This window comes from Lathyrus oleraceus, chromosome 3, assembly GCF_024323335.1.
Source record: "Lathyrus oleraceus cultivar Zhongwan6 chromosome 3, CAAS_Psat_ZW6_1.0, whole genome shotgun sequence".
In the NCBI taxonomy this organism is placed as follows: Eukaryota; Viridiplantae; Streptophyta; class Magnoliopsida; order Fabales; family Fabaceae; genus Lathyrus; species Lathyrus oleraceus.
This window is the reverse complement of record NC_066581.1, coordinates 318,505,505-318,649,683: the sequence shown is the minus strand read 5'-3', so window position 1 is coordinate 318,649,683 and position 144,179 is coordinate 318,505,505. Positions and strand designations below refer to the sequence as shown.

General features: G+C 35.5%; 3 protein-coding genes and 1 pseudogene across 3 annotated transcripts; all 4 read left to right on the top strand.

The window, feature by feature from the left end:
* The first annotated feature begins 38,192 nt into the window (after nucleotides 1-38,192).
* On the top strand, nucleotides 38,193-39,959 carry LOC127127382 (soyasapogenol B glucuronide galactosyltransferase). The gene has a single exon (XM_051056555.1). It carries the CDS (start codon nucleotides 38,307-38,309, stop codon nucleotides 39,807-39,809), a length of 1,503 nt encoding a protein of 500 aa, XP_050912512.1. The 5' UTR covers nucleotides 38,193-38,306; the 3' UTR covers nucleotides 39,810-39,959.
* A 19,371-nt stretch (nucleotides 39,960-59,330) lies between these two features.
* On the top strand, nucleotides 59,331-69,620 carry LOC127131063 (soyasapogenol B glucuronide galactosyltransferase-like; annotated as a pseudogene).
* Nucleotides 69,621-73,377: 3,757 nt separating this feature from the next.
* On the top strand, nucleotides 73,378-75,457 carry LOC127127381 (soyasapogenol B glucuronide galactosyltransferase). The gene is made up of 2 exons (XM_051056553.1): nucleotides 73,378-73,597; nucleotides 73,812-75,457. The coding sequence occupies exon 2, from the start codon at nucleotides 73,834-73,836 to the stop codon at nucleotides 75,313-75,315; it is 1,482 nt and encodes a 493-aa protein (XP_050912510.1). The 5' UTR covers nucleotides 73,378-73,597; nucleotides 73,812-73,833; the 3' UTR covers nucleotides 75,316-75,457.
* Nucleotides 75,458-93,554: 18,097 nt separating this feature from the next.
* On the top strand, nucleotides 93,555-95,095 carry LOC127131061 (soyasapogenol B glucuronide galactosyltransferase-like). The gene has a single exon (XM_051060002.1). It carries the CDS (start codon nucleotides 93,611-93,613, stop codon nucleotides 95,093-95,095), a length of 1,485 nt encoding a protein of 494 aa, XP_050915959.1. The 5' UTR covers nucleotides 93,555-93,610.
* Nucleotides 95,096-144,179: the final 49,084 nt, after the last annotated feature.

The following is a 144,179-nucleotide window of genomic DNA, read 5'->3' as shown; positions in this document are numbered from 1 at the left end:
TGAGATTGAAGGAATCCGTTCGTGTGGAATGAGTAGAGGCATTGTCATCGTTCAACGTTCGTGATCGCTTCGTAGATCTGCATCAAAGGTTACAATCGCCACAAGAGGTAACGATTCTATAACTAATCATGCCCATTCGTAAGGATCATTAAAGGAGAAATTTTAAATTCCGCTGCATTTTGGATCGCTCTTCTACTTAAGTGGTATCAGAGCCACTTACGAAACCATGCATCTGATAGCTGTTTATTTTCTGTATTAATACGATTAAAAGATAGAATGAATCAAAGAATAAACGAGTAATTAAATTTGGCATCATGTGTGTACGATTTGGATGATTGATGTTGACTATGCTTCGAAATCCGACATTAGTATGGTGAAGCAGCGATACACCGATCGTCCATAGGCTATGCAATTGAGTTCGACCAAGTTATATATATGATATAAGTAATCCTGATGTAAAATACGGTATATATGATAAACAGTTTCTGTTTCGTTCATTCAAACACTTAATGGTTATTTTCCTTTGAGCCATCAACGGTCGTTTGCTTCTTGATTCGACATTAGTATGGTGAAGCAATGACGTGTTGATCAATCATATTGAATCAACAATCGAGGTGTGTTTGACGGTCTGAAATTGGTGCATTAGGGTTAATGACGGCACAAGGGTTGTGTTGTCAAAGAGTTATGCGATTAGGATTGTGACTGCGCAAGAGTTGTGCTTTAAAGTATCAAGTATTGATGCGAAAAACGATGTCGTTTTCAAATGAGTTGTTCATTAAAAATTTCGGCCAGGGGCGCTGCCTCCTTGACCCCCACCGGCTAACTCTGCATAGTGTGATCGGTCGCCGGAATTTAATTTGGTTTTAATTAATTAAAAGAATTAAAATTAATAATAATAATGCGTTTATTATTATTGTCTTGTGATGATCGGTTATGGCCTTAGTTTTCCTTTATTTTGTTTTGGGTTTTTAAAATACGACCTGCGTGTCGTGCCTCTCATTTAATCTCATAATGTAACTTCTTTTCTCATCTCACTCCCTTATATGTAAAACGAGTTTCTTTTATGTAATGTAATGTTATGAAGAAAGAGAAGAATTCAATATCAAAGGAGGACAACCTTGAAATCATGCTTGGAGAAGCTAAGATCGTTATTAGGTTAGCTTAGGTTCTCTCATTGGCTTGGGAGAACAATTGCCCTAGGGGCCATAACTGTTTCATTATGTATGTTGATGCATGTGAATGTATGTTGATGCATGTGAGAGACGATTTATATGATAAATAAGCCGGTGAGATCAGAATAATTGTAAATTCCCTCAAATTAAATATTAAGTTTATGCTTTCCAAGTTTTAGCACTCATCAAGACTAGTATCGGATAATGTAGATTTCGCCTACGCGAGGTGCATGTTCTATATTAGTAAGGTGCGATGGAATAATTGTAATATCCAATTGCTAAAACAATGGGTCAAACTTAACTAAACAAATTATAATAAGATTATATATATTTAGAAGCAAGAGTTGGAAATGATCCATGTGATGGATTGGAATAAGGAGTTATTCACCCAACTAAAATATTCAAGAGTTGTATTAGATACAATTGGAAGGAGTTCCTACCTAAATAACCTAGTTTTGTATAATCCGCCTACGCGGACTTAAAACAAAGTGAAATGTGGATCTCAATCCACTAGAAAATCTTCCAACGGGATTTTCCGAATCAAATGGTGAAGGTCATTTGTTTTGAGTAAAATAGTGGGAGCATATTTAATTAAAGGCCTAATTAAATATGTTATTGATACTTATATTTTCATTATTTTCATGTAGATTACCATGACAACAAACACCTCTAACAACATTTTGCAATCAATCCTTGACAAGGAAAAATTGTTTGGGACTAATTTTCTGGATTGACACCGAAATCTGAGGATTGTCCTCAAACATGATAAAAGTTGTATGTCTTGGAGAAACCTGTTCCTGAAGAGGAACCTCCTAGTTCTGCACCTAAGGCAGAAAGAGATGCTTATAAGAAGCATGTCGATGATGCCAATGAAACTGCTTGTCTCATGTTAGCTACCATGAACTCAGAGTTGCAAAAGCAACATGAGAACATGGCAGCATTCGATATGATCGAACACCTGAAGATGCTCTATCAAGAGCAAGCAAGACATGAAAGGTTTGAAGTTTCAAAAGCCGTTTTTCAAGGAAAGTTAGCTGAGGGAGCCCCTGTAGGTCCCCATGTGCTCAAGATGATTGGGTATGTGGAAAACCTTGAGAGGTTGGGTTTTCCCCTCGGAAAGGAACTTGCGACTGATTTGATCTTGCAATCGTTGCCAGATAGATTCAGTCAATTTGTCGTAAATTTCAATATGAATGATATGGACAAATCTCTTCCTGAACTGCTAGCCATGTTAAGAACAGCTGAGCAGAATCTGAAGACAAAAGGGAAGTTCATTCTGATGATTGGAAATGGAAAGAGACAAAACAAAAGACCCACCAAGCAGGGTGATAAAGGGAAAGGCAAGGAAGTTGCCAAACCCAAACCCACGGTTGCTGCTTTGAAGCCTAGTGGAGGCATAGCAAAGGAAGGCACCTGCTTCCATTGCGGTAAGACCGGACACTAGAAGAGAAACCGCCCAAAGTACCTGGAAGATAAGAAGAATGGAGTAAAGACTTCAACTTCAGGTATTTTTGTTATTGAAATTAATTTATCTACTTCTGCATCATGGATACTGGATGCGGTTCTCACATTTGTACCAATGTGCAGAGGCTAAAAAGGAGTAGAGATTTGGAAAAAGGTGAAGTTGACCTACGAGTTGGCAATGGAGCAAAGGTTGTTGCTTTAGCCGTAGGAACTCATGTATTGACTTTACCTAGTGGTTTAATAATTCAGTTAGAGAACTGTTATTATGTACCTGCAATTAGCAGGAATATTATTTCCGTTTCTTGTTTGGACAAGTTTGGTTTTTCATTTATAATAAAGAACAATTGTTGCTCAATTTATTTGAATGATATATTTTATGCTACTGCACAAATGAACAATGGACTATATGTCCTTGATCTTGAAATGCCTATTTATAACATTAATACTAAAAGGATGAAACCTAATGAGTTAAATCCAACTTACCTTTGGCATTATTGATTAGGCCACATAAATGAGAAACGCATTTCCAAACTCTATAAAGATTGACTCTTGGACTCTTTTGATTATGAATCATATGAGACATGTAGATCTTGTTTAATTGGAAAGATGACAAAGTCTCCATTCACAGGAAAAGGTGAAAGAGCTAATGATCTTTTGGCCCTCATACATACTGATGTATGTGGACCACTGAACATACCAGCCAGAGGAGGTTTTCAATACTTCATCGCATTTACTGATGATTTCAGTAAATATGGTTATGTGTATTTAATGAAACACAAATCAGAGTCCTTTGAAAAGTTCAAGGAATTCAAGAATGAAGTATAAAACCAAACTAGGTAAGAATATTAAAACTCTTCGATCAGATCGAGGTGGTGAGTATTTAAGCCTAGAGTTTGATGACCATCTGAAAGAGTGTGGGATCCTATCCCAACTTACTCCTCCTGGAACACCCCAATAGAATGATGTATCTGAGAGAAGAAATCGAACCCTGTTAGACATGGTCCAATCCATGATGAGTCACGCCGATCTTCCAAACTCCTTTTGGGGACATGCAATATTGACAACAGCTTACACACTTAACCGTGCTCCATCCAAAAAGGTTGAGAAGACACCATATGAGATATGGAGTGGTAAGAAACCACATATGTCTTACATGAAGATTTGGGGTTGCGAAGTTTATGTGAAATGACAAATTTCAACTAAGCTTGAGCCCAAATATGACAAATGCTTATTTGTAGGGTATCCTAAAGAAACAAGAGGGTATTACTTCTACAATCCTTCTGAGAGAAAAGTGTTTGTCGCTCGAACTGGAGTTTTCCTAAAAAAGTATTTCATTTCCAAAGGAATCAGTGAGAGAAAAGTAGAGCTTGAAGAAATTCAAGAATCATAAAGCATTGATACACCGATGGAGGAATTAGAGCAGGAAACACAAGTAGTTATGGAAGAGCAACCTGCTCAAGTAGAACAAGACCAACATAGGACAAGCAGGATACGTCACCTACCTGAGAGATATGGATATCTCATAACTAATCAAGGTGATGTATTATTCATGGATCAAGATGAGCCTGTGACCTACCAAGAGGCCATAACTGGTCCCGAGTCTGATAAGTGGCTAGAAGCCATGAAATATGAAATGGATTCCATGTACACAAACCATGTTTTGACCTTGGTAGAGCCTCCTGTAGGAGCTAACCCTATAGGATGCAAGTGGGTCTTCAAAAAGAAGACTGGCATGGATGGTAAGGTATATACCTATAAGGCAAGACTGGTTGCAAAAGGATATAAACAAATTCATGGGGTTGACTATGATGAAACCTTTTCATCAGTTGCAATGCTTAAATCTGTTCGGATTTTACTTGTTATCGCTGAATATCATGATTATGGAATATGGCAGATGGATGTCAAAACTGCTTTCCTTAATGGGAATCTTCTTGAGGATGTGTACATGACATAACCTGAAGGATTTGACATACCAGAAGAAGCCCAAAAGATATATAAGTTACAAAGATCAATCTATGGATTGAAGCAAGCTTCCAGAAGCCGGAATCTTTGTTTTGATGAAACAGTAAAATAATATGGATTCATCAAGAACGAAGATGAGTCTTGTGTCTACAAGAAGGTTAGTGGGAGCATGATCATTTTCCTGGTATTATATGTAGATGACATATTACTCATTGGAAACGATGTCCATACCCTGCAACAAGTAAAGTCTTGGTTGGGGAAATGCTTTTCTATGAAGGACCTAGGTGAAGCAGCCTATATATTAGGAATAAGAATCTATAGAGATAGATCACAAAAACTGCTTGGCCTAAGTCAGAGTACGTACATAGACAAAGTGCTAAGACGCTTTAATATGCATGATTCCAAGAAAGGATTCATACCTATGCAACATGGCCTGTGTCTATCAAAAACACAATCCCCTTCAACTAAGGAAGAAAAGGATCGCATGAATAAGATTCCATATGCATCTGCAATAGGATCTATCGTGTATGCCATGTTATGTACTCGACCAGATGTCTCATATGCTTTAAGTGCAACGAGTAGGTACCAATCTGATCCTGGTGATGCTCATTGGATAGCTGTCAAGAATATCCTTAAGTATTTGAGAAGGACTAAGGACTCATTCTTGATATATGGAGGTCAGGAAGAGCTGACTGTAATTGGATACACCGATGCTAGCTTCCAAACAGATAAGGATGACTTTAGATCGCAATCTGGTTATGTGTTTTGCTTAAACGGTGGCGCTGTGAGTTGGAAAATTTCAAAGCAAGATACAGTTGCTGATTCTACAACTGAGGCCAAGTATATTGCTACCTCAAGTGCAGCAAAGGAAGCTGTTTGGATAAAAAAGTTCATTAGTGAACTTGGCATAGTTCCTAGCATTGTGGATCCCATCGGTCTCTATTGTGATAACAATGGTGCTATCGCACAAGCTAAGGAACCTAGATCTCACCAACGATCCAAACACATACTTAGGTGTTATCACCTTATTCGAGAGATAATAGATAGAGGAGATGTGAAAATATGCAGAGTACCTACACTTGACAATATTGCTGACCCACTGACAAAGCCTCTTGCGCAGCAGAAGCATGATGGCCATACTAGATCTATGGGCGTTAGGGGTACGCCTGATTGGCTCTAGTGCTAGTGGGCGATTGTTGGTGTAAGCCCTAGAGACCAATACTTTTGGTACGTGTATAGAATTATTTATTAATAAATAAAGGCTTTTTCTTTATTATGTTTGTCTAATAAAGTCCCTAGAATAGATAGTCCGTTTAATGTATCAAGTGTGACTTAATCATGAGATCATATTAAACACAAGGACACTATTCTTAAAGTATTAACAGTCGAGCTTTATTGTGAAGTGGGATAACATTAAAGCATTAAGACTATTATGTATACAGACTGATGATCACATCTCATAGATCATGGATAAGGAGTTATCAAGTCTTAAACATAGGTATGAATATTAAGAGTAATATTTATACTGGATTGACCAGCTATGAGAATACTATATAGAATTTTATGCAAAGTGTCATAAGTTATTCTCATGGTGATAATGGTGTATACCACCCTTCGACCTGAAACCACTATGAACCCTAGATGTAGAGTCGAGTGCCTTATTGCTGATCAAACATTGTCCGTAACTGGATGACCATAAAGACAGTTGATGGGTACTCCACGAAGCATGCTAAGGGACATGAGTGACCTAGATTGAATTTTCCCATCCTGCGTAACAGGATAAATGTCTATGGGCCCAATATTGAACTGGACAAGGATGACACGGTCTGTGCCTTGTGTTCAATATAGGCATAAGGGCAAAAGGGTAATTGTACACATAAGTATTATCACAAAAGGATTTGTCAGATCACATGACATTTTCGTGTCTTGGGTAGCAGTGATGTGTTGCTAGATACCGCTCACTGTTTATTATGTTAAATACGTGATTTAATATAATTTCCAATGTCGTGAAAATCTACAGGGTCACACATAAAAGGACGAATTGATGAGATATAGAGTAACTAAGGAATACCGTAATGTACGGTGCACTTAAGTGAATTGTAGAACATTGTAAGGTACGGTGTACTTAAGTAGAATACGAAATATGGTAAGGTACCACGCACTTAAGTGATTTTGGCATATTATAAGATATGGGCCACATACACTTGAGTGGGCTTTTTTTACCTTACAACCCACACAAGTGGTTCTATAAATAGAACCCTTGTGAAGAAGCATTTGTGCAGTTGCAATTTCGTTTCTCTCTCTCTCTCTCTCTCTCTCTCTCTCTCTCTCTCTCTCTCTCTCTCTCTCACTCACTCAAAGCCTTCATTCGTAGCAGCTAGCACTGAGATTGAAGGAATCCGGTCGTGTGGACTGAGTAGAGGCGTTGTCATCGTTCAACGTTCGTGATCGCTCCGTAGATCTGCTTCAAAGGTTACCATCGCCACAAGAGGTAACGTTTCTATCACTGATCATGCCCATTCGTAAGGATCATTAAAGGAGAAATTTTAAATTCCGCTGCATTTTTGATCGCTCTTCTCCTTCAGAGATTGCCCGCCTGACTTCCATAATGGAGTCAGTTCTTGCTGCTCAGAGTCAATCTTCTCCAAACGCTGTAACTGCTCCTGCGAGGACTGTTATTTTAGAGGTGGTTACCTCTACTATTCCTACTGTTGCCACCCATTTCGCGCCGACTTTGCCGGCCAGATTCCCGTGGGGAATACCGTCCAACCTTGTACCTGAAGGCTTTGCGCCTACCTTTGCTTCAATGCCGGCATCTAGCTCAGTCATGTTCGTGCCACCTCCCGTTGTGCACACCTTGCCTTGTGTAGAGGACACCATCTATCACTCCGAGCCGTCTGAGGGTCCAGATGTATACGAGAAAATGGATGAAATAAAGGATCAGTTTCTTGAGTTGCGCAAGGAATTGAAGACGCTAAGAGGTAAGGATTTGTTTGGGAAGAGTGCTGTTGAGTTGTGTTTAGTGCCCAACGTCAAGATCCCGATGAAGTTCAAAGTGCCTGACTTTGAAAAGTATAAAGGGAACTCTTATTCGCTCAGTCATCTTGTGATGTATGCTCGTAAGATGTCTACTCAGACCGATAATGATCAATTGCTTATTCACTACTTCCAAGATAGTCTGATCGGTGTTGCGCTCCGTTGGTACATGGGGTTGGATAGTGCTAGCATTCACACTTTCAATGACTTAGGGGAGGATTTTCTCAAGCAGTATAAGTACAATATGGACATGGCGCCAGATAGAGACTAGCTAAGGTCTATGTCTCATAAGGATAAAGAGACATTTAAAGAGTATGCGCATCAATGGAGGGAATTGGATGCCCAGATCACTCCTTCTTTGGAGGAAAAAGAGATGACAAAGATCTTCTTGAAAACTCTGAGTTCATTTTACTATGAACAAATGATTGCTAGTGCCCCCAGTGACTTTACCGAAATGGTAAACATGGGGATGAGGCTTGAGGAAGGAGTCCAAGAGGGACGTTTATCAAGAGATGAGGCATCAACAAGTAAGAGGTATGACGGTAGTTTCGGTAAGAAGAAAGACAGTGAGACGAATGCAGTAAGTAGTGGGAGGCAGAGAAGGCCTCAGATCAGAAGAAATCCACCATCCCGTCAACATCATCATCATCCAGTATCTTCTGTTATCCCGGTATTTTCTAATCAAAAAACAACACCAGTTCAACAACAACAACGTCAACAACAACAACCGCAACAACGAACGAACACCTACAACAACAACAATACCAACAAAAATCATCATCAATAAAACTTTGAGAGGAAGATGGTCTCTTTCGACCCGATTCCTATGTCTTACGCAGTACTCTATCCATCCTTGGTTCTCAAGAACCTGATCCAACCAAGAAACCCGCCACAGATTCCAGAGCCACTTCCTTGGTGGTGCAAACCTGAGCTCCGTTGTGCTTTTCATCAAGGAGCACCTAGACATGATATTGAAAATTGTTATCCGCTCAAGTATGAGGTTCAAAAATTGATGAAGAGTGGTATGGTGTCCTTAGAGGACCGTGCGCCAAATGTGAAAGCAAACCTGTTGCCCGCTCATGAGAACTCTTCTGTGAATATGGTGGATGGTTGCCCTGGGGAGTTTAAAGTTTTTGATGTGCGGTTTATCCGAAGATCCTTGGTGCAGATGCATAAGGATGTTTGTTTGGTAAGTGATTGTGAGCACGACCATGATGGTTGTGCTGTTTGTAGTGTTATCCTGAGGGGTTGTGAAGTTGTGAAAAGGGACATCCAATGACTGATGGATGAAGGCATGATTCAAATTGTTCAATCCCGTCATGTATATGACGATGTTAATGTCATAGTTCCTGTTTTCAAGCAGCCTGAGAAGTTGGTAATCCAGTATGACTCCAGTAACAACAACAGTCAAAGATCAGTATCACCGTTGGTAATACCGTTAGCGGGCCCAGTCCCATATTCATCTGATAAAGATGTGTCGTATCAGTATAATGCTACAATGATGAAGGATGGTCAAGAGGTCCCGTTACCTACGACTAGTTCAGTAGTGAGCATTGCTGATGTTACTAAGGTGACCCGTAGTGGTCGAGTGTTTGGGCCGGTGTTCCCAAAGGATAAAGAAGAATCAGTTGTGAGTAAGAAGGTGGAAGTGCGTGTTGAGGATCCAGTTGGTGTTTCAAAAGGTAAGTCTGGTGAATCCAGCAATTTGAAACCCAATGATGATGATGATGATGAGGTACTACAGTTAATCAAAAGAAGCGAGTTTAATATGGTGGAGCAGCTTCTCCAAACCCCCTCGAAGATCTCAGTGTTGTCTCTGCTCATGAATTCCGAAGCATACAGAGAAGCACTGCAGAGAGTTCTAGAGCAAGCGTTTGTAGAACATGATGTTACAGTGGATCAATTCGATCATATTGTGGATAACATCACTTCTTGCAATAATCTCAGTTTGTGTGATGAAGAACTCCCTGAGAAGGGAATGAATCATAATCTGGCTTTGCATATTTCTATGAATTACAAAGAAGATGCTTTGTCAAATGTGCTTGTTGACACTGGTTCGTCACTAATTGTGCTTCCAAAGTTAACTCTATCAAAGTTATCGTACCAAGGAGCACCCATGAGGTATAGTGGTGTAATCGTCAAGGCCTTTGATGGTTCGCGCAAAACAATTATTGGTGAAGTGGACCTTCTAGTTAAGATAGGTCCGAGTGACTTCCAAATTACTTTTCAAGTAATGGATATCCACCCGGCCTACAGCTGCTTGTTGGGAAGGCCATGGATCCACGAGGCAGGAGCTGTTACCTCCATATTGCACCAGAAGCTCAAATTTGTGAAAAATGGGAAGCTAGTGATTGTTGGAGGAGAGAAAATGTTGTTGGTTAGCCACTTGTCATCTTTCTCTTATGTTGAAGCTAAGGATGAGGTTGGAACTCCGTTCCAAGCCTTATCTATTGCTGTTGAAAAGAGGGTTGGGGCACCTATGTCCTCATTGAAAGATGCTCAGAAGATTGTGAAAGAAGGCAATGTTGATCAGTGGGGGCGCATGGTAGAGGTCTCCGACAACAAAGGCAGAACTGGTTTGGGGTACCAGAAAGGTTCATCAACTGCAAGGACTGAAGATATGCAGCTTAGCTTTCGTAACGGAGGGTTCATTCATGGCAATAAACAACACTTAGCTGTTGTGCTAGAGGATGACGAAGAGGAAGACTGCACCAATTTTGTGACGCATGGAAAGGCTTGCGAAAATTAGACTGCTGTTGATATTCCTGTTATTTTGCATCGATCTAAGTAATTTCTTTTATATGTTTTTAAAATCCTTCTCCTATGCCTAAGGGAGAAGAGAACATTGTTTGGGCATTTTCAAATTGATCATCAATAAAATTAATTCTATTCATCCACATCTATGATGTTTATTTTTACTTTTTGCTTTATTCTGAAAATGGTAATCACAAAAAACATAAATAAACAATATAATTGTCCATCTGCATAATATTTGGTCACAAATTCACTTCTCTAAAATCAAAATATCAAATCATTATGCAGGTTGGTTCCTAACCCCATTGAATACAATGATCCTTCTCCTTCTCCAAATTTTGAATTCCCTGTGTTTGAAGTCGAGGAGGAAAGTGATGTAGAAGTGAGTGATGAATTATCTCGTCTTCTTGAGTAAGATGAAAAGACCATTCAGCCGTTCGAAGAGCAAGTCGAGTTAGTCAATTTGGGTTCCGAAGATAATGTGAAGGAAGTCAAGATTGGGTCTCGACTGTGTCTAGAAGTCAAGAAGGGGTTGATTGATCTTCTTCGAGAATATTCAGATGTGTTTGCTTGGTCCTATCAAGACATGCTTGGTTTGGATTCTGAGATTGTGGAGCATAGATTGTCGTTGAAGCCAGAATGCCCGCCAGTCAAGCAGAAGTTGAGAAGAACGCATCCTGATATGGCTGTGAAGATCAAAGAGGAGGTGCAAAAGCAGATTGATGCTGGTTTCCTTGTAACTGCTGAGTATCCGTAATGGGTGGCCAATATTATGCCAATGCCGAAGAAAGATGGAAAAGTCCGCATGTGTGTTGACTATAGAGATTTGAATAAAGCCAACCTGAAAGATGATTTCCCTCTGCCACACATTGATATGTTGGTTGACAATATTGCTAAATTCAAAGTCTTTTCATTTATGGATGGATTTTCCGGATATAATCAGATCAAGATGGCACCTGAAGATATGGAGAAGACCATATTCATTACACCCTGGGGGAACATTCTGTTATAGAGTGATGCCTTTCGATTTAAAGAATACTGGTGCAACTTACCAAAGAGCAATGGCCACTCTCTTTCATGATATGATGCATAAAGAGATCGAAGTATATGTCGATGACATGATTACTAAATCAATTGATAAAGAGGAACATGTTAAGCATTTGTTGAAGCTATTCCAGCCTATGAAGAAATATAAACTCCGCTTGAATCCCAATAAGTGTACTTTTGGTGTTCGTTCTGGTAAGTTGTTGGGCTTTATTATCAGCGAGAAGAGTATTGAAGTTGATCCTGCCAAGGTCAAAGCAATACAAGAGATGCCTGCGCCTAAAACTGAGAAGCAAGTCAGAGGTTTTCTCGGCCGCTTGAATTATACTTCCAGATTTATTTCGCACATGACTCCCACATGTGTGCCTATATTCAAGCTTATTCGGAAAGATCAGTCTTGTGATTGGACCGAAGACTGCCAGAAAGCTTTTGACAATATAAAGGAACATCTGCTTGAGCCTCCAATTTTGTCTCAGCCTGTTGAAGGAAGACCATTGATCATGTATCTGACTATGCTCGAAGATAGTATGGGTTGTGTTCTTGGTCAGCAAGATGAGACTGGAAAGAAAGAATTTGCGATCTACTACCTCAGTAAGAAGTTCACCAACTGTAGACTCGGTATTCTATGCTTGAGAAAACTTGTTGTGCACTGGCTTGGGCTGCTAAGCGTCTGCGTCAATATATGTTGAATCATACCACTTGGTTGATATCCAAAATGGATCCAATCAAGTATATATTTGAGAAGCCTGCTTTAATTGGGAGGATTGCCCGTTGGCAGATATTATTATCAGAGTATGATATCGAATACCGATCTCAGAAAGCGATCAAATGTAGTATCTTGGATGACCATTTGGTCACCAACCAATTGAAGATTACCGGTCATTGCAATATGATTTTCCTGATGAAGAGATTTTGTACTTGAAAATGAAAGATTATGATGAACCATTGCTTGAAGAAGGGCCAGAACCTGGTTCCCGTTGGGGCATGGTATTTGATGGAGCTGTTAATCAATATGGAAATGGCATTGGGGCAGTGATTATTACTCCTCAAGGCACACATCTACCAATTACAGCTAGATTGACTTTCAAGTGTACAAACAATATGGCAGAATATGAAGCTTGCATTATGGGGCTTGAAGAGGCCATGAATCTCAAAATCAAGTATTTGAATGTCTTCGGTGATTCGGCTTTGGTTGTGAATCAAATCAAAGGAGAATGGGAGACAAATCAACCCGGTTTAGTACCATATAGAAATTATGCGAGGAGGATTTCAACTTTCTTTACAAAAGTTGAGTTTCATCATATCCCTCGAGATGAAAATCGGATGGCAGATGCTCTTGCAACATTGGCATCAATGATTGTAGTGAAGTATGCGAATGAAGTTCCCAATTTGTCTATGATGCGTCTTGATAGGCCATGTCATGTGTTTGCTGTAGAAGAGATCAAAGATGAGAAACCGTGGTATCATGACATCAAATGTTTCCTCCAAAGTTAGATTTACCCGCTTAGGGCATCTTTGAAAGATAAGAAGACTTTGAGAAGATTAGCCGACAATTTCTACTTGAATGGTGATATACTATACAAGAGAAATTTCGACATGGTTTTGCTCAGATACGTGGATAGACACGAAGCAGACTTGTTGATGACTGAAGTGCACGAAGGTTCCTTTGTTACTCATTCCAATGGACATGCAATGGCGAAAAAGATGTTGCGAGCAGGTTACTATTGGTTGACAATGGAATCTGACCGTTGCAAGTTTGTGAAGAAGTGCCACAAGTGTCAAATTTATGCTGATAAGATTCATGTTCCTCCGACACTATTGAATGTTATCTCTTCCCCATGGACCTTCTCCATGTGGGGAATTGATATGATTGGGATGATTGAACCCAAAGCTTCAAATGGACATCGTTTCATTTTGGTGGCAATTGACTATTTCACAAAATGGGTTGAAGCGACATCGTATGCAAATGTAACCAAGCAAGTTGTTGTAAGGTTTATCAAGAATCAGATCATATACCGTTATGGTGTGCCAAGAAAGACCATTACTGATAATGGATCGAAATTGAATAACAATATGGTGGAAGCTCTCTGCAAAGACTTCAAGATTGCACATCATAATTCTTCTCCCTACAGGCCCAAGGTGAATGGGGTTGTTGAAGTTGCGAATAAGAACATCAAGAAGATCATTCAGAAGATGGTTGTCACATATAAGGATTGGCGTGAGATGCTCCCATTTGCTTTGCATGGGTATCATACATCCATCCGCACTTCAACAGGGGCAACCCCTTTCTCTCTTGTGTATGGTATGGAAGCAGTGCTCCCCGTAGAGGTTGAGATTCCTTCATTGCGAGTGCTTATGGAAGCCAAGTTGACTGAGGCTGAATGGTGTCAGACCAGGTTTAACCAGTTGAATTTGATTGAAGAGAAAAGATTAACTACCATGTGTCATGGACAGTTGTATCAGCAAAGGACGAAGAGAGCTTTTGATAAGAAGGTCAGACCTTGTGTGTTTAGAGAAGGTGACCTTGTTCTCAAGAAGATTTTGACGTTTAAGCCAAATTCTAGAGGGAAATGGACTCCTAATTATGAAGGCCCATATGTTGTTAAGAGAGCCTTTTCAGGCGGCGCATTGATACTTACAACTATGGATGGTGAAGAGTTCACTCGTCATGTGAACGCAGATGCAGTCAAGAAATACTTCTCCTAAAAAAAGAAAAGAACAACTCGCTAAGTTGAAAACCCGAAAGGGCGACTTAGGCAAAAATGAGCGTCTCGGTGGATTGAAAACCCGAAAGGGAGATCCAGGAAAAAATTAGAGACATAAAACAGAAAGAATTTCCTAATAAGTTGAGTACCCCACCTTGGGGCATCTTATGCAAAAATTAGGGATTATGGCAAGTAACTGCATTCTGCTGATCTTCAGTGTTTTAAAGACTTGATTGAGCACAAGGGTTGACTTCAATTCATCACCCCGGCAGCGGTCAAGAGCACAACGGATATCAAAAGTTGGTAGAAGGATTAAGGATCATTTGTATTCAATGTAACCCTTTTCCATGTAAATTACCATTTTCAGCTTTGTAAAAATCCATGGAGTCTTGTCATTTACAGACTACCATTCTATCAAATAAAGTTGAGCTTTTATCCAATTGTTTCTACTCTTATTTATTTCAGCCAATAGATTAAATTTTATTATGATCATTTTTGAAATTAAATTTTTTAATCAAAATCTATTTTCTTAAAACATATAAAAGTAAGAATTTTCCAAAGCAATTGGAAAGGAATATCAACAGCATTTCGATGGATAACAGGTCCATAAGTGCGAAACATCAAAGGTTCCCTAAGCAGTTAACCCTTCGGGTATCCCTAGACGATTGTTATGATTCAGTTCCTCGGTGGAGTTTTTTGATTCCCCAGTGGAGCTTCATTCCTTTTCCCTAGCTGAGTTGATTGATTCAGGTACCCTGCGGCTTGTCTCCCCCGACAGAGTTTCTGCCCTCCCCAGTGGAGTTTGTGTTCCTTCAGCAGAAGTGGTTGATCTCCCCAGTAGATCGCATTTGGTTTCCCCGCCAATTGTTGTTCGACTTGCTCCCCAGTCAGAGTTTCCTCCTGGTTTCTGAGCAGTTTATTTCCCTGTAGGGTTGTCTCCCATTTTTATGGTGTTGGCCTAAAATTCCCCACAGGTTCGGTGATATTTCTCTTTCCTCAGCAGATCTCCTCCTCCCCCAGTTAGGGTTGAGCCTTTTTGGATTGTTGATCTCTCTGTTCTCCAGCAGTTGTCTCCATATTTTATGGACTGACCGAGGATTGTACCGATGATTCAATTTCTTTGCGACACCTTTGTATCCTTTGTGATCATTCTTGTCAGCATAATCATCATATATATATATATACATTCATATAAATTCATAATTGCATATTTGCATATCTGATTAACTTGTTGGTTTGAGATTCTCATTCCCTGTATGGCGGTACTTTATCCCCATACAAATTTCGGTGTCTGTCCTCCCTCAATTGTAGAGTGTCAGCCCCTTAAGCAGAAAGACTTTAACCTTTCTCCTCTTCCCCATTGGGTTGTTCCTCGTGGGTGATTATTGTTTCAGTTTCCTTTTCAGTTGTTTATCTGGATGGAATCACTCCCCGTGAGTTATATCCTCATTGGGTTGAGTCTTGATTGACTGTTCCTTTCTAGCTATTACCTAGATAGATGCTTTGAGTCTCCTAAGAGTCTATTGTCCAGTAACTGGTAATATTCTTTTTAGTTCGCAGTTTGTTACTTCTTTCCCAACACCCCACAAAAGTACCCCTGTTTTTCTTCTCAGTAGAGTCCCCAGCGGATCTGATTCCCTAGGAAGTATATCCTTGATATGTTCACCCTAACCAGTGACAAATATCTTTCTTTCCCCTGCCTGAGTCTATCCTTGATATGTTCATCTTAACCGGTGACAAATTTTCTCTTTGATGGTATTCTATTCAGCATTCGATAGATGTAATTCCTACTTTTTGTTCAATTGGTTTATCCTTGATATGTTCATCTTAACCGATGACGGATATCCTCCTTGACATTTCCCAGGAAAGTCTATCCTTGATATGTTCATGCTAACCGATGACGGATTTTCTTCCCTGTGGAGTTTATCCTTGATATGTTCATCCTAACTGATGACGGATACTCTCACCCTTGGTCTTTTGCCCAGTAACTGGTAGTTATAAATCCTATTTTCTGCAGTTTCCCCAGCAAGGCTATTCTTACCCAGTAACCGGTAATGAATATTCCCTTCTGTTGTTTCCCACCGAGTCATCCTTGATATGTTCATCCTAACCGATGACGGATGTCCTCTCTGTCAGATCTTTTATTATCTCCTTACCCAGTAACAGGTAGTAGACAATAGATTTCTGCTCCTCCTGCGTTGAATTTTATTTCTTCCCCGGTTGAGTTGAGTGCGCATTTCCTTAGTGAAATCGCTTTTTCCTGCATGATGCAAGTACTTCAGTTTTATTCTAATCTACTTGTATCACCTGTAGATGTTGTTGTTTCCCCGGTTGATTTCTTTTCCATGTTTGTATGGGGTTCCTCGAGTCCCCCGGTAGTTTTAAGTCGTAGCCTGGCCTACACATAACTCCTTCTTCCCCCGGAGTCTATGTCTCCCTAGTGAGTTTTCCTTATGGAATATATCATACTCATGCGGATTTTCGTTCTCTCTGATTTCTTTTCCTTTGTGGCAATATCTCCTCACAGAGCATTAACTTTTGCATTCATATCACATGCATCATGAGGTCTCTTAGGCACCAAAATTTGTTTATGTGTTGTTATTAAAGTCCATTCTACTGAGTCGACATGAAGATTTTAACCTTCGCCTCCTCAGTTAGAATGTCCTTAAATAGGGGCAGCTGTAAGACCCCAATTTTGACCCTAAGATCCCTCATGCACTTTCATTATAAGAATTAGCATTGGGATCATACCTTGGCATCCTCATTACCCTTTTTCATTGGGTTTGTTTTGGGAGAGATCACCAAGCACTATGTGATTGTATAATACTTGTATTTTATCATTTTTCACTAACCAAAATGCCAAAAATATGTCTTTGTATTTGCCTAACTCTTTTGTAGGTAGGGCATGATCCCATTGATCTATCAAGTTCACATCTAGGGTTTGAGGCCCTCATGAACAAATAACACAACCATGAATTGGTCCAAGAATGGTTATGAGCATCATATATGAGTCCCATTGATCTCTACATGTTATATTGATCAAGTCTTCTTCAAGAGTTTGAGGGTAATTTGCCTTGGAAACCCTAGTTTGACTGGGTATCTTGAGTAACTTCTCCAACAAGCTATCTCACCAATTGATCAAATTTATCAAGGGAATTGAATATTAGCAAGTTGGTTGATGGTGGTTGGCCAGATGAATTCATCTGATCAAAAATAGGTCTCCCTAGACCCCATCTCCTACAATTTTCACCATATGGAAATTATTCCAAGAGAAAACTTACTCTAAATAACATTCCAAAAGACTTTCATGTTTAGACCTAGAGCTAGGTTTGCTTGGAAAATCATCTTCTATGTTGAAACATTATAGGTCATTTTGTCTAAACCCTAATTTGAAAGTCAACTTCCCAAGGCCATAACTTGCTCGATTTTTATGAGATGAAATATTTCCAAGTTGCACAATCAAATTCAATATGTCTACTTCAACTTTTATGTTTTGAGTGAGAGCTAATTCAACTTTTATGAGCATGTGATATGAGGTTACATTATAGGTCACTTTTGACCCATACCATTGAACAAGTGATTTTTCCAAACTTCAAAAATGCATAACTCTATCATTTCAAATCCAAATGACATGAAATCGGTGGCCATTTTAAAGGAATTTAAAAGAGCTACAACGTTTATGAAGACACTTTTCTTATTTGAAGCTCACATAAAAAGTTAAGCAAGGTGCAATATTGAGATATATGGCTTGACACTTGGAAAAAATTTCAACATGTTGAAATTTCCAAACTTCCACCTCAAAATTCATCATGATACAAGCTTTAAATGGAAAAGCGTTGAACATGAAAGTTGTTCCTCTTGATCTAATCTTTCCAAAAAGTCCAAGTTTATCCATTTTGGACAAGAATTGAATAGGCTGTACATGGCTTGAACATGGTATCCTCATTTGGAAAAGATCAAACTTCAAGTTTCCATGTACACTTGCCTTGCAATCCAAGTTGATTTCAGACTCTCTCACACTCATTTGTTGACCTAAAGCAATGATCTCATGGGCCTGTACACGCCCATGCACCCATGCATCATCCATTGACAATTTTGGAAAGTCATTTGGAAGGTACAAATATCACATGATCCAGCTATAAATAGGGCTTCATATGCTCAAAATTCAACACACATTCGCGCCAGCTTTGATCCTAGACCCCTAACCCTTCCATTTGAGAGGATAATCCTGAGAATTTCATCTTGAAATTGAGTTTGAATCTCACTGTTTTGAGATTCAAAACTCCAGGGATCCAAGACCTATTGTGCATTTCATTCTACTTCTGCAAGCATTCTGACTGAGATCAAGCATGAGCCAAGGCAAGAACAGTTGAATCTAGACCTGCATTGAAGGTATTTTCCAGAAAATTTCACCTCTTCAATTCTCTCTCAATCTTGCTCAATTCTCTTGATTCTTTGGTTGTCTGAAGTCCTACCAATGTAGGCAAGAAGATTGAGTTGCTTAGAGGTCAAATCGAAGCAACTCAGTTGACATACCTCAAAATTCAACTCCTCATATCTTTCTATATGTGAGGAGTTAGTTAAAATTGAGGTCAGATTCATGGTCTACGCCATTTTTTCTTTCAGATCATGTCCTCCTTTTTCATTTTTTGATGGTGATGAATGGATCAGTCTGGCCAGGGTCACCGGAGATGATGACCGGCCTTTGGACGCTGGTGATGTGTTGGCACGGTTCAGAGCCATTGATCTCTTTTAAATTGTTTTAATCTCGTGCGTTGCTTTTAATTACCATGCATGTGTCGCGTTGACTCAAGTCCACCATGGAACGCGCGCTGGTGGCCACTTGATCTGCCACCTCAATTAATGAGGGAGATCAAGTGGTCCACGTTTTTTTTATTATTTGAATTTCATTTTAATTGCTTTATTTTCATTAATTCATATTAATTTTAATATTGATCCAAAAAATATGAGAGTTTCACCAAAAAATTTCCTCTTTCGTATTCTGAATTAAAATTATTTTTTGGATCATTATTAATATTTTTCATGATTTAATTGATTTTTTATTTGTTTTTAATTGTTTAAAAATACTTTTAAGTCTTTAAAACATCTGAAAATTTTTCTCCAAGGTCCTTTGACCTTGTTTGACCTATGATAAATATCATGGCCATTTATTTAGTATTTTGATGACGTTTTAGAAATTTGACACACCATATTTAATTTAAATGCCTTATTTTAGTATTTTTAATTTGAATAAATGTCAAATAATTTTGTTGACCAATTGTGATGACTTATTTGTGTTTGACTCTTATTGTTGGGCCTTGGTCAAGGTTGATTTGACTTTGTCAAGTTAATATCATTGGATTTAGGGGATTGATGGAATGTACATTCCATCTCCCAAAATTAATGGATGATATTAACTTGGTAAAAGTCCTCCTTTGATCAATTTGAGTTTTCATCTATTCCCCTCCCTCTTCATCTCATTCCCCTTCTTTATGCATTCATCTCATTTGGCCTATGATATCTCAAAGTCCTAAAAATCTAGTTGATTGAAAAATTAACATGAGTATGGATGAGATTAGGCCACACCTTTTGCATATTCTTTTTGTGTGTGGTATGTTTCATGAGCATAGTCCATAATACTATGTCTCTAAGATGCATTAACACCAAAATTTTATTGTCCAACCTCAAATAGTTGTGACTTCTACATAAGTCCAATTACGATTGCTTAACATAGCGCTTGTGACATAAAAGGCATAACATTCTAGTTAGTGAGATTGTAAGACTCCCCCCTTTCATGGTATTGTGTGGAAACTTGGCCTTTTTTCCCTCCTTTGGAAGATGTCTTGGTTCAAGGATCCATGCTTGTGATAAGTGGGGTGAGTTTTCTCCAAAGAATGTCTAAGAATGAAAAGCAAAAGCAAAACAATACTAACTTCTAACCTATTAACAACTAACTTTTAATTTTAAGTCATTTACTTTAATGTCATTTAATTCTAGCTTTTATACATTTGCCATTGTTCATATCATTCTAATTATTTATGTTAATGCAATTTTCACTTTGTCCACTTGGACCATATTATGTGATATTCCTTGTTTGTATATACTTTGCTTGTTTGTGTGGTCTTTGACCATTAATGTAAATAATAAAAAATAAAAACCCTAAAAAACTTTTGTGTGGACTGTTGGCTTGATCTTGGACAGATGGACTTAGAACTTAGGCAACATCCCTATGCTAAAGGACTTGGCCAATGCCAAATTATTGAGAAATCAAGTGCTTGTAATTTGAAACTTCATCTGATACATCATTCAAGATCCCTTTGAGTTCATCTGCAACATGATCATTGTAAAACTGTTATTTTGAACCTGTGACTTGTGGAATTCATCTATTACATGAGCTATTTTGAAGAAGATCATGAAATGGATAAAGCTTGGATGTGGCTATATTTATTTGATGCCTTGCTCTTCAAGATAATATAATTGTGCATTTGTGTGTTGCTTGATTCTAAAAGTCCAAGCGAATTATGGGTTTCTATTGACATTCTTGTCTATTGGATTGCTACCCATTTGGTCAGATCTTTTCAAGTCTTAACTTTTAATTTTGTGCATAGGATTAGTCTCTTCATCTTCTTCCCATTTCTTTAATTTCAAAATCTATCCCTCCCTTTTCAAAATCTTCTTTGTTTGAACTTATTTTGTTCTAAACTTTGACCACTTTACAAAAAGATAGAAACTTTGGCCTTATGCCATTGTATTTTGAAACTTCTTTTCTTAAATCAAACTTGTAAATAAAGTTAACTGTATTTGACTTAAACTTTCAAAAAGCCAAAAAGAACTAACTCATTCAAACCATTTTTAGGCCTTTGTGCCTTTCAAACTTAATTTTTGTTAAAAGCAATGCATCCACTTTGAAATTTGTATCACGAACTACGAGGTTTTAATCCCTTATTTTTATATTGGTACGTAGGCACAAGACCGAAGGTCTTGCCAAACACAAAAATATAATTAATAAATTCTTTTCTCATCCCCCCATTCTATTTGTTTGTAAACATCATTTTGTACCAAATACATATGCATACAAAAAGGGCTCCCTAGGAGTACCTAGGACACTTTGGGTGCTAACACCTTCCCTCTATGTAACCAACCCTCTTACCTGTAATCTCTGACATTTTATTAGTTTTGATTTGAAAACTTCTTACTTTTAGGTTTTGTTCGTACTTTTTCCATTTTCCCTTGGAAACAATAAAAGCGCGGTGGCCGCTCTTGTTATTTGATCTCTAGTTTATCCATAGCTTGATGATCATGAATTTACCACTACAGGGTGGTTGCAACTAAGCATACTTTAGGCAGTTTCAAGGGCCACCTTCATATAGGAATCGAAGATGTCCGAATCGAATCAGACATATATGAAGGTGTGATACATGGGGCTTCCCTCGAAGTAGATTCCCTTTGACTTGCTTTTAGCTAACGCTGACCATTTCTTCTTGTTTTTGTCTAGCTATCAAGATCCCCCCCCCCCCAAAAAAAAAACACACCAACAAAAGACCCATTGACTCGAAGCCTACCTCTGTGCCTGATGTTTTGAACAGTGCCGGCGAACCTACCTATCGACCATCCTCTGAAAATGGGTCCATAAGCGAGATTAATTAACCTCCAACCAGTGACCTCGACGCTTCGCCACCAAAAACCACTAGTCAGCATTCTCATACCAGTGACTCTGGTCACGAAACTGATTCGAGCGAAGAAAATGAGGCTCAAAGTGATCCAGTCCCTATGGCTGAGGATGAGCTAGCTGAGGATGAGGAAACCCCTGGGGTTAGTCCACATACAGCTGAAGGAATGAATGAGCCTCAGGGCGAAGGATGGGGCGTCAAAGACATGGTTGTAGATGAAGCAACTAAAGGAAATCTGGCGACTAACCCTGATTATGTCGAAGGTCAAACAGAAGGAGGAGCCAGTGTCGGTGAAGAACATGCTCGAATTCAAACCCCTATGATGGCTGCCAATCTAACGGTTGGAGTTTTATCGAGTATGATTGGTTCCCTTTCTGCAGAAAAGTTGGCTATCTTGAAGCGAAGTCAGCCACTTGAGTATTTAAAGGCGATGCTAAATTATAGGGAGAGTTCTTCTAATCAAAGCCATAACACTTCAGTGTCAAAAGACCAACCTTCGAGCACTCCTGCGTGCTAAATCCTTTCTAAAATCAAAGATAAAGTCTTTAAGGGTGACTTGTTTCTGTTATTGCTGGATGATCCTTCTGCCTCTTTAACTCTGGAAGCTCTTCTTAGCTAGGTTGACTTGCTAGAGGCTTCCCCCGAAGTGGCAAACGTTATTCTAGAGATAGGGACCATGATCGACCAAGCTGTGGAAGATCATAAGTTGTTACCTCACCTCATAGGGGAAATAGAGAAAAAGTCTGGTTCTGAGGTTGCATCTTGGGATGCTGCTACCGAGTACACCAATAAGGCAATGGAGTTGGAACAGGCCAAGCAAAAGAATAAAGAGAAGGTCGATGCTCATGATCGCAACATCGCTTCCTGGAGACAACAAATATCAGAATTGCAGGCTAAAATCTGTGATGCTGAAAAGGACAAACAACAACTATTGGAATTTGATGAGGCTTCGATGGCTCAGGATCTATCACTTGGCATGGAATTTGTTGAAAAAGCTCGACAGCTTGAATCGGACGTCAAACTCCTACGCTCAAAAAGATCTTTGTGCGAAAAATGGCTGGAGCTCCTTAAAGTCAAGTATCTTCATATTAAGGCCAACCTTCCCTTTTAGTGCTATTTTTATTTGTTTGATGAAGTAACGAAATTTCTCCTTGTAATGACTATTGGTCTTCTGGCCCTATGACTTTACTATCACCATTTTGGCACTTTTACCATTTTGGCTTTTGCTTCATTTACGCGATTACTCGTCTCTTATTTTTACTTCCTGGATTGTCGGTTTATATTTTTCAAATATTTCCCGTTTACTCTTAGAATCCTTCTATCTTCACTGAGCTCTTCGATCTCATAGGCACCATTAGAAAAAATCTGCAGAATTTGGAAAGGGCCTTCCCACTTTGGGGACCATTTCACCAAGGCTCTATCTTTTCGATCTATTAGAAGAATCACTTTCCATACCAAATCTCCAGGTGTACAACTTTTAACTTTCACTTTCTTATTATAAGAGACTTTTATCCTTTTCTTTTGTTGCCTTAGTAATTCTAAGGCATTTAACCTTTCCTCGTCTAGATCAACCAATTCATCCAACATCATGCTCCAATATGATTCCATTGGGAGTTCATGTTACCTCTGAATCCTTAGGGATTGTAGGTGAATTTCTACTGGCAAGACAACATCATGGCCAAAAGTTAGGAGAAAGGGGGTCGATTTAGTAGCCTCTTTAAGGGACGTACGACATGCCCATAAAATCTGGTCCAGAGTGTTGTGCCAATTCATAGGCTTCTTCCCTATGTGTTTTTTAATCAAACCAATGATCATCTTATTAGCAGCTTCAACTTGATCATTGGCCTGAGCATAATAGGGTGTTGATGTTAACAATTTGAAACCTACGTTCGTGGCAAATTCCTGCATTTTTCGACCAGTAAATACTGATTCCTGATCTGTTGTGATTGTCTCTGTAATTCCAAACCTATAAATAATATGTTTTTGAATGAATTCGATCATATCCTCTTAGTTCACATTTGGCAAGGGTATGGCTTCAATCTATTTTGTGAAATAATCAACTCCTACCAATATATATCTTTGAGTTTTCGATGATGGAGGTCGAATTTCTCCAATCAAGTCCAAAGCCCAACCTCTAAATGGTCATGGTTTGATGATAGAATGTAATTCACTTGCAGGGACATGTTGTATGCCTGCATGCACCTGACACTCTTGAAATCCCTTCGTGAATTCAACGCAGTCTTTCAACATAGTAGGCCAATACACTCCTTTCCGGAATAAGAGCCATTTCATCTTATGACCGACTTGGTATGCCCCACATGTTCCACTATGTACAGTTGAAAGGGCAAAGTATGCCTCTGACTCACTAAGGCATTTCAGCAAAATTCCTTCGGGGGATTTCTTAAACAACTCTGAACCCAAAAGAACGTAACTCAATGCTCGATACCTGGTTCTTCGATCTGTAGATGCTGTGGGATTCTGCAGGTATACTATTATTGGCTTTCTCCAGTCTTCATCCGTCAAACTGTCAATCGCCAATATTTCGAAATTTCCTTCATCAGCACACCCTAACCTTGTATTTTCTAAATCCAAGGGAGTTAATCTGGTTGCCACCACCTTTCCTCTGACTTCTATGACTTTGTGCAACTTCTCCTTCGAAACTTTGTACCCGGATGCAATTTGAGCCAGATCATTAGCTATTATGTTCTCTATTCGTGGTATATGTCGAATATAAACCATTTAAAACTTTTTTAACAATCGACTGGCGATTATAAAATACATGATCAGATTCTCCTTAACACACCTATATTCTTTCGTGATCTGTTTTATGACTAACTCTGAGTCTCCCATTATCTCGACCCGAGTTGCCCCCAATTCCAACAACATTTCAAGTCCTGCTATGAGGGCTTCGTATTCAGCTCCATTATTTGAACAAATGCCTTCTACTTTATACTGGAATTTTGTTGGAATTTTATTTGGAGAAATAATTACAATTCCGACACCTGTGCCATTTTTATGGCTAGAATCGTCGAAGTATAACTTCCACGACCCTAATTCAACATAGTTTAAAGCGTCGGGGTCAATGGAGTGATCGACTATGAAGTCTGCTACCACTTGGCCTTTCATAGCTTTTAATGGCATGTATGTTAAGGAAAACTCAGTTAATGCTAATGCCCATTTCCCAATTCGACTATGCAAAATTGGTTTGGATAACATATGTTTAATAATATCATAATGAGATGAAACATACACGTCAACAGGTTTGATATAATGCTTCAATTTTGTACAGGAGAAATATAAGCATAAACATAACTTTTTGATCATGCTATACCTAGTTTCTACATCGTTTAAAACCCTGCCGAGGTAGTAAATGGCTCTTTCGACACCATTATTATCCTCTTATGCTAACATGCTCCCTAAGGTTTTATCAGATGCAGATATGTATAATCTCATACTTTTATTTCTACAAGGTGGCGTCAAAATTGGTGGATGGCTCAAGTACGCTTTGATCTTATCGAACGCCACTTGTTGAGCTTGCCCCCATTCGAACACTTCCTTGTCGAGTCGAAGCAAAGGTGAAAATGCTTGCGTCTTCCCACTAAGGTTTGAGATGAATCTCCTTAGGAAATTGATCTTGCCCAGCAGTGACTGCAATTCTCTCTTCGTTGATGGCGCTTTCGCTTCCATGATGGCTTTGGTTTTGTTCTGGTTTATTTTGATCCCTTTTTATGGACCACAAAACCTAGAAAATCCCCAGCCTGCACACAAAAAGCACATTTTAGAGGGTTCATTTTTAGACCATATTTTCTCATTCTTTCAAAAGATATGCGAATGTGGTCTATGTGACTTTTCCCTGAAATAGACTTAACAATAATATCGTATATATAGATTTGCATAAAAGTTTCTATGAAATCATGGAAGATCGAATTCATCGCCCTTTGGTAGGTTGCCCCCGCATTTTTCAAACCGAAAGACATCACTACCCATTCATAGGTGCCTAAGGCTCCGGGGCAACAAAATGATGTTTTTGGGACACCTTCTTCGGCAATGAATATTTGATTGTACCCAGAATACCCGTCAAACATGCTTAGATATTCGTAAACTACGACAAAATCGACCAACATTTCTGCCACCGATATTGAATATTCATCTTTTGGGGTTGCAGTATTCAAATCTCTAAAATCTATGCGAACCCTTAACGTACCATTATTTTTTACAACTGACACAATGTTAGCTAACCATTCGACATACCTGGCAGTACGAATGAAGTTACAACAGAGAAGTCTTTCAACTTCCTCCTTGATTTTCGACAATATTGCTGGGGCAAATCGTCTTGGATTCTGTGGGGTCAATTCCGGCTACTCCTAAATATCCGAAGTTGTCTTCGTCCACTACCTCTCTGTCCCACCGGAAACCATAGTGGGGGTGGACTGATAAGGAATAATAGGCGTTGACATCGGGGGTGAACGCAAACTCAGCTGAATCACAAGGGGCTATAGTGGCTAAGTGCTTGTCGAATTGGCGTCTGTCGACATGATTGATAGGGGTTTTGAAATATCCCTGATCCGCCTCTATATTTTCAACGATGCCATCTGGGCGTCAAATTATAATCCTCTGGTGCATCGAAGATGGGACGACTCCAACTCCATGGATCCATTCTCTTCCCAACAACATATTGTGGTTTTCCTTCGTTTCCACAATCATGAACATTGTGGACCTAGTGATCGTTCCCACAGTCAACTCAACTTGGATATCCCCTAGGGTGGAGCCTACTTTGCCTTCATAATTGGTTAGCACCATATTATGAGGTTTGGCATCAGTGTCATATTTGCTAATTTTTGCCAACATGCGATGGGGCATCAAATTCACAGTCTCTCCACAATCTACCAGTATTTTATTAATTGGGATGTTTTTGACTTTTCCGGTGATGAAAAGGGGTTTCAAATGGCTCTTCATGGTGTCATTGGGTCTCTCGAAAAAAGCATTCTGCTGCTCGACACAACCATTTTTCACTATATAGTAATAAACCGGTTTGTGGGCGGCCATTTCCCTTTCGGTAATACTGTAACTATCATCGACTTCGGTGATCCGATCGAATTCTCTGGGCATTACGGATACTACTCCGACCAAAATGTCTAAGGAATCCTCCGAACCAGAGTCGAAGTTGTTAGTTAATAACTCGTCTTCAGCAGCCATCTGATTTTCTTCGGCCGTCTTGTTTGAAATCTTGGGATCTCTTTTGGTAAAGTTAGGGCCATCCTTTTTCTTCACCATCACGTTGGTACTTGATTCAGCCTGGTCCATTTCGCCAACTTCTCTTTTGGCTTTTCGCCTCCTTTGTTCTCTTCTCCACCGGAACCTCTACATGAGATTCTTTCCTTTATAGTTTTCGAACACATGTGCGGTCCTTTTGTCGGACCGAAATTCCTGGCGGTAGGCCAGCAATGAACCCCTTTCAACCTCGAAGTTCTGCCACATTCCATGGCCATGTTTCCTACCCTCAGCCTGCTTGATCCACTTCCCATTTGATCCTTCGATGCTTGGCTTAAAGGTCATGGGTTGGAAGTTTCGTCCAGCTTGCTTGGTTTCACTCAACTTCGCCATGAGGCGCCTAGGATCAAGATACCTCTTGGGATCAAAGAACCTTTCTGGTTTACCAGCTTGATTATTGTGGATGGATTTATGGTCATTTTGGTGATTCACTCTCCTAACCCCCTCTAGATTCTAAGCTGCCCTTTTGTCGAAGACAACACTGCACCTGAGGCATAACATAACTTCCGATTTCTTCTTTTGGCACCTTCGGAGGAAGTCCGACAGTGTTTCTTCCTCCTGAGGGAAGGCGATCTTGTTGTATTCCTCTTGTTTACCTTCATCATCGACTTCCATTGAGACTTCTCGAGATACCTCCATCATATTAACTTCCATGTGGATATCCTCAGTAATAGCCAACTTTTGGAATTGTTTTTGAAGGCCGTTAGTGGCCTTGTCCAGCCGAATGAAATTATCAGCGGTTTCTTTAGTGATCATCACTAACTTTGAATTTCCAGCATCCTCGACATCTAAGGCTTCAACATTTTCTTTTTTGATGTCCTCTGTACCCCTTCGGGCCAAACCGTCAAGAGGTGCTTGCTCGGAGTATTCATGTACTTTAACCATGACAGGCCTATGGACGAAGTCTTCAGTAACTTCGGTCATACATAAATCATCAGCAACTTCAATGAAATTCACCTCATCTGGCTCAGTATAATGAGCTTCAGCAATTTGTAGAGGATCTGAGTCGCTTTTCATCTGGCTCCGTGGCTTATCACCGAACTTGAGTCTTCCCTCCTGGATTACATTCTGCACTAGATCCCTAATAAGAAAACATTGAGACGTTTTATGACCCAAAAAACTATGGTATTTACAAAACCCTTGTTTCTTTCTTTGTTCTAAAGGGGGTACTTTAGCACTCGGAGGTACTATCATTTGACCATCTTTAACTAGTAAGTCGAAAATCCCGTCACATTTTGTAACGTTGAAGGTATATTTTTTCTTAGGAAACCTGTCATTCTTATTAGGTTCGACAAGGTTTTTCCCGTTCGAAGGGGCTAAAACTTTGCACGCATATGGTGGCCCCTATGTTAATTCAGCAAGATCGATCTTAGTATCGTTGAAGTATGGAACTTCATGACCTGAGTCTTCGTGATCTTTCCTAGAATCGACATAGGCTACCCTTTTACCTTTGTTCGTCCTAGCCTTTTCTTCTTTTAAACGTTCTACCTGTCGAACTCTGACAACCAATTGGGCCATATTCCTTAGGTATTGAGTATCCAATTTCTTTCTAATCGAATAATCAAGGCCCCCAACGGCCATTTTGACCAACTCATGCTCTGGTACTTGCGTGAAACACCTGGCTTTGAGTAGTCAAAATCTATTCAGGTAGTCGTCAATTGGCTCAATGAGTTTTCTTCTGACACTAGCCAACTCTTTCAAACTTATCTTCGTTTGCCCCATGTAGAATTGTTCATGGAATATTCTTTCTAGCTGGTTCCATGAATGGATCAAATTTTGGGGCAAAGTTGTGAACCATGTGAAAGCATTCTTTGTAAGAGAACTTGGAAAAAATTTCATCTGAAGACTCTCGTTATTTCACATATCTCCAGCTTTGATTAGATATCTCGCCACATGTTCGACAGTAGACTCAGTAGTATCCCCAACAAACTTGGTGAATTTGGGGATTTTGGTCCTCAGGGGCGCATCTGTCTGTAAGACATATTCTGCTAAAGGAGACGTATAATTTGGTCTTCTAAGGCCAAAATTTACCCCATTGCGAACCATAATTCTCTTGACTATAGCTGATAGGTTAGTATCTACTGCCACATCATCATGTCAAACTTTCCGTATAATATCATCGACATTTTGATTCCTATTTACCATTAACACCCTTGGTTCCCTAGGTACACGTGGTTCGATCCTAGGAGGTACTACTATTCCCCCTTGATTTTGTGGGATCTGGTTAATGGTGAGGTCTTCCTCAAACGTGGGCTCTTGATTCTCTCTTACCCAATCCCTAGGCAGGGGACGCTGGTGCTGAGGTATACCAAGAAACTCAGACATTCGAGCCACTTGTGTCGTCATCTATTGATTCGAATGAGTTGTATTCTGAATCAGAGGATTTAGCACAGTGGCCAAAGTTTGAGTTAACATCTGGACTATTTCATGATTACTTTCGTCCATCTGTTGCCTCCATGTCGCCGCAAAATTATTGGTAAGAGTGGGTAATTATACTGGGTGTCTTAGACCTAACACTTGATTGGTTTGACCCGCGTTTATCCCAGACCCTTGTACTGGTGAACCCATGTTCTGTAGATTAGCCATCATTGAAGTTGGCATTCCATACGGTTGTTCTCGACCGCTAAATGGTATTGAAAAACCAGGGGGTACCAACGGCCTATTTGGGATGTCCCTAATTGGTGAAGGAGTGTGGGGAGGTCCCCTAGGTCCAACGTAAGTCAAAATTGGTTCAGAATGGGAGATCGAATGCGTAGGCATCGAACTCACCATAGACGAAACTATTTCGGATGCATGCGTTATGCCCGTGTTTGTCCCTATCGAAGAAGAAGGCGGCACTATGTTGCTAGTTGACGGATTTTGAGAATTCTGAGTTTCTGGCGGATTCATATTCGCCATCCCCGTCTGTGATTCTCTTCTTGTTCGTCGTTCATCGTTTATGGCTATTTTACCACTTCTTAAAAGCATACAACGACTCTTTTCTCAAATAGAACTTAGCAATAAAAAATACTACACAATATGTGATGTTAGCACTGGTCCCACCGGGTGTGTCAATTTGTTTACCTTAAAAAATGGTAAACAAATGCTGATCTTCCAAATTTCTAAATTTGGTCACTCACAAGATCGATCAGATTGATCCTAGGACATGTGTTAAGTGTCTCGGAAACGTAATAGTAATAAATGATCAACTAAACGTCAAATTAGAGTATTAAAGAAAACTAAGGACAAAAGAGTGACTTAAACGAAAAGAAAAGTCTTAAATTAGCGTTTAGAACTAGTAAAGAAAAATGAAGTAAACAACGGGAATTGTAAAAGGGTTGAAAGTAATCAAAAAGGTTTGTAAGCGCTGTAATCTTTAAGACTGTAAGGTAAAAGTTTAAGGTAAGGAAAGGAACTAAGGATCTTTAAACTTGCAAATGACAAAGTAAAAATAAAGTGTTTGAAAGGAAAGAACAAGGAAGAATGTTTCTAAAGAGAAAGTAAAGACAAATTTATAATGCTTTGAAATGATTAAACAATGGTGTTGACAACTTGTCTTTTTTCGTTTTATAGTTCTTCTTCACACGAATACTTAGTAAATTTGCAGATTTTGTACACAATTTGACACACACTTTTCTAACACTAAGACCCTATATATATACTGGATCGAAATAACCACTTTGATGGTCCTTCAATAACGTCGATACACGTGGCGCCCTGCATACGTGCATTCACTCACTCTGCTCCACGCGTATCCTCGCGGTTTCTAACGAAGTTAATCTTCCCTCTTTTATTTAAATTTCAAATCTCTGATCGAAAACCGCTTTCTAACTGCTCCTCAAGGAACTGCTCCAAAATTTCAGCTATAAGCTTGATCTTTATCGAATCAGCTAAGTCGATCTACCCCCAGCTAGTCGAATCACTTCTTGGTCGAAACCAGCTGTGCATATTTTCCAATTTTGGTAATTTGGGATGGGCGTCAAAAATTTGAGCTAACACGGTGGTAAGCCTTATGTATGCAATGATTTGTACTATACCAGATATTGCTCAAGCAGTTGGGATGATCAGTCAGTTTATGGCAGATCCAGGTAAAGAGCATTGGAATGTTGCGAAGAGGATCCTGAGATACATTAAAGGAACCTTAGATATTGCATTATGTTTTGGAGGATTGGAGTTTGGTATCAGAGGATATGTCGATTCAGATTATGCATGTGATATTGACAAAATAAAATCTACTACTGGTTATATGTTTACACTTGCATGAGGAGCGGTAAGCTGTATATCCAAATTGCAGACTGTTGTAGCTCTATCTACTACAAACACTATGCCAAATAAGGGAAAAGAGGGCGCTTTTTTTAGCCTATAACAGCGCTTTAAAGCGCCCTCTAATCTGGCGCTGGCATAGGTAAAGACAACGCTTTTTTTCCTGGTGAAAGCGCTGTCTAAAGTGGCTCTTTAAGCCCTTTAAGGGCCACTTTAGAGGGCGCTTTTTAAAGAAAGCGCCCTCTAAAGTGGAAACATTTAAGGGTTTAGAGGGAGCTTTTACTGGAAATCGCCCTCTAAAGTGGAAACTTTTAAGGGTTTAGAGGGCCCTTTTACTGGAAAGCGCCCTCTAAAGTGGAAATTTAAAGGGTTTAGAGGGCACTTATTTTGGGAAGCGCCCTCTAAAGTGGGTGGTTATTTAAATTTTTTTTTAAAAAAGCGCTATATTTATTTATTTATTTTAGACAACCTGTATATTGAAGCAGTACACCCAAAACTGTATAATTTGAAGCCCTTTTTCACACATTGCATTCAACAAGCCTTATATACAACAATCCATACATATACAACAATCCACTGATATATAATCGTTTAACTTCTAAAGATTCTAAATATACAACCAATTCATAACTTAAAAAGAAATAAAATTAAGTAGCAAAAGCATCTCTGAGATGTATGTTTTTTTTGCTAGCAGCAGTCTTCTTAGCAACAACCTCTTTTTGTTCAATATCAATAGCATGAACCTAAAATATCATAAAATTAGTTAGGTGATGTATAAGATCAAGAATTAACATTTTCTATGCATAAATATCATATAATTGTGTTTATACCTTTTTTTTGATGCAACTGACTCGATTTGCTGCGTAATCCCCTTATATTTTTGGTCCCTTATCTTTCGAAGATAGAATTGATATTTGTTTAGATGGACATGTTCCATTGTCGTAGAGGGATACTTTCAAATATCCAGCATCATCATCTACGCGAATGAGGCTTGACGACAATGGAACATCTCCATCTAAACAAATATCAATTGATACTTTCAAGTATCCCTTGCCCCTTGCACGAATGATTGACTTCATAATAGCCATTTTACCTGTAACAAAGAAAACAATTAAAATCAGATGACAAATGTAAAAACAATTAAAATCATAAAAGTCATTTTACCTGTAATAAAGAAAACAATTAAAATCATTTGACCTGTACCTTTTTCACTAAGTTCTCTTTCTTTTCTTGGTTGGAATATGTTCTACATGTCTCTTAACAACACGGACGGTTGGATTGATCCAAATACCCTCATTATGATCATTTCTAATATATGAATCATTTGATATAATATTCTCATCTTGATCATTTCTGGTAAACGATTCAATCTCAACATCAATATCACCTTGATCTCCAGTGTTTTCATCAATTACTTTGTTGGAAAAAAGAACTATAGACCATTTCGTACTTTTCGGATCATTGACATAGAACACTTGTCTAGCTTGAGAGGCTAGAATAAAAGACTCATCTTTGTATCCCACCCTATTAAGATCCACTTGCAAAAATCCTGACTTATCCATTCGAATGTCGTTATTATTTTCAACCCACTTGCAACCAAATATAGGAATCTGAAACTTCTCATAATCAAACACCCAAATACGCTCGATAACACCAAAATACGACAGATTTGCAAATTTGGGGTTTAAGTCCTTCACACTTGATATGTGCATTGCTTCAGCTACCACGGTGACACCACTATTCTGCATAGTACTTTTATCATCTTGTTCTTTGGTATAAAATGTGTATCCATTAATCGCGTATGCGCTATAAGAAAAAACATGGAAACTTGGACCATATGCTAAGCATCTCAACCTTTCTGTTATTGAAGCGGGATCTGAATAATACTTTGAATAAATATGATCCTTAAACCAAGGTATAAAACATCGATTGTGCTCTCGTACTATCCAATTTTCATTTCTATTGGGATTTAAACCTCGGAGAACATCCTTGTGAATTTCAACATACGGCTCAACCTCATTCTCATTGTGCAGAACATACAAATGCACTTGATCCCGTTCGACCCTTGATACTGCCACGATTTTATTTCCAATTAGATTTTTCCTTCTTTCTTTTCGACAAGCTGAGACTTGGGGAGTCCGATTGACTGAACATTAGACAAATATTCAGTACAAAACTCAATCGCTTCTTCAACAATGTATCTTTCAACCATACAACCTTCTGGTCGACTTCGGTTCTTCACGTACCCTTTTAATATTTTCATATAACGTTCAACAGGGTACATCCATCTCATATAAGCTGGTCCACACAATTGTGTCTCTTTCACAAGATGAAAAACTAGATGTACCATTATGTCAAAAAATGATGGAGGAAAAAACATTTCAAGCTCACACAAAGTAATAACGATTTCTTTTTGCAACATTGGTAAGATCGCAGGATTGATCACCTTACTGCAAATTGACTTGAAGAAAGAACACAACTTAGTTATAGAGCTTCTTACTTTTTCTGGAAGAATAGAACGTATACCTATTGGGAGAAAATGTTCCATTATAACATGGCAATCATGGGTCTTTAAACTCTTTAACTTGAGGTCTTTCATAGACACAAGTCTTCTAATATCTGAAGAGTACCCTTCTGGAACTTTAACTTCACTTAGAAACTTACACAATGTTTTTTTCTCCTTTCTAGATAGAGTATAAGCAGCAGGCGGTAGATATGTTCGTTTTCCTTTCTTTAAGGATCCTAATTTAGTTCTTATTCCCATCGCTATCAAGTCCTTTCTTGCCTTAAGGCCATCCTTAGACTTTCCTTGTATATTGAGTAACGTGCCAATAACACTTCCAAATACATTTTTTTCAATATGCATAACATCAAGAAAATGTCTCACATACAAGGACTTCCAATACGACAATTCAAAAAAAACTGACCTCTTCTTCCACCCACTTTTGACAAGTGTCTGGGCAAAAGGCTTGCCAAACTGAGTATCCAAATCTTTCACCTTTTCAAAAATTTGATCACCCGTCAATATAGGTGGAGCTCTGCCTTGTTCTGTCTCTCCATTGAACGCCTTTCTCCATCCACGGTAGTGATAATTTGAATTTAAGAATCTCCGATGACCGAGAAAGACATTCTTCTGACCAAACTCCAAGCGCTTCCAATCTGTTTTATCTTCACAAATAGGACACGCACATTGACCTTTTATGCTATACCCTGATAGATTTCCGTATGCTGGAAAATCATTAATTGTGCCAAACAACATCGCCCTCAAGTTGAAACTTTCTTTCCTATATCCATCATAAACCTCCACACCGGTCTCCCACAAAATCTTTAAATCTTCGATTAAGGGCTTCAAGTACACGTCTATGTCATTCCCTGGTTGTTTAGGTCCATAAATCAACATAGACAACATCATGTACTTACGCTTCATACATAGCCATGGAGGTATGTTATAAATCATAATAATCACAGGCCATGTACTGTGTGAGATACTCTGGATACCGTGTGGGTTCATTTCATCAGTAGATAATGCCAAGCGAAGGTTTCTTGATTCTTCTCCAAATTCAGGATAATCATTATCAATTTTCAACCACTGTGGTGAATCTGCCGGATGTCGATACTTTCCATCTATAATTCTTTCATCTGCATGCCAGGTCAAGTGTCTTCAATCGGTTTCACTACGAAACATGCGTCTAAATCTCGGAATAACAGGAAAATACCACAAGACTTTTGCTGGAGACAACTTGTTCTTATATTGCGAGACACCGCATTTAGGACACTCATTTAACGATGCATACTCATTTCGAAACAAAACGCAATCGTTTGGACATGCATGTATCTTATCATAGCTCATGCCAATAGAGCACAACATCTTTTTGGTCTCATATGTTCGATTGGGAAGAACATTATCCTCAGGAAGCATATCTTTCAAAAGGGCTAATAACTCTGTGAAACTTTTATCCGACCATCCATTGCCCGCCTTTAAGTTGTACAACTTTAATACCGCAGACAATCTTGTGAATTTAGTGCAACCATCATACAAAGGTTTCTCTGCATCACTTACCAACCTCTCAAACATTTCAGGACAATCCTTAAGATCTCGATCACAATCGTATGTATCTGCGCCACTATAGTTTGAGGCATAGGTCGTACTATCCCCCGGTTCAACATTCTCGTTACTTTTCTCACCATGCAAATTCCAACATGTATAACTTCGATCAATTCCATGCCTCATTAGATGCGATGTCAACTGAACTGCGTCAACCCGTTTCCCATAACAACAACCCAAGCAAGGACATATCATTCTACTGGGGTCTTCGGCGTGCGTAATGGAAAACTTAACGAATTCTGATACCCCATTCTCGTACTCTCTCGACAATCGATTGGAAGACATCCATGTATTATCCATTACTAATTAGAATAAACAAAAAACAATTTCAGAAGAGAAACCAAAAATGGGATGAGACAAAACAATTTCGCTTTATTGAGTTAGTCTCTGTGCAGGGCATTCATGTCTCCATTTACTCTATCAAATAACATCCATACCTAAACTTCTTAAGTTACTAGCTACGCTATGTACGCTAAGTTACTAGAATCAAAGGTTTCTAATGTCTCTATAATGAAACCATAACCGAACCCTAACAACAGTCTTTGAATGTGATTCATAGCGATATCAAATTCAGCAATTTAAAAACCAACCTTCAATTGCCTAATAAACCCAAACTATTTAAATGACTATGAATATTGAAACTTTACAGGTCGAAACAAACGTAGCATAGACAACAATAACATGAAACTGAAATGGGGCAAAGCTAAAACAAAGCAATAGTGCAAGTAATAATGTATGCATCGTGTACCTTTGATTGGTAGAAGGAGGAAACGTCGTAGATCTAACAGAGGTGGAAGGAGAACGCCTTAGAACCCTAACGTGAAAAAGAACGAAAATAACAGAGAGTGAAATAACAAAACGCGCAGTATGTTATAATTTTAATGTTTACTAAAGGGGACCTTAGAGGGCGCTTGTGGAAAAAAAGCGCCCTCTAAAGGGGGCCTAAGAGGGCGCTTATGGAAGCGCTCTCTAAGGCTTTCCAGAAGCGCTTTATAAACTGGAAATGCACATGGACTTATAACAGCGCTTTATTAAAAGCGTCCTCTAAGGGTAACCTTAGAGGGCGCTTTCTAAAAAGCGCCATGTATTATTGTCCCTCTATCTCCTCCTTATTTTTTCGCTTCACCTTAGAGGGCGCTTTATTACAAAAGCACCCTCTAAAGTGTGCTGTCTATTGCTCCTTATTTTTTCGCTTCACTTTAGAGAGCGCTTTTGTAATAAAGCGCCCTCTAAGATGCGCTGTCTATTCCAGTTTTTGGCGTAGTGAAAAGCTGAATATATTGCAAATACCCAAGCATGCAAGGAAGCTATATGGATTCAAAGGTTATTGGAAGAGCTCGGACACAAACAACAAAAAATTACCGTGTATTGTGATAGTCAGAGTACCTTGCATATTGTGAAGTACATAGGAGTTCAATACCATTTCATTTGTGAAGTAGTAGAGGAGGGGAGTGTGGAAATGCAAAAGATTCACACTAAAGACAACATAACAAATGTTATGACAAAGTCGATCAACGTTGACAAATTTTACTAGTGCAAACCTCTTATGGCCTATCTAAAATGTAGCAACATGGAATTAGCACGAACGAGAAATTTTAGAAGCAAACAAAATGACTTTAAGTGAGAGATTGTGAAGACATAAAGACATATTTGATTTGTAGAAATAAAAGGACAATGTAATAGAAATCATTGGTTTCTAAGATGAAGAGAATATTACCTAGAATTCACTATAAATATATGTATCCAATTATAGTCCATGAGACTCCTATAAATAGAGAACTCATATTATAGTTTTATAATCATCCTATAATCATCCAAGAGATTGAATTAACATTGTTTCTTCTCATTCATACACTCTTATCTGATATTTTAGTTGTGTTAATATTATTTCATATTATTTTGATATCCAACAAGTACAAAAATAAAATTTTATTTATTTGTATTTAACACTCATTTATTAAAGATAATTAAATATTACTTTCGGTTAATGAATTGATTTTTGGTTTGTCTATTATTGTGTTTCAATGTAATATTGTTACTGTTTTAAAATAAATGATAATGATGGTACATTAAAATATTATGGAATAGGAGTTGATACATACTTGCGTGTAAAGAAGAGGTACCTAAAACAATACGAAAATTATGGAATAGGAGTCGATCCATACTTGCCAAAACAATAAAGATTGTGAATTGAGTTTGACTAATTGGACTATGAAAAATAAGTCTAACCTTAGATACCCTTTGGCCGCACACGACAGTGGGAGATTGAGTGAGAGATGAGATATTGAGGTTGGAAGAAAAAGTTATGGATTTTCAATATTTTATAATAGAAGGTTCATGGAGAGGTGAGAGATTGAAGTTAGATTCAAAGAGATAAGATATTTTAAAATTAATGACATACTAGTAGTTATTAAATTTGAAAAATCAACAATGAATTATTTAAAACCTTGTTCATCAAAACATGAGTCAATAACTTTCTTTTGAGGTCTTTTGTGGAAGGATGATCTGTCCTCAATGTTATGTGAATAAAGAAGTGCATAAAAGTATGGAGGACTTAATACCTACCGACATGAAAAATAGCTATTCATGGAGCCAAAGAAGTGAGGTCACCTTTTGTGTAATTTAGACACGATGCAAGCATGATAGATGTGGAAGTTTGGAACATTGCCACCACGCCTCATTTCATTATACAATTCCAAACCTCAATCAAAAACATGTATTAAAAAAAGATTTATGTCTCTCCTTTTTTACCTTTTACCTTTTCTTTATGTCCTTTTCCAGTGAGACATATGCTTGAAAAACAATCTACTACTTACCATAAATATCAACTCTCCAAGGAATAGAGAAGCACACATCCACATCATAGATTTCAAAAGAAACAATGGAGTCTCAACAATCCCATAACCATAACCAGCTTCATGTCATTTTTCTTCCATTTCCATCTCCTGGCCATATGATTCCCATGATTGACACAGCAAGGCTATTTGCCAAACATCGTGTTAATGTTACCATCATCGCCACACATGCCAATGCTTCAACCTTCCAAAAAACCATTGACAATGACTTCAATTCTGGATACTCCATCAAAACTAAGCTTATTCGCTTCCCTTCAGCGCAACTTGGTCTTCCTGATGGTGTTGAAAATCTCAAAGATGGAACTAACTCAGAAATTCTTGGTAAAATCAGCCATGGAATATCGATGCTCCAAGACCCGATTGAGGGTCTGTTTCAAGATCTTCAACCAGATTGTGTAGTCACTGATATGATGTATGCTTGGACTGCAGAAGCAGCTGCAAAACTAGGTGTTCCAAGGATTCACTATTACAGCTCAAGCTATTTCTCCAACTGTGCCTATCATTTTATCATGAAGTATAGACCTCATGATAATTTAGTTTCTGATACACACAAGTTTACAATTCCTGGTTTCCCTCATACCATTCAGATGACCCCTCTGCAGCTTCCTGATTGGTTAAGGGAGAAGAATCCCGCCACAGCCTATTTTGAACCAATGTTTAAATCTGAGGAAATAAGCTATGGAACACTATATAATAGTTTTCATGAACTTGAAAGTGATTATGAGAAGCTTAGTAAAACTACAATAGGGATCAAATCATGGAGTGTAGGACCCGTTTCTGCTTGGGCTAACAAAGATGATGAAAAAAAGGCTAATAGGGGACAAATTGAGGAGCTTGGAAAAGAATCTGCAGAGTTGTTAAACTGGCTTAACTCAAAGCAAAACGAGTCTGTACTTTATGTAAGTTTTGGGAGTCTTGCTATGCTAGCTCATGCTCAGCTTGTAGAAATTGCTCATGGACTTGAAAATTCAGGTCATAATTTTATCTGGGTTGTGAGGAAAAATAATAGAGATGAGGGTGAGAATAGTTTCCTACAAGATTTTGAGAAAAGGATGAAGGAAAGCAACAAGGGATATATCATATGGAACTGGGCACCACAGCTTCTGATATTGGATCACCCTGCAACAGGAGGGATTGTAACTCATTGTGGTTGGAACTCAATTCTTGAAAGCTTGAATTCTGGTTTGCCAATGATAACATGGCCAATGTTTGCTGAGCAGTTTTACAATGAGAAGTTGCTTGTTGATGTTTTGAAGATAGGGGTCCCAGTAGGAGCAAAAGAAAACAAGTCATGGAATAGCATTAGTGTAGAGGCAGTGGTGAAAAGGGAGGAAATAGTAAAGGCTGTGAAGATTTTGATGGGAAGTGGCCAAGAGAGCAAAGAAATGAGGATTAGAGCGAAAAAGCTTGGTGATGCTGCAAAGAGGAGTATAGAGGAGGGTGGAGACTCTTACAACAACTTGATTCAGTTGATTGATGAGCTGAAATCATTGAAAAAATCTAAAGCACTTGGTGAGAAAGCAGATTAGATAATTGAAATGAAGGAGTAGTCTTGGTGTGTTAGGATGTGTAGCTGATGAATGTTTAGAATAAGGTGAAACAAAACAACATCCAAGTCTTCTCTTTAGCTGTTTTTTGTTGTGATTTGGATTTCAATAAGATGAAACACTATCCAATCATTCTTGTGCACTGCAATGATGATAAAAGAAGTTAGCTTTTATTATGCAGTTTTCATATTAAGCCAAGAAAGATATCTATCCTTAATCATATCCATAGCTCATATATAGTTTCAGCTTGGTTAGTAGCAGTACAAGTCATCATACATACTTGAAATCAAAGCTTATGTTTTTTCTTACGACATTTCCATGAGATAAGTGAATCACTTAAAAAAAATGTTATAGTCAATAATGGATTTGCATGTGTTTAGACAACCGGAACAATGTGAGTTAACACTACAAGAAAAAATGTTGTTTTGTGATGGATAAAATCCCTAACTCCGAATGACATTTACGAAGGTTCAAGCAAATTCATATTTGTTTTAGAATTTCTGAGGGGATTAATCCTAACTAATATTTATATATTATATAAAAAAAATATTATAATTATATTATTATAATTATAATGATATAATTATAATAAATAAATATGTATTTTTAAATTTTGTGACATTTTTAAAATTTGTAAAATAAAATTAATAAATAAAATAATTTATGTGAAATAAAAATAAATTATATCCATATCCAACAAATTAAAAATAATTTATGACAAAGATGAAATAAAAAGAAATTTTAAAAATACATATTAAAAGTTTCATATTTCAACAAATTTAATCAACTTCTTTCTCATCCTTCTAATCTCCTCCTCCAAAACTCCGATTCATATGCGAGGTTATAAATTGTTCAAATCTCTATACGCGCTCATTTGCAACCCGCATTGCTTCCTCATACTCCGTTGTTTTTCTCCTCAATTCTTCCTCCATCTCTGTTTGTCTTCTTCTCATTTGTTCAATTTATGCATTTCTTGCTGCTGCTTTGCGTGCTGCCTCGGTCTATGCCAAGTTTCTCACAGTTTTTAGCATATCAGTGGTTAATATAAGTGGATGTGATGTTCCTTCTCCATCAGCAAGTCTTATTTTGAAACTCCTATCATGTCGCTTCATTGTTTTGGCATATCCTTAAGCACCATACACTCTCCCATTTTTCCTCTTTTCGCGAGCAACATCATACCAAGTTCGAAAATCCAGACAAGGACTAATAAGATATCCCGATGCCGATGGAGGTAACTCAAGATGCTCTGATATATTAAGGGCAAGTCTTCTATCATACTCCTTCTATAAAAATAAATAAATTAGATGTTATCATAATTTAAATATGGTATGTACATAAAAAAATGACTAAATATAAGAAAAACTTACTTGAGTGGTTTTTTAGCGTTCATCGACAAACTCTCCATTTTTCTTGATATGAGTCTCTAGATGGATCTCATTAAGAAGCGAATCTCTATCCAACTCATCACGCTAATTAGTTAAAAACATAAGTAAAAAAATAATTAGTTTTAATCTAAATTCTAAATGAAAATTTAAGTAAAACATAAATAAATTTACCATCCTTCGTGTAATTTCGGCAACATTAATATTGTCTGCTGCGTAGTTGCAGCCACCAACTTCAGAAGCTCTATTTTTTATTATTGTTTCAGATACTTGCTTAAAGGTATCTGAATTCCAATGGTCAATAAACTGATTAAATACATCTTTACCTATCCAACATGGACGTGTTCCTTTTCTTTCCAAATTAATTCTAACACGCCTAAGCATGTCGGATAACCAAACAACACATTTCGAGTCAAAATTTTCTCTTACTTGAACATTATTTGTAATATCCCAACAACATTTCTCATACATTGTTTTATGAATTCAAAAAATATTAAATAAAGTATAATCATGAATATCTCAATAAATATAATCGAAATTAAAATAATAATTACTTAAAGTCGACCTTATACCTGAAATAACTTAAGTCAATCTTCCTTCTCATCACCAGAAGTACTTCATAAGTCGGTCAAAACTTTTTATATTTTTCTTTAATAACTTATGTTATACACGATACTGCCTGATGTGACGGTACAAGGCTAAACAACAAAATTTTGAGTTAGTATTAAAAAAACAACTCAAGTTTTAAATTTTAAAAATAGTATATAAAACATAAACACTTATCTTCCTCCATCATAGTGAATGACAAATCTACCTTTGTATTTCCTAATTGCTTGTGGCAGTGCATTTCTCAAAATGCGCATCCTCCTTCGATCCTCATGAGCAATCTAAGGAGCACTGATATCTCCATGATCATGAGAACTGGTGTCTCCATGACCATGATAACTAGTATCATCCTCATCATCCTTCTCATCGTGCATAGAATGCATGGGTGAGGAATGTGGCATGCTAGATCCACCTGCCTCCATATATGGCATAAAAGGCTGCATAGAAGGCATGCTAGATCCACCTGCCTCCATATATGACATAGAAGGTTGCATGGAAGACATTAGAAAATATGTGAGATGTGGGGTGTTAGGATGCATAATAGGTGTATATCTAGGAGGACAAATAAAAGCCACCGCAAATAAGGGTGGGAATGAAGAAAAATAAGGAGTGAATAGTAATCCGGTGAAAGATCTAGATATGGGTAAAATAGAATGCATATGCGGTGGAGTAGGATGCGCAGACGGTAGAGTAGGATGCATATGCGAACGAGGCACCTGAGTCGAAAGTGGCATATGAATAAACATAGACGAATCACGAACCTCTTCTACAATGAATCTTGTGCGGCGAGTCTTACCCTTACCGTTTTTCAATCCACAACCTCTTTAAATCATCAATTAAAGATTGTAAATAAACATCTATTCCCGCCTTTGGACTCGACGATCCTGGAATGAGGCATGTAAAAAACATGTAAGTTTCATCATGCACATCTTAGGAGGGATATTGTACATGATAACAATAACTGGCCAACAAGAATATGCAATTACTGACGATTGGATATACAGAGCAAAACCATCTGAGCATAATCTGAGCCTGACATTTTTGGGTCCTGCTGCAAAATCTGGATGTACTTTATCAAAGTGTTTCCATGCCTCGTCATTAGATGAATGTCACATCATGCCTGAACTACTGGTATTTGTATGATGCCATGTCATCTGGCTTGCATTATGAATTGACGCAAACATTCTTTTTTATCTAGGTATTATGGATAGATAGAACATGGACTTCACTGCAAATCATTTTTGCTTTCGATCAATGCCTTTACTGCGAACTAAATACCTCAGACTCTAGAAAAACTTATATTCCTCCAGTCCCCCGTCATTTGTAGCAAAATCATTGTCATAAAATAACATGCAACCTCAAATACAACAATCAATCTTTTTTACTTCTAGTCCCAACTTCGACACCATCCTCTTCGCATCATAATAATTTGTAGGCATGTTTTCTTTCACAGGAGTCACATCCAACATCGTTTTTGCAAATAATTCCAAACACTGATCAGGAACATTCCAATTTGACTTTGCAGTCAAGAGCCTCACACACATGGATAGCCTGGAGTCAGAAGACCCCTCAAATAGTGGTATATTTATTTCTTTCAACAATTGATAAAACTTTTACGCTTTCTCGTTCGGGAGCTCATCTGCATCAAAATCTTGAGGTTCATCATAGATTCACCCCTAATGCATCACCGACCATATCATCAATGAGATTAAATTGTTCCTGATCTTGCGAATATGGTGTACTGCTTGATGCCTCTCTATTAATCTCAGGTCCAACATTTGTTTGACTGCTTGAAGCCTGTATATTCATCTCTGACAATATTTCTCGATTAGAATACCATATCCAATAATTTGTCATAAAACCATCTTTCTCCAAGTGACGTTTCACTACATTTGGGTCACTAATTATATTTCTACAACCACACTTTAAACACAAACACCTCACCCCTCCTTCGTTTCGACAACATTCTTGAGCAAACGCATATTTGAGAAACGCAACAACTCCTTCATCAAAATATGGTGTAAGTCCACGTCTTCCAAGATACACTCTATCATACATCCAACTACGATAGAACCGATAATATTTTATACTGCACATGTGCGATGTTGTTCATGTTAAAATTTAAATTTAAGAAAGAGGAATTGATCTATCGACAAACATATAACTGTATTATGTTTCTAACTAACATATCATATAACTAACATATATTCATAACTAAATTATATTGTTTACTAAATTTAATTATTATTCTAATTAAAGATATTCTTTTATACATATATATATATATATATATATATATATATATATATATATATATATATATATATATATATATATATATATATATATATATATATATATTACACTAAATAATATACATATATAAGCAACATATATATAATATTACACTAAATAATATAAGCAATATATATATATATATATATATATATATATATATATATATATATATATATATATATATATATATATATATAGAGAGAGAGAGAGAGAGAGAGAGAGAGAGAGAGAGAGAGAGAGAGAGAGAGAGAGAGAGAGAGAGAGAGAGAGAGAGAGAGAGAGAGAGAGAGAGAGAGAGAGAGAGAGAGAGAGAGAGAGAGAGAGAGAGAGAGAGAGAGAGAGAGAGAGAGAGAGAGAGAGAGAGAGAGAGAGAGAGAGATAGAGATAGATAGATAGATAGATAGACATAGATATAGATAGATATAGATATCTATCTATCTATCTATCTATCTATCTATCTATCTATCTATCTATCTATCTATCTATATATATATATATATATATATATATATATATATATATATATATATATATATATCATAATAACATCACACCAAATACAACACAGATCATTACCAAATACACCTAAAATTTTAAAAAATAAAAATATATGTGTACCTTGTATGAATAAATCAGAATCCTGCCCAATTTAATTTGAAACTCTCTATTGATAAAGTTTAACGAAATAATTTATACATGCAACACAGAAAATCAAAAAATACTAAATTAATCAGTGAATGTAAATTATAATAAATTTTTTATATTTATCTAATTTCAGAATGGTAGAATATTTAAAAGATGAAGAAATTCAATGTTTGAATTTACAAAAGTTGTTTTTGTTGTGAAAGAGAGAAGAAAATTGAGTTGTTTTTGGCTGTGAGAGAGAAGAAGAGTGGTTGAAAATAAAAAAAATGAGAGAGAAGAAGGAGTCTGGGAAAGAAGAAAGGGAATTATTGATTTATTGGTGACAAATGGCGAGGGGCATCCCCACACAACACCTAACAGTCATAAATTGCGAGGGGTAACCCCAAGCAAATTTAGGACGTATCCAGAGTGCACAGAATGTGCACAACATTGCGAGGGGCTACCCCACACGACCAAAGAGGATAACATTTGTGAGGGGCTTCCTCTCAGAATTCATAACATGTTAGCAGACTTTAACAGGTGTAATAAATGCAAGATTTGACTTAATCCTTACAATTGATGAGGGGTATCCCCTCCCTAACTGAACAAATATAATTGGTGAGGAGTATCCCCTCACAAATCACAATATTTTCCAGCCCCATTTTTGCGCTATTTTTTATTTGCGACGGTTGACCCCTAACAAAGTGCAATTTCAAAAATTTTAAAAAATTTCTTCCATGTTTGTGAGGGGTAACCCCATGGTTTTGTTTTATATAATTTTGTTTTTATATTTTGAGTGTTGCGAGGGGTTTAAGCCCAAGCAATATCGTATTTTTAGTGAGAGGTTTTACCCCTGACAAAATCCCCTAACTATATAAGGTTTTTCTTGTAGTGTAAAGAGATATTTAACAAGGATTTCTAATCAAGTGGTTTATCTGATGATGGAAGTTATCGCGAAGAGTTATCTCAAGATTCCTTAGAATAAGATTAAAGGTTCTAATTAAGTGTTAAAGTCAAAGATAATGTTGCAAGGAACCAAAAATTTCAGAGTTGTGAAAGAGAGGAAGTGTGAAAGCTTACCAAGTCAGTGTCAAATGATTAGTATTTGTAAGGGAATAAAACTAATTATGGATTCTACCAATTAAAATTACACACACACTTAAATCTATTGAAAATCCTCTCTTAATTTTATAAAATAACCTTAAAAATGTTTCAAAATCCTATTAAACTAATTAGGAACTATTTGATCAATTAGAAGTATATTTTAAAAAGAAATAATCTATTAGGCCTTTGGTGTGCCATAATGTTGGGGTTGGTTGAAAATCTACATGTTGAAGAAGTTTCACATCTCTTAGTTTTGTGAATGAAGAGATAGTCCAATGCTATATATATAATACAAGTTCTTTGAAGTCCCATATCGCTTAGTTTTGCGAAGGAATATGGAGTCCAAAACTATATATAAGATTCAAGTTCTTCATTCCAAGATGCACCAGTCAAATACACTTTAAGCTTATATTTTGACTTTATTTGTTCTCTTATACTCTTGTATTGAGATGTAGTTAAATATTTATTTTGGAGGATGTGGATGTACTGTGTTAATTGAGGGCATATTGTTTGTTATAATAATTTTCACATAGTGCTATTATCTGGTTTTCTATTGACAACGACCGTGGTTTTTTCTTCGATTTTGGAGTTTCCACGTTATGCTCTTGTGTTGTGATTGGTTCCTCTTTTTATCTATTCTTTGTTTATTTTTTTCAACACATAATTGATTATACACTTGTGATAATCAATTTTAAGCATTAAAAAATCCTTGAATTATTTCCATATTTTTGCCACTTTTTGTTCTACAAACATAAGCTTTCTTTCTCATTTCTAACACACCAGAAAACATATTTAAGATATATATATATATATATATATATATATATATATATATATATATATACATATATATATATATATATATATATATATATATATATATATAATTTAATTGATATACACTGTAACACTCATACATAATATATGTCTAGAATACATATTATACATAGTGTAAAACTGGTACTGAAATACATAAGCGCCTAGCAGCACAGTGTACATATACAATACATGCCCAAATAAATACAACACGGCACAAAATACACACAAAAGTGCCCAAAATAAAACTACTGATATATATCATTAGACAATGATCTCAAAACTATCTACACAGCGGAAAGAAAAGCTATCCAGTCATCAGGTAAGCAAGACATCACTCTATCTTGTTCTTACCCTTCACCTGCTCAGAACCACCTGAAAAATAATCAACAACACGGGGTGATATAATAATCTCAGTGGGTTCCCTATCTTATGGGTCCACTCGGCTCTACAGGGTTTTCTAATCAATATTCAACTCATATCCAACTCAAGTCAACAAGGGAATGAAGACTTGAGCGATGGGGAAACTAACTCGCAATGTATGACAACATACATCTGAGTTCTCATAACTCAACCACGATCATTATTCAGATCACGAAACATCAATTCCCGAACGGACTTACATCTAAGCCAGGCCCGGTTCATGCATGCTCGTATGATTCGACTTTCGCGGTGGATATCGGGTCCTCTATGAGGCTTAATCCCCAGTTCAAGCGCTCGTCGCCCGTCTGGGCCTCTAACCCACCTAGGGTATCTTTCACCATATGGGAATATAACCCACCTAGGTGTCCACCTTTCCCCCATGTCCGCCATGGTTGGGGCTCAAACCCAATTGAGGCTTGAATCATCGGTCTCACATCCCAATGCTTACTCATTTAAGCATCCCAAAAAGAGATGTGGACCTTCACAGAAAAGTACACATTCTGAATACATGATCGGTTTCACAAATCATCGGTTCCATGAACCATAACAAAATTCATCAATCACAGGTGACTTCATTCATCACAATACACAAGTAATAACATGGCATGTTCCATACAATGCGTCTCATTCTCAATCATGACAACAATTTGTCCATGGCCTCCACATAAGCGTCGTACGAATGAATACTATATTCTCGTATTATCTAGGTTGTAAACCTAACTCAAGACGTAATTTCAATCCTAGGTTAACTCACTAGATTCATCATGTAATTTTCACCATTAGTATGTATTTAACATAAGCATAGCATCACAATTGATTAATGGATAGAAGAATGCATTTATAAACACTTAAGAAATGGATTTTGAAGTTTTTAACTTAAGTCAATCGATTGGTTGGGGAAGCCCAATCATTTGGTTCCTCTCACATTTCTGTTTTTCAAAGTTTGCTAAGTGTCAATCGATTGGTCCTGCTAAAATTTTACATTGTTCATATACAACAAGTTTGTGCAATCGATTGTAATGTGGTGTTAATTGATTGGTCCTGTAAAAATCTCATTTTTTTCTGCAAAACAAAGGGCTGTCAATCGATTGATGACAGAGACTAATCGATTGGTCCACTCACATTTTCACATTTCACTTCACAAACACCATTTTCCTCTGTTATTTCATTTCTAACACACCATCCATTTCTTCTTCCAACAAAACTCATCATATAACATGCTCATATGCACATGTATAACAAGGATTTCAACATCATAAACACAACCATAACAAATCATGTAATCACAACAATCATGAAGAGCATATCAATCACATGTTCATAAAAACAACAACATCGAGAGAAATATTCATCACATAACATGGATTATTCATGATTTATCTATGATTCTACAACCCTAATCTTCTAGAAACCTAGGGTTTCTAACTAGAACCCGCCTCAAGAAATTGAAGAGGGGAAGTTGTTGAAGATGAGATGAGGATGAAGATGATGGTGTTGGTTCCAAGCTTTCCTTCTTCTTCTTCTTCTTCACCACTAGCTTGCTTTCTCTCCTTCACTTGAGCTTTCCTCTTTCTTTCTATTATTCCCTTTCTCACTACTTATCCTTTCTGATACATAGAAAATCAAATGGCATGTGGTAGGTAACTTATGGTAGTAACATGTGGTGATGAGTGATTCAAAGACCAAATGTAAGTGGCCAAGGGAATGCGTGGTTGGGAAGTGGTTACAGGTAGTAACAAATATCTCAAGTGACACCATACTTGTAATATTTGTTCTACCACAACTATTGACTCATTATTAGTGTTACCAAAATGTCCCAATTAATAAAAGGTCAGTTCCAATTAATATTAATTAAGTCAATCTGAACTCACTATTTGCTCTATTTATCTCAATCAGAAACTTTTAGAGCACATAGGAACTCAGTTGATCTCAATTAATAAGAATTTAGGCATTTAATGAAATACGGGGTATTACATACACTGACAGTGTAAAGATTTTTTACACTGTCAGTTAATCACAACCACTAATATATTTGAAAGGTTTAACTTTTATTTTAAACATTTAAAAAGTAATATAAACGGATGATTATGATGCATTGACAGTGTAAAACTTTTTACACTAACAGTGCATAACAATTATATATATATATATATATATATATATATATATATATATATATATATATATATAGATAGAGAGAGAGAGAGAGAGAGAGATCATATCTGCCTTAGTACTTTCAAGAGTAAAAACTCTATATCTGTGAGGAAGTCTGGTCTAGTGTAACGACATATTTATAATATAAAATGGGAGAAAAATTTAATTTTGTTGTGAGCTAAACAAAGTGAAAAAATCTCTTTTGGTTGTTGAGTTAAATTAGTTAAAACCTTTGTTTGGTTGAAAATGTCTTCTGGTTGTTAGGGTAAACTAGTTAAAACCTTTGTTTTGTTGGGAATGTCTTCATTATTAAAACTGTCATTAGGTTCATGAGCTTAGTCATTTGTTAAAAGCTCACATTCGATTTGCGAGTTTAGGTTGCTGTTAAAAGCCTCTCAACTAGTTTTGGAGAACTACTTATTTAAAACTTCATCTTGGTTGGGAAGTTAGTCATTGAAAAACTTCAATCATTGTATCATGATCTTCATGACCATATCCTGTTAAAAGCTATCAAGATAGTGAAAACCCTCAAGTAAAAATTCTCAGGGAGAGGAGTAAGTCACTTTATTAAGATCCAACCTCTATAATTCTGGTATTTTCTCTTATCCCTTAAATATTTGTTTTGAAAATGGATTTTCAATCCCCTACAATTTATCCCCCCTCCCCTCTTGTATTTAGAGTCTCATGTCCAAAATGTGGAATTAGAGTCTAACTCATGTCTAAAGACTAATCATCTCATGAGGAAGATGACTACAAACACTTATATTTTTAACAAGAGTATTTACATGGACACGCCTCCACCATTTGATGGTGATAGGATTGATTTATGGAAAGAAATATTTGAAACTTTTAACAAAGCCAATTATTTTGAAATGTCAGATGTTTTAAACAATGGTCAATTTATTCTTACTTTCTCCTTTAATGATAAGGTAGTAAATAAACTTGATTTTGATTTGACCGAATATGATTTAAAAAAATTCAAACATCATTTTAAAGTCAAACATATTTTGATATATAATTTAAGTTCCAAGAAATTTTATTATGTTTTTACTTGTGAATCCACCAAGCAAGTGTGAGACACTCTTGAAATGATTTATGGAGTTTCTCTAAGTATCAAACAAGAGAAAATGAACATACACATCCAAGAAGTTGGAACATCAAATGAATGTCAAAGTAATGTTAACAGATGGTGCTCGACCATTATAAATATTGGAGGATATATTAGATAAAATTTTCTGAAAAATATCTATGAGTTAATAATTGGAATCAAAAAGTGGATCCAATCTTTAAATTGAGAGATGGAACTACTTTTTATTTTTAGGAGAAATATAAGAAAGAAGAAATCCTTGAAAATCTCAACGAGTTTATTTAACAGTTGAATAATGAAGGAATGGATTTGGAATAATCTTCTTTAATTTCATCAAGACATTCTTTCGAAGAAGAAGAAGAAGTGAAATCAATCTGAGTTGCTTCCTTCAAACTGACGATATATGAACAGTCATCCAAATAATCATCATACGATGATTGTGATGAGCTAGTTACATCTAGAAGAAATATTAAATAAGCTTAATCAAGTAGAATATTCTAAGTAGCCTCATCTAATGAAATAAGAGATGAAGAGTCAACATCCAGAAGAAATTGTGATAAGTCAACTTCTGGAAGAATATTCAAAGATCCTTCATATCAAGTTTCATGTGAATAAGAAAATGATGAATCACTAGAGAAAACATCGATAAACCCTTACAGAGATTCTTACATAGATGTCTTCAAAAATATATCTGATGATACATTAAAAGATTCTTATGGAGCGCCTCCTAAAAAAGAAGAAAAGGATCATGTATGCCTCAAGGCTGTAAAGGAAGATCACCCTAAAGCAACTTCTCTATCTCATAATCAATTGATTAATCTTTGTGTTAAGCTCTCTAGGGAAAATGATAAGTTAGATAAGAACATTACTAATCTTAAGGATTATTCTGAATTCTTGGAAAATAGCATGACGATTCGTTGAGAAGAATTTGCTAGCATAAGAAGTGAATCTTTAAAATCAGTTATATGTGATTCCTTGATTCATTTAAAATTGAAGTAGCTGATATGCATGAAACCCTAAGTAAAATTACTAAGGAGAAATAAATTTTAGATTTTATTCTATCAAATCAAAGTCCCTCACTTAACAAAAATGGAGTAGGGTTTAACCGAGATAGGTAATCTGGAACGATATCTAGAATTAGGAAAAACTTGAATCAGCCTATTTATAAATGTTATATCTGTAAATAAGTGTGACCATTTATATCATTTTTGTTATGATAAACTTAGACAGTATAAAGGAAATAACTTTAGACCTCTTAGAGTCACTAACACACCAAGACCTAAAAGGATTTGGTTATCAAAGGTGAAAATCTAATTTTGTTTTGCAGGGATTGCTTTGCAGCTTTAAAGATACTTATTGCAAATTCGATAAAGCTATGCAAAGCATATATATATATATATATATATATATATATATATATAGTCATGATCAAATGACATCAATGTGTCAAACTTAATAACATGACACCTCTGATAACTCTTTACAGCATATTTGTATAACAAGATCCACTGTTGGATTGAAAACTATTATCATGTAGATTCTGTCTATAAAATTTAACATTAATCGAAAATTATTTGACATGTCAGCGAGATGTATAAAAATCAATGTCTTACAAAACTTCATGAAAACCGTTAATTTATATCATTCTCTTTAACATATGAAATGAGTTTTGATTGATGTAATCTTTATAAGCGTGATCTATATGATAATAACTTTCAATCCAACGGTGAATTTTCTTATATAAACATAAGGTGAAGAGTTATCGAACGTATCATGTTACTAAATTTGACACATTTTATATAGGGATATAGAAACCTAGCAGGTATCCGTTAAATTAGGATTTATGTGCTTCTCATAAAATTAATAAAAACATTATAAAATAAATAATAATCAATGCATGTGCATTTTATAAAATTACCAAAACATTATAAAATACTTCGTCAAACAACTTTGAAGTAAAAAATAGTTAGAGAAATAAAAACAAAAATTATATTATAAAAACTATACAAAATGTAATAATGTTAATATAATTTATATTGTCGAACACTAGAACATGAGGTAGATAAACAAACATAATAATAGTAAAATTTGGAAGGAAGGGAAGAAAAAAAGTCATTGATTCTTGATGCCGTGTCTCATTTTTCTTTATTTATTTTCTCTTTGAATATGCATACTTGAAGCAGAGTGAAGTAAGTGTTGACCGAGATTGGATGACAGAATTGCAACTATGTCAAGCAATATTAGAAATTCAAATATGACATTTTGTCTTTCAATTGTTTAAATATATCAATTTTGTTTGGAATATTTTGAAAGAAAAATGATATGTTGACAGAAAATTGACATAAAATTTGAATGGTTAACACTGTTAAAATATGTGTTTAATCATTTTCGATGCATGATTGCTCAATACAACGAAATGACACAATTCATTAATCATCAACCAATGTTTTTTTAAATTGCGGTCAGTCGCGAATATGGATACGGACGTGGTTGTAGTTCTTGCAATGCATATTGTGTCTATTGCAGTGTGAAAATTGATTGAGAAATATTTGAAATACACAAAATGAAAATGTTTAAAGTTAAGATTTTTTATTGTATTTAAATTAGATTGATATTTGTAGTTCTAAAATTTTCATTTTTAGTGAGAAGAATTGAAGGAACATGGATGGAATTGTTTGGCACAGCCATATCGCATGCATGATTTTAATTCACATTGGGTTGTTGTTTGATGTCATTGTGGATACGACCACATCAACAATGGGGCCGCATTTGTGGTTAAGGACCGAAATTTAAAATCATATCTTCAACTAAGTAAAGATACAAATATCTAGTTTCTTGATAGTACTTGGGAAAAAAAATTCACCCTTACATGACTCATGCTTGAGGGATAGTGTAAATGTTTGGTTTTTTGATAGGACTTAGGAAAACATTTTCCCCTTACATGGTTCATGCTTGAAGGGCTGTGTAGATGTGTAATTTCTTGGACCGAGTTATCTCGAGCGGGCCAGATTCCGCTTGGACCTAACAAAGCTCATCCCGATTGGTGACTTGTCTAAAAGATCAAGGTCGGGTTGAAGCAGCTGATGGGCAAGGTTGGTCATGTCAATCCAAGGCTAACATGAGGCATTATCTGATTGAGGTATGATGGAGAACCATTTGTGACTGATGGGGAAGTTTAAGGCTTTAGATTTAGGCAATCAAGCTTATTTCCATCATCATTAAGAGGTCATATGAAGCACGTGCAATCATATTAAATTGTCTCAAATGAGATTTACGTGCAAAACGAGTCAAAATTACAATATAAGGGGAAAATACAAAGAGAAAGATTTATCATACACAAACATTTGAGCAATGAAAAATTGCGATTTTACTGGCCCTCGCTAGTAGATTTATCATTAGTGTACTTTTACGAGTACATTTGGCGCCACTTTGGGCTCTATTTAAACTAACCGAGTCACACATACCTATTCTAATAGCAGCCTGATTCCATCTAACCATGACACGAATTGCCACTAGTAGCAACAACAACATTGTCTGAACTAGCATAGCGGAGATGCTAGCCTTTATGGATGAGCTCCATCGCCAAAATAAACTATTACAGGAGAGAGATCATGACATACAACAATAGCAACAAACAAATCCTAAGGTCATAAAGGACGAGCAACCTGCATATCCCAACCACTCGCGACGAATATTTGGGACGCTCTAGCTCCCGACAATTTCAGACGATCCTCTTTGGCGTCATTCGACGTCAATTGGGATCCCCAGGAGCACATAAATTCCATCAACACCCAGATGAATACCATTAGTGTAGATGATTCACTGAAGTGAAAGTTGATGACCACAACATTCTAGGAGGCCGCCCTTAAATAGTACATGAGTTCTACGAGGTTCTTAGTGTTAAGTTACAAGGAGTTATCAAGAAAACTTTCCAACATCAGTTTGTTCAACCGCCATGGATATTTTGAATCCTTCTGTGAGTATTTGGCCTGATTTCATGAAAAAAACATACAAGTCTCCAACCCGAACACATAGATATTCATTAGAGATTTCAAGGATGGTCTCATGTTCGGGAACTTCAACAAATCCTTGGCTTAGAAACCGACAACCTCGATGGAAAAGATTTTGGCATGGACTTTCAAAAAATAAGAAAGAAACGCTATTGCAACACTAAAAAAAAGAACATATGATGCAAAAGAGTGAGTTGGGAAAAATTTACTCTTTTTAATAACTTGAAGGAATGATTCATAAGTTTAATCCTCCAATTTGAAAATTTTGTATATCCTCCTTGTTCTTATAGATTGGAACTAAAGTGTTTCTTCTCCATTCTTCCGACATATGTTTTGACCCCATAATTTTGTTAAAGAGTTTGGTGAGTCACTCAATGCCTCTATCTCCAAGAATTTTTTACACTCCAATAGGTTTGTTGTCTGGCCCAACCGCCTTACTGTTACTTATCAATTCAACGTTTCTTTTACTTCTTGTTTTTGAATTTGAAGATAATAATTATAGTTCTAATCATATTCTCCAATGTCGAGCCTGCTAAAGTGTGGTGAAATATCATATCCTTCATTAAATAAATTATAAAAAGATATCTTCCACCTATCCGTTATATCCTTTTCCTGAACCAAAACTTTTTCTTCTTCATCTTTAACACACCTCACTTGATCCAAATCTCTTGTCTTTCTTTCTTATATGACTTCTTCTTCTCACTCTTCTCTTGACTCTTACATCCATAATAAATACTCTATGTTTGGTAGTTAAGCTCTCTTCCAATATAATTTTATAATCCAATCAAATCTTTCTATCTGACTTCCTAATAAGAAAGAAATATATCCAAGAATATGTTACCTCACTTTTATATGTAATAATATGTTTTCATCTTTTCCTAAAGCAGGTATTATCTATAACAAGATAAAAAATCTACAAAAACTCTATGATGAATTTACCTTATACACTTACCTCCCCAATACCATACCTCTCATGCATGCCCTTATAACTTCTTGTTAAACCTTCCCTAACTTACTTTAATGTGTTATACTAATCCAAACTAAGGTGTGTAAGCACTAATAACATTAATGGTGTATTGTTCCTCTACAAATTGTAGGTCTATGATCTGATATCCTAGTTTTTTCACAATTGGAATATCCTTCTTCCACTCATTATCTACAATAATTCCCATCCCATTTCTCGATATAACTTTTCCAGTATGCATAAGCTTAAAGCTCGAGCTGTATAATTCTTTCGTCTGTTCACTCGTCCACTTAGTTTCTTGTAGGCATGTGAAATTGATCTTCCTCCTGACCATAGTGTCCATTATTTTCATGAATTTTCTAATAAGTGTGCCTAAATTCCATGTTTCAAAACGAATCTACTCTCATGAACTCGCTTCTTTACCCACACCTGTTTACGAAAATGTGGGAACCCTTACTTATTTTTCAATGCATTCATACGACGATGCAACAACCCTTGCTCTTTTGAGCAGTGATTACATAGTGTGTTGTTTCTAAGCCAAGATTGAACAATCTATTTATATATATTAAATCAAATGCTTCAAATTATATTATGACACTTAACATAGTCTTCTTCAAAAATAATCCACATCATTCTATTAGCTTATGTGTACATCTTCTATTAAACCACCCATCAAAACACCATTATTTATCAACATGCATATTTTGACTCTTAAAGTACCAAAACAGTCACCACTATTAACAATAATATTAATACAAATAATAAATAATAATATAATATTTGGCTAATAATAATAATAATATAATTATCTAGATACCACTATTGAAAATAATATTATTTATAAAATAAAAGAGAGAATGTTTAAAAGAGAGATTTTGATCTAATTAATTAATTAATTAATTTTTTTCAACGTTATTATATTATTTTATTCTTAAAATCTTCAAACAATATTCTTAAAATCATTTTACTAATACTTTTGAAAAAGAAGTATTCAAATTTTATATAAAGTAACCGATAATTTTATTCTTATTCTATTTATTTTGTTGAAAATTGTGTTTTAGTAGTAATTACTAACATATTTAATTTTTTGTTTTTAGTTTTTAATATTATTATCATTATATTGTATATTAGTTACAATTTATTTTTGATATACATATTAGTTACAAATTTTTAGTTATACTCTTTTAATTATTATAAAAATTAATGTTTAGAAAAGGAAGAGTTGTATGAAACGGTGAATGTAATGAAATTTTAAATTATAAATTCAGTCACATGGATATAAATTAAATTTAATAGATTTTGTTTCAGTTATAAACTCAATCAAGATATATGTGATGTTTGATTTTCTCTAATAATATTATTTTATTATTCTTAATCAGTCAATTTGTTTTACTTTTTTTCTTTAAATAGATAAATTTCTCTCCCTTTCTCCCTCACACGTATCTTTTAGAACTTGATGCATAACCAGACAAAAATGAGATGAATGAGTGAACTATTCAACACCGATTAAAAAAAATAATTTTTCTATCTTTATCTAATCCAAAAGCTCTTGGAAGATAAATAGATAAATTCCTCTCACTTTCTCTCTCACACGTATTTTTTAGAACTTGATGCATAACGAGACAAAAAATGAGATGAATGAGTGAACTATTCAACACCGATTCAATTTTTTTTTTATATTTTCTATCTTTATCTAATCCAAAAGCTCTTGGAAAGTTTCATCTTTTTAGTCATATTGAAATTCATTTCATAAATATTATTTTTATCATGGTTAAATTCATTTCATACTCATATTTATATTGTCTAACATAATTTTTAATTATTATTTTGCAGGTTTTGCAATTTGAGTGAGAGTTCAATCGACCCCAACTCCTACAAATAACAATCTTAGAAAGAAAATTGAAATACATGTCTCTTACAATCATTTGAAGCATCACAATTCTAGAAAATGCAATACATATGCTTTCGTTCAGATATTTTATTTTTTGTATTGATTATTATTTTATTTTTTTGGTTTAATTTTCTTCCTCTTATTTCATAATTCTAGAATTATAGTATTTATACTTTCTTTCGGATATAAATTCTTATTTATTTTTTAGTATAAATTCTAATTATTATCTTAATTATATTTTATAGTCAGAATTATTTTGATATATGTTGTTTAATGTCTTTGTAATAAAGATGCACATAAATTTACGGGTCTTCAATTTGAAAGTTCACATAAACTTACGGATCTTCAATTTTAAAGTTTATCGTCTCTATGAATAATAATAATTTATATCCTCAAATATTTTGAACTATAATTCACATGTTTTCGTCCCGATATAACCGTACCAATTAGATTATTATTTTTTGTTTAGTTTCCTTCTTTCTCTTACGATCTCTCTTTCGAATATAACCATACCAACAATATTTAATTTCCATTTAATTGTTACAAAGTTATTCTTTGATTTAATTTCCTTCCCTCGATTTTAAAACATTTTTGTGGTTTAGTTATATGGAATAATTGATGTTTTTATTCTTTATAAAAAATATTTTATTCCTTTAGATAAACTATTTCTAGCATTACTATAATTAGTGCATATAGATAATATTTAATTTTTATTTCTAACAATACTATAATTAATGGAAATAGATAATATTTCATTTTCGTTCCAATTGTTATGAAGTTTTATTTTTTTTCTAATTGTGACCAATAATAATCTATGATTCTACATTCATATTTAATAATTAATGACTTATTAAAAAATTAAAATTTATTTCTCTCTATTTTAATTATTCATCAATCCAAATTCTGACTCTAAATAAAAGAAGCTCCATTTTACAATATTAGTGACATTATCTACCAATCAAAATTTTAATTTTGTAGTTAGTATCATATTAAAAAAAGTGAAATTGAATCTCAATTTCTCACTATTTACTAATTATCTATCAATCTAAATCCTCAACCTATAATTAAGGACTATTAAAAATTGTGAAATTATATTTCTTACTTATTATTTATAATAATTATCTACAATTCTAATTTCTAACTCAACAATTAATGTAATATTAAAAATTTTGAAAGTGTTTTTTTCAATATATTTTAGTACAACTATTATTGCTTTGTAATTGCCAATCAATCAATTATTCTCTTTGAATAAAAATAAATTAAACTAAATTATAAATTTAATCATGAAATTGTTCTATTATCTATTATTCAATCATTAAAATCATTAAATTTTTAAGATACAAACTAATTGATAAAATTGAGTATAATTCTTATATTATTTACGATTACATCAGTCTTTTTTCTTACTCCTAAAAATTTAAGTTATTCTCAAATGTCCTAATAAACTCATATAATAGTTATTCAAATAAATTCACTAGAAAAAAAATTATATCAAAATAATCAATTGATTTTCTCTATTACTCTTAAAATTCATTTTTTTTCAAATATATGTTTATAAAACTACATATAATAATTATTCAAATATAATTATTTAAAAATTACTCAATAAAAAAAAATTTAAAATTTTGATAAAGTTTAAAATTTTATACACAATGACATTAATATATTACATAATTGATTATGTCATATAAATTCAATAAAATTTTTGTTAGCCGTCGAAAATCTAACACAACCATCCCTTTTTGTCTGAGCTTGACAGAGGCTATGTATATTAATGCTTACATAGATATAATTTATAATTAAAAAAAAATCAATAAGATTCTCTTTTTGAGCAAACCCGTTAAGTTGTTAATAATATTTTTATTTTTCTTGAAGATGACATTACAAAACAAAGCAAAGAAACTGATAAAATTGCATGTCAACGATGGACTGAGAAAGCAAGAATAGGATTTAATGACCAAACAAATAGAGAGAATACAAACACAAAATGTTGTTTCTAATTCAAGGTCAAATATTGTATTCAATACTTAACTGTGTGCAGGTCTTGTTTCTATATATATTACATGATTGCACTAAATGAAATTCTCTGAAACATCTGTTTTAAAATCACTTTCTTAATTTGTATATCTCAGGAACAAGTTCTCATCAAAAGCAATGGATTCTCAACAACTTCATGTAGTTTTTGTTCCTGGTCTAACTCCCGGCCATATGATTCCAATGATCGACACAGCAAGGCTATTTGCAAAGCATGGTGTTAATGTAACCATCATCAATACTCATGCCAATGCTTCAACATTCCAAAAAACCATTGACTGTGACTTCAATTCTGGATACTCCATCAAAACTCAGCTACTTTCGTTCATCCCAAGTTGGTTTGCCTGATGGAATTGAAAACTTTAAAGATGCCACTTCCTTAGAAATTTTTGGTAAAATGATGCATTGAAATCTGATGCTTCAAGATTAAATTGAGATTATGCTTCAAGATCTTCAACCAGATTGCATATATAATAAGCGACATGACTTATCCTTGGAATATTGAATCAGCTGCGAAACTAAACATTCCAAGGATTTAGTTTTACAATTCAAGCCTATTCTCCAACAGTGCAAGTTATTTTTTGAGAAAGTATAGACCTCATGATGATTTAGTTTCTGATACACAGAAATTTACTATTCCTTGTTTGCCTCATACCATTGAGATAACACCTTTGCAGTTAGCTTGTGCGAGGGTCAAAAATTCAACCACAAGTGCTTTTGGAGAAATGTTTGAATCAGAGATTTTGCATGAAAAGTTGTATATGCAACAACCACCAAGCTTGTTTGCAAACTCAACAAAGTATTGTATGGCTTAAAGCAATATCTTCGTGTTTGGTATAAAAAGTAGTATCAAGCCGTCATTTAGTTTGGTTTTGCCTCGAGTAGGTGTGATCACTCTTTATTCGTGTATAATCATAACAACATTACACTCTATGCCCTTGTGTATGTGGATGATATTCTGGTTACTGGTTCATCCTCCACACTAATTCATGAGCTTATTACCAAGCTAAATCTTAAATTTTCACTCAAACAATTTGGTACTCCTCGATATTTCCTTGGAGTCGAAGTTCACAAACAAGTTGGTGGCTCCCTATTACTAAATCAAACGAAATACATCCATGGCTTACTCTCCAAAATCACCATGTTAGGAGAAAAAGGAGTATCAACCCCTATGATGAGCACGTGCAAATTGAGTAAGCATTAGTATGATGTGTTATCTGATTCGTGTCTCTACAAATCCACTATTGGGGCCCTTCAATATCTCACTCTTACATGTCCAGACATTGCCTTTGCAGTAAAAACGACATGTTAATTCATGGCACAACCGATACATTCACATTGGTCTGCAGTCAAAAGAATACTTTGTTACTTGAGTGGCACGACAATGCTTGGCTTGATGCTTGTTCCAATTGCAACCTCACAACCATTCTTGTTACGTACCTACAGTGATTCTGACTGGGCCAGTGATCCGGATGATCGTAGATCAACATCTTGCTCTTGCTTGTTCTTTGGTCCTAACCTTGTCTCATGGAGTTCAAAGAAACAAGTCCTTGTTGCCCGATCCAGCACAAAAGTCGAATATCGCGCGCTGTCTCACACAACATCTGAATTGTTACAGCTAAAATCCTTACTTGGTGAACTTCATATTCCCTACTCAGTTCCATGCTATTTTGTTGTCTTGAGTGTTTTTATACTATCACATAATTCGGTTATACATGCGAGAACAAATCACATTGAACTAGATATCCACTTTGTTCGTGAAATAGTTGTGGCCAAGTAGCTTCAGATTCAACATGTTCCGTGCCATGCTCAACTTGCAGACATGTTCACAAAACCTCTCACGACAACCTTACTCAAATTGATGTTTAAGCCACCGCCATGATTTTTTGTGTGTGTGGGTGGGTGGGGTGGGGGTATTAGAGATGATCTTAGCATAATTAGTTAAAGTTGTTAGAGAGTTAGTTACAATTAACATCAACTATAAAAGTAATTGAAGGAGAATTGCGGTCCAAAACGCAACGGAAATTAAAATTTTCTCCTTTAGAGATCCTTACGAATGGTCATGATCAGTGATATAATATTTACCTCTTGTGACGATTGAAACCTTTGGTGCAGATCTCTTGTGACGATCAAAACCTTTGATGCAGATCCACGAAGCGATCACGAACGTTGAACGATGACAACGTCTCTACTCAGTCCACACGAACGGGTTCCTTCAATCTCAGTGCTAGCTGGTACGAATGAAGGCTTTGAGTGAGAGAGAGAGAGTGAGAGAAAACGAAAATAATGCAACCGCACTGAATGCTTCTGCACAAGGGTTCTATTTATAGAACCACTTGTGTGGGCTTCAAGCTAAAAGGCCCACTTAAGTGTATTTTGGCCCATATCTTATAATATGCCCAAAATCACTTGAGCCCATGGTACCTTACCATATTTCGTATTCTACTCAAGTACACCGTACCTTACGATGTTCTATAATTCACTTAAGGGCACCGTACCTTACGGTATTCCTTAGTTACTCTATCTCTCATCAATCCGTCCTTTGTGTGTGACCCTGTAGGTTTTCGTGACGTTGGCAATTATATTAAATCACGCATTTAACATAATAAACAGTGAGCGGTATCTAGCAACACATCACTGCTACCCAAGACACGAAAATGTCACGTGATCTGACAATTCCTTCTGTGATAATACTTATGTGTATAATTACCCCTTTGCCCTTATGTCTATATTGAACACAAGGCATAGACCGTGTCATCCTTGTCCAGTTCAATATTGGGCCTATAGACATTTATCCTGTTATGCAGGATGGGCAAATTCCATCTAGGTCACTCATGTCCCTCAGCATGCTTTGTGGAGTACCCATCAACTGTCTTTATGGTTATCCAGTTACGGACAATGTTGGATCAGGAATAAAGCATTCGACTCTACATCTAGGGTCCATAGTGGTTTCAGGTCGAAGAGTGGAATACACTATTATCACCATGAGAATAACTTATGACACCTTGCATAACTTTCTATATAGTATTCTCATAGCGGGTCAATCCGGTATAAATATTACTCCTAATATTCATACCTATGTTTGAGACTTGATAACTCTTTATCCATGATCCATGAGATGTGATCATCAGTCTACAAACATAATAGTCTTAATGCTTTAATGTTATCCCACTTCACACTAAAGCTCGACTACGGATACTTTAGGAATAGTGTCCTTATGTTTAATGTGTTCTCATGATTAAGTCACACTTAATACATTAAACGGACTATCTATTCCAGGGACTTTATTAATCAACCATAATAAAGAGAATGCCTTTTATTATTAATAAATAATTCGATACAAGTACCAAAATGTATTGGCCTCTAGGGCTTACACCAACAATCTCCCACTAGCACTAGAGCCAATCAGGCATACCCCGTATGCCCATTGATCTAGTATGGCCATCATGCTTCTGCTGCGCAAGAGGCTTTGTCAGTGGGTCAGCTATATTGTCAAGTGTAGGTACTTTACATATTTTCACATCTCCTTTATCTATTATCTCTCGAATGAGATGATAACGCCTGAGTATGTGTTTGGATCGTCGGTGAGATCTAGGCTCCTTAGCTTGTGCGATAGCACCATTGTTATCATAATAGAGACCAATGGGATCCACAATGCTAGGGACTATGCCAAGTTCACTAATGAACTTTTTGATCCAAACAACTCCCTTTTCTGCATTTGAGGTAGCAATATACTCGGCCTCGGTTGTAGAATCAACAATTGTATCTTGCTTTGAAATTTTCAAGCTCACAGTGCCACCATTTCAGCAAAACACATAACCATTGGAATCATTCATATTAAAGCGTCTCAGCACCTTGTCTATGTACTCTGACTTAGGCCAAGCATTTTATGATCTATCTCTATAGATTCTGATTCCTAATATATATAGGCTGCTTCACCTAGGTCCTTCATAGAAAAACATTTCCCCACCCAAGACTTTACTTGTTGCAGGGTAGGGATATCGTTTCCAATAAGTAATATGTCATCTACATATAATACCAGGAATACGATCATGCTCCCACTAACCTTCTTGTAGACACAAGGCTCATCTTCGTTCTTGATTAATCCATATTGTTTTACTGTTTCATCAAAACGAAAATTCCATGAGTAGGTCACAGGCTCATCTTGATCCATGAGTGATACATCACCTTGAGCCATATATCTCAGGTAGGTGACGTATCCTGCCTGACCTACGCTGGTCTTGTTCTACTTGAGCAGGTTGCTCTTACACAACTACTTGTGTTTCCTGCTCCAATTCCTCCATAGGTGTGTCGATGCTTTGTGATTCTTGAATTTCTTCAAGCTCTACTTTCCTCCCACTGGTTCCTTTGGAAATAAAATTATTTTCTAGGAAAACTCCAGTTCGAGTGACAAACACTTTGCCCTCAGAAGGATTGTAGAAGTAATACCCTCTTGTTTCTTTAGGATACCCCACAAATAAGCATTTGTCAGATTTGGGCTCAAGCTTAGTTGAAATTTGTCGTTTCACATAAACCTCGCAACCCCAAATCTTTATGTAAGACATATGTGGTTTCTTACCACTCCATATCTCATATGGTGTCTTCTCAACCCTTTTGGATGGAACATGGTTAAGTGTGTAAGCTGCTGTCAATAGTGTATGTCCCCAAAAGGAGTTTGGAAGATCGACGTGACTCATCATGGATCGGACCATGTCTAACAAGGTTCGATTTCTTCTCTCAGATACACCATTCCATTGGGGTGTTCCAGGAGGAGTAGGCTGGGATAGGATCCCACACTCTTTCAGATGGTCATCAAACTCTAGGCTTAAATACTCACCACCTCGATCTGATCGAAGAGTTTTAATATTCTTACCTAGTTGGTTTTAACTCGTTAGGTTTCACCCTTTTAGTATTAATGTTATTAATAGGCATTTCGAGATCAAGGACATATAGTCCATTTCTCATTTGTGCAGTAGCATAGAATATATCATTCAAATAAATTGAGCAACAATTGTTCTTTATTATAAATGAAAAACCAAACTTGTCCAGACAAGAAATGGAAATAATATTCCTGCTAATTGCAGGTACATAATAACAGTTCTCTAACTGAATTATAAAACCACTAGATAAAGTCAATACATAAGATCCTACGGCTAAAGTAGCAACCTTTGCTCCATTGCCAACTCGTAGGTCAACTTCACCTTTTTCCAAATCTCTACTCCTTTTCAGCCCCTGCACATTTGTACAAATGTGAGAACCGCATCCAGTATCTAATACCCATGATGCAGAAGTAGATAAATTTATTTAATAACAAAATACCTGAAGTTGAAGTCTCTACTCCATTCTTCTTATCTTCCAGGTACTTTGGGCAGTTCCTCTTCCAGTGTCCGGTCTTACCGCAATGGAAGCAGGTGCCTTCTTTTGCTATGCCTCCACTAGGCTTTAAAGCAGCAACGGTGGGTTTGGGTTTGGCAACTTCCTTGCCTTTCCCTTTATCACCCTGCTTAGTGGGCCTTTTGTTCTGTCTCTTTCCATTTCCGATCATCAGAATGGACTTCCCTTTTGACTTCAGATTCTGCTCGGCAGTTCTCAACATAGCGAGCAGTTCAGGAAGAGATTTGTCCATATCAATCATATTGAAATTTAGGACAAATTGACTGAAACTATCTGGCAACGATTGCAAGATTAAATCAGTCGCAAGTTCCTTTTCGAGGGGAAAACCCAATCTCTCAAGGTTTTCCACATACCCAATCATCTTGAGTACATGGGGACCTACAGGGGCTCTCTCAGCTAACTTGCTTTGGAAAAGGGCTTTTGAAACTTCAAACCTCTCATGCCTTGCTTGCTCTTGATAAAGCAGCTTCAGGTGTTCGATCATATCGAACGCTGACATGTTCTCATGTTGCTTTTGCAATTCTGAGTTCATGGTAGCCAGCATGAGACAAGCAGTTTCATTGGCATCATCGACATGCTTCTTATAAGCATCTCTTTCTGCCTTAGGTGCAGAACTAGGAGGTTCCTCTTCAGGAACAGGTGTCTCCAAGACATACAACTTTTTATCATGTTTGAGGACAATCCTCAGGTTTCGGTGCCAATCCAGAAAATTTGTCCCAGACAATTTTTCCTTGTCAAGGATTGATCGCAAGATGTTGTTAGAGGTGTTTGCTGTCATGGTTATCTACATAAGGATTAAGAAAATATAAGTATCATTGACATATTTAATTAGGCCTTTAATCAAATATGCTCCCACTATTTTACTCAAAACAAATGACCCTCATCATTTGATTCGGAAAATCCCGTTGGAAGACTTTCTAGTGGGTCGAGATCCATATTTCACTTCGTTCTAAGTCCGCGTAGGCGGATTACACAAAACTAGGTTATTTAGGTAGGAACTCTTCCAATTGTATCTCATACAACTCTCGAAAATTTCAGTTGGGTGAATAACTCCTTATTCCAATCCATCATATGGATCATTCCCAACTCTTGCTTCTAAACATATACAAGAAAATTATAATTAAGTTTGATTCATCGTTTTAGCAGTTGGATATTACAATTATCCCATCGCACCTTGACTAATACAAAACATGCACCTCGCGTAGGCGAAACCTACATTATTCGATACCAGTCTTGATGAGTGCTAAAACTTGGAAAGCAAACATTTATAATATTCTCATAATTTGTTTAGTTAAGTTTGACCCATTGTCTTAGCAGTTGGATATTACAATTATCCCATCGCACCTTACTAATATAGAACATGCACCTCGCGTTGGCGAAACCTACATTATCCGATACTAGTCTTGATGAGTGCTAAGACTTGGAAAGCATAAACTTAATATTTTAGTTTGAGGGAATTGCAATTGTTCTGATCTCACCGGCTTATTTATCATATAAATCGTCTCTCACATGCATCAACATATATTCACATGCATCAACATACATACACATGCATCAACATACATACACAATGAAACAGTTATGGCCCTTAGCGCAATTGTTCTCTCAAGCCAATGAGAGAACCTAAGCTAACCTAATAACGATCTAAGCTTCTCCAAGCAAGATCTTCAAGGTTGTCCTCCTTTAATATTGAATTCTTCTCTAAGCTTCTCCAAGCAAGATCTTCAAGGTTGTCCTCCTTTGATATTGAAATCTTCTCTTTCTTTATGACATTGTCTTCTTCTCTTTCTTCATAACATTACATTCCAGAAGAAAATCGTTTTACATACGAGGGTTTGAGATGAGAAAAGAAGTTACATTAAGAGATCAAAAGGAGAGGCACGACACGCAGGTCGTATTTAAAAACCAAAACAAAATGAAGGAAGACTAAGGCCATAACTGATCACAACAAGGCAATAATAACAATCACATTATTATTATTAATTTTTTAATTCCTTTAATTAATTAAAACCAAATTAAATTTCGGCGACCGATCACACTACGCAAAGTTAGCCGGGGGTTCCGCTGACCGATCAGCGGACGGGGTCAAGGGGCAGCGCCCTTGCGGGGTTGGAGGGGCAGCGCCCCTGTCCAAAATTTTAATGAACAATTCATTTGAAATGGACATTGTTTTGTATGAACACAACCCTTGCTTAGTCACAAAACAGAAACCCCAAGAATTCTGACCCTGTGAGTGTGACGACCGTCACAAGCATGTTACGACCGTCACAGGTCACAAGCATGTTACGACCGTCACAGGCATATGTTACGACCGTCACGGGGCCAAAACAGAAACGCCTACAATTTTGGATCTGTGAGTGTGACGACCGTCACAAAGCACGTGACGACCGTCACGTCCTTGTTACGACCGTCATGGGTCTGTTACGAACGTCACGCGTCTTGTTACGACCGTTACGCATCCAAAATAACAGAACTTTGAAACAGTCTACAGACCTGTTCCAAAACCCTAAATTCACAACTCCTTGACGGCACAACCCTTGCGCCGTCACCAACCCTAATGCGCCAATTTCAGACCGTCAAACACACCTCGATTATTGATTCAGTATGATTGATCAACAGGTCATTGCTTCACCATACTAATGTCGGATTCCGAAGCAAATGACCATTGATCGCTCAAAGGAAAACAATCATTTAGTGTTTGAATGAACGAAACAGAAACAGTATATCACATATACCGTACTTTGCATTAGGATTACTTATATCATATATAAGCTGATCGGTCTCAATTGCGTAACCTATGGACGATCGATGTATCGCTGCTTCACCATACTAATGTCGGTACCGAAGCATAGTCAACATCAATCATACAACTTATACACTCATGATGCCAAATTTAATTACCCGTTTAATTAATTGATTCATTCTGTCTTTTAATCATATTAATACAGAAATTAAACAACTATCCGATTCATGGTTTCGTAAGTGGCTCTGATACCACTGAAGGAGAATTGCGGTCCAAAACGCAGTGGAAATTAAAATTTTCTCCTTTAGAGATCCTTACGAATGGTCATGATCAGTGATAGAATATTTACCTCTTGTGACGATTGAAACCTTTGGTGCAGATCTCTTGTGACGATCAAAACCTTTGATGCAGATCCACGAAGCGATCACGAACGTTGAACGATGACAACGTCTCTACTCAGTCCACACGAACGGGTTCCTTCAATCTCAGTGCTGGCTGGTACGAATGAAGGCTTTGAGTGAGAGAGAGAGAGTGATAGAAAACAAAAATAATGCAACCGCACTGAATGCTTCTGCACAAGGGTTCTATTTATAGAACCACTTGTGTGGGCTTCAAGCTAAAAGGCCCACTTAAGTGTATTTTGGCCCATATCTTATAATATGCCCAAAATCACTTAAGTTCATGGTACCTTACCATATTTCGTATTCTACTCAAGTACACCGTACCTTACGATGTTCTATAATTCACTTAAGGGCACCGTACCTTACGGTATTCCTTAGTTACTCTATCTCTCATCAATTTGTCCTTTGTGTGTGACCCTGTAGGTTTTCGTGACGTTGGCAATTATATTAAATCACGCATTTAACATAATAAATAGTGAGCGGTATCTAGCAACACATCACTGCTACCCAAGACACGAAAATGTCATGTGATCTGACAATTCCTTCTGTGATAATACTTATGTGTATAATTACCCCTTTGCCCTTATGTCTATATTGAACACAAGGCATATACCGTGTCATCCTTGTCCAGTTCAATATTGGGCCCATAGACATTTATCCTGTTATGCAGGATGGGCAAATTCCATCTAGGTCACTCATGTCCCTCAGCATGCTTTGTGGAGTACCCATCAACTGTCTTTATGGTTATCCAGTTACGGACAATGTTGGATCAGGAATAAAGCATTCGACTCTACATCTAGGGTCCATAGTGGTTTCAGGTCGAAGAGTGGAATACACTATTATCACCATGAGAATAACTTATGACACCTTGCATAACTTTCTATATAGTATTCTCATAGAGGGTCAATCCGGTATAAATATTACTCCTAATATTCATACCTATGTTTGAGACTTGATAACTCTTTATCCATGATCCATGAGATGTGATCATCAGTCTACAAACATAATAGTCTTAATGCTTTAATGTTATCCCACTTCACACTAAAGCTCGACTACGGATACTTTAGGAATAGTGTCCTTATGTTTAATGTGTTCTCATGATTAAGTCACACTTAATACATTAAACGGACTATCTATTCCAGGGACTTTATTAATCAACCATAATAAAGAGAATGCCTTTTATTATTAATAAATAATTCGATACAAGTACCAAAATGTATTGGCCTCTAGGGCTTACACCAATAGTAATATCATGTGTGTATTGAAGTTAATCATAAAATAAAAGCTTCTCTTTTTTATCCTTCTTCTTTTTCTTTCTTCTTCTTCTTCCACCAAAGCTCTTGGTAATTAAAAATGACAATGATCAAAGATGATTCCTTAACAAATCGGAGAAAATAAGTTATGGAACACTATACAATAGTTTTCATGAACTTGAAAGTGATTATGAGAAACTTATTCAAACTACAATAAGAATCAAATCTTGGAGTGTAGGGCTAGTTTCAACATGGATTAACAAAGATGATGAAAATAAAGCCAATAGAGGACATATTCAAAAAGCGGGAGAGTTGTTAAATTGGCTAAATTCTAAGCCAAATGAGTCTGTTTTGCATGTAAATTTTGGAAACCTTACTAGACTTTCTCATGAACAAATTGTGGAAATAGCTTATGGATTTGAAAATTCAAGTCATAATTTCATTTGGGTTGTTAGAGAAATGTATAAAGATGAGGATGAAGAAGGTTTCTTACAAGATTTCAAGAAAAGGATCAAGGAAAAGGGATATTTGATTTAGAATTAGGCACCACAACTTGTCATATTAGGCCATCCTGCAACCGGAGGGATAATGACTCACTTGTGGACTTGAAAATTCAAGTCATATTTTCATTTGGATTGTCATAGAAAAGATGAAGATGGAGAAAGTTTTCTACAAGGTAAGTTTTGATGTATATCCCTCTTTTTCCCGATCACTTGGACACCTACGGTATAGTCTGTCTTTCTAGTACTTATCATCTTTAAAAAACTTTAATTCGATTAAAATTTTTTCATAGTTAAATCGGAAGAAAAAGGACTAGTAGTATGTATATCCCTCTTTCCCCCGAGTACTTGGATACCTGAAGTATAACTTTCCTTACAAGTGTTTGTCATCTTTAAAAGACTTTAGTTATATTAAATCCTTTTCACAATTAAAACGAGTGAAAAATGACTAGTTGGATGTATATCTCTTTTTCCCCCGAGTACTTGGATACCTGATATATTGCTTTCCTTTCAAGTACTTGTCATCTTTAAAAGACTTTAAATTTATTAAATCCTTTTAACAATTTAAACAGATGAAAAATGACTAGTTTGATGTATATCCCTCTTTTCCCCGAGTACTTGGATATATGTTGTATAACTTTCCTTTCAAGTACTTGTCAACTTTAAAAGACTTTAATTCGATTAAAAAAATTTCATAATTAAATCGGACGAAAAAGGACTAGTTGAATGTATATCCCTCTTTTCTCGAGTACTTGGATACTTGCTGTATAGCTTGCCTTTCAAGTACCTGTCATCTTCAAAAGACTTTAATTCTATCAATTTTTTTTCACAATTACATTGGATGAAAATGGACTAGTTGGATGTATATCCCTCTTTTCCCCCAAATATTTGAATACCTGTTGTATAGCTTGCCTTTCGAATACTCATCTTCCACCCAAAAAGAATCTCAACCAATCAAATATTTTTTCCGCCTCAGCGCGGCGATGCAAACTTTTTCATTAACAAACGATGCTTTATCTATTCCGACGTGATATACAAACAAACGCTCCATCCTCCCATGCACGAGCAACAAATAACTTTTAACCGCTCGAATGCGACCAAACATGATCCATTCTAATGTGATATACAAACAAACACTTTCTGCATCCCATGCGCGAGCAACAAACAATGTTTAACCGCTCAAATGCGACCTAAACATCATTCTCTAAAATCAACCAACGCATAAGTTTTGATACAAAGAATTACATAGCTTTGAATTCTCCATTGCACTTTGGAATACGTAGGAGCAATATTCAACGTCTTTGGATGATGATGAGCAGGGGAAGAACTTTTCAAGTTTGATGGGTTTTATAGGTGATCTGGGTAAAGGATCAAAAAACGCATAAGTGATACACGTGAGAGAGAAAAAATGATTAATACCTAGGGAACCCATATATCAATTTTTCCTTCTCCATTGGAGGTTCTAGAACATAGCTACGGTTGTTGATGATGATGGATCCTTGAAGATCAACAGGAAAATTTATTTTCATGCTATAAGAAGAAGTCATTGTTCTCAGAACGAAAAGTAGAAGAGTGGTGGAATTTGCAGAAAAGTGAAAGCTCTTAGGTTTCAGAAAAGAAGAAGGTGCGAAATGGAAGAAAGAAAAAAGTAGGATGTATATATAGTTATGGAAGAGGACTCTTCAGTTTTCCTAAAAAATTCCATTAACATTTTAAATATTGGATTTAATTAAATGTTTTCCTTTTAAAACGGTTAATTTTGTGGCCCACATTGGCCTTATAAGTTGAAATCATGATGGTGAGTGTGTGCATGGAAACTTATGTGACTGCTATGTGGTAGAGATCATGATGGGGATGACGTATGCGGGATGGGTTGAACAACGTCGATAGTTTTGCTAGAAATGCCACCTTTCTTTCGTATTGCAAGCATGATTGAAAGTGACATTTTTTTGGGGAATCTGTTAGCTTGTGATTTTAGATTTATGCATAGTCGACATGATATAGGGTGTGAGATAAATACACAAGTTAAAACACAGGTAACTAAATCATATTTTGACGCCTAAATCACAATTAGTCGACAGGAAACAAGTTGATTCTCGATAAAGGAAGTTGGAAGATTAAAATATATTTTTCAACAGAAGAAATTATGCTATTTAAAAACAGCTGTCAACATTGACAACAGTTTGTAGCAGTTGAAGAACTGGAAACACATAGAGGAAATGTAGAGGACAAAACGGCCGCGTAATGGTGTACATGTCAAATTTTAGAGGGTTAGTCGTTGTCGATGGTTACTGATGTACATGTATATAAGTCAATTTGATCTTTGTAACAAGGATTCATATTTTCATTATTGTTCTCTATAGAATTTAAACATCCAAGTCATATAGATAAAATGATTTGTAAGAAATGTATGAATCTGCGTCTCATTTCCAATCTAAGCAATATTACTTAATTTCTTTTATGCTTTGTGACTTTTATTTTATTTTTTAAGCAGTTGCGCATTTTACTTGAATTTTCTATACAAAAATGATATTTCTACACTACTCTCTTACACCTACATCCAAAATAATACCTTTTTAATTTTTTATCATTAAATTCTCTCTCCTACTACACCTACCTACATGTACCTTTTCTTTATATTTTAATGAATATAAATGTATTTGAAATATTATAGTAATAAATATTTTTTATAAAAATATAAAAACTATTATTATTATTTTTAAAATTAATATGATTAATCAATTTTATATTTTTATTAACCAATATTTTATATTTTATTAACCAATTTTATTTTATAATAAAAAAATATTTTTAATATCTGAATATTTATTAACCACTTTCATCACTCCATTAACCAACTTTTTACATTTTATTAACCAATTTTATTTTACACAAAATCATTTTAAATAGTTGTGTGTTTATTAACCAGCTTCATCACTTCATTAACCAATTTTTATATCTTATTAATCAATTTTGTTTCCCCATTTAAAATTACTATTCACAAATACTTCCCCATTTAAAATTACTGTTCACAAATACTATTCACAAGATACTGTTCATGGTACTGTTCATAAAATATATTTTTTTATTAAAAAAATACTGTTCACCGTATTTATACGATAAATAATGTATACGATGTAAGTATTGGTGTATAAAATGGATGTAAGAATAACAGTGATGTTTCTTATATAACTGTTTTGCATTCAAACTTTGAATTGTCAAGCACAAATACATTTTTTCAACCAATTTTGTACAAATTATCCTTAGAATTTTTTTAAATTTATTCTCTTACATGAATTAAAATCCGTGATCTGATTTATTAAAAACAACTTTAAACACTCACACACCGACCAACGAGGTTTGAATTCAAACACTAATAACGACCTTCATCTTTGAAATATCAACTTTTACATGTTAGTTAGGTTTATGGACAAAATATTAATTATTCTAGCATCTATATTTGACAAATACTTGTATGAAAACACACTTAAACTCATATTCTTAACAGCATTCAATAACAAAAAAGAAATTTGAAATTTGTTTAAAAATTTAATTTAATTTTTAATTAAAATCATGAAGTGATTGTGATAATGCAAAAGAGAGAACCTTTAATTTTAATTTTTTAATTAATAAAAATTTGTGATTGATTATTTATAAGACTACATATTATGTTTCTCTTTATTAAACGGATGTATCTCATAAAATTAATAAAAAAACATTATAAAATATTGTATCAAACCAAGTTGAAGTAAAAAATAGTTCGAGATATGATAAGAAAAACTATATTATAAAACGACATATAAAATATAATAAACTGTTTCACGGTTATAATAATATTGTAGAACACTGTAGAACATGTAGTGAAATAAAAAAATAGGCAAATTTGGAAGGAAGGAAAGAAAGAAAACCCATTGATTCTTGATCCCGTGTCTCATTTTTCTTTACTTATTTTCTCTTTGAATATGCATACATGAAGCAGAAGGAAATAAATTTGGACCATCAGAAGTAAAAAAGCGCAGAAAAACAAAGGAAATCGAATTGGAGGATTTGAGAAGAAAGATTGAAGCTTTGGTATTTGGCAAACAGGTATGTATAAACTTCCTCTAACTTGGCTCCTCTGGTTTATTTTCTTGAAGATGACACTACAAACAAAGCAAAGAAACTGATAAAATTGCATGTCAAAAATGGACTGACAAAGATTAGGATTCATGATCAAACAAATATTGTATTCAATATTGCACTAAATGAAATTCTCTGAAACATCTGTTTTAAAATCACTTTCTTAATTTGTATATCTCAGGAACAAGTTCTCATCAAAAGCAATGGATTCTCAACAACTTCATGTAGTTTTTGTTCCTGGTCTAACTCCCGGCCATATGATTCCAATGATAGACACAGCAAGACTATTTGCAAAGCATGGTGTAAATGTAACCATCATCAATACTCATGCCAATGCTTCAACGTTTCAAAAAACCATAGACAGTGACTTCAATTCAGGATACTCCATCAAAACTCAGCTTATTCACTTCCCTTCAGCTCAAGTTGGTCTGCCTGATGGAATTGAAAACTTTAAAGATGCCACTTCCTTAGAAATTTTTGGTAAAATGATGCAGGGAAATCTGATGCTTCAAGATCAAATTGAGATTTTGCTTCAAGATCTTCAACCAGATTGCATAATAAGCGACATGACTTATCCTTGGACTGTTGAATCAGCTGCGAAACTAAACATTCCAAGGATTTACTTTTACAGTTCAAGCCTATTCTCCAACTGTGCAAGCTATTTTTTGAGAAAGTATAGACCTCATGATGATTTAGCTTCTGATACACAGAAATTTACTATTCCTTGTTTGCCTCATACCATTGAGATAACATCTTTGCAGTTAGCTCGTTCGACAAGGGTTAGCAATTCAACCACAAGTGCTTTTGGAGAAATGTTCGAATCGGAGAAAAGAAGTTATGGAACACTATACAATAGTTTTCATGAGCTTGAAAGTGATTATGAGAAACTTAGTCAAACTACAATAGGAATCAAATCATGGAGTGTAGGGCCAGTTTCAACATGGATTAACAAAGATGATGAAAATAAAGCCAATAGAAGACATATTGAAAAAGAGGGAGAGTTGTTAAATTGGCTAAATTCTAAGTCAAATGAGTCTGTTTTGTATGTAAGTTTTGGAAGCCTTACTAGGGTTTCTCATGAACAGCTTGTGGAAATAGCTTATGGACTTGAAAATTCAAGTCATAATTTCATTTGGGTTGTTAGAGAAAAGGATAAAGATGAGGATGGAGAAGGTTTCCTACAAGATTTTGAGGAAAGGATGAAAGAAAGCAAAAAGGGTTATATCATATGGAACTGGGCACCGCAGCTTCTGATATTGGATCACCCTGCAACAGGAGGGATAGTGACTCATTGTGGTTGGAACTCAATCCTTGAAAGCTTGAGTGTTGGTTTGCCAATGATCACATGGCCAATGTTTGCTGAGCAATTTTATAATGAGAAGTTGCTTGTTGATGTTTTGAAGATAGGAGTTTCAGTTGGATCAAAAGTGAACAAGTTTTGGCTTAGCATTGGAGAAGATCATGTAGTGGTGAGAAGAGAAGATATTGCAAAGGCTGTTGAGATTTTGATGGGAAGTAGTCAAGAGAGCAAGGAAATGAGGATGAGAGTAAGAAAGCTTGGTGATACTGCCAAGAGGAGTATAGAGGAAGGTGGACATTCCTACAACAACTTGCTTCAGTTGATTGATGAACTGAAGTCATTAAAGACTGCTAGAGAACTTGAAAAAAGAGGATTAGATAATTGAGTTGATGTTGACATTGATTTTATGTTAATGCTCTAGGAGTTGCAGGTCGTTTAATTTTATTAAGTTTTTTGATTTTGTCACATGATGAATAATATGTAAGTACTTATTAAGCAGATAATTCTCGTGTTGAAATTTGTTATTACTTGTGTGATGTGTAAGAGATTGACATAGGATTTCAATTTTACTATATAATTTGAATAATTTAGTGGGTAAAAAAGCACTCATTACCTAAATTTCATGGAACCATATTTTTACTCAATTTGTTTCTTTTAGTTTGTTAATTGAGTTATGTAATTGATATTATTAATTGATAAAGGAAATGAAACTAAAACATAGTTTTGTTTCATATTGCTCTCAATAAAATCAGTTGGACAGCCACATACTACAAGAAAAACTCTCCATTGTTAGAGATTTGTGCCAGGGATTATACTCCTCACAAAATAAATGATGTTGGCAATGGATATACCCCTCACAATGCAAAATTCTAAGAATATAATAAAAAAACAAAGTTACAAAATAGGAGGGAATATGAAAAATTTGAAACGTGATTGGCGAGGGATTGTCCCCCCCTTAGATTTAAATTTTAAAATTCAAAATTGTACGCTGTGAAGGGTTACCTTTTACATACATTAAAAGGGAGAAAATGAAGATATGCTGGGAAAGATGAAAAGTCATGTTGTTAGGGGTTGAGGGGTTACCCGTACAACTTTTTGAATGTTACATTTTTCTAAGGATAACCCCTTGCAAATTTGAGTAGTTATGAACCAACGATACTAGATTATATATGATTTTGAAAGATGTGTTTTGCGAGGGTCCCTCAGATAAATTACCTTAATAATTGTCATGTTTTCATAGAAATATTATTTTCAAATGTGTTTAGTTTACTCTCCAACCATGTGCTTAATCCATTAACTAAAGTTAGTCAATTTTTTAAAGACATTTGTGCGTCAATTTTAAGATTAGACGGCCTCATCAAATTGGACCAATATATTCCTATCATTCTCTGTAAGTTGGAACAAGTTTTTTGTCGGGTTCCTTTAATTGTATGAAGCATATACTTATGCATCTTGCATATGAGGCTTTACTTGGTGGATAGTTTCAATAGAGATGGATGTTTCCTTTTGAAAGATTCAAAGCGACTAGTTTAAAATAAGGCAAGAGTTGAGGGATCAAATAAGCACATTACTTGTATCGGAAAACATCACATTTTTGCTCTCATTATTTCAATCACATAATGTTGACTCCATTAATCATAAGGAAGAAAGTTGATGTTATGGAAAGAAGTCAATTTACCTTCTTATTCTTTGGTCTTCCTGATCATCTTTTATTGAAAGACGAGTATGCATTGACTGACTAAAAAAGAATTGCAATTTTCTCATTTTCATGTATTGATTAATTATGTTGAAGTTAAACCATATATTGAGTAAATAAATAAAGTACATATTTATTTTGAACACCATGGATATAAATACTTTTTACCTTCTAACTTATATTGTATTTCGATACAGGGCACTTAATACCTACTATTTTCAAAACACAAATTAACAACCCTCTACTAGTTATATACATGCCTATTTTATAGCATGGTTCAAGCAACAATTATCATACATTTTTGCACCGATTCCAGAAATACTCCATTTGAGAATCTTCTTTGAAGGCCCTCATCAGCTTGAAAATGAATTACACACATACTTTGTGAATGAATATAAAATTTACACTTAAACATGGAATGAAAAGAAAAAAAACCATAAATAGTGGTTTGTTCATAAAAGGAGTTACATAGGATGGTGAAGACGATTTCTATGGTGTTTTTATACACATTTATGAGTTGGTATACAATTATCCAAGACTCAGAAAATAAAGTTGTTTTCTTTTATAGTGAGTGGCATGACCTATCTTCTAGAGGGATAAAAAAATATATACCATTGTTGACATTCGAATGGATAGAAGGTACAAAGAGTATAACATGTTCATAATGTCACATAGTGTTAGACAAGTTTATTACATATTTTATCCTTCAATTCATACATGTAAATGAGGATGTTATGTTGTAATTAAGTCCAAATGAATGGGTCATATTGAAACTGATGATCCAATGGAAGATGTTGTATACCAAGATGATGATATTTCACCAATTAAAGAGGTGATTGAAATTGAATAGATAACAAGTTAGTTTGATATTGCAGTTAAGGGTCAACAAGTTGATGTGACTATATTTTTGTCAAAAAATCATGTGGATGAAGAGCATGAAGAGTTTGAGTATGAAAATAATATGACAATGAAGTTTGTGATGATACACTGTTTCAATTAGAAATGTATGTAATATTACTAGATGTATTGTGTAATATATTGCTAGAATTAATATATTTTAATCTTTGTAAATATATTGTTTTGATATATTTATTATTTTATGTTCACCTCTCAAAATAGACAAATATGATACTCCGACCTAAGGACAAGGGTAAGGGTATGACCCTTGTTAGTAGAATAAAAGTGAGTATTTGTTTGTATCGTCTCCACAGGAGCTTGTGCGATAATCAAAAGTAACTCAATAGTTTCTATGGTTCTAAGTAAATTTGTTTGAAAAGATTCATTGTTTGATAAATAAGTTAAAAATAACAGGAGCGAAAATAAGATTTAATAGATGGAATTAAGATAGTTGGGGTTAGATTTCATTATCATATTCGCATGTATTTTCTTGGCCAATCATGTACATTCTTAGCCACCATTTAATATTATCACATATCACTCTACGTCTGCTGTTTATGTATAAACGAAAATGTGAAATTAGTCGTATTTCCTAACAGACGATTTCTCAGTCGATTAACCATAATGGCAATATTAATATTTGAATGTTAAACCTAAACCCGTGTCTATCGTTTAACATCTAACGTTTAGAATCTTTTATCAATTAAAAAAAAGTATTTCTCAATATCAGTTCAAAACCATTATAAAAAGTTATAAGTGGTCGATTCATAACAAGCATAAAAAACGAAGATAATCACTAATATTTACAAATAATTAAAACATACATAACACCAAGATCATGATGATCGTGATAAATATATGAACATTTGGATAACTACATCTAACCTCCAATAAATGAGAATTTAACTATTCTTTCTCATAATAGCTTTACAATGATGGCCAGGAAGAAAGAGATGAAAAAGCATCCACGATAATTTCTCAGTTGGAAGAGCCTCCATCTTTGATTCTTCAACATCTCTCTTGGGAATATGCCTTTCAATTCTTGTTTTTATAGAATGTCTATCACTTTAAAACTATTGAATTTGGAATTAATCAATCTAGAGTGCTTTTGCTGAACCGAATGAGAGATTTATTTATAAAGTTTTGTTTTGGTGTCCTCAGCCAGCTAAGTCTTTGGCTCACTTAGAAATTTCCATTTTTCTTCAACAATAAGTCTTGTCCAACTTGTCCAAGTGGGGCTTGGCCTCCTTATATCGCTTGACGAGCCTCCTTGATCTCCAAGTAAGAAAACCACTCCTTCACTCCTAAGTTACTTAACCAATGGGTCTTTTGAACCACCTTTGCTTGCTTAGCGAATTTTTCACCTCGCCTAATGAGTTATTTTGGTTCAACATGATGTAACTTGTTCTAGAAGAAATCTCTAACGGTGTGTGTTCTCCTAGAAAGCTTACTTCTTTTCCTTACAAGATTGAGTCAACATGGTGTCGCAACCTGCGAAAAAAAGCAACCGGCGAGAAAAGAAATGACAGAAGAGTCGCCACCGTGCGTTATTTATCCCAAAGTAGGGAAAGGAAACGCTCGAAGTAAACATGTAGAAAGGAAAGGAAAATACAAGGTCTCGCCACCAAATCTTGGGTTCGGGAGTCGATTATGCGAAGGGAAGGTATTAGCACCCCTACGCATCCGTAGTACTCTACGGGATCCACTCTTGTTGTTCTTGTCTAAAGGGTGTGTGAATATCTAATGTACTATTTACTAAAAGAAGGGTTAAAAGAAAATGACTCGCACGGATGTCGCATCCACTGCATACGTATCTCATATGAGTATGAGAATCAGAGTTTTCGTAGCTCGGCTACCTATGGGTTAAGGAGGAGTGTGCTTGCTAAGACATCGGGTCTTATGCCTACGTATCTCATCTGGAATGAGAATCAGAGCAAAACGTAGTTCAGCTAACTATGGGAACAAAGGTCTCGATTGCAACTAGGGCAAGAGAAAGGGAAGGTCTCGATCGCAACGAGGGCGAGAGAAAAGAATCTCAACAAGGGCGAAAGCAAACAAGGATTAGTTGTTAGTTATCAGTCAAAAAAGAACTCGGCAAGACATCGCATCTTGTGCCTACGTATCTCATCTGAACATGAGAATCAGAGTTGCCGTAGTTCGGCTACACAGGGGGTTGCCATCTGAACATGGACTTACAAAGGAGGACACCAGTTGTGTCAAAGGAAGGTGGGCAATGTGTTCACGTCCTAGCACCAGGTGTTGCAGCTCGCTGAATCGAGTCTTAGGCAGTTACCTCTTTGCAATAGGATGGACTACATGCCATAAGATCGGAGACGCACAGAAGGTCTAAAGAGAATGGGGAAGCTCTGCCCTAGAGTTGTCATGCAATGTGGACTTAAGTGTTAGGATTTACAAATGGGAAAATCTACTTAATGTTAGCATGCAAAGAATGAGGGAATTCTACCTATGTTATCATACAAAGAATAAGGGAATCCTACCCATGTTATCATACAAAGAATAAGGGAATACTACCTATGTTATCATACAAAGGGTTCTACCTAAATGGTGCTACCTAAACGGAACAAGAATCGACGTACGGAGCAAGGAGAGGAGTCACAGATAAGGGTAGATGGCGATGCACGAAGCAATCGACTTACAGGTAGATGGCGATGCATAAAGCAACCGACTTACAAGAGAAATGGAGATGCATGAAGCAATCGACTTACAAAAGAATGGATGAATACGTGTTGGTTCTGTTGAGTTTTGAAAATGAATACTCGACGTTGGATCGAGGTTTTGATCTTGTTTTGAAATGGTTATCGGGTGTTCATTTTAATTCTTGTATTAACAGATGAATAAAGAATGAGAGAATAAACATTATACACTTCATGGGAGAGGGGTACATTTGTTATGAATAGGGGTTGTTCATGGCAATCAGACAATAATAATATATGCCTCATACAACATACAAGTAGGCAACAGTTAATCAAACAGATAAATAAACAAGTATATGATCAAATCAAATAATCAAAGAATGAAATAATGGAGCATTAGACAATGCATGAGAAGTATAGACATGTTAAGCACTCAAACAATAGAAGCATGGATGAAAGAAACAAGTATAAAAAATATCAGATGAATCAGACAGGTGAAACTATGCACACAAAGGATCACTGAATAATTTAATCGGGAAATGATGCAAGGATCAATTAAAATCAAGATGAAAGGCCTCTAATACATGGCATATGAGATGAACAAGGGAGGATCAAAAGATCTCTTCAATTGCCCTAAGCAATCCCTTAAGTCAAACATCAATCATAGAAAAGTCAACTGTAAAGTCAAGCCAACTTAAAAAATGTCAAATAAATAGTAAATTAATCAAATAAATTATGAAAAATTAAACTAAGTATGGCGGGGTCAGGACATCATCATCCCCCAAAAAGATTTCAAAAATAATGAAAATTGGTTATTGAATTAATTGAATCAAAACAAAGGTCAAACCAAAAGTCAAACAACAAGACTAGGTTAGAAATAAATCAAGAATAAATTGAAAAATGAGAAATAAAATCCCAAGAAAAGGTCAGGTTGACCATGGGACATTGGTCTACCCTCATCCCAAAAATCAGAAGTTAAAAATAATTCTAAATCATGTAAATAAAAATAATAAAAATATGTGTGTCAAAATGAACCATTTGAAATAAATAATTGAAATAAAATATTAACATTAAATAAAATATGAAAATAAAAATTAAATAAATTAAATAAGACTTCAAGAATGTGAAAAATATTTTTTGGGTATTTTAATGAATAAAGAAAATATTTTTATTAATTAAAATGAAAACAGAAAAATAAAATGAATTTAAAAAAAGGAATGGAAATAAAATGAATGATGTGAGTTAGTGGGCCTGATAGGTGGGGGTGCGAACAACAGTAGGGCGCAGATACAGGCCCAAACGGTAAAACCAGCGTGACATAACAATACAATGTACATTTTAAAAAAACATGTCACACATTAATCAATTGGTCAGCTTTCATTTAAAGTCACTAAAAGACAGAGGAAAGGCGGACGGTCAGGATTGGAAACGGATGCGCGATCTAACGGCTTTACAGCGTGCCACGCATCAGCTCTCTCATGCAAACGTAAAAGAAAACTTACAGCCATGCATAGTGCAGCAAAATGCGAAAAAAATGCAGCCAATTCTCTTCCATCTTTCAACCAACATATCTCATGTTATGGTGCTCCAAATGAGATGATACAAAAAGCAAAGTTCAAGTTCGAAATGAGTAGAACACAATGGTGCTTTGTTTCATTGAAAATAGTGGCTTGAACATAGAGAAAAGTGAACAGCAAGGCACCCTCATGAACTCGGATTCCACATAAATTTAATAACATAAACTCAAACTTAAAGTCAATGCCTCATGGTGAAGGCTTCACAAACAAATCATGGCATGGTAAACATCATAAAGTAAACATGGCATGGCATGGTAACATGATAAGCATGGTGAAAAAGCATGGAATGAACATGGAAAATATGATGAGCAAGCATAGAATGAGCATGGAAGAGAGTGACAAAATATTTACCTAGTGGATGCAAGGTCCACTGCCTCTTGATAGTGGAGGAATGGAAAGAGAAGGAAGATGCTCTTGGTGCTTTGAGATTTCAAGAACTTGTGAAAATAGAAAGTGAATGAAATGGATTTCTTGCTCCTTGCCTTGATTGCTCTTGCTTAACTCAAAAATGGCAGCCACACCACTTCAGATTAGGGTTTGAATCTTAAGTATGTAGGGTTTAAAGTGCTTAATGGGCTTGAAGTGTTTGGCTTGGATTATGTGCAAAAGGTGCAAAAATGAGGTGTGAAAAGAAACTCTAAATATGGCAAAACTTAAGTGAGTAGAACCAAAAGTAAATGGCCAAATGAGGTAAAAGTATGTTGGTTGGTTTTGTGGTCTGACTTGGTTTTCTTGTGCAGCATAAAAAGAAACCAAATAGGTGACTTTGAGGCTTTGTATCTTGATGAGTATGTAACCAAATAGCAAGGCAATGCAAACAGTAGAAAGAGGGAATGGAGCTTAACATCTTTCATGTTGAACACAATTTGAAATGATGAGTGGAAAGAGGTGAAAAATTGCCATGAAGTTCAGGTTCCATAACTGCAAAATGGTTGGGCCAGTTTGGCCTAAATGCTGTCAAAAAATTCAGTCTATGATACCAAATTTAGATGAGTGCATCTCCCAAACCAATGATCCAAATGGGATGATTCCAAAAAGGTGTGAAAGAGGACATGGCAAGGTGCAATTGTTATGAAGAAAGTGTTTTCAAAAGATGCCTTTAAGTGCAAGAAAACCGGCCCATAAGTCTTGACAAATTTTGCAAATTTTGGACTTAGAAAATTATCTAAGTGTTCTAAAATAATGTCTCACTTTGACCAAGCATAACTTTCTCAATTTTAATCCAAATGAAACAAACTTTATATCTATAAAAAAGCTTGGAACAAGGGGAACAACTTTCATGATATAGAAAGTTTCAAATGGAGCTTGCATCTTGATGGAAAATGGGCTTAAAATGGGTGCAACAACCATAAAAACTTGCCCTAAATGGAAAGTCAACTATTTCCAAATTTAGTAACTTTTCCAACTCCTGATTAAATGATGAATCCATGATCCAACCTTGATAAAATTTCACATGTAGGCTCCCTTAGGCATGAATTTTGAGATTCCACTTTTAAGATGTCAGGAGTTGACTTTTCTGGCCCCACAGTTGACTTTTCCCAAACTGTCTGATTCCCGATTCCATTGATCAATTGAAGCACCTATGGCTCAAATAAAGAGCTGATTTTTTGTATGTAGAACCTTGTGGACATATGGAGGGCCATGGAAATGAGTTTCACCCAAGGAATAAGAAATAAACCGATTTTATACCAAACCCTAGTTTTAGGGCAAAAAGGACTAGGAACTGATTGCACTGATTGTCAATGGATCTTTGTGAGATAATTGTGAATATTCCTAGGCCAAGATGCCTCTATAATCATGACATGAATGAGCCCCCTTTACTTCCAACCAAACCTTGCCTGTTGCAGATAGCCACGAAACCCTAATTTCTGATTATATGCAGATGCACACTCTGAGAGCGCTGAATCTTCCACTGATGAACTGTAGACCACCATAAGATACCTGGACCACCTTGAGACTTGAGACTTGTATATTTGGAAAATGAAGTCCAATTCTCAGTCTTGCCTTATGTGGGCTCCTTCTGGTTAAGGAGTGATCAATCAAACCCTGATTTCCCAAGTCATTGATGCAATATGCAATGAGTATGACCTAGTATGATGCTAATGCAATGAAACAATAATCCCATACTTTCCATGAAAAAGTGAAGGGTAAATTTTGGGGTATTACACATGGTGCCTTATTTTGCTCTATTTTTTGCCTGTTTTAGGCTGGGCGAGCCCCTACCTCACCCAACGCGTTTTCTGCTATCAACTTGAGAAGTTTGTGTTTTCTTTGAGTGATTTCACATATATTACAGAATATAATAGTTAAAATGTTTACACAAGTATTTTATCTTATTTTAAAGATAAATTAGGGGAGAAGGTTTATGTGATTTCTTGTGTTTTGAGTTAATAAGTGCTTATGATAACTGATTAAATTTGAAACTTATTAACTCTTCCCAACTTATCTTTTTTTCTATCATAAAAAGCAATTCATGCAAGCCTCAACTAATTCACAAATCTAGAAATTGTTATTACATGCGATTGGTAACATTTTATAGGTAACATATGAAGCAAGAGGTTATGTTATTTTGTGAGACATCATGTCTCTATGTGATCAAGAAACTTTAGTAAGAAAGTAACATGTTAAGCATAATGTACTTCATTATGTGAGACATCTTGTCTCTCTATGGGTTGCTTCGCACGTAAGCTAATTGTAGTATTTCTCACGCTTTTAAGGATTTTTCTCCTTTTAAATATAATCATAGATATGAATTTTTTTCGTGTTTTAGATTAAGAAGTATATTCAGAATCTCTTTTAGCAAGATTAATTGATAGGAATTATGACTTGTTCAAGACTTAATCAATCAAAGTTTTACAATCAATATTATTGAAGATTGATTTCTTGCACTTTTGGGAAGTTCATCCACATTCAAGACATAAACCCTAATGGGCTTTGAAGCTGGAATTTTTTTCTATTTAAGGAAGCATTCTCCATTATGAAGACTCATACCTTGCATACTAAGCTTGGCGTGTTAATTTGTTTTGAGTCTTGTGTTTGTGTTTGTGTAATACTCCATTCTTGCGTCTTATTTCTAAGTTAGGAGAATAGATTATTCGAGTAGTAATATCGTTCCATCATTCATACACTTTTGTAACGATCGAAACACTTGGGAGAGTGTTTGAGTAAAAATGAGAGGGGTCTCAAATTTAGGGGGAACCTGAATGAAATTTCACAAGTAGTATTTGGAAAATTGGTATTCAACTAGAAGAGTTCAAATCATACCAATTTGTACTTATGACTATTAAGAGTGAATTCCTTTCACTGGGTAAACGCCCTCTTGACGTAGGTGATTTTGCACCGAACTAGGTTATCAATTCATGTACTATTTGCATTTTTCATTTATTTTGTTTATTACATATTATACTTGAAATACACATTATTCCAACATTGTATGTGGCATCTTATTATACACAAGATGGAATTTCAATCGGCATCAGAGTAGGAACCCTGTTCTAGTTGGGGGATCTTTATATTCGGTTCAAAATGGACATTGCTAAAGAAGTAGGATTTGTAAATCATCCACCTATTCTTGATGGAACAAACTATCATTATTGGTTAAGCCCACATGGTTACTTTTATGAAGTCTATTAATAGTAAATCTTGGAAAAAAGTCATAAAAGGGTGGACACCTCCAAAGATTACAGGTGAAGATGGCACTGAATATTTGACACCTGAGAAGGACTCGTTGAAAGAAGATGATGAAGACGCAAATGGTAACTCTCGTTATCTAAATGTCATTTATAGTGGAGTTGACTATAATATCTTCAAGCACATCAACATTTTTTACAGCGCCAAGGAAGCCAAGGAAACTCTCTAAATGGCACATGAAGCCACCTCCAAGGTTCACATGTCAATACTACAACACCTTACTAAAAATTTGAAAATCGGAGGATGAAACCATTGTTGAATTTAATGTATGTTTTCGTGACATTTCTAATAGCTCCTTTGCCTTGGTGAAAAAGTATCATATGAGAAGATGGCTAGAAATGTTATCATATCTCTTCCTAAGAGGCTTGATATCAAAATCATAGTCATTATAAAAGAACAATATGTAAGCACCATCAAAGTTGATGAGATAATTGGCTATTTACACACCTTTGAAATGATACCTAATTACAAATCCAAGAAAAGAAACAAAAGTGTGGCATTTGAAGTTGATGTTAAGGATGAGGAGGAATAGGTAGAGGAGGATATTGATGAGAAACTAACTTAATTTATTATGCTTATTGTCATAATATTTTGGAAGGTCATGAATAGACTTGTCAGGAGATATAGGAATAATGTCACACCCAATGTTAAAGGCAATTTGCCTCATAATACCAAATGTTTTAATCCTCAATGCAAAGGTAGCTAAGGGAATAAAAAATAAATGAAAGGGAATCCAATATCATGAGTGTGAAGGATTTTAGCACATCCAGGCAAAATGTATCAATTTTCTTATGAAACAAAATAAGGGATACACTACTACATTTTTAAGATGGTGAATTCGATGAAGATAGTGAGAGTGAAAAAGCCAACAACGTGGTTTCCTTTACAACTTGTGTAAGATCGAAAGTCATTATGAATAATGATAGGGAGTCAATTAATGAAGAACTCTTTGATGATTATCTCACTGAAGCTCACAAGTTGTTATATCTCAAGTGGAAAGAAGAATGCATATCCAGTGAAAAAAAGAAGATAAAAGAATTAATTTTTTGGTTCAAGACAAAGCACATCTTAAAACCACAATCCCTAAATTAAAGGAATAAGTTAACCACTTGAACTTTAAACATGAAGGTGTGACTAAATTGGTGTGTGTGCTAAATTCTAGTTCTGAAACCCTTGTTGAAATGCCACGGGTAGACAAGAAGACAAGATATATGAAAGGAATTGAGTTCAACTATGGCTCTTTGAATAAAAAATCTATGTTTGTTCTACCTGTTAAAAAGACTGAGTTTATCATGTTAAACTATATGTCCTAACATTTTGTTCCACATCATCACCAACACACTAATGTCTACATCAGAGCTTCATGGGTGTGCCACTACTATGGTGAACAAGGATATATAATAACTATTTGCTACAAATTGTATGGTATATCATACTATCATTATCAACATCGTCTCATCAGGAATATTTCAAAAGATGTTCACCCTTAACAATTAAGGAAAATCAAAGAAGAAACCATAAGTCCCATAACCTATACTTCCCTAAAAGCTTCCTTTCGTGAAGATTGGAATTTTGTCAATGGTTACTCTATAGCTCAACCTTCAACCCTAAACCCAGAATTTAAAGATCAACCTTTAACACACATGAACCCTAGCCCTAATCCTGATGAACCCTAACCCTTCTAAAGAACCCTAACCCTAGACCAAGCCCATAAATAGTCTTACCCTAACCCAATTGTTACTCTATAGCTCAACCTTCAACCCTAAACCCAGAGTTTAGCATCTAACAGATAAAATCTTTGATCTAATTAAGAAACATATTTCTCAATATCAATTTAAAACAATTATAAAAGTGTTAATTCATAAAAAAGTATTAAAAACGAAGATAAACAATATTTACAAATAACTAGAACATACAAAACGCCATAATCAAGACGAGTACATGTGTTTTTGGATAAATACATCTAACATATGATTTGTCGTGATATAGGCCCCGTTTGTTTTGCCTTTTTTTTTAAAATGATTTTTATAGTGTTATATATTTTAGTGTAAAAAAAATTTACAAAGAAACTTTTCATAAAAGCTTCAAATGAAAATTTTGTTTTAATAGTTATTCTTAAAATGTTATTTTAGGTATTTTATCATTTTATCGAAACTTTTTTTGGATATCAAAATTTCAAAAAATCACTTAATTTTGAAGCTATTTCAAATAGTTTTTTTCTAAAAATCATTTTTGAGATACAATTTTTTTTAAAAATTGTGATTTTGACTATATTTTGATCTTCAATAATGTATATTTATGTTATACAATGAACAATTCAATCTTTTAATTTATAAAAAATAAATTTAGAAAAACTTGTAATATTTTAAAAAATATTTTTATAAAATCCATTTTAAAAAATAGAAATAAAAAATCCCGTTTTTTAAAGCTACAACAAACTGGCTCATAGTTTGTCGCTTTAGGTTTAATATATTATATAGATGTTAAACCTGTTGGAAATCCCCCAAAACCTATGGAGAATTTCAATCAATCTTGATGAACAAGATTGTTATCACCCACACAATAGAAATGAAAAGAAAGAACAATGAAGAAAGAAAGAGGGTAAAGAACGATGAAGGAGAAGAACAATTAAATTCTACAGAGTTTCTCTCTGCCCACAAACTGTGGAAAACTTGTTATTCACTTTGCAAATGCAAAATACTGTGAATTGTGTTATGAATACTCTATTCATCTCATTACAAAAATAAGGGTTAGTCCCTCTATTTATATATTTAGGTTAACTTGGACCTCAAGCCAAAGCCCAAAACTATAAAAGCCCAAAATTATAAAAGCCCAAAATAGCTAACACTACTCAACACACTAGGTGGTTCGACACTTCCTTGCTTTTGTCGAGCAACCTGCTTCGAGACAAGGAATTACAATTCAATACACCACCTAATTGATTGTGTCTAAGTTATCTACATTCATCATAGCTCTTAGTCTTCTAAACACTTCGACTTGCACTCCCTTTGTCATGATGTTTGCAATCTGATTCTCAGTTCTGCAGTGTTCCACATTCATCTTCCCATCTGCTACCTGCTCTCGAAGATAATGGAACCTCATTTCGATGTGTTTGCTTCGACCATGTGCTATTGGATTCTTCGCCAGATTGATAGCTGACATGTTGTCGATCTTCATGGTAATTGCTCCATGTTCAGATTTGCACTTCACAAATTCCTTCTCCCTTAGAAAACCATCTATCTTCTTGTTCCAAGCTCTTGGAGCTTGTTTAAGTCCGTACAGGGCTTTATGCAGCCTGTGCACTTTTCTTTCTTCTCCATGTTTCACAAACTCAGCTGGTTGTGCAACATAAACTTCTTCTTCTAAGGGGCCATTATGGAATGCACATTTCACATCCATCTGACACATCTGCCAGTTATTCATGTTTGCTAGACCAACAACCAACCTAATTGTTTCTATCCTAGCAACAGGTGCAAAAACTTCATCGAAGTTAATTACTTCTTTCTGAAGAAATACTTTCGCCACAAGTCTCGCCTTGTGTCGAGTCACTTCTCCTTTAGGATTCAACTTCACCTTGTATACCCACTTCACATCGATTGCCTTCTTATTTTGGGGCAATTCGACAAGTGACCAAGTGTTGTTGACTTCAATTGACTTCAGCTCTTCGTCCATTACTTTCATCCACATCGAATCTTTCAATGCCTCAGCTGCATTGACAGGTTCGACATCTGTGTAGAAAGCATAATGTACCACCTCACCTTTTTCATCGACCACATCATTTGATGTAATCACACATTCTTGCAACCTTGCAGGCATGTGTCTTGTTCTCTGAGGTTTGCTTGGGCATGCTTCACCTCTGACTTCTTCCTATCAAACTTCTCTTTCGACTTCAGTAGCTGGTTCATCACAAAATATTCTCACTGAATATTTCTTGACATTCTCAGTCCAATCCCATTCCTTAAGCTCATCTATGATCACGTCCCTTCTGATCACCACTTGCTTATTCACTGGGTCGAATAACTTGTATCCTCCAGTCGAATGATATCCTATCAGGAATATCTGACTCGACTTGTCATCAAGTTTTCTTCTCAACTGATCTGGCACATGTCTATGTGCTATAGATCCAAACACCCTCAGATGACTCAAGCTAGGCTTGAGACCAGACCAACATTCTTCTGGCATGATTCCTTCTAGCTTCTTCGTCAGACATCTGTTCAGGATATATGTCGCAGTCGACACAACTTCTCCCCATAATTCTTTGGGTAGATGCTTGTCTTTCAACATACTTCTAGCCATATTCATAATGGTTCTATTCTTCCTCTTTGCGACTCCATTCTGCTGTGGAGTGTAGGGTGGGAGCACCTCATGCACAATCCCTTCTTTCATATATAATGCATCAAAGTCTTTCTACACATATACTCCACCACCATCAGTTCTAAAAATCTTGATCTTTCGACCGCTCTGTCTTATGACCATATATTTAAACTTGGAAAATACCTCAATCACTTCACTTTTCTTCTGGATAAGGTAAGACCATAGTTTTCGACTGAAATCATCTATGAATGTAACAAAGTATTTGTTACCTCCAATCGGATCCACCTGGAGAGGGCCACATACATCAGAGTATATGACTTCAAGAATTGCCTTCGACCTGCTTCGCCTGCACACATTCTTAACAGACTTCGTTTGGAATGTCGATTTCTGGTAATCCTGAAACCATATTTCTTCTCTTCAAATCTCTGATGTCTTTGAAATTGAGATGGCCAAGTCTGTAATGCCATATCCATTCATCTTTGTTGGGTGCTGTTGCAAGGCAATTATGCCTCATCACATTTAGTTCAATCTTGAAGGTTCTATTCTGAGACATTGGAGCCTTCAAGATCAACCTTCCATTTGAGTCGAGAACTCTCATCATTTTGTCTTTGATCAAAACCTTGTAGTTCTTTCCGACTAACTGCCCTATGCTGAGCAAATTACTCTTCATGCCTGGTATGTACAACACATTTGAAATTACTGACCTCTTGCCATCTTTCCTCATAATCAAAACATCACCAGTATCTTCAGCTGCTAGAGTGTTGTCATTTGCAAATTTCACCATGTTCTTCATTGAGGGTTTTATGTTGACAAACCAATCTTTTCTTCCAAACATGTGTGATGAGCATCCTGAGTCCAAGTACCATTGGTCCTTGAATTTCTCTTCTTCTCTTGTTGTAACCATCAACAACGTCTCTTCTTCTTCATGTTTCTCCAGCTTTGCATAAGTTTCTTGTTTCTTTTGCTTTTCTGAATAATCACTAGAATAGTGACCATACCTTTGACAATTGTAACATTGAATGTGACTATTGTCTGGCTTTTGACCACCACCTCTTCCTCTACCTGCAACACCACCTCTTTGGTTGCCTTGGTTCCAGGGTTTTATCTGATTCGACCAGTTTCCTTCTTGCTGATATCGACCATTCGAATTATTGTAACCTCCTCTGCCTTTTTTTTCCATTCCAGCTACCTTTGCCTTCTATGGCTACTACCACGTGGTCGAACTTTGGAGCCAACGACCTCAAGATCTTTTCAATAACAAATCTTGATGTCAACACGTCTCCACATATCTTGATTTGATTCACCAGTTTCGTAACCTTGGTGAAGAAATCAGTTATACTTTCATTGTCTTCCATCTGAAGCAATTCATACGTTCTTTTGTGAGTTTGTAACCTCACCTCTTTCACCTTCTCCGCGCCTCCAAACGATTTCTCCATAATTTCCCATGCTTCTTTCGCTGACTCTGCATCACTAACCTTTTCAAAGTTATCTGCATCAACACATTGATGGATTATAAAGAGAGCTTTATAATCTTTCTTCTTCAATTCTTTATGTGTAGCCTTTTCTTGATCCGTTGCGGCTTTTGCAAGCGTTGCTACTCCTTCCTTCACAAGATCCCAAAGATATTGATAACAGAACACAACCTTTATCTGCTTGCACCAATTCTCATAATTGTTGTTCTTGAGAATCGGAAGATTTGCTGGAAAATGGCCGTTTGGATGATTCGCTGCCATGGTGATTTTTTTCCCACAAATCGATTAAACCGGAGCTCTTGATACCAGATGTTGGAAATCCCCAAAAACCTATGGAGAATTTCAATCAATCTTGATGAACAAGGTTGTTATCACCCACACAAGAACAATGAAAATAAAGAACAATGAAGAAAGAAATAGTGTAAAGAACTATGAAGGAGAAGAACAATTAAATTCTGCAGAGTTTCTCTCTGCCAACAAACTGTGGAAAACTTGTTATTCACTTTGCAAGTGCAAAATATTGTGAATTGTGTTATGAATACTCTATTCACCTCATTACAAAAATAAGGGTTAGTCCCTCTATTTATAGATTTAGGTTAACTTGGACCTCAAGCCAAAGCCCAAAACTATAAAAGCCCAAAATTATAAAAGTCTAAAATAGCTAACACTACTCAACACACTAGGTGGTTCGACACATCCTTACTTCTGTCGAGCAACCTGCTTCGACATAAGGAATTACAATTCAACAAAACCTAAACATGTGTCTAGAGTTTAGCATCCAACAGATAAAATCTTTGATCTAATTAAGAAACATATTTCTCAATATCAATTTAAAACCATTATAAAAGTGTTAATTCATAAAAAGTATTAGAAACGAATATAAACAATGTTTACGAATAACTAGAACATACAAACCGCCATAATCAAGATGAGTACATGAGTTTTGTGATAAATACATCTAACATATGAATTGTCGTGATGTAGTTTGTCGCTTTAGATTTAACATATCATATAGATGTTAAACCTAAACATGTGTCTAGAGTTTAACATCTAACATATAAAATCTTTGATCTAATTACGAAACATATTTCTCAATATCAATTTAAAATCATTATAAAAGTGTTAATTCATAAAAAGTATTAAAAACAAAGATAATCAATATTTACGAATAACTAGAACATACAAAATGCCATAATCAAGACGAGTATATGAGTTTTTGGATAAATACATCTAACATATGATTTGTCGTGATATAATTTGTCACTTTATATTTATTATATTATATAGATGTTAAACCTAAACATGTGTCTAGAGTTTAGCATCTAACCGATAAAATCTTTGAACTAATTAAGAAACATATTTTTCAATATCAATTTAAAACCATTTTAAAAGTGTTAATTCATAAAAAGTATTAAAAACGAATATAAACAATATTTACGAATAACTAGAACATACAAAACGCCATAATCAAAATGAGTATATGAGTGTTTGGATAAATACATCTAACCCCAATAAAAGAGAATTTAACTATCTTACTCATAGTAGCTTTACAATGATGATCAAGAAGAAAGAAATGAAAGAGCCTCCACCTTCTATTCTTTAATATATTTTTTTGGAAATATCCTTTCAATATTCTCTTCTTGTTAGAGAATGGAAGCTCTTCTTGGTCCAGCAAAGTCTTTGGCTCTCCCTACAAGTTCTGATTTTCTTCACCAATAAAGCTTCTCCAACCGTCCAAGTGGGGATTTGCCGCCTTATCTCGTTTGGCGAGCATCTCTGCTAGTCAAGCGAGAAAATAGACATGACAAAAAATGTTTCTATCATCAAAGAAAAAAAAAAGATAACAAGGTCAAATAAAAAATACACACAAAAAAAATCCACATTATAAATCTATATATGTTTTATTTATTTTTATTAAAATTATATTACTGTAAAAATCTGAATATCAAGATTCCAATCAAATTTTGACTAACAATGTCAAATAAATAATCTCATGTTATGAACACGAGATATGAATTATGTATCTAGGAAATATGAGCTGATATAGCTTAACACTGAAAACACACATACACCTGCACTTCACATGTACCATATTTAACAAATATATATTATGTACCAATACTTTTAATTGTAAAAATCATTTGTTTATAACATTCCTAAGCCACATGTCAAAGATGGGTGAAGAAGGCAAGAACATGATTAAAGAATAAAGGGAGAATACAAACACAAAATGTTACTTTTTTTTCAAAATCAATATTTAACGAAGTGCAGGCCATTTTTGTTTTATATATGAAGATTAGGCTTTACAATGTTATAACCGATTTCCTTGAAAATAAACAAACTCACACATTAGAGTAAAGCAAAACATACTTCAAAAGCAATGGAGTCTCAACAACTTCATGTAGTTTTTGTTCCATTTCCAACTCCTGGCCATATGATTCCCATGATTGACACAGCAAGGCTATTTGCCAAACATGGTGTTAATGTTACCATCATCAATACTCATGCCAATGCTTTACCCTTTCAAAAATCCATAGACAGTGACTTCAATTCAGGATACTCCATCAAAACTCAGCTTATTCACTTCCCTTCATCCCAAGTTGGCCTTCCTGAGGGTGTTGAAAATGTCAAAGATGGAACTAACTCAGAAATTCTTGGTAAAATCATTCAGGGAATATGGATGCTTCAAGATCAAATTGAGATTTTGCTTCGAGATCTTCAACCAGATTGCATAATAACTGATATGATGTATGCTTGGACTGTTGAATCAGCTGCAAAACTAAACATTCCAAGGATTTACTTTTACAGTTCAAGCCAATTCTCCAATTGTGCAAGCTATCTTGTCAGAAAGTATAGACCTCATGATGGTTTACTTTCTGAGACACAGAAATTTACTATTCCTTGTTTGCCTCATACTATTGAGATGACACCTTTGCAGCTAGCTGATTGGATTAGGAATAAGAATTCAGCCACAGCTTCTTTTGGTGAAATATTTGAATCGGAGAAAAGAAGCTATGGAACACTATACAATAGTTTTCATGAACTTGAAAGTGATTATGAGAAACTTCATAAAACTACAATAGGAATCAAATCTTGGAGTGTAGGGCCAGTTTCAACTTGGATTAACAAAGATGATGAAAAAAAAGTCAATAGCGGACACATTGAAAAAGAGGGAGAGTTGTTAAATTGGCTTAATACTAAGTCAAATGAGTCTGTTTTGTATGTAAGTTTTGGAAGCCTTACTAGGCTTTCTCATGAACAGATTGTGGAAATAGCTTATGGACTTGAAAATTCAAGTCATAATTTCATTTGGGTTGTTAGAGAAAATGATAAAAATGAAGAGAAAGAAGGTTTCCTACAAGATTTTGAGGAAAGGATGAAAGAAAGCAAAAAGGGTTATATCATATGGAACTGGGCACCGCAGCTTCTGATATTGGATCACCCTGCAACAGGAGGAATAGTGACTCACTGTGGTTGGAACTCAATCCTTGAAAGCTTGAGTGTTGGTTTGCCAATGATCACATGGCCAATGTTTGCTGAGCAATTTTACAATGAGAAGTTTCTTGTTGATGTTTTGAAGATAGGAGTTTGTGTTGGATCAAAAGTGAACAAGTTTTGGTCAAGTTTAGGTGAAGATGCATTGGTGAGAAAAGAAGAGATATCAAATGCTGTTGAGATTTTGATGGGAAGTGGTGAAGAGAGCAAGGAAATGAGGATTAGAGCAAAAAAGCTTTGTGATGCTGCCAAAAGGAGTATAGAGGAAGGTGGACATTCCAATAACAACTTGCTTCAGTTGATTGATGAACTGAAATCATTAAAGATTGCTAGAGAACTTGAAAAAAGCATATTAGATAACATAATTTGAGCATTAATTGATGTTGACAATTGATTTTATGTTATTGTTCTAGGACTTGCAGATGGTGCGACTTTATTGAGTTTTTTTATTTTGTAACATGATGAATAACCTGCAAGTACTTTTGAAGCAAATAATTCTCGTGTTGAAATCTGTTAAAAAAAACACTCATTATCTAACTTTTTGATGAACAATATTTACTCAATTATTATTGTGTATTTTTAATATTCAATCCAAATTTTATCATAATATTCAATCCAAAACCATTTTTCTAATCTCGAGATCTTTCTTAGTAGTTTCTCTTGTAATTTTTTTAGATCTTCTTCTACCTTTAGTTGCTCATCTCCACTGCATCAAATCTACTCACCTTATAACAAAATCTATAAGACTTATCTCTACATGCTTAAACCACCTAAGTCTATTTTCCATCATTTTTTTTACTATAGGTGCTACCTAAACACACTCTCTAATATTGTCATTTCTAATTTTATCTTGTCTATTATTACCATACATCCAACGCAACATCCTCATATCTTCTAATTTACTTTATTCTCGTATTGATTCTTAATCAATCAACATTTTATCATATACAATATATCACGTCTTACTGATGTCTGATAAAAATTCCCCTTCAACTTTAACGATATTATGTCACAAAGAACCTGTGAGGCCTGATAAGTGCCAAAATAACTTGTTATGCAAAGCACTTATTAACTTATCTAACGAAAAATTGTATGAAAAACCCCTCATGCTGTTATAAAAAGTGGATAAACTAGAAATACAACATATGTGTGAACATTGGAATTATTCCCTTTTCAAATACAAGTTAAAATGCCATAAGAACATAGGACTTGATGAGCGAGCATGAGGCTCAACTAGCGAAACCAGGAAAGTGAGAAAAGCATATATTTTGGGACATTTTTTTGGGGAAAAATACAAGCTCGTTGAAAGAAGGTGGTCCAGAATACCACTTGGATAAGTTAATTTATGAAGAAGTAGGAAATCCTCGTAATGTCTAAGTCATTGGACGAAACAAGGGTGTTCAGATTCCACTTGGCTAAGTTACTTCATGATGAAGTAAAAAAAAATTGCTAGGCAAAAATGGAGGATCACAGGGAGAAAGAAAGCTTTTCAGAGCCCACTTGTATAAGCTGGAAGTAACTTCTTGAGGATGAAAGGTATGCTCGATGGGCGAGCTAATGAAGTCGCTGGGAAAAAATTTCCTACTCAGACCCCCATAAATAGAGGTCATAGCTTTCCTATTATCGGTTATTCCATCCATAACTGAGCAAACAAAAAGAGAACCCAGAGATAGAGAAATCTTAAGGGACGAATCAAAGGTAGAAGGTGGAGGTTTCATCTGGTCAGAGACATAAACCACATATGCTTTTCATCTTTTTCTTTATCATCAGTGTAAAGATACTATAAGTAAGAATGTCTAAATTTTATTTTGTTGGAATTAGATGAAGTTATATAAACACTCATGTATTTCTTTTGATCATGGTGTTATATATGTTCTACTTGTTCTTAATGCTTGTTGTAAACTAGATAACTATAACTTGATATATGATTTTTTGGTATTTGGATTGAACTCTAGCCTCGAAAAGGATAACTCTATGGTTCGACAGAAGTTATGCATGCTGTAGTCGAAGTCTGTTCAAGCATGTTGTCGAAAATTGTTAGCTTAGTGTTTAAGTTAGCATGTCGAATTGGACCAGTCCATTGGGACCAATTATTTAAGTTAGTTTAGTAGTCTATAAATAAATTGTTTTCTCTCAGGTTATTGTGGGGGAGTTGGTTGTTGATATTCACTTGTAATCTTTGAATCCTGATAGAGAAAGTGAATAGTAAAACAGTTATAACCAATCAATATTCTTTTTCTTCCTTCTTCTCTCTCTTTCGTAAAATCTAATAGGGTTTCTTGTGTTTGTTCAAGAAACTCAATCTTTATCATATTTTGATTTGTTCTTGACAACATCGATTCACAACAAACTAGTGTGGTGAGAATGGAGGAGAATATGTCGTCAACAAAGTATGAGATTGAGAAATTCATCGGTGTGAATGGTTTTGGTTTGTGGCACCTTAAGATGCAAGACTTTCTTGTTCAACAGGGTTTGTTAGAAGCGTTGAAAGGACCAGAGAGGATGGATGTTGCCCTAACAAAGAAGGAGAAGACGATGATGATCAAGAAAGCCCACAACGCCATTGTATTGAGCCTTGGTGATAAGGTTCTCCGATAGGTTTCGAAGGAGAAAACTGCAGTTGGTGTATGGACGAAACTCGAGGGTTTATATATGACCAAATCTTTAGCCAATCGTCTATACCTGAAGCAAGCTTTTTATTCATTCAATATGGTAAAGACAAAGTCTTGGCTGGGCAGCTGGATATGTTTAACAAGTTGATTCTTGATCTTGAAAATATTGAGGTCCAGATTGACGATGAAGATCAAGCATTGTTGTTGTTGTGTGCTTTACCTAAGTCTCATGCTCATTTCAAAGAAACTCTCTTGTATGGAAGAGACTCTAGACCTTTGAAGATGTTCAATCAGTCTTGTACTCTAAGGATTTGAACGAACAAAAGGAGCACAAGCCATCGACTCTTGGTGAAGGATTGTCTATAAAAGGAAAACTCACAAAGAAAGATGGTAGGTTTGAAAAGAAGAAGGGTAAAGCTCTACATAATTCTTATGGTTGTAATGCTCCTTCTATTAGGTGTTACCACTATAAGAAGGAGGGTCATAATGGAAAGGTGTTCCCTGATCGACTGAATAATTATGGTGGAAAGGATAATGGTAATGCATCCATTGTGCAAGATGATTATGAATCCTTTGATGTCCTGATGGTTTCAAGCAGCGACTCTAGCAAGGAGTGGATTAAGGATTCAGGGTGTAATTGGCACATGACTCCAAATAAAGATGTGTTTGAGGAATTATGTAATCAAGATGGTGGATCGGTGTTGCTGGGTAACAACAAAGCTTGCAAAATTGCAGGTATTAGATCTTTGAGATTCAAGCTCCATGATGAGTCAATAAGGCTATTGACTGATGTCAGGTATGTACCTGATCTTAAGAGGAATTTGATTTCTCTTGGTGAATTCGACAAGAAAGGATATATTTTCAAAGGAGAGAAAAGTATCCTAAGGGTAATGAAGGCCTATATACTCTTGAGGTTGAGCTTGTAAGTAGTTTAGTAGATGTGGCATCCATAACACCTATGTCGAAGACTGAGCTATGGCGCAAGAGATTTGGCCATGTCAGTGAAAGAGGCATAGTCGAATTGTCAAAACAAAATATGTTATGTGGTGACAAGGTAAAAAAACTAGAGTTTTGTGAACCTTGTGTATTTGGTAAATCATGTAGGATGAAGTTTAACAAAGGTAAACAAAGAACACATGGATCCCTTGATTATATCCATGATGATCTTTGGGGGCCTGCAAGGAACCCCTCACACTCAGGTGCAAAGTATATCATATCCATAGTTGATGATTATTCCAGAAAGTTATGGATATTAATTCAGAAAGCTAATAATGAAACTTTTGAAAATTTGAAAAGTTGGAAGACCCTGGTTGAAAACCAAACTGGCAGGAAGGTATAGAGGTTAAGGACCTACAATGGTATTGAATTTCGCAATAAGGATTTCGACAGCTATTGTGTTGTGTTTGGTATTGCAAGGTACAAAACTATCGCATGTACTCCCTAACAAAATGGTTTGGATGAAAGGTTTAATCGAACCATTCTAGAAAGGGTTAGATGCATGCTGGTTAGTGCAGGATTAAAGATGGTGTTTTGGGGTCAAGGTTGTTGCGACTGCAGCATACCTGATAAATAGGTGTCCTTCGACTGCCTTGGGGATGAAGACACCTGAAGAAGTTTGGTCAGGTCATCCACTAGACCTCGACAAACTTAGAGTATTTGGATATGTAGCATATGCTCACATTAGGCACGACAGGGTCAAACATAGAGCTCTTAGATGTATGTTTCTTGGATACCCTGAAGGAGTCAAAGCTGATAGGTTGTGATACCTAAATCTAGGTCACAAGAGGTGTATCACAAGTCGAGATGTAGTTTTCAATGAAGCTGAGATGCCTTTCAAGAAAACTGATGATGTTGTTCAAAGTACCAAAATCTCTGGGAAAAGATGGAACAGGAAGAGGTTCCTGTTCAGATGGAGCATAGTGATGCTGAATTGCATAACCCAAATGAAGGCAAATAAGAAGCACAAGTTACTGATGAAGATGAGGAGATTGATAATGAGTATTTATTGGCAAGAGACAGGTCGAGAAGATTCATCGAGCCACCTCGGAGACTTGGTTATGCAAATATCATGGCTTATGCCTTAATCTCTACAAGTGATGTCCTTGATGAAGAACCTAGAGACTACAAGGAAGTTGTTAGGAGTCAAAATAACACTGAATGGATGAAATCCATGGATGATGAGATGAAATATCTTCATGATAATAACACTTGGGAGCTGATCGAGAAACCTGATGGAGCAAGATTAGTCAATTGTGAGCTAACTTTCAAGGTTAAGGAAGGAATCCAAGGAGTGATGTTGAAGCGATTTAAGACAAGGTTGGTTACTAGGGGGTTCACTCAGAAAGAAGGACTAGACTTCAATGATGTGTTCTCACTTGTTGTAAAGTATAGATCCATTCGAATGTTGCTTGCTATGGTGGCGAAGATCGACTTATAACTTGAACAAATGGATGTGAAGACTTCCTTATTGTATGGTGATCTATATGAAACAATCCTGATGAGACAACTAGAAGGGTATGTAGAAAATGAAAAGGAAGATTATGTGTGCAAGCTGAATAGGTCTTTGTATGGCCTGAAACAATCTCCTCAATAATGGAATAGGAGATTCGACAAGTTCATGACCCACATAGGTTTCACTAGGATCCAGTTCGACCATTGTGTTTACTTTATATTTTGACATGGAAATTCACTTGTTATTTTGTTGCTTTATATGGATGACATCCTCATAGAAACCAACAATGTCGAGGATATTATAAAGATGAAGGTTGAACTCGATAAGGAGTTCGACATGAAGTATTTAGGAGCTTCCTCCAAGATTCTTGGTATTGAAATCCAGAGAGATAGAAAGTAGTCGAGATTACGCTTATCTCAAGAGACATACCTAAAGAAGATTCTCGTCAAGTTTGGTATTTCGAATTCAAAGCCTATGGTAACACCGACTAATCCTCAATTCAAGCTGAGTACAAATCAAGGTTCCTAGTACTGAAGTTGAAAGAGCCTATATGAATAGCATTTCATATTCTAGTATAATAGTTTATTTGATGTATGTTATAGTCGGCACGAGGTCAGATATAGCATATGCAGTGAGCCTTGTAAGAAAATATATGGCCAATCCTGGGAAGGAGCACTGACAAGCTTTAAAGTGGATTCTAAGGTACATAGATGGGTCTCTAAGTAGAGTACGGACTGAAGCATGTGGTGATGATAGCAAAGTCGAAATTGAAGGATTTGTCGACTATGATTATGCAAGTTGTATGGATTCCAGAAAATCTATTTCTAGATATGTGGTCACTATGTTTGGCACATCAATAAGTTGTTTCCTTATCAACTACTGAAGCGGAGTATATTTCCCTCACAGAAGATGTAAAAGAAGAATTGTGGCTTAAAGGTTTTTCTAAGGAGTTGAACTTCAAGATCGAGTTATCACTATTAAATGTGATAGTCAAAGTGTCATACATTTATCAAAGAATTCAGCCTATCATGAGAGAACTAAGCAAATCTATGTGAGGCTGCATTTCTTCATAAAGATAATCGAGTGTGGAAAAGTCCAAGTGATGAAGGCTTCGACTGATGAAAATGTTGTTGATATGATCACCAAGACATTGCCGAGTAGAAAATTCTTCCACTGCATGCAGTTGATGAAGTTGCATAATGAAAGCTAGCTTGTTCCCTTGATTGTGTAGATTTCGTTCCAAGGTGGAGATTTCTGGTATTTGTATCAAACTTTAGCCTCGAAAAGGATACCTCTGTGGTCCGAGAGAAGTTATGCATGTTGTAGTCGAAGTCTGTTCAAGCATGATGTCGAAAATTATGTGTTTAAGTTAGCATGTCGAATCGGACCAGTCTATTGGGCCCAATTATTTAAGTTAGTTTGTTGCTTAAGTTAGCTTAGTAGTCTATAAATAAACTATTTTCTCTCAAGTTGTTGAGGTGGATTTTGTTGTTTATATGCACTTGTAATCTTTGAATCCTAATAGAGAAAATGAATATTAAAATAGCTATAACCAATCCTTCTTCTTCTTCTTCTTCCTTTTTCTCTCTCTTTTGTAAAACCAAATAGGACTTCTTGTGTTTGTTCAAGAAACTCAATCTTTATCAAATTTTTATTTTTTATTTACGACATCGATTCATAACAGGTTTCAAAATACTATTTATAAATACTTTTCATAAGTAGATACATAATTTTCATTTGCTAAACACTAAACTCTAGAGATGGATTTAGGTTTATCACATACATTATTGAAGCTTAATGATGTCGTATTGGTTAACAGGACGAGAGATCGCTAGTTAAGAAATACGATTTATATCATGTTGTTCTTTAGACATAAATAACATACTCATAGTGATAAGTGATAATAATAAATTTTGACCATAATATGTATAAGTGACCACAAGGGACAATTAGAATAGAATAATGAAATCTAACCCCAACAATATATTTTCATCTATTAAAGTTGTTTTCATCTACCATCATTTTGCATTAGTTTTATGAAAAAAGATATTCTGCATCACTTTCCTTAAAATCATAAAGATTGTTGAATGATTATAATATCGCACTAGTCCTCATGGATACAATCCATAAAAATACTTACTTTTATTTTTCAACAAAATAACGTCAATTTCAAGGAGTAGCATTTGAGTATTATAAACATAACAATATTTAGAATTTTAAGCACTTCTGTAAAATTGTTCATGTTTAGTTCTATAACCATAAATTGAGAGAGATGTGGAAGCTATGAGGGAGAAGAGCTTCTGATGTGGTGGATAAGATGTGTACCTCCAAGGTTAGCACTCTGACGCTCAAGTCAATATGTGAAAGAGTATAGAGTATTCAAATTATGTTTGAATTTTTTTATCTAAAATGATGTCATTCCCTATATATAGGAAAGAGGAATAACGACCTTGATATCTTTCACTCATGGAATGCAGAGGACAATTGGGTGTTCATAAGGCGCATATCCACTTTAGCAAGGTATATGATAGTCTTATGGTAAGGATAAGATTCTATAAACATAAACATGTAGTTGGCCAAGGGGTTTTGGCCTGAGACAGACTATCTCAGAGTGGTCGGTTTAAGGGGATTATGGCTAGCCCAGAATAGCTCATATGTGTGCATAACTTTAATTATTTAAACTATCATATTGCTAAGTTGTTTGGTTAGATTTTTGAACTTTGTTTATGGGAGGAAATACTTCGGAGGATCAATTGTTGTTTGATTCGGAAATAGAAAGAAAATTTTGTAGAAACAATAGTAAAACTAGAAAGAGAGAGCAACATGAAGGAGCTTATGTTTCTGAAACATATCCTACACTTGAAGAAACCATGGTTGATAATGGTAACAACAAGCTAAATGGAAATGTGTCCAAGAACAACCTCAATGGCAATGACTCACACAGTGATAATGGTGGCGGAAAGCCATGTTACAATAGTCCAAGACGACTGGCCCACCTTCACACCTCTAAGAAATACCATACAAACAAAGATGAAGGTCGGGCTTCTCCAAATTTTATATGATAAACATCTTACAGAATTAGATCATGAAGATATGTACATTCATCTTACAAAGTTTTATGAGCTTTTAGGTACCCTTGGAGCACCTGAAATATAAGAAGAAGTAGTGTTCATGAGATTATTTCCCCATTTGGCATTTAAGAGTGTCGAAGACGCAATAACTGTTATTGAAATAATGGCACTCAGTGAACTTCAGGGTCAATATAAGATAAATCATTCACCAAGAAAGACATTTATTATTAAGCTGAATACAAATGATGCAATCCTAGCTCAGAATAAGTTGTTGACTCAAATTGTGGATGAACTAACAAAAAAATTATCAAAGCTTCCACGACAACTCAAAGGGATGAAAGAAGTGCCTTAACACATGCAAGTTTCTCATTGTGATCTTTACATTGGAAACCATCCCACAAGTTATTATCCTCTGTCATATAAAGAAGTGGACTTTTTGGGAAACCAACAAAGACAAGGGCAATATCAAAACAACAATAATTTTCAAAAGGTAAACAACTCAAATTAAAATCAAAGATGGAGACAAGATACAAGATCATCCAACTAATAGAAAACACATCTAAGTTACAACCAGAATCCTCCTCGGCAAGACAAAAAATCAAAATTGTATGCTATTTGAATCAGTTTATGTTGTTGTCTATAGAAAACCAAAAGAGCATTGATGCTTCAATCAAAAATCTTGAAACTTATATTGGTCAGATAGCCAAGCAACTGGTTGATCAACAAAGGGGAACAATTAATTCCAACACTCAAAAAAACCCAAAGGAACATTGCAATGCTATTGCAACTAAAAGTAGCAAAGTGAGTGGAAATTGTGAAAATATGGAGCCCAAAAAAGTTGTTGATGAGTCAAGAGAAAAACAAAAGGAAAAGAAAGAAGAAGGTGAGAAAGAAACATAAAAATAAAATAAAATCAGTGAAAAAGAAAAAGAGTTGGAGAAAATATAAGTGGAAAAGAAAAAACAAAAATTTGAAGAGAAAGGGAGGAGAAAAGTAATTTGAAGAATCCATTTGTTCAAAATTTGTGTTATCTACGTGCTTTGACCAAGAAAGATAAAAAAAGAGTATACAAGGTTTTTAGATATTTTCAAAAGATTACATATCAACATACCATTCTATGAGGCTTTGGAGAAAATGCCTACCTATGCCAAGTTTATTAAAGAAAACTTGACAAAGAAAATAAGATATACTAATGAGAAAAAAATTAGGTTGAAAGCTAGTTATAACACATATATTTAACAAACTCTACCTCAAAAGGAAAATGATCTAAGAAGAGTTACATTACCCGTAAATATAGGAAATGTAAATATTGAAAAATCGCTCATTGATTTAGGTGCAATCACAAATCTTATACTTTTATCTATTATTAAGAGGATTAGTGATCTCGAGACAAAGATGACATTGCAACTAGCAGACAAAATCATCAAAAGTCCATTTGGAATAGATGAAGATGTTTTGGTTCAAGTTGATAAATTCTTATTAATAGTTGATTTTCTTGTAATGGACATCAAAGACGATGACAAAGTTCCTCTAATGTTAGGTTGATCATTCATGAAAACGACACGAATGTTGATTGTTATTGATGATGGAGAAATGAAAATAAGAGACCAAGATGAGGAGGTCTATTTTAACTTGTTTAAAGCAACATGAATTCAGGTGTCGAGCTAATGATGTTAAACAAACGTTTATTGAGAGGAAACCCAATTTTTTCTAGCCTTTAAATTTCTTTTTATGCAAATTTTAAATTTTGAAACAACATATAAGAACAATTTTTGGGCATTTTTCAGACATTTACCTTTGCAACAACATCTCCTTGTTGGACACATTCTCACTAAGGGAATTTTCCAAAGACAAAATTTTGCCCTGGAAAATCTTTATAATACCGAAATTTCTAAGAATTTACGCAGTTCGCCTAACGAAACATCCATTTCGCCCCGCAAAACAAATGTTACAAGTACATTTTTAATTTCTTTCATAATTAAGAAACTCTCTTTAAAATGGAACCCACCTGAACCACACACACATTAACCTGCGATTTTATCTTCTCTGACCTTAGAAACATAAAATCAAACATATTTCATCTTATTTTCTCAAAATTCATAACATACCAACACAATTTTTTTGCAAATTTCTTCTGCAAACCATGAACATTGACAGGTATAATCTCAAATCCCATGTTTCCTTAAATTTTTCTCTTTTCATGCATTATGTATTACTGCATGATATTGACTCTTGCAATTTTATTTTTTATACTTCTTTGCATTTGAATAATATTATGATAATTGTTAGAGAAAAATGCTAATATATGGTAATGAACATTGTATTTTTGTTGTTGCATTCTTTGCATTTTGTTGTGGTTCTCTATTTTATCTCGTTTTGGTCATATTGTTTTATATTTTTAGGGATTATTGATTAAATATTTCTAGTAATGAACTATTTTTTGTAATGTTTGGGTTCTAATTATGTGATTTCATCTTTTCTATGTGATACAAATTTAAACCATTATGCTGTAATAATTAAGAATATGTGGTGAGGAGGAACTTGTTGATGATTCACACTAAGGTAGACACTGGTGATTAATTATAACTTTTTATGATGTTCCAATGTTGCTAAGAAATTAGGTTTTGATAAATTCTATTCAACTCACAATAGGGCCTAATGTTCAAACATTTCAAATGGTTTAATGTAAAAATGTTACAGTTTTCTTACATAGGAAATATCTACCCAAATCATTTGTGATAAAATTTGGAACATCATCAATGCCAAAGGATAATTAATGGACATTGTAGAAAACATCAGGTACCCATACCAGCCCATGCTCACCTCCGCATTAGCCCTGACATTGATGAAGATTTTGTTTCTTGCTATTACAAAACCATAAGACAAAGTTGTGTAGCACCTCCTCCTTATGTTGCGTATGCTCCCGCATCTCCATATCACCAACCTGGACTTCCAAACTATATTTCCATGGATTCTAATTTGCGTGATTGTTTTACTCATGGGTTGAATGTGAATGATGTCTGTCACAAAACCATGCTTTTTTTAAATGATTCTATGAATAGGTTCTAGTTGAAAATCCATTATCAGACCTCCCAGAGCAAGGTTGTCAAAATCGAGATCTTACATGAGATCGGAAGAGAATATGAAGATCGTAAAATATAAAATCGTAGTTAAGATCGGAAGATCCTATCCAATTATTTTTGTAAAATCGAAAGGGGGTAACAAGATCATAAAACATAAGATCACAACAAAAATCGTAAGATCCTACTAAAATGAAAAAATAATATTATATATTTGAAGTATTTTTACATGTTAGTAGGCAAGTGTATTAGTGAGAAAATGACTTTTTTTTTTATATTCTTTAGATATATATGTCTGAGTTTTTATACTTTACTACTACAACATGGAACATTCGTTAGACATTAATGGCATATTTAATCAATGACTAGGATTATCATAAGTCAATTAGTTAAAACAAACCCTATAAATGAGATGTTTATTCTCAAAACCTTAAATCTAAAATTTCATAATTTCAAAAGACACGCATTTGTCTCTATGCCTCTGCATCTTCTCATCCTTCTCACATTAAAGATAGTGGCAAAAAAAACGGTCTATCATAGTCGAAACTGGCAAAGATCCCATAAAATCAATGATTTTACGATTTTTTTTTCACAATTTGACTACAACACAAGATTTTACTTAAGATCCGGATCGCTAGGGTTGAATAAGATCGTAAAATCTTAAGATTTTAAGATCTAGATTGAGATCTTGACAACCATGTCCCAGAGCCACATGGTGCCTACTCTGGAGGAATTTATTACATATATTTAGTGGCTTGAGGGCAAGCATTTTATCCTAAGGGGATGGGTCCTTCTAGTGGAAGTGCTCCAAATGGATGTGGCAATGTAGAAAGTGAATAAGATGAAGAAAGTGGCGAAGAAGAGTGTGTAGAAAGTAAAAATGAAGAAGATGATTTAGCCATTTTATTTTTAAGTATGCCTTATTTAATAGTTAAGTTTGTCTATTTTGTGAGAAGTAAAGACTATTTTGTGAAAAGAATAACATGTTATTCATTTTGTCAAAGTAGGTGAGCATGTTCATGTTCGAATACATATAGTGAAGGTAATAGGTACCCACGGCTACATGTACTAATCCCACACTATCCGTCTCATTGAGTAAATATGATATGCGTATTCATCCCATACCCGTGCGGGTATCCGTCAAACGGATATCCGTAGATTTTAAGATACCCACAAGTATTTACGGATATCCATAAATACTATTATTTCAATATATATATCTTTAAAATAATATAATTAATTAAGTTTTTTTATCCTTTTTAAAAATAAAAAATAGTTTCAAATTTAACAAATCATAATAATAACAAAAATAAATTATATTCATTTTATTTTTTCTTATATTAAGGGACATAAAGCATGTCCTATATGTGAATTTGATACATGCCACCACCAATTACAAAATGGAAAAAATATTATTTATCTCGGGTATCAAAAATATTTATGACCTAATCATCCATAGTGCAGATTGCGAACGGTTTTTAATGGAGAGGAGAAGTTTGATATATCTCCAAAGTCCTTAAATGATAAGGAAGATTATAAAAGACAACAAAATATTAATGTTGTCTTTGGAAAGAAACAAAAAGGGCCCATGGAGAAAAATAGTTGGAAAAAGAAGTCGGTGTTCTTTGGTCGTCCATATTGGTCTAGTCTTAATGTAAGACATTGTCTTGATGTGATGCATTTGGAGAAAAATGTATGTGATAGTTTGATTGAAACACTTCTCAACATTAAAGGCAAGACAAAATATACTAAGAAATCTCGTGAAGATATGGTGGTGATGGGTATACGACAAGAGTTATCCCCAAAAGAAATAGGAAATAGAACATATTTGCCATCAGCTTGTCACACTCTGTCTAAAAAAGAAAAAAAAGATTTTGTGATTGTTTGCAGGGTATCAAAGTTCCCCAAGGGTACTCATCAAATGTGAAGAAACTTTTGTCAGAGAAAAATCACAAATTAGTTGGCTTAAAATCTCATGATTGTCATGTCTTGTTACAACAACTTCTACCAGTGGCTATCTGTGACATTTTACCAAGGAATGTAAGGGTAACTATAACCATATTGTGTTTATTCTTTAATGCTATGAGGCTGTAATTATCTTGTGTCAATTAGATATATTTTTCCCTCCATCATTCTTTGATAATATGGTTCACTTAGTTATTCATCTAGTAAGGGAGATTAGAATTTATGGTCCAATTTATTTATGGTGGATGTATCCGGTAGAGAAATACATGAAGATATTTAAAGGGTAAACAAAGAATCATTACCATTCAGAGGCTTCGATCGTTGAACGATACATCACAAAAGAAGCTATTGAGTTTTATACAAACTATTTTTCAGAAGGGAACTCAATAGGAATTCCTGAGTCTCGTCGTGATGGAAGATATTATGGTAGAGGTACTCAAGATTTAAATGTTAAGAATTTTGGCTGAGATGTAGTTCATCAACCACATTTGTATATATTGAATAACATGGATGAAGTTCAACCTTACTTGACCTCTCACAAAAGTCTTATACAGGAAAAATTCCCCCGGATGAATGAAAGATGATTGTTGACAGAGAATAACAAAACTTTCATAACATGGTTTAATGGAATTGTTTAAAAAGATAGTAATGCATCAACATCTCAGCAACTAGCATTTGATATTTGTCTTTAAGAGTAGCAGCATTAAGATCTTTAAAGTCTATGCAGACTCTAAGGGTGTCATTTTTCTTAATAATTGGAATAATATTATCAAGCCACTCGACATTTCTGACAGGTCTAATGAACTTGCTCCGAAGTAATCTCTCGATCTCAGCTTTGATCTTGGACATAATTTCAGGCGCGAACCTTTATGGGGTTTGCTTCACTGGCTTCTTGTCAGGTCTGATCAGTAACTTTAACTCTACTAAATTGCAATTGAGTCTGGACATTTCATCATAGTCCCAGGAAAATCAATCTTTGAACTCCTTTAGCACCTTGATTACCTGTGATTTTAACTGTGGGGCGATTTTGGCACTAATGTACGTCGTCCTTTTCGTCGTCCCATCTCCCAAGTCTATCTCTTCCAAAGGATCTAGCATATGCATTCTCTAGGTCGGGATTGTTGGGTATTTCTTGAACCCCAAAGGATCACCATCATAGATGCAATCTAACCCCCGACTTTCTGAAGTTGTTCTTTGGCCGGTAAGGCCAGATTTATTTACCCAAGAGTTCTTAGGCTTAATGGCTTTGACAACCAATATTTGTTGAGATTTGGCCTCCAAGGCCGCTAGGATTTTATTTTCAACCACATAGGCCGAAATCCGAGCCAACACGCTTGACTCAATCATGGTGTCCATCAGATTCATACCATCGGTTATACCCTCTGATAGTTTCATATTCCCAAGTAAACTCGTATTTAGGGTGCAGGTTTATCGTGTAGCATACCTCGCACTTTTCGAAGTTATATCCTCCTCCGACAGGTTTACATGACGAAATGTTAGCCAATTTTTGATCAATGTTAATCATGTTGATGTGCTTGACATCTTCTCTGAAAAAACTCGGATCCACTTTGATGGTTTCGACAATCCCATCAAGCTTCTAGGTGGTGATACTATGATGCATAGACGAGGGTACACATCCTACTCCATGCAACCATTCTCTACCTAATAACAAAGTGTAGTTTGCTTTAGTTGGTACCACCATAAATAGTGTTGGCCTTGTGGTGGTTTGATCAGTGCATTTTGATGCACATTCTTCTATATTTATAGTTATGCATTTCCATGTTTTAGTTTGGTTATTTTTCCCTTTTAATGTGTTTTTATAATTTATCTTTTTTTTACACTTATTTGTTTTTCGCAGTTTATTTTCAGCATTAGCAGTCTGCACAAATAAATTCATAACTGGAGCTAGGAGTATCGGATTGAGGCGTGCTACTAGTCGTTGGAAAGCTAAGAGAAAGAGCTACGACTTTCATGAAGAAGTCAGAAGCTGATTCGGAGTGAAGACATCTCAAATAATTCGTTGAAGTTTCATACTTTAGGAAATATTTTCTTTTGGGCCATTTGTTGGGCCGAATTTAGGTTTTCCGGCCCAGTTTGAATTATTAGTGAAACCCTTATTTTGTTTAAAAGGGCAGCCGCGGTACTGTAGCAAACACACATTATTCACGATAACTTTTTGCTTTTGTGCGATCATGAAGAGGAACTAATCTCCTAGAGTCAATCTGTTGTAACCGAATTTCCAAGGCTTTGAGGTTTTTATTCTATCAATTTAATTTCGTTCTCTTTCAATTCTATTCTATGAAACTTCATTTGCTTAATCTGTAATTTGTGGAATGGTTTTGATTAAATTCGTATGATTGCATTTCTAACTATTAATCGCCGTTTTCGTCGCTTTGTCGTTAAATTGCGTTTGTAAATCGTGTTTGCTTAATTCACGATTGTATTTATCCGTTTGCTTAATTCAGAATAGAGGAATATAAATCTGTCATATATCTATTGCGCTTGTCAATCGAATTTGAATTGAATAGAGATCGAAGCCATTTAGGGAATTGGTAGGTAAAAACCAATGATTAGCCGGAAACCGAAAACAGTAGATTGACTTATTTTATAATTGCTTATTTTAATCACTTTTTTTTGCTTTGTTTTCTAAATCGACCACTAAAACATAAACCCCCCTTAAATTGATTTCATTAGGTTAAGAATAATACAAGAATCCTTGCGATACGATACTCGAGGTGTCGCTTCCCGTTTACTATATTATAGTCTAACTATTATTATAGTCATATGTGTTTTAGTATTTTTTTGCCCTAACTTTTTTGCATATTGGTCCTTTTGCGGTTTAGGATAAAAAAAATCTGTTTTAAACAAATTGTCTCAGATTATTCCGATTTTTTGTCGACTCATTAGGAAAAAAATTAGTAATCAAAAGCCTTTATTTATGGAATAAATAGTGGATGCCGCCCTAAAAACCGAAATTCCTTATTTTTCTATTTTTTATGATTTATTTTCTTTTTTTGTGGTTTCAGAAAATTCCGTAAAAATTCTCAAAATTCTTAATTGACGTTATTAGTTTAGTTTTCGTGTTTTTGTTTTTTTTTTATTATTTTAATCGTTTTTTTCGTATTTCAATTGTTTTTACTTAATAGGAACATTGTCGGTATTTTCCTATTTGTTGCTGCATTGCTGAGTTAGTTGTGTTTTCTCATTATTTGTTGATTTTTTTTTCTTTTCTATTAAGTTTAACATGGCTGACCAAAGAACTCTGAGAGAACTTGTTGTCCCTGATGTTGATTATAATGCTTTGTGTATTGAATATCCTATTGCGGTCAAATCCTTGATTGAGAACATGTCACTTAACTCTCAACAGTTCATAACAAGGGATAATTTTATGGTCCAAGCAAAAGGTGTGAATGAGATTCAGGTTTCTTCTTCCAACAAGGCTCTAGAAACCAGAATTGATGAACTTACCTCTTTAGTGAAACAATTGATGCTACCCATTCCACCATCACCACCATATAACCCTCCACAAGTAACCACCTTTTCACCTTCTGAACCTTCACTAGAGGAACTTGTCAAACAAATGGCCGCCAACAATCTCCAATTCCAATAAAAGACCGATTCTAGCATTCAAACCTTGAACACGCAAATGGGACAACTTGCTACTCAAATAAATAACATGCAAGCCCAAGGGTCGAACCAGCTTCCAGCCCAAATAGTTGTCAATCCAAATGATTCTAATGCTAATGTGAGTGCGATTTCGTTGAGATCTGGAAAGGTTATAGAAACAGCCCCAGAAAAAAAAATAAAAACATTGTTAGTGTAACACTTGAAAATAAACCTGAACCTTCTATTGATGTTGAGGTTGAAAAAAAGTATGTATCATCAATCCTTTTCCTAGAAAGAGTACTGAAAAATAAGAAGATTGACGAGGAAGAGCATTCTGTTTTTCAAATAGAGTTGGTTTCTGAAGTTGTTGATGAAGTTTATTCTAATTTGTTTTCAACTGATTTTCCAACTTTATCGGGTTTCGATGATATTTACTCATGTGATGATTGTACTAACACTAACCTTTGTGTTGTTTGTGCTGAGATTGATGTTGCCTTGCAGGGTGACAGAGTAAATGAAGTTGTTTATGTAGCTGAAGCTCTTGACATTCCGGCTGCCCCAAACATACCATTCATTGAGCAACCACATTGTTTAGAGCCTAAACCATTTCCTGAGGATTTATATTATTCATCAAAGTTTCAACTTAAGCAGAAACATAAGAAGGGAATTAGATGGACCTTAGCTGACACTCGTGATATTAGCCCATCCATATGTATGTATAAGATCTCACTTAAAGATGAAACAAACGTAGTGAGGCAACCCCATAATCCTTTAATTCTTGATGTTATGAAAAAGGAGATCACTTTCACGTGCTCATTCAACACTTTTACTTATCAAAGATTCTTCTTTGATCCTGGAATACAAGGCGAATACACTAATCAAAATTTCAAGGTCAATGGACACTACCCAAAGCTACTACATGAGAACCCGACTTTGGAAGAAGAGACTGCAGAAGAACTCTCTTTGGGAAAGGCTGCTTATGCAATCACTTATCCGCCTTGACTCCTCGGGTGTGTTCTTTCCTTTCTCTCACTCTTATTTTATATTTATGGTATTTCATTGAGGACAATGTATGTTTTAAGTGTGGGGGAGGGAACCATTTATTTGTTTTGTTTTGTTTATTTTGTTTTTCAGTTTTTCTCTGTTTTTGGCTTTTAGTTGCTAAATTAAAAAAAAAATGCATCTTCTTGAAAGTTTTAGGCTATAGACTGACTAATTTGAGATTAGTTTGCGGAGACTTGGGAAATATTCACAAGATCGGTATCGTATTAACACCGTAAGTCTCCTGCATATGGAAATTGATTCGAATTCTTATTATGTTTTAGCCTTAAATTCTCATTCTCTGACAGCTCTTGAGTAGTTTATTTCAGCAGTCAGCACCATCTCACACACATTCTACGCAGGGAAGACGATGAATATAAGTGAGTGTTCTGAAAAAGGAAAAAAAAAGAAAGAAAGGGGAATGCACCTTCTAAGTTTGGTGACCCTCGACAGTCACTTAACCCAACAGATGTAGAACCTTCAAAAAAAAGTTGGAAATAAGACTCTTTTGTAGTTGGTTCAGCGGATTCTGGTGCTGAACTTGGTAGGGCGAATTACGGTCCGATCCCCCGCAACTACAATTGAGTAAACAAAGGATTATGCCACTTAAGTACCAGAACCCCGTGCAGAAAAGGATCAGAGTCACTAACCGGTCGCCTTGCTATGAGTGTGTGGAGATAACGGGCTTAATGTGATTGCGCCTGAATGAAAAAGAGCCAAAGAAGGATGAGTAAGTTAGGCTTTAACATAATAAGATGATTCGAGTTGATTTATCTATTCAGGAGGTTTATGACTGCACAATTATGGATTAGTGTTCCTACGATATCCTTAGGGTGCAAGATTAGTACCTATCGATGCAAACTTAACCGAAGAAGACTTGTAGCCTAGGATTAGTAACTAATGATGTGTTGTGTTTTCTTTGTTTTATTTTAAATTTTGCTTGGAGTGCAAAAGTTCAAGTGTGGGGGAATTTGATCAGTGCACTTTGATGCATATTCTTCTATATTTATAGTTATGCATTTCCATGTTTTAGTTTGGTTATTTTTCCCTTTTAATGTGTTTTTATAATTTATCTTATTTGTACACTTATTTGTTTTTCGCAGTTTATTTTCAGCATTAGCAGTCTGCACGAATAAATTCATAACTGAAGCTAGGAGTATTGGATCGAGGCGTGTTACTAGTCGTTGGAAAGCTAAGAGAAAGAGATACGACTTTCATGAAGAAGTCAGAAGCTGATTCGGAGTGCAGACGTCTCAAATAATTCGTTGAAGTTTCGTACTTTAGGAAATATTTTCTTTTGGGCCATTTGTTGGGCCGAATTTAGGTTTTCCGGCCCAGTTTGAATTATTAGTGAAACCCTTATTCTGTTTAAAAGGGAAGCCGCAGTACTGTAGCAAACACATATTATTCACGATAACTTTTTGCTTTTGTGCGATCATGAAGAGGAACTAATCTCCTAGAGTCAATCTGCTGTAACCGAATTTCCAAGGCTTTGAGGTTTTTATTCTATCAATTTAATTTCGTTCTCTTTCAATTCTATTCTATGAAATTTCATTTGCTTAATCTGTAATTTGTGGAATGGTTTTGATTAAATTCGTATGATTGCATTTCTAACTATTAATCGCCGTTTTCGTCGCTTTGTCGTTAAATTGCGTTTGTAAATTGTGTTTGCTTAATTCACGATTGTATTTATCCGTTTGCTTAATTAGGAATATAGGAATATAAATCTGTCATATATTTATTGCGCTTGTCAATCGAATTTGAATCGAATAGAGATCGAAGCCGTTTAGGGAATTGGTAGGTAAAAACCAATGATTAGCCGGAAACCAAAAACAGTAGATTGACTTATTTTATAATCGCTTATTTTAATCACTTTTTTTTGCTTTGTTTTCTAAATCGACCACTAAAACATAAACCCCCCTTAAATCGATTTCATTAGGTTAAGAATAATACAAGAATCCTTGCAATACGATACTCGAGGTGTCGCTTCCCGTTTACTATATTTTATTACTCGGTTTTTACCCGTGTGAGACAGCGGATCATGGTTCCCACCACTACGTCGACTTGAATGACCCCTAAGGCTTTACTGTTTTTTCCCTCATTGTTGGACAATACCATGTTGTTACAGGCTAAATCTGTGGTAAATTTTCCTATTTTTTCCAAGAGGGGTTCAAGCATTACATTGACACATACCCCACAGTCGATCAAAACTTTATTGATCCCCACATCGTTTACCTTGGAGCTTATATACAAAGGCTTCAAGTGTTGTTGCATGGCCATGTTTGGCCTTTCAAAAATGGCACAATCTTCATTAATTGAGCCGTCATTCATCATATAATAGCACATGGGTTTTTGGGTTACTTGTTCTTCCTTAAGACCTTCTTCCTCAATCATTTAAATGATATCTAATTCTGGCTCAGACCTAGAATCGTAGTTGTCAGTCTCCATATCGAAGTCTTTGACTACTTTATCTTTCGTTTCTTTCTCCTCCTTTATGGGTGATAGAGGGGGAACAACCTTTGCTTGACTGGTCGTTGATTAATTCGGCCTTTATCGACAGATTGAATGTTATCACTTATGTTGGAGCTTCCATCCTCTCGTTCATCTTTCTTGTTTCTATGGTGTCTCCTCCACTGATTCCTAGTCATGGTTCTTTTTCCCATGTATTTCTACGAGACATTGTCTCCACCGGGGTTTCGGATAACGAGTGAACTGGACGGACTGAATAAAAGATTAAAAGAGTTGCCACCAAATTTTATTTATGTGCCTCTATCAGAGAGGAGATGGGAAATAGTCAATAAAACCCTCAAAAGGATAAGCACATGGGAATCGCTATAAAAAAGGATAAAGAATCGGTCTCGTAACCAAGATTAGGGTTCGGGAGTCGATTACACAAGGGGAAGGTATTAGCACCCCTCACGTCTATGGTATTCCATGGGAACCATTTGGGTTGTTTTACATACGTGGGGATTTACCTATCATTGTTTATTTTTCAAAAGAATGTGTGTGAAAGAGGTTTTTTTATCATTATAGTGCTCGCCAAGGACTGGGGCCCTTGTGCCTACGTATCACTCATTTGGGGATAAGGAATCAGAGCTCCGTAGTTCAGAGTAGAAAATGTTTGTTTGTTGGTTGATTTTACCTTTGAGAAAAGGGTTTTCGGTGTGGTGCCCTAAGGCACAAAAGTAAGGTTTGATGGGTTGTGTTGATTTTATCTTAAACAAGGGTTTATGAAAAGAGTTTGTGATTATATTGTACTAAAGTCTATGGGCGGAGGTGAATATTCTAGACAACAAGTCAAACGTCTTGCATCCAAAATAATCAGAGTGAGGGTAGGAATGTTGCATTCTTACTAATTATTCACCACTTAAGGCTCGTGGCGCACAATACTAATCGTAGTTATTAAGTATTTTGAGTTTGATTAAGAAAAATTCTGCTTGATGTTGGATCAAGGGTTTGTTTATTTGATTGAGAAATTTAGTTTATGCACCATGAATGCAAAGTAACCAACAAGGAAATAAAAGGGTCTCATTGTAAGGTAGCCCAAGAGAAAGCCTTGTGTGTGCAAGTGTGACTTATGCTAAACAAAGGATAATGGTCTTATAAACATGTCCCTCTAAGGTGGTGCCATGATGCCATTCTTACAACAAGTATGTAAGTTACAGATGAAACTCAAGTGTTTATAAAGTATCACAAAAGAGTAAAGGAAAGGCCTTCAAGCAAAGGTCCTAAATGGAATCCTCTAAGTCCAAGTGATTAAGTGCGATGACTTGTTTTTGGTCTTATAATTTTATCATGTTTTGGTTGATTTTATGATGACAATAATTAAAGAAAATAGTAAAGTGTGTATGATGAGTTTGTACAATGATGATGATAATGAGTACTTAAATGTAATTGACATAATAAGTAAATAACAATGATAACAATAATAGAAAAAGGTTAATAATAATCAAAGTTAACAAAGTTAAAGTTAGGGTTATGAACAAGTGGACAACTTTTGAGGATTATCTATCTTTAGGTCAATAGATTCAAAATATGACGCATTGAGGGATAACTTATCACTGATGCAAAGTAAGGAAGATGATCAACGAATCAACTTACTCTAGATTTGAAACAAGTAAAAAGTTGTTCAACCTCAAGTCCATCTATCAATTGTTTGACAAAAAATAAGACTATACAACCCAAAATTGAAAGATTGATTTTAATTTTTTTAGCAAGTTATATTGAACAAGTCATATGCACAAGGTATAATGTTTACAAATTATATGAACAAGATATGATATTAATAAGTTAGAGGGTTAGTATGAACAAGTCAATATGATAAATAAAAAGGTAAATAGGGGTTAGTAGGTTAGTATAAACAAAATGAAATAGCAACGTGTCAGATGAATCACAAGTAAACAAAATATGACTTCATACACAAGTCAAATGACCAAGTTTCTTGAAGTAGGGGTAACCTATCCATACCCCAAAGAGCATGGATGAACTCAATGATCATCCAATGGTAGGTTTGAAATGTAAAATGTTTTAATCAACCCTAAATAAAAAATGTCATGACATAGGTGGAGTTCATTAGTCCTTGAGTTCAAAACCTCAAAAGTCCATCAAAAATAATCCAAATAAAATAAATGAAGTAACCATTAAATTCTAGGGGCAAAAATAATGGGGGTTGATGTTCAACATATTTTTAAAATAACAAAATAAGAGGGTTAAAAAATAAATCAAAAGGAAAATAAAATGGGGAATCAAATAAATAAAATGAAACAAATATGAAAAGAAAATGGTCAGGGTGCAAACGCTGGGGTCGAACCCCTGACATTGGGTCATAAGGGGATTGACCCCCTCACCCACTGGGCCAAAGTCTCGGTTGTGATATAAAACCGATTAAAACAAATAAATAATAAGAATGCAAAATAAAAGAGACACGCACGCGTTTCAGCCAACCACAATGTGACACAGAAATATTTTGAATTTGAAATAGCGCGCGAGGCAACAAACCAAATCGTCTTCAACCTTGAATCAACTCAGAATCAAACTTCAAAATAAGAGTTTCCAATCACTTTTAAGCATCAAGACATGTTGCATGATCATAAACAAAGTGTTCTCCTCACTCAGGAGCCATTGATTGGCTCTGAGTGGGGAGTTCCTCACCACGAAAATGAAGAACACATGTGACATAAACATAAAATTAAACTCTGAAACTCAAGCAATCAAAGGTGTAAGGTCGGGGGAAATGATCAGAAATGAATTTCGAGCCGAGTGGTAATTGTTTCAGAGATGAGGGTGAGTATTTCTACTTGATCAGAAGTTTCTCATGTGAGTTTTTTGACGGTTGAGATCAGGTCAGGTGAGGCTCAGTAAAGGGTGATTGAGTGTTTAGGAAGCTTGAGTGATGTGTGGTTAGTGTTTCTGGGCAGTGTTTGGGGTTTAAAGTCAGAGTGTGATGGGGGCCTTTTTTAGCGTGCTTTGGAAACAAGGCACCTTCATCTATCTATAGGGAAGGTGTCTCGATGGTTTTTGGGGGGAAAACTTGAAGGTTTGGACAGAATTAGCATGTGAGTGGGATGGTGGTTAGAGTTGACTTGGGAACAATGAAACGGCTATAGTATGGGCTTGTTTAGACTGTAGGCAAGTTGGTCTTGGGCCCTAACGTGTTTCTGGAACAACCAAAGTCCATGAGACACCCTGCTACAGAATTTGTTTTTTGCCATTTTGGGCAAAAAGTGATTTCTTGCACATTGGGTCGGGTTCTTGGCTTGGAGGTGTTTTGGCATGCATGTTGACCTTCATTTACACCTTAATACCATTTCTGATGTGTTTGTGGACCATTGAGATCAAAAGAAATGAGTTAGATGACTTGGTATGTTGATTTGCAAATTCTGACTTTGCTTGGTCTGTTGTGATGATCAGGATGAACACTTGTGTTTGAACCAAGGCCAAATGAAATTGGCTCGTGCATTTTGTCTCAATTTTGGACCATTTGTTCCTTGCCATGAACTTGATTGAAGGCAAAAATAACTAGGTTAAAAGGGCTTGTGGTTTGAAAATGGCAACATGGAAAAGTAGTGTTCATGACATGATTTTAGGGCATGGTAGGCATGTTGGACCAGCTTGGACAATAACAAAATTGAACCTCTTACTCAATGAATTAGGTCTTGGACCTTGAAATAAAGTTGTAGAGGAAGTTATTTAGGACATTTGGCTCGAAGTGGAATTTAAAAAGCTCAAAAAATGAGAAAGTTATGGTCTTTGGAACTTCCCATAGGCCATTGTTTCCAAAATGTGACCAACCAACATGACCTAATTTTAGGGTTTTTGTGATTTCTTGCTTTTCTTGCTTTGTGGAATGATTTTAGGTCAAATTGGTGGGTGGATTAAATCATGGGAAGTTGAAAAATCAAGTATGAACCAACTAATTGCAACATGGATTGGGAGGATGTTAAAATGCTTGATTTGGATTACAATAAACATGAAATGATGTTAAATGAATGGTAGGGTGATTGGATGGCCAAAATTGATCAAGCTCAAATGGCCTAGAGGTCCCCAAATCAGGGTTTCTTGAGCCATAAGTTTCACCAAGAACCATTGTCAGATGAATTAGGGTTTGAGATTTAAGGGTCATATTGAGATGTTTAAAAGGTATGGGGCATGAAAAAAACTATGTATTTGTGGGGTCCTTAATGGCATGTTCAAGATCCATGGTGAATCATGACTTGTACAAGTCAAAAGGAGGGTCAAGAGCTAGGGTTTGGTCCTTGGGTGACCAGATGATTCTTGAAGCTTCTTCAAAAGGGACTCACCACCCAAATTGGACTTGGGGAGTGAGTGAGATGTCTTAAGTGTTTCTCTAAGCTTTGTGGGATGCTTGGGGATGAGATTAGGATTAAGGTGGCTTAGGAACACCTTAACATGATCAGAGGATCTCGGGGCTTTACAGATGACTCACATGCCTTGGACTCGTGGTTATTAAACACAAATGCATATGAGATGATATGTATGGGGTGTATGCTTGAGGTTTATGGTTCAAGAAGATGACATGGGGTGGGAAAATTTGAGGGTATGACATACATAAGAGTATTTCTTCAAAACATGAGAGTTGTCTTTGTATGAGGAACTATAATCAACCTTCACTACTTTCCATTTTCCCATGCTAGTTTCTAATTTCCAAGCAGGGAGTAACCATTCTCTAGGAGATGCTTCTGTAGTAGAGACATAACTCTTACCCTGGAACTTTGTTGGGCCTTTTCCTTTGTTGGAGAAAGGTTACTTAGGTTTATCCTATCGGGAAAACATTTTGACTTGGTAAGGGTTTGTCCCCTCCAACTCTTTAGTAGTTTCTTTGTCAAACACAGAGTTGCACATGGGATACAACATTACCTCTGAATCTTTCAACCTACAACGATTCAAAAAATCGACCAGCTCCTTTCCGGATTTGGGATAGGCCTTTGTAGCTTGATCCTAGTAATTTGGTTTGTTGTCTTCAGCCCCAACATTGTCGATAGTGTTAACAACCTTGATGTCCATTGGCTTGACAAAGAGAGCCTTAGCTTTTATTTTAGATTCCTCTTCTGGGCATGGTTTTTGCTTGTCAGCAAACTTGACTTTGTCATCCTTGAAAGCATTTTGCATCAGGTCCTTGAAAAGTACACATCGAAAAGATTTATGACCCAAAAAGTTATGGAATTTACAAAAACATTTTTTCTTTATTTGTTCTAATGGTGGGACTTTAGCCCCTTTAGGTACACCGATTAGTCTATCAGCAACCAATAGAGAAATGATTCTATCACACTTAGTAATGTTGAATGTATATGTTTTAGCAACAAATTTTTCATTTTTAGGCTCTACAGGATTCTTCCTGTTTGAGGGTTTCAGCAGCTTGCATGTGTAAGGAGGCACTGGCTTTAGTTCGGCCACATTAACCTTATTCTCCTCCACGGACTCATACTCTGAGTCTGATGAGTTTCCTATGTTGTCGACTTCGACATAAGCTACCTTCTTTTTACTGAACTTCGAAGTTCTAGCCTTTTCAACCTTTAACCGTTCCACTTGTCGAACTCTATCGCCCAACTGGGACATGTCTCTCAAGTATTGGGTGTCTAACTTCTTCCAAATAAATTAGTCGAGACCCCCTGCTTCCAGTTCAACTAACTCATGTTCTGACACTTGTGTAAAACATCTCACCTTTAAGGTTCTAAACCTATTGAGGTAATCATCATTCTTTCAGCCACCTTTCGCCTCACACTGGCTAATTTCTTAAGGCTAATCTTACATTTCCCCATATTGAATTGCTCGTGAAATGCCCTCTCTAATTGGGCCCATGTAAAAATGGAATTTAGGGGAAGGATGGTGAACCATGTAAAAGCGTTTTTTGTTAATGAGTTTGGAAAATACTTGATTTTCAAGTTCTCATTGTTGGCTAAATCACCAGCCTCGGCCTGGTACCACGCAACGTGTTTGACGGTGGACTCAATAGTATTGCCAGCAAACTTGGTGAATTTTGGGACTTTCGAATCCCTAGGCAATTCGGTTTTCCTTACATAGTCAAACAATGGGGATATATAGTTTGTCCTGTGGAGGCCTACGTTGAGGCCATTTTGGACCAAAATGCATTCAACGATGTTGGTGATATTATCTTGTACCCCCATGTTGTTATGTCGGACTTGTCTCATGACTTGGTCAACATATTGGTTGTGTTGTATTAGGACCATGTCGATGCCTTCTAACCTTTCATTATTTTCGGTAACCCTATTTTCAGGGGGTATCCCCCTAAGGAATGTTAGGCACTAGACTCGACGACGTTGGCGGTACCCCAAAAAAATAAGAATCCTACCCATTGATGGGTTAATTTTATATAACTCGTATTCGTGTTTGCTATAAGTGGGATAAAAACATTGCATATCTGATGTGTAATTATGTGAACCATATTGTGTTTGCTTTCATCCATTAACTATCTCATGACTTGGAGAGAGTTATTTTGGTTAAGGACCAAGCACCCTGGGGAGGAAAACTCCCCATACCTCCTGGTTGTTGTCTTAGTTGGCCAAAGTTTCCCATGGAGGACGCTGAAGCCAAATAAGGGTTAAGGGCGATGACATTACCATCGTGTTTTCAGAATATATTGACATACTAGGGTGCAGCCTTTCCATCATCATAGTTGGCATGTCATACAGTTTTTCCGTTTGAGGTGATGAGAAACATAGATAAGGATGCCTCTGGTCTCCTAAATTCTGTAATTCCCTAGAAAACGTTAGAGCGTTTGACGTTTGTGGTGATGAAACTCCCACATATGATGGTATAGAATATGTCACTTCTTGGCTTATGACAGTGGGCATCTCCTCGACTGAGGTTGGAGCCACAAAACTGCCGACACTAGTAACCGTCGGTTGTCTTCCTAGGTTTAGAGTATTACTCTAGGAATGGGTTTGGTTTTTCGAGACATATCGGAAAGTCACTTACCAATCCTCAAGTGCATACAACACGGAAGACCACAAAACGGAAGACACTAAAAAGAAAATAACGTAAGACATTTCTTTTCTGCAAAAATATTCGCACAAAAGGATCCCACTAGACGTGCCAATTTGTTTACCGGTGTTTTTGGTAAACAATCATAAGTTTTAAAACCTGTAGATTAACTCAAAAAATATCCAAAGCAATTTTTGCAAAACATTCGTCTCAACACACGTGCGTGTGAATTGAATGCAGCGTAGAAAAAGACCTTAAATGAAATCAGCTTGTGATAAATGATATGGTAAAATGAAATAAATGACATTAGACAAAACAAAGGTAAAAGTACATGTTCTGCTTAAGGAAGCAAAAAGACTAGAAAAGAGTGAACATAGACACATCTATGTTTCTCACTCAATCATTTCACTCTTTGACTCGAGTACTCCAGTGATATGGAGAGTATGTATGAAATTTTATGACCCCTGATCCCATGTATGAGTCTTCTATTTATTCTATTTACAAGGTAAACATCGACGAAGGTTATGATCACTACATAACTACTTCATTACTCCATGTTCAAGTTCTCACTAGTGTGCTTACGTGTCTTCCAAGACACTCTCTGTTTAAAACCCACGTTAAGTGGCAACTGCTTCCCTCTTCTTCACGAATCCTCGATGGTAACCGCTCTAATATGTTGTCGACACTGCCTATCAAGGACCCAAGACTTATAAATTTACTTCTTTTATATCACATGGTTTAGTCGACTGGCCCTCTTAAAGGAATAAAGGCATCTGTCAACCGTCCTTTTTGGAATTTTGGACATATTTCCCAATGATCTGGGTCTTAGGGGTTTATCCCTGAGAGTCCTCCAAACCATGTCTCGCTATGTCGACAGCTCGGTCGACCCTTCATTGTTGGTAGGTCAACGACTTATCATTAATGCTCTTTTAAAGACATTTCATTAATGCTTTCTCACAGTAAATATCTTTTCATTGACATTCTTTATTGACTTTCTAGTAGCTGAAAATATGAGTGTAATAATAACTAGATACATGATTTTCATCCATTAAACATTAAACTCTAGAGATTGATTTAGGTATAACATTTACATACACTATCGACTCTTAATATTATCGTATTGATTAACTAATTGAGAAATCTTCAGTAAATCCATATGATTCATATCACATTGTTGTTTACACATAAATAACATATGCATAATGACAGGCAATAGTATTAAATTTTGACTAGAATATTTATAGTTGATCATAAGGGTACATTAGAATAGGATAACAAAATCAAACCCCAACAATCTCATTTCATATGTTAAACTTATTTTCATCTAACGTAATTTTACATTAGTTCTATGAACAAACATCTTTTACATCACTCTCCTTAAAATCATAAAAGTTGTTGAATGACTATAATATCACACTATCCCATGTGGATACGATACATAAAAATACTTACTTTTGTTATTTATCCATTTTTTGTATTACGGACCCAAAATATTTAAATTGCGTGAGTTATATGATTATATGGTCTTAACTTTCACCTATAGGTTAGAAACACTTCTTCTTATGCTGAACTAATATTTCATATAATTCGTCTTACATCTGCTTAGACAAAAGTCATGCTTTTCTAAAGCTTTTCTTCAATCTCTTGCTTTAAATCCTTCTTCGACTCTCCAAGTAGGATTGTATATTCTGCACAAAAAAACATACATCTTGGTGCTAGCTCTTGGATGTGTTTCGCGAGTACATCTAAAATTAAAATAAAAAGATGGAGCTAAAGGTTAAATCTTGGTGCAAACATATTTAATAGAGAAATCATTTGTGTCTCCACCATGTCTCCACACACTAGTTGATGCTTCTTCATACGCATATTTCTCTCTACTTTGCTCTTAAATATTAATATAACCCGTAAAAAATATGAGTTCTTTCTTAACTCATTGTCTTTTTAGTTCTATATAAAATATGACTATTTAAAATATTATACTTCAATTCTAATTTATAAAACTACATTTAAATTTGTAAAAACCATATAGGTTAATAAATATAAATTAGTAAAAAAAATTATAAGTCTATTATTTAATATAAATTAAAATAATAACAATAATAATAATAACAATAATAATAATAATAATATAATAAAACAATATTCATATTTAGTTAATTAGATCTAGGGGTGTTCAAAACCGAACCAACCCAATAAAAAATCGTAAACCAAAACGAAACCGCAAAAAAAAACACATTTGGTTTGGATATGTTTGGATCATTTTATAACAAAACCGCGCGGTTCGGTTTGGTTTGGGGTTTGTATTTTGAAAATCGAATTAAACCAAAACAAACTGCATTATGTTACAACCTAAACTTCACTTATCCCACATCCAACCCAAAACCAAAACCTATTATACCTTAACCCGACAAATATTCTCTTACTCACACTTAGGGTTTTAGTTTCAACCTTTTCAAATCTCTCCTAGTAGTATCGCGCATTCTTCTCATCTTCTTTGCCATGTACATCTCACCTCTTCAACTCTAATCTCTCCTCTCTTATGTTCTTTATTTTTCATTTTCTTAATTTTATATTGTTGTTTCTCTTTCAATTACGTTTTTATCGCATTTTTCTTCTCTAATCTCGCATCTCTTATTTTCTTTCTTTTTCATCTTCTCTAATCTCTCATCTTCTCCGCTTTTTCTTTTTTACTATAGTATTTTTTATATTATTTTATGCTACTATTTTATGTTTTTTATTTCACTTTTGTATACTCTTATTTTTGTATATTGAATGAGAAGTTTTTGTCTAAATATGAAGAGTTTTGTTGTTATTTGGTAAAGTATGAATGACTAAACATAAAATTATGTTGTTCTCTATAGGTGTATGTATCGCTCGATAAAAGTCTTGTAAAAAATTGAAGCAACCAAACCAACCCAAACCATATTGTTTTGGTTTGGTTTAGTTTTATTTCTAAAAGTCAATCGAACCAAACCGAACTGCATGCTTTTTTCTCTTGCATGTCAGATGATTTTTAGCATAAAAACTACTCAAACCACACCGCAAACACCCCTAATTAGATCTATCTGACAGTTTTAATTTTTTTATGATAAGTGATCTAGCCTTATTTTTAGTTAAATAGATTGAAACAAATCTATTAATTAAAAGACTAGACTTCGTGCTATAAAAAATAAATAGTTTATTGTCGAATGTGCTTATGAAATACATCTAGATGTTTATACCAAAATGATTTTTTTTCCGAATGATATAGTTTTACTTGAAGAGTCGAAGGAAGAATTAAATAGAACGTTGGAGACTTGGAAACAAGTCTTAAAAGCGTATGACTTCCGTAGTAGAAGTAGGCATGATAACATAACCTATATCCGTGAAGATCAACCAAAATCCGCTTTGATTGAGTTTGATTTTTTTTTATGATTAGAATACATGTGTACGAGTTTGGTATTGGGACACTTAGGGGTGTTCGCGGTGCGGTTTGGGCGGTTTTGACAATAAAAATCATCCAAACCGCAAGAGAAAAAAGCATGTGGTTTGGTTTGGTTCGGTTGGCTTTTAGAAATAAAACCAAACCAAACCAAACCAAATCAATGCGGTTTGGATTGGTTTGGTTGGTTCGGTTTTTTATAATATTTTTATTTAGCCATACATACACCTATAGAGAATAATGTAACTTTGTGTTTAGCCATTCATAAATTAGTAAATAACATCAAAACTCATCATATTTAGAGAAAAACTTCTCATTCAATATACAAAAAATTAGATTAGAAAAAAGTGGAATGAAATATATATATAAAATAGTAGCATAAAATAATATCAAAAATATTATAATAAAACATAAAAAACATATGAGAAGAGAGATTAGAGAAGATGAAAAAAAAACATAAGAGATGCGAGATTGAGAAGAAATGTGCGATAAAAATGTAATTAGAAGATAAAACAATAATATAAAATATGAAAAAGAAAGAACATAAGAGAGGACATATTCGAGTAGAAAAGGTGAAATGTACATGGCAAAGAAGACGAAAAGAATGTGTGGTACTACTATGAGAGATTTAAGAAGATTGAAATTGAAACCCTAAGTGTGAGTAAGAGAAAATCGTTTGTAATTGTAAGGTTAAGAGATACTAGGTTTGAGTTTTGGATTGGATGTGGGATAAGTGAAGTTTAGATGGTAACATAATGCGGTTTGGTTTGGTTTAGTTCGGTTTGCAAAATACAAACCGCAAACCAAACCAAACCGTGCGGTTTTGTTAAAAAATGACCCAAACGCATCCAAAGCAAATGCGGTTTTTTACGGTTTCGGTTTGGTTTGGTTTGGTTTGCGGTTTTCTATTGGGTTGGTTTGGTTTTGAACACCCCTAGGGACACTAGTACCCACTCCACATTTGTCCCCGGACTTAATTAATATAATTATGTACTTTAATATTTAATTATGATAATTTGAAATATTAATTATATCATCAATGCTTTTATTTTTTTTTGTAATTTATTATTTGAAATGTATGTTTTGAATTTTTTGTCATTTTTTAATTTATTATTAATGTAATTTGATGTTGAGGAAATGGAAATTGATTTCGTGAAAGGTGGGGGTTGGGATACCTGAACCCAACTCAAACCCGTTTGAGATTAGTTTAGGTTTTAATTCTCCATCCTTGTCAAAAATCAGAGATTGGGGATGGGAATACGGATCGTTCGAGAATTTGGGTTTGGGTGTGGGGTGGCAAAAACTGTCTCCGCACCGCCCCGTTTCCAAGTAGAAGTGAGTCGAAGTATAGAATCTGAATTTTGCAAAAGGTGGAGCAATTCTATCATAGAAGTGAAAGTTAAAGATCATAATATTCTACCAGTTACGCGGTTTAAAAATTTGCAATTCATAGTAAAAAATGATGTAAAAATAAAATATATGTAAATTATCGAATTCAAGCTGAGATGTTGACATTTAGAAAAACTTTTGGTATTTTGTGTCATACAAAGAATTTTTTTTAAATAACCATGTTTTTAAAAAATAATACTAAAATAACCATTATTTCAAAATATTTACCAATATAACCATTTTTCTCAACAAAAAAAAACATCATTTGCATTGGCGCATGCAATGAAACTGTTGAACATAGGCGCCATTTGCATTGGCGCATTGATCGGAAAAATAGCAAGTGTACTATTTTGCCGATGTAGTAATAATATGGAAATTCCCAAAGATAATAACCAAACTCGAATGGAAATGTGAACATACAACTTACTTGACAAAAATAATAAAAAGGTAAAATAAAGTGTTACCGATTTCGCGATCTCATGCCGAATAAGTGTTAGAAAAATAGTAAAATTGGTGACCGATCACGCATGCATGTCCATTTTTCCACTAGGAGTGGTGCATGCATGACCAATGCGCCACATGAAATGGCGCATGCATAGTCTACTCATTGGAGGCGTCAATGCATGTGGCTACTGCTCATGCGCACCTTCTATAAATACAACATCACCCTCCCATAATTTTTCATATATCTTACTATCTCCTTCCATTTTTATTCAATCTCCTTCCATTTTTCTTTAAATTATCTTCATATATGTGTCCTTATATACACAAGATAAATTCCGATTTATTTTTTTCAGCAGTGCAGCCTCCGACGAAGATCCGACTTTGAAATGTAGATTCGTTTGAACATCTTAACATGACCTTAAACCGTTGGTTAGATAGAGAAATTTTAGAGGGTGAAAAGATAAAAAAAAATCAATGGCTTGATACCACACTCAACCAAAATAGAGAAGTTCATTTTTGGGTGAATGTTAAAACTAACATAGATGTTCACATGATGATGTATACTTCTAAAAAAATTGTTATGGTGGTTGTAATAGCATAGTTATGTTGTTTATATTTTGTATTTGTTTGTGATGTTATTTTATTGTTGTAGTTATTTATGGTGTTGTTTAATTATTGTTTAATTGTTGTTTTCAAGTTATTCTATATGAATCTTATGATATTTATGAAATGAATGGTGTTTTCAATATAAAGAAAAATGATTATAATTAAAACTATGTTGTTGTGCTTGGTCCAACACTGGACAGTTTATACGATTATGACCGGGTTGGCGACATGGACTACATAATCTCACCGTTTTGTTTATCGTATCCATTTCGGTTGGAATACGGGTGATTTTTGGTAGCCCTTTTTCTTTCTTCGCATTATTTAATTGTATCGGAGTATGTTCCCTTGATATGCAGGGTAATAATCTTCCTTTACTACCAGCGAAAAGCTAATTTTATAAACATTGCATAGGTTTATGAATTTGTAGGAAGGATCATGTCGAACCTTTGAACATGTCGTTATCACATGGGAGCAGGGCATACGAAAAGCTAATTTTATAAACATTGCATAGGTTTATGAATTTGTAGGAAGGATCATGTCAAACCTTTGAACATGCCGTTATCACATGGGAGCAGGGCATACAAAAGGCTTGAAACTTTCCGTAGTCGCATCAACCTCTATCTAGTTCCACTCGATAGTGTCCCCTCAGCATGCCTTCACTATGATCAATTGACTCAGCAACATTGTACCAACCTTTAGTACGGTCAAACACTGTGAACACATGTGTGTTAGCTTTGACAACTTCCTCTTTAATGAATTTCATTGAAGCATCACTGAACAACTGCCTAGATTGTAACATTGAAGTCCATTTGGAACGTGTGATCTCAAACAGCATCTCTAGCCTAAGATAGGTTGCTTGCACTAAAGCGGTTATTGGTAGGTTTTTGATTCTTTTGAAGATAGAGTTCATTGATTCGACGAGATTTGTTTTCATGTGGCCCCATCATTGACCATTTTCGTATGCCCTAGTCCACTTCTCCAATGGAATATTGTCGATCCACCTTACTGCATCTGCATTTGACAATCTGATGTCTTTGCGGTAGTTTTTGAAGGAAGGTTATATTAATGCATACCCTTTGTTGACAACCTTCTTCCGTAGCGTTTTTTCTTTGATCTCCCGCATGAAATTTTAAGTGATATGTCTAATGCAGTAGACATGCGTCGAAGGAGGATCCTTCCAACCATTATCAATGTTTTTATAGGCTTTCATAATTGATGGGTGTCTGTTTAAGCTCAAACATAAGTTAGGATGAGGAGAAACGTGCAATCAGAGATTTTTTAGGAAAAAACTTCACCCCCCAACAGTCCCCCCTTCAACTAGTGCAAAGGCAATTGGAAAAATGTTGTTGTTGACATTTTGTGCCACTGCCATGAGTAGCGTTCCTTTATATTTCTCGTACAACCATGTATCCTCAATTTGTATAATTGGCTTACATAAATAAAAACCTTGATGCATGGTTGATACGCCCAGAAGAGTCGGTGGAATATGCCATTAACACCAACACAAGTCTCGTTTTGGTTGCCCATTTGTGTGAAGACACAACTACGGGACAAGCTTCGGGTCAACCTAGGGACCAAGGTATTAATTTAAAATATCTTAAACAATATTATTCAAGTATAACACTGAACCAGACATTGTTGTATTCAAGTATAACATTGGACCAGACGTTGGATAACTTTATACGTTCTAGTAGTATATCGCAATCTTTTAGACCACATTAGACCAGATGATGTATTACTACTAAACAACTCTACTTTTGATTTAATTTTTTTAATCAAATTACATATCCTCTAATCATGTCAAATTCTTATACAGTTTATCTAGAGGTCGTATTTGGGTCTTGACCATCAAGTTAACCACGATGATGATGCAGTTTGGACAACAAAAACACCAATCATCTAGTTCACTACTATGGAGATGCACCAGAGTAGCCATGTGAAGCTACAGTTCGGCATGCAATAACAAATTCCATAACCTCTGACGTGTTTGGGAGATTGGCATCAACAAAGAGTCGGTGGCTAATGGGATTACTCTGATTGGAGATACTTCGCTAAAGAGACGTGTCGTTGTTGGAGGAACCGGCGTTAACACATCTTGTAATACCCTGTATAATATACGTATAGAATATACATTATACACAATATTAATTGGTACTGATCCAACATAAGTGCCTAACGGCATAATTATATACATGTCCATAATATAAAATACAACATATGGCATATGTCATACAATAGTGCCTAAATAAAACTCTAAGAACTATGTACAATATTTACAATTGTACAAAATCCACAGCGGAAGATCACAGTAAAAACTTCCCTTGAAACATCAATGTATAACTCCTCTTGTATAATATAACCTGCAAATAACCCCTGAAAAGCAACAACAATATTGGGGTGAGATAATAGTCTCAGTGAGTTCTCCTATCTTATGGGTCCACTCAGCTCTACATGGTTTCTAATCGTTTCTAACTCAAGTATTCATCTTCCGTTACTTGTGCATCACTCACACCTTGTAACTTAGACTTGAGCAACTAAGGGATAATCGCAATGTATGGAAGCATGTCACTTGAGTTCACATAACTCAATAAATCACTATTCGGATTCACGAAACATCAATCTCCAAACGGACTTACATCTAAGTCAGGCTCGGTCCACGCATTCTCGTATGATTCGATTTTCACGATGGATATCGGATCCTCTATGAGGCTTAATCCTCAGTTCAAGCAATCGTCACCCATATGGGCCTCTAACCCACTTAGGGTATCTTTCACCGTACTTAGATGTCCACCTTTCCCACATGTCCATCATGGTTGGGGCTCAAACCCAATTAAGGCACGAATCATTGGTGCCACGTCCCCACTTACCGTTTTACCTAAGCCTTTGAAGTGGTATGTGCACAATCATATCTAATTCCGAATATGTGATTAGGTCTCAATAACAAATAGGACTTCTGGAACAAAGGTTCCTCACCAAAAATAAGACTTTTGGAACAAAGGTTCCTCACCAAAAATATCAACTTCAATTCTCATGGTATTCATTAAATATTAGGTGTTCATATCCACCTATTCACATATTGTTCCACATGTTCCATACAAATCATATTGATTCACAATCAAGAGAATACTTGTTCGTGATACACGCCGAGGTATCATTGCATCCAAGCATCATCGTATACTCATTTCCATAATCTAGATTATCTTTCTAAGTTATTAATCAAGTTATAACCCTAGGTTTCCTCACTCATCTTCATAAGGTTTTAAAACATGTTATTTGACATTCAACACAACAACAATGTTTAACATTCACCATAATATAATTTATAGCATTTGTAAGGCACATAATGTACTATAACATGGTGCAAGAATAATAATATTTTACGTTATCCTTCTAATGCATCCGTCCGCGTCCAAAACGGAGTTACAACACTCGAATAATCTAACAATTTAACTTAATCAAAAATATATGCTAAAACTTGTTCCTTGCACAAATATTCAATAATGAGATCTTAGTCTAGTGGTAAGACTTGTACCATACCAAGGAGATCTTGGGTTCAACCCCAATTGGTGGCATATTATAATTTTCTATGGAATTACTCTATTAGTCACAACCGATAAGATTTGCTCTAATATTATTAATTATTTTTCATTTGCTTTTTTATTTCAATTTTATATAATTATAACATAAAAAATTTAAAAATAAAAATAAAAATCAAAGCATGCGCCACATGCAATGGCACATGCTCTTCATGTCATAATGCATGCGCCAATTGCATTGGATTGATCTGCATACTAGCGTCAATGCACTTGGCACCTTGGTTCAAGTACAACATGCATGCGTCATTCCAACTTACTCATGCTTTAGAGAGATAATTGAAAAGTGATTATATTGATAAATACTTTAAAATAATAATTATTTTAATATTATTTTAAAAATTTTGATTATTTTTTATAAAAAAAATCATACAAAAGTACCACTAAAATTAAAGAAAATATTTTATCATACATCTTTAAGATCGACGATTTTCTTCGTGAATTTTATAGTAAAGAAGATAAATCAAATGAAGAGTAGACAAATTTAGAGATTGGGGAAAATTTAAAAAAAAAGTAAAAGTGATATTATTAAAAAAAATCTTAAAATTAATGAAGTTGATATAAATATGGTTTGTTTTTATATAAATTATAGAGTTGTTTAATCCATGTAGTCTGATCGCATTTAATTTGGGTAAGTGTGTTTTAGTTTTATAGATTATTGAGTTTGGACATAAAATTGGCAATGTTAGTTTTACATTGTCAACTCAATTAGTTTAGAGTAGTTTATCTTTTGGCCGTCCTTGGAATTCTCTCATCACCTTGATCTTTTCTTTTTGAATATGATGGTATATAAGAATTAAGGACTGTTATATTAGTATATTAATGTTCAGGAGTGTAGCCTATTTTATGTTGTAATAGTTAAACTAAAACATAATGCCTATGTCTATGTTTGTTATGTTTTGTCCTCAAATGCATAATCACATTATAAAAGGTGGAATGATTAATGGCCGTTCTTGTACCAATAAATATATTTAGTATAATCTAAATAAGACAAAACAGAATCATATATACTTTTTCATTATGAAAAGGAGTATCACTAACCACTTCGTTAAATTGTGATGGGAAATTAAGACACAAATATAAGATGGAAAATAGAACAAATATAAGACGGTAAATCGAACAAATAAAAATATAAAAGAATATTGATATTTTAACGTGAAAAATTCATAAATATGAGAGTAAAATCCACGAGTCGCCCGAACCAAAGAAATAGTCTCACTATAATCAATTAAGGGTACAAAAGAGTTTTAAAGTGATTCACAAACTAGTGCTAACAATCACAAATCATAAAACAAACTAGTTTACAAATAAGAATTAAAAAATTAAAAAAAGTTCAAATATGCAGCTTCAATACGAAGTAGATGTCTCTCTCCTCAGACCTTGTTTTGAAATTTTGAACGGTCAAAAGTTAGATACATGTGTTGCGAACTTGTCCTCAAAATTTGAGCTCGATCTGACGGTTAATGAATCGAGTATCTTTGATTTAATGAGACTGGTTTTAGAGAACGAGAATAAGTTTCTCAACTCTTTTCTCTCTTTTGAATTTTTATTTTCTCTCAATCTCTCTCAATCCTAAAGTAATCATCTACACTTAAATAAGTGAGACAAATGAACTAATCATATTTGAACTTTTCTCCACATAGGAAGGGAACCCAAATCCAACAAATCTTACCCTCACAACTATTTGGAGGAAATCGCCAAACCGGCGATATCACAACAACCTTCAAATTTTTCTCGTGGTAATGCTTTAGTCATCATATCAGAACCATTGTCATTTGTATGAACTTTAGCTAACCCCAACAACTTAGCATCCAAAACATCACGTATTCAATGATATCTCACATCAATGTGTTTGGACCTATTATAAAAAGTCAGATTCTTAACAAGATGAATGACACTTTGACTATCAACAAATAACACATATTTGTCTTAGACAAACCCAAGCTCTTGCAAAAATTTCTCCAACCACAGTAACTTTTTGCATGTTTCGGTAATGACAATGAACTCAACCTCTATAGTAGACAATATTACACACTTTTTCAATATGGACTGCCAGGCCACAACTCCCCTTGCAAATTTTATCATGTAGCATGCAGTGGACTTTCTGGAATCAATGTCTCCAGCCATATCAGAGTCAAGATACCCCATTATAGTAGGCTTATCTCCTCGAAAGCAAAGCCTCACATAAGTAGTACCGCGAAGATACCTTAAAATCCATTTTACAATATTTCAATACTCTCTACCTAGATTTGACAAAAATCTACTAACACTACCAACACCATTGTTACATCTGGTCTTGTACACACCATTACATACATCTAACTACCCACAACATATCCATAAGGAGCATGTTTCATATCAAACACTTCATATTCACTTGAAGGACTTTGATTAGAACTTAACTTGAAATGAGTAGCAAGAGGAGTGCTTACTGCCTTAGAACTTTTCATTTTGAATCTTTGCAGCACTCTTTCGACATAATGTTCTTGTAACTTCAAAGTTTCTTCTCTTTTCTGTCACACATGATTCTAATGCCAAGAATTTGTTTAGCTGCTCCCATGTCTTTCATTTGAAAAATGACTCTCCCAATTGCTTCTTTAATCTATTAATGTTAGAAATAAGTGTCCCTATAATAATCATATGATTAACATATAACAACAGAATAATGAAGTCATCGTTAGAAAATTTTCTAACAAAGACACAAAGATCTGAAGTAGTCTTGTGGTATCTTTGATCACACATAACAAACTCAAATATCTTGTACCACTTCCTTGGACCTTGCTTCAACCCATATAAACTTTTTCTCAATCTACACACATGATCTTCTTTTCCTTTAACTTGAAAACCATTGGGTTGTTTCATGTAGATCGCTTCCTCTAAATCACCATGAAGGAAAGTCATTTTCACATCTATTTGCTCAACCTCTAAATCAAGATTAGAAGCCAAACTCAACATGGTTCTAATTGATGACATCTTTACAATAGGTGAGAAAATATCATTAAAATCAACACCCTTTCTTTAACGGAAACCTTTCACCACTAATCTGACTTTATATCTTGAAGACTTAAAGTTGCTCTCATGTTTAACTCTATAAATCCACATGTTTTCCAAAGCCCTTTTTCCTTTAGGCAACTTCACTAAATCATAAGTGTGATTACCATGCATTGCATCTAACCACTTTTGATTTTCATCACTTTCAATGGCCTTTTGAAAACACTCAGGTTCACCCTCATCAGTCAAGATTAAATACTCATCAGAATTACACACTACGCCAAAAACTGGAATAGACAGCGCCCCTTAGAGGGCGCTTTATTACAAAAGCGCACTCTAAAGTAAAGAGAAAAAATAAGGAGCATACTATTGGAATAGACAGCGCACTTTAGAGGGCGCTTTTGTAACAAAGCGCACTCTAAAGTGAAGCGAAAAAATAATGAGGAAATGGAGGGACACCAATAGAGGACGCTTTATTGAAAGCGCCCTCTAAGGGTAACCTTAGAGGGCGCTTCTAAAAAAGCGCTCTCTATGTCCATGTACATTTCCAGTTTATAAGGCGCTTTTGGAAAGCCTTAGAGAGCGCTTTTAGAAGCGCCCTCTTAGGCCCCCTTTAGAGGGCGCTTTTGTAACTAAGCGCCCTCTAAAGTGAAGCCAAAAAAAAAATGGAGGGACAACAATAGAGGGCGCTTTTGTGAAAGCGCCCTCTAAGGTTACCCTTAGAGGGCGCTTTTGAAAAAGCGCTCTCTAAGTCCATGTACATTTCCAGTTTAGAAGGCGCTTTTGGAAAGCCTTAGAGAGCGCTTTCAGAAGCGCCCTCTTAGGCCCCCTTTAGAGGGCGCTTTTTTTAAAAAAGCGCCCTCTAAGGTCCCCTTTAGTAAACATTAAAATTATAACATATACTGCATGTCTCTTTATTTTCCCTCTCTATAAGCTATTTCGTTTACGTAACTGGGTTTTCTCTCAACTGCGATTACTCTCTACTGCGATTACTCTCGTCCTCCGTTCGTTCTCCCTCCCTCACCGTCATCGTCGCCGTTCGTTCTCCCTCCCTCACCGTTCACGTTCACTGCGTTAACCTCTTCCACCGTCACTGTTCACTTTCTTCTCCATCGTTACCGTCACCTTTAAGGTATTTCTCTTCTCCATCGTTACCGCTCACTTTCTTCATGTGTTTGATTAGGGCATTTTCTAAACTTAGTTTTTCATTTTGTGCATTATGTTGATTAATGTTGTTTAGGGCAAACTGAGTTTTTTATTTCTGATTGAAAACTGATATATTTGAAGTGTGTTTGAGCTTGTGCTTGGAAGTTTGATGATTATGGATGCAAGTTTGTTCATGTTCCAAACACCATAAGTTTGCATTGGTCTTTTGCATGCAGTAGGTGTGTGTGAGTAAATGTGTATGCAGTAAGTTTGTGCATGCAGTAAATGTGTTCACGTATTGAATCATTGTCTTACTTGGGTCTTATTGAATCATTTCTATATTACAGATAAAATGGCTAACCAAGACGATACCCATGCCGCGAATGAATCACGTAATAATGTTGAAAAAGAAATCAAACGAGGATTGACTGTTATGAAGTCAATCATTCGTGCAAGAGACAAGGGTGTAAAATTTGAAGTACATTGGAGTGCTGAAGACCAACTAATTGAGCCTAACGGTTCAATGTTGGCAAGTTACATTGGTTTCCTTGTTCGCCAACATATTCCGATTACATGTGATAATTGGAGAAGTCCGGACTTGAAGGTTGGCAAGGAAAAAATATGGTCGGAGATACAGGTACTTACCATATATTGTTATATGTTTTTTTTGTTGACTATTTGTTAACCATATATTGTTATAATATTACTTTATAATAACACACTCCATTTGTATGTTTTTTAGAGATCCTTTCACATCGATGAAAGCCGGCAAAAATATTGTATTCAATTGGCCGGAAAAAGACTCCGAGGATTTCGATCCTTTTTGTGCAACAAATTTCTCAAGGATGAGGAAGGAAAATTTGTTGAAGGAGAACGGCCAATGAAGTATGCCGAGATTATTTCAGCCGATGAATGGGATAACTTTGTCGCCAAACGAAGAAACGAAAAATTCCATGTAATGTCTATTAATTATGGTATTATACAATTGTTAAGTTACTTGGTTCTAATATGCCTTAAACTTTTTTATCCAGGAAGTAAGCGACATAAATAGGAAAAGGGCATCAAAACCCGCGTATCCGTACAAAAAAGGGCGTACGGGTTATGCACGGTTACAACAAAGAATTGTGAGTATATTCAAATGCTATGAGCTTATACATTGTCACAATATGTTATAATTGATGATCTTATAATCTAATTCAATGTGTAGCTAGCCGAGGAGAAAAGTGACGCAACATCTCTTCCGGACCACGTATTATGGAAGGTTGCTCGGGTTGGGAAGGATGGGGCTGTCGTTGAAGCGGTCCAAAATGTTTATGACGAATGTGTAAGTATATGTAACATTATTTCTTTAATTATATCGAAAATTTTGTTAGACATATAATTCATTTTTAATCTCCTCTAATAATATTTCAGGAGACTTTATCCCAAACCGTACCTTCAACCGAGGTCCAGGATTGCAGGAGCGTACTTAGTCGAGTACTAAATGTTCCTGAGTATTCCGGTCGTGTGAGGGCTAAGGGTTTTGGTGTGACTCCGTCGTCATTTTATAAAAAAACAAAAACAAAAAATCCTACCAACAAAGAGGTGATGGAGACCTTGGCGGAGTTAAGGGCACAAGTACTCCAACTGCAAAACGAGAATGCAAGGTATAGAGAGGAAAGGTGCGCTTCCGAGGCAAAAGATACTAGTGACCGAGCTAGTATCAATCATCAACCGAAATTTCCCGAGGTAATTATATATGTTATTATGAAATTAAAATAGCACTTTTTTACTTGACACATATACAAGTTAACAATAACATTTATTATTGGTTTAGGGCATTTCACCTTGTCAGCTGTATCTATCGTCACCAACTTATCGCATGGTTGGCAAGGGAAAAGTGCACAATACTTCGGGTGAATTACTTCACCATAATCCCCTCCCGGTGGGATTTATGAAAGTTTCGGTTGACCTCGTATTAGATACGGACGCCCGTCTACCATTACCCGACGTTGTTTCAGAGACAACGTTGATGCGAGATGCAGTCGGATCCTTTGTTGGTTGGCCGTCAGATCTAATTTTCCCTGATGCCGAGGTATATATGTTCTAAATGATTATGAATATTTAGAACTCACATTTCAATTCAGCTACAATTATGATATTTAATCAATCCTTATTACATGGTAATGTTAGACTCCTACAAGACCCACCCCTAAAACTGGTAAAGGGATTTCAAGACGCATCGAGTCGGTTGCATCTCAAAAAGAGGTACAAATATATATACCCATTGAATTATATACACAACGATTCTTTTGCATCACAAAAAGTAATGATTTATTTTATATGAATTTTTAGGTTCCCGGTCGAAAGTTGAAAAGCGATGGTAAGGATATTCCAACGAAGGATATTCCAACGAAGGATATTCCAACGAAGGATATTCCAACGACGGCCGGGACAAAATCTCAAATTATGATGCGTCTTGAGAAAATGGTGGAAGAGTCCGATATTATGGACGGGTCCATTCGTAGTATAGATTTTGATGAAGGTGTTTTCGGAAAATCTCATTTCGAAATAATTGGAAAGGAGGACATGCAACAACTTTTTGAGCACGACGAATTGGGCATCGCTATCATTCATACATACATATGGTACTCCGATCAATCTATAATTTACTTAGTTGAACAATTTATTTACACATTTCAATGAGTAGTCTAATATTTATTATGTTTCTATTTAAGGTTTATGTATGACAAATTGATGCGGGGAACTGAATTGTGTAACCGTTTCAATTTTATTGCTGCTTCCCGTGTCAACGCAACGTTAATATCGAAAAATCCAACATCCGTAAAGAATGATCTAGTCGATAGATTCATGGCGGCCGGCGATAATACTACACGCAGTTTGTATTTTTTACCGTTTAATTCTGGCAACGGGTTAGATTTTCTTTCTAATAATTTCATTCTAATCTATGTATATCTTTTACGTAGAAAATTTTCATTCATCTAAATTTTTGTTTTATTTTACAGTGGCCACTGGGTGTTGGTTGCTATGGATCTTTCGAGACTAATAGTGTATTATCTCGATTCGTTATCGGGTGATTGGAGTAAATATCCGGGTTTGAAGAAGACGGTTGACACGTAAGTGAAATTCCCCTAAATATTCGTGTGTATTTCTATATTTAATTATGTCTGTCAGATTGATCTCAATATACGTTTTTATTTTATTAGGGCAATAATAAAATTTAGATCGAAAAAGAATTACCGCATTAGGAAGGACATTACCTGGGTCAGAGTTCAGGTATATATTAAGTATCTTATTTTTGCTTATAATAGTGTTTGTTTTTTTGCTTATAATAGTGTTTGTAAGAAATTAACTATATATATATATTGTTTGTTTTTCTGTGTAGTGTCCTCAGCAAAATAATTCGGTCGATTGCGGATTTTTTGTATTGAGATTTATGAGAGATATCATTGCATTGAATCGTATAGACATCCCAAAAATGGTATGGAATAATAACTTAGGGTTTATTTTAATATTATCGGATAACTAATCTAATTTGTTACTAAATCATGAATATGTTTTATTCTCTTAATTGTAGTACTTTGAGGAATACAAATCTTACTCAAGAGCTCATTTGGATGAAATGAAGGATGAATTGTGTCAATTCATTGTTGATCAAAGAATCATATAGCTAGGTTGTATATTGTTGTACATATATGTATGGAATGTTGTTGTTGTATGCTGTTGTTGTATATATGTTATATATTGTTGTTGTACTTTTACTAAATCATGAATATGTTGTTGTATATTGTTGATCAAAGAATCATATATTAATGTTGTATATATGGAGGATTAATGTTGTATATAAATGGATTCATGTTGTATATATCAATGGATTAATGGTGTATAACATTGGATTAAAGGATGAAATCAATATGAATTTTACACTTTTGCAGCATGCGAACAGGTTACCAATTAAATATCCACTGTTTTTCAAACAAATTTTTTTAAAATAACTAACACTTTAGAGGGCGCTTTCTGTAGGAAGCGCCCTCTAAACACTTTACATTGAGAACTTTAGAGGGCGCTTTGTCCAGAAAGCGCCCTCTAAACACTTTACATTGACAACTTTAGAGGACGCTTTCTGCAGAAAGCGCCCTCTAAAGTGTTAGTTATTTTAAAAAAATAAGCGCCCTCTAAACACTTTACATTGACAACTTTAGAGGGCGCTTTTTCCAGAAAGCGCCCTCTAAGGTGTCCCTTTATGGACCACTCCAGAGGGCGCTTTTTTCATAAAGTGCACTATAATGTGGGCCTTTAGACAGCGCTTTCTCCAGGAAAACAAAGCGCTGTCTTTACCTATGCCAGCGCCAGATTAGAGGGCGCTTAAAAGCGCTGTTATAGGCCAAAATAAGCGCCCTCTTTTCCCTTATTTGGCGTAGTGACACCTTGTGGAAGATTGTCTCTGCCTGTTAGACCTCCTAAGTTGAACTTGAGATGATTCTGGAGCTTCACCAAGATTTTCATCATGTGACATATCTCCCTCCCCTTCACCATCATTAGTTGGAATGTTTACCCCATCTCCAAGTTGTTGATCATCAACATAATCATATGGCTCACCATTATCATCATCACCATCAATAGCATCCAGATTATGACTAGGTAACCAATCTGGATCAACATTAGACAAACTGATATCTTTCTTAGGTGTAGTCTTCTCTACCTTATAAATGTCTTAAATAGTTTGGTATTCCATGTATTGTAATTGTATCTCTGTGTGTCTAATATGATCACACATGGTGTATATTTATATGCAAATAGGGAATATACAATAGGAAATAATATCAATTACAGTTATGACTAATTGAATATCAATCAATACTAATTGATTGATAACATATTCTTAACACTCCCCCTCAAGCTGGATCGTATATATTGTATGATCCGAGCTTGTTACAAATATAATTCACTCGAGAACCCTTGAGAGACTTGGTAAACATATCAGCCAATTGATCTTCAGATTTTACGAATTCCGTGGTTATTTCTCCCGACAGTACCTTGTCTCTTACATAGTGACAATCTATTTCTATGTGCTTGGTCCGTTCATGGAAAACTGGATTGGACGCAATGTGGAGTGCCGCTTGATTGTCGCATATGAGTTTTGTGTTCTGAAGGTCACCGAACCTAAGTTCTGAGAGCAAATTCTTAAGCCAAGCAAGTTCTTTTGAGGCTGCTGCCATAGCCCGATATTCAGCTTCAGCACTAGGTAATGCAACTGTGTTTTGTTTCTTGCTTCTCCATGAGATCATATTTCCTCCAATAAGAACACAATATCCAGAAGTGGATCTCCTATCCGACGGTGATCCTGCCCAATCTGCATCTGAGTAACAAGTGATTTTAGCATCACCCTTATCTTCATATAATAGGCCTTTTCCTGGTGCATTCTTTATATATCTGAGAATCCGAATAACGGCATTCCAATGAGTATCACAAGGAGCATTAAGGAATTGACTCACAATACTCACTGCAAAAGTAATATCCGGTCTGGTGACGGTAAGATAATTGAGTCTACCCACTAGACGTCGATATCTTCCCGGGTCTTTCAACAACTCCCCCTGACCCGGAAGAAGCTTGACATTGGGATCCATAGGAGTATCAATCGGACGACAGTCAAGCATACCAGTTTCAGTTAGGATGTCTAATGCATACTCACATTGGTTAATTGCAATGCCTGATGAGGACTGTGCAACCTCAATACCTAAGAAGTATCTGAGTGGACCCAAATCTTTTGTCTGAAAGTTTTTGAAAAGATGAGTTTTGAGTCGCTGAATACCGTCTGTATCGTCTCCAATGATAACAATGTCATCAACATAAACCAGAAGAAAGATGTGTTGTCCGTTGGAAGAGTGAAGGAAGAAAACAGAATGATTTACTTCACATCTAGTCATACCAAACTGTATCAAGGCAGAGCTGAAGCGACCAAACCAAGCACGTGGAGATTGTTTTAGCCCATAAAGAGATCGATTGAGCCGACAAACAAATCTTGAATTACTAGGAATAGTAAAACCTGGAGGTTGATCCATATACACTTCCTCCTCCAATTCTCCGTGTAAGAATGCATTTTTAATATCCAACTGATGAAGCGACCAATGATTAGTAGCAGCCAACGCAAGGAAGAGACGGACTGAACTAATCTTGGCCACTGGAGAAAAGGTGTCACCATAATCAAGGCCAAATATTTGTGTGTATCCCTTGGCTACCAAACGAGCTTTAAAACGATCAATCTGACCATCTTGTCCAATTGTCACTGTATAAACCCATCGACAGCCCATGTAGTTTTATCTGGAGGTAAAGGAACAATGTCCCAAGTGTTATTTGAATGCAATGTGGTCATTTCTTCCACCATCGCCTGACGCCAATTGGGGTCAGTCATAGCTTCACCTGTAGACTTAGGAATAGACACAGAATCCAAAGCAGACACAAAAGAAACATAGGAAGTAGATAGACGGTCATAATTTAAAGCGCAGACATATTTAGGATTTGGATTATGAGATCGAATACCTTTTCGTAATGCTATTGGAAGGTCAAGTTCAGATGACGTAGCTGGAGGAACAATTGGAGTAGGAGATGGTGTTGGTGGATCAATATCATCTCTAACTGCCGATGGACGCGTTGTGCGTCGCTGATATACCTGCAAAGGAGGTTTAATGGGTGTGGGGATGACAGAAGGGATATCTTGATCATCTAAATTACAAATCTCATGGGAGGACGAAGAGGCAGAGAAAAAAGGAGAACCTTCAAAAAATGTTACATCGGAAGAGACAATGTACCGTTGAAGTTGAGGACAAAAACAACGATATCCCTTTTGTATACGTGAGTAGCCTAGAAAAATTCATTTGAGAGATTTAGCGGAAAGTTTGTCTTTACCTGGATTAAGATCATGAACAAAGCATGTGCAACCTGTAACACCCAGAATATTGTTAGATTAATTTAAATATTATTTTAATATAATTATTTGAAGGTAAAATGAATTATTAAATAATATTGGGAATTATTATTATTATTATAGATGTTATTTATTTTAATAATAATTAAATAAATAAAATAAATGGAATATGAAGAGTGGAAGGGTAAAAGTGGAAATGGATAAAAGAGGCCAAGGTGAGAACTCAGAGTGTTTTCACGTATTTTTGCCTCAGAGTCAGAGAAAGGGAGAAACGCTGAAGAGAAAGAGAAGGAAGAGGAAAAGGCCAAAGATTGCTCAGAACTTCCTTCAATCCAAAGAGGTAAGGGGTCTGAACCTTATTAAACGATAATATGCGAGCAAATTCATGATATATGTTGGATTGTTGATGGATTTTGGGGATTTTAGGGAGATTGGGAAAGTTTGGGATTTTGATGGAAATTCTCCGATCTGTGAGTTTTGTTGAGTTATATGCTTAGAAGCCCGCGCGTCCACTGTTTCTGCACTTAAAATCTTATTTATGCACATAACAGCCAAATGACGTTCGCCATTATGCCTTTGGCGTTCGCCATTTGGGCTTTTTTTCCAGAATAAGAGCGTTTAACGCTAATGGCGTTCGCCATTAGCCTAATGGCGTTCGCCATATCAGTTTGACGGACAGTTTTTCCAGAATAAGAGCGTTTAACGCTAATGGCGTTCGCCATTAGCCTAATGGTGTTCGCCATATCAGTTTGACGGACAGCTTTCGCGTTTTAAACTCCCAGATGTGATATCGTTGTAATGTTGTTGTTGTTTTGTTGAGTTGTATGTCATGCTATTAATGATGATGATAACATGACTATATGATGCTGTTGTTGCTATGTTGATTATGATGCATGTTTGGTGTGCATGCATTCATGAAAGGCCGATGCCTAGTGATGAACGGACTGAGTTCCAATGATGTTGTTGACTCCGGGCTTGTGGAGAGGCTTGGTTCCTTGCGGGGAACTCGGATTCTATGGTGATGAATCTGGGAGTGGTGATCCTGTAGTTGGTCACAAAATGGGTATACCGAGTCGTGTTGAGTCATGCATGGGTGTGTGCATTGCATTTGATATGTTGTTTTGTTGATGTTCATGAGTATGTTGATTATGATGATTATGATGAGCTGTGTTGGCATATGTGAAATATATTTATGTTTATATTTCTGTCGTTATATTATTATTTAATAATGTAATTCTCACCCCTTCTGCATGTGTTTATGTTCATCTATGATGAGCAATGTGCAGATAAAGAGGAGTAGCTATTGTTGAGGTTTGAAGAATAAGTGTAGAGTTATTCTACGGAGTCGAGTCAAATGCTCTGGTCATGTGACACCGGGGTTATGGGATTCGATAGATAATTGGTTATTATTTACGTTGTTTATGATGACTAATATGTTGAGATGCTTTGTTGAGATAATGTTGAAACATTATTATGAATTGTTATATGATGAATGATAATATTTGTGTTGTTGTCCGCTGCGAAGTTTTAATAAAATAAATAATATGTTTTATAATGTGATGCGATAAGTGTTATGTTGTAAGAAATGTAAACTCTTCTACATGTTGTACTCTGATAATCTATTTAAATATGTCGTTTGGATAGAAGGGT

What these genes read in the sequence shown, in the direction of transcription:
- LOC127127382 (XM_051056555.1), top strand. Translation starts at nt 38,307, where the DNA reads ATGGAGTCTCAACAATCCCATAACCATAACCAGCTTCATGTCATTTTT.
- LOC127127381 (XM_051056553.1), top strand. Translation starts at nt 73,834, where the DNA reads ATGGATTCTCAACAACTTCATGTAGTTTTTGTTCCTGGTCTAACTCCC.
- LOC127131061 (XM_051060002.1), top strand. Translation starts at nt 93,611, where the DNA reads ATGGAGTCTCAACAACTTCATGTAGTTTTTGTTCCATTTCCAACTCCT.